Source organism: Pollicipes pollicipes, unplaced genomic scaffold (assembly GCF_011947565.3).
Source record: "Pollicipes pollicipes isolate AB1234 unplaced genomic scaffold, Ppol_2.1 Scaffold_2555;HRSCAF=2994_pilon_pilon_pilon, whole genome shotgun sequence".
Classification (NCBI taxonomy): Eukaryota; Metazoa; Arthropoda; class Thecostraca; order Pollicipedomorpha; family Pollicipedidae; genus Pollicipes; species Pollicipes pollicipes.
In genome coordinates this window covers 19,781,581-19,912,323 of record NW_023596136.1, presented here as the reverse complement: position 1 = coordinate 19,912,323, position 130,743 = coordinate 19,781,581, and the positions used below count along the sequence as shown (strand labels likewise).

At 50.8% G+C, this 130,743-nt stretch overlaps 3 protein-coding genes and 2 long non-coding RNA genes across 5 annotated transcripts in view; 3 read left to right on the top strand and 2 right to left on the bottom strand.

The window, feature by feature from the left end:
- Positions 1 to 9,892: 9,892 nt before the first annotated feature.
- LOC119098890 (prisilkin-39-like) lies at positions 9,893 to 65,501 on the top strand. Its single transcript, XM_037221938.1, has 9 exons — positions 9,893 to 9,901; positions 10,608 to 10,832; positions 15,653 to 15,850; positions 25,950 to 26,087; positions 31,072 to 31,209; positions 41,524 to 41,661; positions 52,503 to 52,682; positions 58,690 to 58,989; positions 65,490 to 65,501. The coding sequence occupies exons 1-9, from the start codon at positions 9,893 to 9,895 to the stop codon at positions 65,499 to 65,501; spliced, it is 1,338 nt and encodes a 445-aa protein (XP_037077833.1).
- A 1,743-nt stretch (positions 65,502 to 67,244) lies between these two features.
- LOC119098880 (cilia- and flagella-associated protein 44) lies at positions 67,245 to 122,646 on the bottom strand. The gene is made up of 31 exons (XM_037221927.1): positions 121,354 to 122,646; positions 120,015 to 120,202; positions 119,001 to 119,163; positions 117,696 to 117,835; positions 117,114 to 117,277; positions 116,508 to 116,638; positions 95,730 to 95,874; positions 94,560 to 94,741; positions 94,119 to 94,257; positions 93,452 to 93,555; positions 92,831 to 92,993; positions 91,402 to 91,556; positions 89,724 to 89,852; positions 88,509 to 88,644; positions 87,358 to 87,430; positions 87,193 to 87,318; positions 86,420 to 86,581; positions 85,870 to 85,975; positions 84,371 to 84,537; positions 83,775 to 83,880; positions 83,328 to 83,440; positions 82,616 to 82,735; positions 81,699 to 81,879; positions 81,154 to 81,342; positions 79,598 to 79,792; positions 79,237 to 79,269; positions 78,962 to 79,050; positions 78,550 to 78,690; positions 74,994 to 75,096; positions 74,365 to 74,542; positions 67,245 to 67,426 (listed from the first exon to the last, which is right to left on the bottom strand). Exons 1-31 carry the CDS (start codon positions 122,623 to 122,625, stop codon positions 67,245 to 67,247), a joined length of 5,475 nt encoding a protein of 1,824 aa, XP_037077822.1. The 5' UTR covers positions 122,626 to 122,646.
- On the top strand, positions 96,445 to 98,622 carry LOC119113233 (uncharacterized). Its single transcript, XR_005095863.1, has 3 exons — positions 96,445 to 96,613; positions 97,576 to 97,829; positions 98,207 to 98,622. It is a non-coding gene; the product is annotated as an uncharacterized LOC119113233 (long non-coding RNA).
- On the top strand, positions 102,010 to 104,217 carry LOC119113240 (uncharacterized). The gene is made up of 3 exons (XR_005095864.1): positions 102,010 to 102,123; positions 102,699 to 102,952; positions 103,884 to 104,217. It is a non-coding gene; the product is annotated as an uncharacterized LOC119113240 (long non-coding RNA).
- Positions 122,647 to 128,038: 5,392 nt separating the features above from the next.
- The window catches only part of LOC119098868 (serine/arginine repetitive matrix protein 1), a 7,744-nt gene continuing 5,039 nt past the window's right edge, over positions 128,039 to 130,743 (bottom strand). Inside the window, exon 7 of the mRNA XM_037221916.1 lies at positions 128,039 to 129,293. Within this exon, the coding sequence (XP_037077811.1) occupies positions 129,156 to 129,293 (138 nt within the window). The 3' untranslated portion in view covers positions 128,039 to 129,155. The remainder of the gene's footprint in view (positions 129,294 to 130,743) is intronic.

Here is a 130,743-nt window from a genome sequence, read left to right as displayed (position 1 = left end):
GCTGTAGTCCTGACATTGATGTTATGTAATGTGCGCAGTAGTTACTAATTAATGTAATTATAACGCAGGTGCATGCAAAAATCAATAAATCTGTAACGTTGCTGTGAACTGATTGCCAAAACATTGCTAATGCCGTGGCAAAGATGGTAGGGTTGAGCTACCATGAATGTTTTTCTTGCTTAGGATTATTTATGTCATTACTAGTTAACCCTGATATCACCATTGTGGTGGAATAGCATTCTCGCTGATGATAGTCATTTAGCGCTGTTAAATGAGGTATTACCAGTTATTCATAAATTACACACTGTTATCTCATCAGCTTCACAAAAGCTTGTCAACCAATGCGGTACATTGCATAATGGCACGAGTTAACAGTGTCATCGTAACACTACCTCAATACTGTACTGTGGCATGACACACTAAACAATGGTGTAGTTTTTGTTCTGTAATTCCTGCTGCTTTCAAGATAAATTCCATCGTGAAAAGATGGATCGGGCATGTATTCTTGTACAAACTCCGCATCTGACATATGAGTGACCAAAAACACATGATACAAAATACAAATCCCTTTCAGCAAAGCACACAACCGATAAGTGACATCACTTGCTTACCCTGTTTTGGAAATCCAAAAAACATAGGTGACAAAAATGCAATCATGTCTTCTGCTCCCACAGCTATGCAACATGCTACAGCCACCAGACTGCTTCACTTAACACGCGCTCAGGTAGGGGTCAAATTGATCCCTCCGAGGGTTTTCCCGAAATGATTTCCGAACGGCGCGGTGAAGCTGCGCCAAATTTTGCACAGCTGTAGACAATTAAACAACAAAATGTGTGACAATAAACATTTAGAAGTACCTTGTAAGGTCGCTGACCTATGGTAAGTAGGAGTCAGGTCATGGTTCCAGCGAAGGCACGTTCTAGAGAATCGTTCAATCCGACCAAACAACGGAGTGTTAGACGAATCCGTCCATCACTGAGATCTTTTCTTAGGCAAAACAACAATTGAATAAACAAAAAACCATGACCTAGGGTCAGGTATGAATGTCAGACCAAGGTAATACCAAACTGTTTTATTACTCTAGAGCTTGCTGTATGGGCTGGTTTCTGGTGCTCATTTCGAACATATTTATGGCAGGGACCGTATTATACACCTTCCGTGGACTTCATATCAGTCAGAATAGGTCACTGACCTAAAATGACCCAGGTCAACATTTTGTTTTTGGGAACATACTGCCTAGCGTAATCTTTGTCGCTTATCCAAATGCACAACTCAAAACCCTTTTGTATCATTCTGCTCATCATGACTTTAAAAAGTCAAACAAGTTCACTAACCTTAACTGAGCGTGTGATATTTTGCTTAGAACAGTTGCTTAGGTTATAGGGGTCCTTTGGAGACTAATCTGGAATTTAACCTTGTTTGACCTTATCTGACCTGGAGGTCATGACCAAAGAACTTTAAACTTTGACCTAAGTGAGTTCACGTACAGTTCAACACACGCTGTGAACTTTGTCTCTCTATCGCTCTTCATTCCGGGGATCTCAGGGGGTCAGATTGATCCCCTTCACCCGAGCAAAGGTTGACTAACCGGTGACCCTGGCGCGTGTTAAAAGGTCAAACAAGGTCACTGACCCTTACTGAGTGCGTGAAATTTTTCTTCAAACAGTTGCCTAGGTTCTAGGGCTCTTTTGGACACCATTCTGGAATATGACCTTGTTTGACCCTGTTTGACCCGACGGCCATGACTTACGAACTTCAAACTTTGACCTAAGAAATTGCGTACAGGTCAAGACACTCCATGAATTTGGTGTGTCTAGCTCTCTTAGTTCCCGAGATCTCAGGGGGTCAAATTTACACCCCACCCGAGCAAAGGGTATTCAAATGACTACCTGGGAGCGTGTTAAAAATGCGGTTCACACAAGTAATCGCACATGCATAACAAGAAAACATTCATTGTCGTGAAAAGACGCTGCGAACCGGCTGACCTTGCTCAATGATGAAGGCCTGACAAGTGCATGTGGTAACAGTTAGATGGGCAAAATGCAAAGAAGTGATGAAGCTGCCGGTGCACACAAGGCACATGATAAAAATACGATGAAGCGCTGTCCAAGAAACCAACTACAACACTGCTCCATCTTCCTCCGTACCCAGCATCTCACACAAGTGAAATGCTCAGAGCAAGCATGTGCATTAATAAGCCGCACTGACCTGTCCCCGCTGCCTAAATGAATTGCTAATATAATGGCGTGCAAGGGATGAACTACATGGTGGAATACCCCAATGGGTTCAAAATTATGGCAAGATCATAATGAAACAGCAAATTGCCTTTGAGCACCCCTGAATCATAGATGCCAGTGATTCTTTCAGTTTGACGCCATCATAACTTTGCCATGTTAAATCGCAAACCTAGAGCAGGTATCAAACCATACCATTTTATTGGGATTTATTAGATTTAAAGGATACCAAAATAATGTTCTCTGTTAGAACTACAAACCTTGCACGCACCCTTCCCATTACATCAAGATCAATACAAGCCATTGGCACGTCTCATCAGCGATCACGACCATTTGAAACGCTCGATTTACACTCGAATGTCAAATCAGTGTAATCCCATACTTGCATAACCCGCGGGGCTATCAAATTGCAGGTTTTCTTGCAATATCCGCACAGGTTTTCGGTTACAACACCGCATTTCGCTTTGAGCTCCCTTCAAAAACAAAGTCCCAAAAAGGGTTTATAGTAACACAACTCAAGAGTTCACACTTGAAGGACACAATTATTTTGTTCAAGATTTAAACTTGTCATTCGACATGTGACGAATATTTAGCAAAATCTATATATCTAAAATTACTGTAATATTTCTCCAATGCTACAATGTCTGGCTTACCCATAAAACCATGCAGGGCACCTTAATCCCGTATACAAGACGCTAACTGAGCTGTCTGTAAAAAATACGTCAGTAAAACAACAGAAAACGTCAGTACGAGAAAAAGGTGGATTTGCCGTCGCGTCTTGTCTTTTTTATAACATTCGGAAGCGTGCCGTTCTTCGGTATTGCACTATCTTTGCAGACAGGGGCAGTGGTATTTCCTTAAATGCCCAGTTGACCACAAGTGCCAGACAACCTGAAAGTGCTCGCCATTTAGCTCGCGACGCGCATTCACAGCGAATTTTTTTTAACAGCCAATCACCTTCCGCGGATTGTACCATGCGTGCCGCATCATCGCTCGTGTTCTCTTTTTATAACCTTTATAACCTCTATAACGACGATTGTATGACGTTATATGACGTCATCACTGCCAAGGTGACTTTCAAGTAGTCTCCCAATAAATTTTTCGCACTTTTGCAGGCCTTTTAGTCAGGAACCAGAGAGCTTCATGTCTTTTTTGGGTCTTCGCTAGCCTTTCAGCATCAGTCATAACGTAAAAGGCATCCCTCATCGGCTGCTTCCCTGCGAATCATTGGCTGGTGTTCGATTCCGCGACCGTGCCGCTCCGACGCCGACCTGAAGGTGGTGCAACTCAGAGCGTCAGCTTGTCGTCTGTACCAGGAAACTTTTTGACCTGCTAACCCTTCTGCTTGCAACCTAAACCTGTCTCAATGCGTGCTCCGTGCCGCCGTCCCCGCCCCATCGGAAGCGGTGCCGGGCCGAGCCGGCTCACGTGAGATCGGTGGACCGGCGGCCGGATGTGGTCGGGTCGCCTGGCTGGACGTGGGCGCCCGCTGCAGAGGGCGTTACGTCAGGTGGGGCAGCGCCGCCGGCGGCAGCGTGACGGCCAACCGCGTCGCCCTCCCGCGGCCGAATAAAAGGCCGGCCGCACAGACATCAGGCACTAGTCACTTCCCAGCAGTGGTGTCCACCTCACATCGCCACGGAAAACATGAAGCTGGTGAGTGCGGTCCGGAAGATCGGTGCTTCACATGAGCGCTGCCTGTCGTATTCAGCGGCGTCCGTACTGTCAGTTAGGGCGACACAGAGGGTCTTGCAAATAGGGTTGTTGATCATCTTCCATTACTTCTGCGTCCGAAAAAGTCAAAATGTATTTAGTTTTAGTGCCCTTTTCATTCCTTCCAAGGAGCCTAAACAGGTAGGCATGCAGCCATTTCGGTGAACCGCAATATTAGCATGACGTGCTTCAATTGGTCACCTTAAAAATCAGGAGCGTAATTTGACATCCAAAACGTTGCTGTCATACCACACTGACCAGAAGAGATCAGAACAGAAGTGCGGACGTGGGCCACAATTTCAACAGTCCCTGGATCAGTGGGAAAGGCCACGTCGCCAGTCGTCGCTGTTAGGTGCTAAACATATTCCACAACTATCCCTTGTCCCTGCATCCACAGCCGAGACTGATGGCAGAAACTGACATGACAAAGGCACTGAACTAAGTATCATCACGGCCAAAAGATGCGTCGCGATTTCAGCCACTTCTTGCAAAGCTGGGTCGGCACCCTCTGACGTCAGCTGGGTGTGTTTCCAGCTGATCGTAGCCTCGCTGGCGGCTCTGGCCTGCGCTGATGGCCCGCGGCCGCAGCCGGCACCAGCCTCCTACCAGCGGCCGGCAGCCCCGGCACCAGCCTCCTACCAGCAGCCGGCGGCAGGCCTCCTACCAGCAGCCGGCCGGCTACGGCCAGCCCTTCGCCATCCTCAGCGAGGAGAATGTCCACCCGGGCGACGGCACCTACCAGTTCGGCTTCCAGACCGAGAACGGCATCTCACGTAACGAGAACGGCAGCCCCAAGGACGGCTACGGCAATCGAGTACGGCCAGCCCACCGGCGGCTACGTCCAGCAGGGCGGCTGGAGCTACAGCGACGATTACGGCCACCCCGTCCAGGTAACGTTGTGCCGACGCGAACGGCTACAGCGTCTAGCGACATCCTGCCGACGCCGGTGCCGACCGAGTACCCGCTGCCGATCGTGCCACAGGTGTACCAGGGCGAGCAGAGCTATGGCTCTGCCCCAGCCCCCGCCTCCCGCCCGCTACAGCGCCCCGGCTCCTGCTGCCCGGCATTACCAATGCTCCCGCTCCTGCGGCTCCTGCTCCTGCTCCTCGGCAGTACAATGCTCCCGCCTCCCTGCTCCTGCTCCCAGGCAGTACAGCGCTCCCGCTCCTGCCCCCAGGCAGTACAATGCTCCTGCCCCGGCTCCTGCTCGTTATAGTGCTCCTGCCCCCGCCCGCAACTACTAAAACGGATGGACGGCGAGCGCTGGGAGTAGTGCATATGCGTGTGCGAGGCTGTGAGGCTGCATGAGTGATATATTTTATGCATCCGTATTGCTAAGAAATACAGGCGCATGTAAAAACTGTTTTCACCGCACTGTTATGATCATTTGTACTTGAGACAAACGATGCCAACGATGTAAATGGCCAGCAACATGATGGACCGACGAGGCAACCTTTCAACTGAGTAGTTCGCATCCCCACAAGATCCCTGACCTGGCTGCCATGACCCCACAGAAGAGGGATCGACAACGCCGGGCTGCTAGTCAGGTCGCACGGCACGGTCCGGGGTGCCGTGAAACGTCCCCTGATCTTTTGGAAGGTAGCGCTCAAATCGTCGTTTTTAGGAGTGCTGCTTCATTGGATTGTCGTTCTTCTGATGAGAATATCTGCACTGCAACTGAAACGTTTCAGACCCAGGAGCTGTCCACGCCAATGCACATAAAGTTTGTGTTAGTAGTTACTCAGTAGCTCAAGTGAAAGCGGCTCCGGTTTATAGTTAACTACGGTGAAGACTCTTGAGTGGGACAAAAACTACCTCCGCAATCGGCGGGGGAGGGACACTGGAACATTCCAATGACATGACCAATCCCAAATCGGGATCTACCTAACCATCCCTGAAATATCGGTTTCCCCTTGGACTTATGCCAATTCCACTTCACGATCGGACGTGAAGCCACAAAACGTGTAGCGAATATTATGTGAAATGTGGTGGGGATAAGGCCGAGTTAGAACACTCGAGAGTGAAGGGTGTTGGGGTGGGATGGGCTGGGGTGCGGTATCTCTAAATTGAAGACGTAGCTTGTGCGGGGAAGGTGGCGCTGCATGGAGTGCGCGCTGCGCACCAATGCTTTTGTGCCAAAGTTTCCATTTTTTCTATCACTGTTTCTTAGGGGTCTCCTGGCCCTTGCAAGAAGATTGGAGGGGATATGGAGTTCTCTGACGCTTCGTTGGGATACGCGACTGCTCGTGAACAAGCGATTCCGCCTGAGCTGAACACGCGTCTCCTAAGTTGGACACGCGACGGCTCATGTGCTAGGCTTATTGCTACTCCAGCGATGGGCTCAGCGACACTGGACTGAGCTACGCACACGTTTCGTTCTGGCACACTTGATGTGATGCGTTTCAGTGTTACCGCAATGGGCATTAGTTTTCAAAGTATACTTCTAATTTATATCTGTTTTCCGTTTAGGTTGCCATCTCCTTCAAAACAGGTATCTGCGCACAGGTCTATGTAAAAGATACAGTTCAGCAAATGACGCAGCTTTTATTGCGATTAAGATCAGAAAGCTGCATTCAGCAGGCAATGTGAATCGTAAACGAAGGTCTAGATATCAGTTGCTAACTATTTATTTTCGTAAACATTTTGTGACAACACAAATTTACTCAATGAGCTATTGATAAATATACAACGTTGTTTTGCTGCTTTGCTAAATGCGCATGTCAGTGACACAGTGGCATTCTTGAACAGCTTATTCTTGCTATCCTTGCTTGTACGCAGCATAACAAACAACCACGTAACTTTATTTCATGCTGTTGAATGATACGTCCCTCTAAGGACAACACACACAACATATAAGATCCCGAGTTTGATACTCCAATACGAATATGGCATTGCGGCTGTTGTGGCGCATTCGAAGGTTGTGAAATAGGAGTAAAACTGTCGATTTCCAGTGGCTGTATGGGAAGAAATATGTCTGCACTTTCCTAGAACTGTACATATATTAGCTGTGCTCATGCTCAGTGTAATGAGCTAAGCAGACTTCCCACGACTTGAAATATCCAAATTTATTTACGCTTTGCCAGCACAAAGGCATGAGCTGATGCAGGCTATTTAAGAAGACCACGCCTTTGTCTTGCCGACATGAGGTACAACGGTAAAATCTCTGCACCTTCTATTTATGTGTTGTTTCAAATTCAACCTCTCTTTTGTAAATTGCCTTCAGAAACTGGCACTGCAGTGATAACTAAGATAACCTTCATCTAACGTTTGCAGGTGAACGCCGTGTTGGATCTGTCGAACAGCCGGCTTTTGCCGGTGAGATCACTAGCTGGCTAGGGCGAGCCGGATACGGGAGGACATTTTGCAAGAAAGTGACGTTTCTGAACCGTCCCCACCGTCTTAAGGTCGTGGCCAGCCGGATCTCCGCAGCTGGAGGATGCGGACATCACATACCGTGTACCGTGACGAGGTGTCAGGCTGTGTGACACTGGTCAAAAGGGCCTTTCAGCCCGTTTGGTCGAGAGATACATGCACCCCCCAACACTGCACGGCTTAGGGCTGGGGCTCAAACAAATATTATTTCACATGATGACATTCCAATTGAATACAAACACTAGTAAAAAACAAATTTGCAGCTGCCGCCAGGATCAGAAAGCAGTTGAGGAGAACTGACCGCATCGTAATCTTCAATATCTCGTTGACATTTCATTCACTGACCATTGACCATATGTTGACCATACGTTAACCGAGCATTGCTGCGCAGTCGAAATTTATCGCATCATCGCGTAGTTCTTTGTCCATCCGCCGTTATTCGTGCGGTAGCTAAGGCATCACTGTAGGGGATGTTTACATGTCATGGTATATCGCGACCACAAACGATGGCGTAAGCGAGCGTGAGCCGGCGACCGCAGCCGTGCCAGTGAGTGTTCATGCCACGCCGTGCTATGTTCCTTCTTTTCAAGAGCAGGAAACTTGCAAAAGTGCCGGCAACTGTTCAATGGCAAATTGTTCATTCATTACCATACCCGGCTCTGTCTACCACTGCGCCACGATTTCCGAACATAGTGACATCTAGGTGTCTACCCTGCCCGTGAGCGATGAACACGACAGGGTAAGCTGGAGAGCGTGTACTGCAGATAGCACGGATCGTTTCATTCTTATATAAAACTAAAAGGTGAAAGCAATAGACAGGTTAAGTCCAAATATCATACCCATCTTCAGTGTCTTAGCATCGCCAACTTTACCCGAGGAAACTTGACCACTTAATTGCACCACTCCCGAAATGTGGGAGTGAAAAATTCAAGAAATGCTTTATTAATGAAACTTAAGAGGTGAATATCACACTTTGAGCACCCGTTTTTACAGTTTTTTTGCCAGTTAACTGATAACAAATTTTGACCAAACATTTCTCAGTCTGTATCTTTATCCAATTATTTTGGTTTTCTTGGTCCCACTTAATTGTAATACAACTTCATTTTTCCTTCTTTTCCGATCATGTTTAAAGACACCAACTATGGCTTCAAGTGCTGATCAATTTCCCTGCAAAATATTCCAACTGCAAGCTTGCAGATACTTTATACCTAAATTGGATAAATTTGTCAGCCGCCTGAACGTCTTTGAGATGCAGAAGATCTGTTGTCTTCAATATCTGTCTTTAATATCTCGTTGACCTTTATTCACTGCCATTCATACGCTAACCGAGCATTACTACGCAGTCGAAATTTATCGCATCATCGCGTAGTTCTTTGTCCATTCGCCGTTCTTTGTGCAAAAACTAACGCATCACTATAGGGGATATTCGCATGTCATGACATACCGCGGCCACAAACGATGCCGTGAGCGAGGGTGAGCCGGCGACCACAGCCGTGCCAGTGAGTGCTCATGTCACGCCGTGCTATGCTCCTTCTTCTCGAGGACAGCAAAACCGAAAAAAGCGTCGGCAACCGTTCGATAGCAACTTATTCATTCATCATCACACCCGCCCATGTCAACCATTGCGCTACGTTTTCCGAGCCGGTGATATCTAGGGATCTACCCCGCCCGTGAGCGATGAACACGGCAGGGTAAGCTGTAGAGCGTGTACTGCCGCCACGCAGCGGGATGGCAGCCAGTGTGCACTGCACGCGGCGGATGGCGTTTCGACCTCATTGGGATTACGAGACAAGTCAAAACTCAAGGCCGACATGTTAAGGGCACGCACAACGTCAGCATTTTCATGGCATCACAAAGCACACGCAATCGGCCATGCCCACGCAGTTCGCGTAAGTGGCGTGTTTTCCTCTCGTTATTTACTCTCCCCATCTGGCTAAAAGTGATGAAGAATTGACTAAGTGTTTTATCGCATTCGTCCATGTGATGCTTATAGGCACTGTTGGGCCACGCCGTGGCTACGTGTGTTTTAAATATGCGCGGACAATTAGCTATCTTTGCATAATCGTTCCCTAAATTGTGCAGCATCTTCACTAGCCTTTCAGCATCAGTCACAACATAAAAGGCATCCGTCATCGGCCGCTTCCCTGCGAATCATTGGCTGGTGTTCGATTGCGCGGCCGTGCCGCTCCGACGCCGACCTGAAGGTGGCGCAACCCAGAGCGCCAGCCTGTCGCCTGTACCAGAAAACCTAGTAACTTGCTAACCGTTCTGCTTCCAACCTGAACATGTTTCTGTGCGTGGTCCGTGCCGCCGTCCCCGCCCCCTTGGAAGCGGCGTTGGGTCGGGCCGGCTCACGTGAGATCGGTGGACCGGCGGCCGGTTGTGGTCGGGTCGCCTGGCTGGACGGGTCGCCCACTGCAGAGGGCGTTGCGTCAGGTGGGGCAGCGCCGCCGGCGGCAGCGTGACGGCCAACCGCGTCGCCCTCCCACGGCCAAATAAAAGCCCGGCCGCACAGACACCAGGCACCAGTCACTCGCCAGCAGTGGTCTCCATCTTACAACGCCACGGCAAACATGAAGCTGGTGAGTGCGGCCAGGGAGATCGGTGCTTCACATGAGGGATGCCTTTCGTATTCCAGCGGTGTCTGTGCTGTCAGTTGGGGCGCCAGGGAGGGTCTTTTAGATAAGGTCGTTGATCATCTTTCATTTTTTCCGTGTCTTTCCAAGCGAAAGTGTGTTTAGTAAACAGGTGGGTATGCAGCCATTCCGGTGAACCGCAATATTACCATGGCTTGCTTAAATTGGTCACCATAAAAAATCAGGAGCGTAATTTGACGTCCAAAACTAGCTTGGATGGCAGATTGGCACGATACCACTCTTGTCAGAAGAGATCAGAACAGGCGTGCGGACGTAGGCTGCAATTTCAGCAGTCCCTCAATCAGTGTGAAAGGCCACGTCGTCAGTCAATGCGCTGTGAGATGCTGCACATATTCCATAGCTATCCCTTGATCCCTGCATCCAATGATGAGAGAAACTGACCTGACAAAGGCGCTGAACTACGTCTTATCACGTTAAAAAGGTGCGTCGCGATTTCAGCCTCTGCATGCACTGCTGGATCAGCACTCGCTCTGACGTCACTTGGGTGTTTTTCCAGTTGATCGTAGCCTCGCTGGCGGCTCTGGCCTGCGCTGATGGCCCGCGGCCGCAGCCGGCGCCCGCCTCCTACCAGCGGCCAGCGGCCCCGGCACCAGCCTCCTACCAGCAGCCGGCGGCACCGGCCTCCTACCAGCAGCCGGCCGGCTACGGTCAGCCCTTCGCCATCCTCAGCGAGGAGAACGTCCACCCGGGCGACGGCACCTACCAGTTCAGCTTCCAGACAGAGAACGGCATCTCACGTAACGAGAACGGCAGCCCCAAAGCCGGTTACGGCAAATCCGAGTACGGCCAGCCCACCGGCGGCTACGTACAGCAGGGTGGCTGGAGCTACAGCGACGACTACGGCAACCCCATCCAGGTGACGTTTGTTGCCGACGAGAACGGCTACCAGCCGTCTAGCGACATCCTGCCGACGCCGGTGCCGACCGAGTACCCGCTGCCGATCGTGCCGCAGGTGTACCAGGGCGAGCAGAGCTATGGCTCTGCCCCAGCCCCCGCTCCCGCCCGCTACAGCGCCCCGGCTCCTGCTGCCCGGCAGTACAACGCTCCCGCTCCTGTGGCTCCTGCTCCTGCTCCTCGGCAGTACAACGCTCCCGCTCCTGCTCCTGCTCCTGCTCCCAGGCAGTACAGCGCTCCCGCTCCTGCCCCCAGGCAGTACAATGCTCCTGCTCCGGCTCCTGCTCGTTATAATGCTCCTGCCCCCGCCCGCAACTACTAAAACGGATGGACGGCGAGTGCTGGGAATAGCGCATATGTGTGTGCGAGGCTGTGAGGCTGCATGAGTGATATATTTATCCGTCCGTATTGCTAAGAAATACAGGCGCATGTAGAATAAACTGTTTTCACCGCACTCTTATGATCATTTGTACCTGAGACAAACGATGCCAACGATGTAAATGGCCGGCAACATGATGGACCGACGAAGCAACCTTTCAACTGAATAGTTCACATCCACACCAGATCCCTGACATGGCTACCAGGAGCCCAAAGAAGAGGGATCGACAATGCCGGGCTGCTAGTCAGGTCGCAAGGCACGATCCGGAGTGCCGTGAAGCGTCCCTGGTGTTTTGAGAGGTGGTGCCCAAATCGTCGTTTTAGGAGTGCTGCTTCATTGGATTGTTTTTCTTGTGATGAGAATATCTGCACGGCAATTGAAACTTTTCAGATCCAGGAGCTGTCCACACCAAGGCACACAAAGTTTGTGTTAGTAGTTACTCAGCAGCTCAAGTGAAAGCGGCTCCGGTTCGTAATTAACTGCGGTGTGAGGATTTTTGAGTGGGTCAGAAACTACCTCCGCACTCGGCGAGGGGGGGGGGAGACATTGGAACATCCCAATGACATGACCGATCCCAAATCGGGATTCACCTAACCAACCCTGAAATTTGGATTTCCCACTGAACTTATGCCAATTAATCTTCATGGTCGGACGAAAAGTCACAAGACATATGGAGAATATCATGTGAAATGTGGTGGGGCTAGGGCGCAGTTAGAACACCCGAGAGCGAAGGGGGTTAGGGTGGGATTGGCTGGGGTGCGGTATCTGGTAATTTCAAGAGGTAGCTTGTGCGGGGAAGGTGGCGTTGTTACGAAGGGCGCGTTGCACAACAATGCCTTTGTGCCGAATTTTCCATATTTTCTATCACTGTTTCTTGGGGGTCTGTTGGCCCTTCCGAGAAGATTGGAGGGGACCTGGAGTTCTGTGACGCTTTGTTTGGACACGCCGCTGTTCCTGAGCTGGACAAGCGAATCATCCTGAGCTGAACACGCGACTCCTAAGTTGGACACGCGACGGCTCCTGTGCTTGGATTATTGCTGCTCCAACGATGGGCTCAGCGACACCGGACTGAGCTACGCATGCGTTTTGTTTTGGCACACTTGATGTGATGCGTTTCACCGTTACCGCAATGGGCATTAGTTTTCAAAGTATACTTTTAATTTATATGTGCTTTCCATTTACGTTGCCATCTCCTTCAAAACAGGTATCTGCGCACAGGTCTATGTAAAAGATACAGTTCAGCATATGACGTAGATTTTACTGCGATTAAGATCCGAAAGCTGGTCAGCAGGCTATGTGAGTCATAAACGAAGGTCTAGATATCAGTTGCCAACTATTTTTTTCCGCGATCATTTTGTGGCAACAGAAATTTGCTCAATGAGATATTGATAAATATGCCACGTTGTTTTGCTGCTTTGCTAAGTGCGCATGTCAGTGACACAGCAGCATTTTTGAACAGCTTATTCTTACTACCCTTGCGTGTACGCAGCATAACAAACAACACCGTAACTTTATTTCATGCTGTTGAATGGTACGTCCCTCTAAGGACAGCACACACAACATATAAGATCCCGAGTTTGATACTCCAATACGAATATGGCATTGCGGCTGTTGTGGCGCATTCGGATGTTGTGAAAAAGAAAGAGTAAAACTGTTCAGTTCTGGTGGCTGTATGGGATGAAATATGTCTGAACTTTCCTAGAACTGTTTAGCATTTGTTTCCATGTACAATGTAATGAGCTCAGTAGACTTTCCACAACTGGAAATATCCAGATTTCTTTACGCTTTGCCAGTGCAAAGTCATGAGTTCGCTTCGTTAGCGAGATGAGATGCAAGCGCGAAATCTCTGTTCCTGTTGTCCATGTGCTGTTTCAAATTTCATCATCAGATCACCACCTCGCCGGGGTGAGCCGGGATCCGGCATGGCATTTTGGAAGAAGCCGACCTTTCTATACCGTCCCCACCGTCTTACGGTCGGAGCCAGGCGGACCTCTGCAGCTGGAGGATGCGGATATCTCATACCGTATACCCTGACAGGATGTCAGGCCGTGTGACACCGCTCAGAAGAGCTCAGAGTTGTTCTGCCCGTTTGGTCCAGAGTTACATGTATGTCGAACACCATCCACGGTTTAGGACTGGGGCTTTAGTAAATCTTCTTCCACATGATGGCTTTCCAACCACATGCGAGCACAACTTGAACAAAATTAAGTTGCCACATGGACCAGAAAGCAGTTAAGGAGAACTGAGCGCATCGTTATCTTCAATGTCTTGTTGACTTTTCATACATTAACAATTCATTATACGTTAACCGAGCATTGCTGCGCAGTCAAAAATTGTCGCATCATCGCACAGATCTTTGTCCATCCGCCGTTGTTCGTACGGCGGCTAACACATCACTGTAGAGGATATTTATATGGCATGGCACACCAAGACCACAAACGATGCCGTGAGCGAGCGTGAGCCGGCGACCACAGCCGTGCCAGTGAGTGTTCATGCCACGCCGTGCTATGCTCCTTCTTCTCGAGAGCAGGAAAACTCGCAAAAGTACCGGCAACTGTTTAATGGCAACTTATTCATGCATCATCACACCCGGCCCTCTCTACCATTGCTCACGTTTTCCGAACACAGTGATATCTAAGTGGCTACCATACCCCTGTGAGTGATGAACACGACAGGGAAGCTTTGGAGCGCGTACGGCCGCCACGGAGCGGGATGTGAGGCCAGTATGTCGTCTGCACGGTGGATGGCTGTCGGCCTTAATGGGATTACGAGCAAAGCCAACACTCGAGGCTAGGCTGCTAAGGGCACACACACAGTTAGCTTTCTCATGGCAGCACAAGGCACAAGCAATTGACTATACCCTCACAGTTCGCGTCATTGGCGTGTTTTCCTGTCGGTGTTTAGTCTCCCAATCTGGCTAAAAGTTCCGGAAAACTGATCAAGTGTTTCATCGGATTACTCCATGTGATGTTTCTAGGAACTCTCGGCTCACGCCATGGTGACGCGTGTTATTAAAAAAACGTACGGACAACGGGTCATTTTTGCATAACCGTTTGAAACATGGTTCAAAATCTTCAACAGCCTTTCAGTACCAGTAGCAACATAAAAGGCCTCCGACATCGGCCGCTCTTCTATAAATCATTGGCTGGTGCTCGATTGCGCGACTATACCGCTCCGAAGCCGACCTGAAGGTGACACGGTCTAGCGCGTCAGCCTGCCGCTTGTGCTACCAACCTTGCCAACCTGCTTTCTTCTTCTTCTGCTTCCAACCTGAACCTGTATCTGTGCGTGCTCCGTGCCGCCGTCCCCGCCCTCTCGGAAGCAGCGCTGGGTCGGGCCGGCTCACGTGGAATCGGTGGACCGGCGGCCGGTTATGGTCGGGTCGTCTGGCTGGACGGCGACGCCCACTGCAGAGGGCGTTGCGTCAGGCGGGGCAGCGCCGCCGGCGGCAGCGTGACGGCCAACCGCGTCGCCCTCCCACGGCCAAATAAAAGCCCGGCCGCACAGACATCAGGCACCAGTCACTCGCCAGCAGTGGTGTCCATCTCACAACGCCACGGAAAACATGAAGCTGGTGAGTGCAGTCAGGGAGATCGGTGCTTGACATGAGGGTTGCCTTTCGTAGTTCAGCGGTGCCTGTACTGCCAGTTGGGGCGCCAGGGAGGGTCTTTTAGATAAGGTCGTTGATCAGCGGTCATTTCTTTACGTAGCAGACGAAGTCAAAGTGCCCACAGTCGCAGCGCCTCAGTGCTTTTTTATATCCGTCCCAAGTAGTCTACACGGGTAGGTATATAGCCATTTTGGTGAGTCGCAAAAGTAATCTAACTGGCTTAAATTGGCCCACTTAAAAACTTAGTATTTCATTTGACATCCAAAACTTTCATATGATAATGCACTGGTCAGAAGAGATCAGAACAGACGTTCAGACGTCAGGCTCCAAATTCAACAGCCCCTGAATCAGTGTGAATCGCCGCGTTGCCAGTCAACGCGCACAGATGCTGCACACATTCCACAGCTATCCCTTGATCCCTGCATCCACGGGCGGAGATCGATAACAAAGAGTGGTCTGGCAAAGGTGCTAAACTGCGTCTTGTCATGGTGAAATCATGCGTGGCAATCTCAACACTTGTCTGCACCGTTGAGTCGGCATCCCCTCTGACGTCAGCTGGGTGTGTTTCCAGCTGATCGTAGCCTCGCTGGCGGCTCTGGCCTGCGCTGATGGCCCGCGGCCGCAGCCGGCGCCCGCCTCCTACCAGCGGCCGGCGGCCCCGGCACCAGCATCCTACCAGCAGCCGGCGGCACAGGTCTCCTACCAGCAGCCGGCCGGCTACGGCAAGCCCTTCGCCATCCTCAGCGAGGAGAACGTCCACCCGGGCGACGGCACCTACCAGTTCAGCTTCCAGACCGAGAACGGCATCTCACGTAACGAGAACGGCAGCCCCAAGGCCGGCTACGGTAAATCCGAGTACGGCCAGCCCACCGGCGGCTACGTACAGCAGGGTGGCTGGAGCTACAGCGACGGCTACGGCAACCCCATCCAGGTGACGTTTGTTGCCGACGAAAACGGCTACCAGCCGTCTAGCGACATCCTGCCGACGCCGGTGCCGACCGAGTACCCGCTGCCGATCGTGCCGCAGGTGTACCAGGGCGAGCAGAGCTATGGCTCTGCCCCAGCCCCCGCTCCCGCCCGCTACAGCGCCCCGGCTCCTGCTGCGCGGCAGTACAACGCTCCCGCTCCTGCGGCTCCTGCTCCTCGGCAGTACAACGCTCCTGCTCCTGCTCCTGCTCCCAGGCAGTACAGCGCTCCCGCTCCTGCCCCCAGGCAGTACAATGCTCCTGCTCCGGCTCCTGCTCGTTACAGTGCTCCTGCCCCCGCCCGCAACTACTAAGACGGATGGACGGCGAGCGCTAGACATAGCGTCTATGAGTGTGCGAGGCTGTGAGGCTACATGAGTGAAATACTTATCCGTCCGTATTGCTAAGAAATACAGGCGCATGTAAAATAAACTGTTATCATCGCACTCTTATGATCATTTGTACCTGAGCCAAACAATGCCATCGATGTAAATGGCCGGCGACATGATGGACCGACGAGACAACCTTTCAACTGAGTAGTTCACATCCCCACCAGATCCCTGACCTGGCTGCCAGGACCCCACAGAAGAGGGATCGACAACGCCCGCTGCTAGTCACGTCGCATGGCTGGCTCCGTTGCACAGGCTGTACTTTTAGGGCGCCTGTCTGGCGGAGTCGGGTGTCAGAATGGTAGGCCCCGCAGCATGGGTTGTACTTCCAGATTGCCTGTCCTGCGGAGTCGGGTGTCAGAACGGTAGGCCCCGCCGCACAGGTTGTATTTGCAAGGAACCTGTCCGGCGGAGTCGGGCGAGAGGCTCAGTCCGCTGATGTAGAAGTTCACGGTAATGTTGATCTGGCCGCTCGCCTTCTCCAGCGACACCTTCTCTAGCAAACGGCTTAAGAGGCGCCACTAGGACGTGCGGAAGCGTCTCAGTCGAGAGGCTCTTGATGCAGATCTTGCGCTTTAGATACTTTCGAGCGCGCGGGCTTTTTGTCTCTGTGGAGCGTTTCCGTCTCGGGGAAGACGTCAGAGCAAGCCTGCAAATGCACTGGCCCGTCTTGGATGAGATCGGCGGACCCATTTTCCAGAACCTGCCAAGCGCCACGGACACGTGGCCCACGCCGTACACTGCAGCGGGGTCTTAAGCTCTCAACAAACAGATCAATGCACTTCTAATTTAATACACTGCAAGTTCTTCAGACGCAGGAAACGCCTCTAGGCCTCCGTTGAATTATGTCTGGAACTGAAGCCATCGGTCATCGATGTCAGTAGTGGTGGGGTTTGGTCGCCTGGTAACATGGTTGATGCTCTTATACGCAATATTTTTTAACAAAGCTAATGATACAGCAAACTATTTTGCTGCAAACATCGCAAACACAGGACTGTTTCTTGCCGGACGTTCTGCAGCACCGTGTCCATGCCTGTCGCGTGCCTCAGGATGGTATTTAACCTATCGCCTTTCTGTACTCCAGCTGGCGTGCCCCGAGCCTGAAAACTTTCCCATCGGTTAGGTAGGGCATAGGGGACATGTGCTACCCGCCCAAAGACAAAGAGGAAGCATGAAACACCGCGCAGGGTTTACCACAGATTTGTAAGTGTAGGAAAAGGAAGGAGTAGCTCTAAACACATGCATGGAAATGTTCGTGAGGATGACCCAGGTCAAGTCAATTTGTAAAGTTGTACGTGCCAGTGCCTGGCTACTGCAGCCGCTGGACCGCACCGGACTGACGCTCCGCGTGCCTGTGCCATCGTCCGCCGTGCTCTTGTCCACGTGCCTGCGCCGTTGTCCATCGTGTTATTGGCCACGTGCTCCATACCGGCAGTCTTCCACACTCACTGGTCGCTACGGCCGGCCAAGCGCACGTTCAGCCCCCCGTCCGATATGCTGTACCGCTAAGCAGCGCTCCTCGTCCGTGCCCCTGCGCCAAGCCGGGGACAACGGATATCCCAGTATTTCCGCGGATCCCCTTAGCTATTCCCTGATCTCCTGAGGAAAGCACCGTTTCTCTCCAAATGGTGGGTTCTAATTCAACCAATGTCCCACACGAACTAAAACCCTATCAAGCCTGTTGGTATTTGCCGAGACAGATATGCTTCGAGCACAACTGCAACGCGGCAACAAGCAGGTTAACCCACAGTGATCATCCAATCAGCAGGCGCATCGCGACTAAAATCTATTTTTGTCTTGGGCAACACGGGTAGTTCCATTCTTATATAAGAACGGTAAGGTGAAATCAATACGCTGATTAAATGTGCATGCCCATACTCATGCTCAGCGTCCTAGAATCACCGACTGCGTGTTAAAGAGCACCCTATGAGGCGGAATTTTCACTCATTTTCCCCCATACTTAATGCGAATTTTTCACTCCTACCTGATATTGCCCAACCACACATACCAAGCCCATGTTTCCCTTTCAGATGCTCTAAGGCGTCATCCAAAACCGAGCTCACTTGAAGCCATCAAGCATAAAGAAGGGTCAACAGAACCTGGAGACCCATGGCTATATCTTGTCTCACCTACTGGTGTTTTATGCCTACGTATTTAAAAACCAAGGACACCAGGTACCTTCAAGCCCAAGAGCCTCAGTGACTCCAGCCACTTGCGTGCATTAAGTTTGGGTTATTAATCACATTTATCACAATCATCAGCTATGCGCCAAATGCAAGATTTTCAGGCATCCCCAATTTCTTGGGTCACACCACCCGAACACCACAGCAAAGAAAAACCCGATACAAACACCAGCGCAGCGCAGTAGAGAATTTTCTCCACGTTTTTCTTGTACCCGAAGAAACTTGACCACTAAATTGCACCACTTCCGAAAAGTAGAAGTGAAAAATTAAGAAAACCTTCTCAATGAGCTCTAACAGCTGAATTTCACAATTTGAGCACTCCTTTTCACAACTTTCACAACTTTTCACAACTTCAAACTAATTGATAACAAAATTTGACCGAACATTTTTGACGAACACCGAACAAATTTGCCTGCAAACACGCTCTTGTCACAACGCTCCCGAAAACCAGTGATTTGAACGATCCTACCAAATTTAGGCCAATCTCTGTAGTGCCAGCGATAAGGAAGATGGTCGAGCGTATTGTTCATCAACTAAGTTCATATTTTAACGAGCATGATTTCTTTTCGCATACACAACACGGATATCGTGCGAATTTTTCAACAGAGACCGCACTTACTGTAGTGACTGATAACATACCGCGATGGATGCTGGTGAGATCGCTCTGCTTTTTTTATAGATCTGTCAAAATGTTTTAACGTTGTGGACCACCAGCTTCTCTTATCCAAGCTTAAGATATACAATATCGACACGAAATGGTCTGAAAGCTACCTTTGCGGGCATACCCAACAGGTTCAGGCCAGATATCCTTCAGGGCATACTGTGCGCTCTCGTACTCTTCCGAATGGGATGGGGGTATTTCAAGGTACCGCCCTCGGGCCGCTCTTATGTTCCATTTTCTCGAACGATCTAGCGTTATATTCAGGGTGCGCTACAGTGATACAATATGCCGATGACACACAGATTTTGGTTACTGGAAAGAAAAGTATAACGCAACAGCTTGTCGCAAACATGGAGAGTACCTTGTCAATTGCATTGGACTGGTTTAACAACCACTCTATGAAAGTCAATGCAACAAAAACACAGTTAATGGTTTTCGGGACGAAGGCTATGCTGCGTCATATGCCTCCCGTGCATGTCAAGTTCGGGTCAGCTGTCATCACTGAAAGCAGTACTGTCAAAAACCTTGGTGTGGTGATGGACAGAAATCTCATATTTGTAGTGCACATTGATCAGCTTGTTGCCGGGTCGATGGGCGCTCTGATGGCCCAGTCCCATGCCAAGCATGTACTCCCAAGAGATACCCTCGTTCGCATTGTCGGAGCTCTAGTTCTTTCCTCCATTAGATACTATATAGCACTATGTGGTACTCACGGAGCCACCCAGTTCCATCGCGTGCAAAAACTCGCGAACTTCTGTGCGCGGGATGTGAACGGAAGGAGAAGGTGTGACCATATATCGGATGTTGTCAGGGATCTACGATGGTTAGTGCTGATCAGCTCGTCACCTATCACATGTTGTGCCCGCCCAAAAATGCCTTACGTGTCAGCCACCAGATATGGTCGCGATGTTCAGACGTGCTGAGCACGCTCATGAAATGCGACAGGCTAACCAGCTGAGGCGCCCCCGAGTGGTGAGCAACTCTGGCACTCGCCGATTTAGCTACAGAGCATCGGATTGATTTAACTGTCTACCGCCCGACTTGCGCAATATTCAGAGTCTAGGCCGATTCAAGCGCCACTTATGGAGTTTCTAATGAGTGAGGCGAATGTTGGCACATGAGTGGGTGCGTGTGTGAGTTCGATTGTGTGATGCGACACTGTGAATGCAATAGTGCAATCACCGAGATGGTCCCTTGACCGATTTGTGATGTGTTAGGCTATTTTTACTAGGTTTCCAACTGTCTCTTTTATGCCCGTTTTTACCAATGATGAATTGTAACTTTTAAAAAGTCACTGACTCTTGTGGAAAGTTACGAAATATATGGGCATGAACTCTAGGGCTCTATCTTTATTCAACTACTTATATTTGTATTGGTCCTATATGTTGTGATGCGACTTCAGTTTTTCTTCCTTCCCGATTATCTTTAAAGACACCATCTATGGCTTAAAATAATGACCAGTTTCTTTGCAAAATGTTCCAACTGCCAATTTGCATTTCATTCATATAAGAATTGGATTAATTCACCAGCCGCCAAAACATGTCTGATATGCTCCCGAGAGTGAACAGTGCGAAGGGAATTAAGGTAAAAAATACATTTCATGCTTTGCATTGTCTCCTTCATTCCCTACAGATTGTTCACTCTTGAGTGCATACCAGACATGTTTGGGTGCCTGGTATATTGATGCAAATTAGGTATGAAGTGTATGCAAGTTCTCAGTTGGATTATGCTGCAGAGAAATTGTACAACATTTGAAAAGGAATGTTCCCCATTTAAATATAATGAGATAAGCGTCAGATATGATGCGAAAAGTTTGCTTGTAACTATTGGTAAACTTTCCAGGCTCAGAAACGACCCTAACTAGCAAAATTTCGAAGCTTGAAAAAGGCGCCTCATTACGTCATTGTTTGATGGCGTCATGGAGTGGTTTTGTGACGCCAGCAATACCTGGCAGCATCTGGCAGCAAGAACTAAAGAATGCGTAGAAACGCACGAAAGCTGACGCCAACCGGCCATTCTCGTCGTGGGCACTGTGTTGGGCGGCCCATTAGTGAATGGCTTGTCTGGGGATTTTTTGTCTTGGTATTGGTCGTAAGAAAAGCCTTGGCGGACTGTTTGACATACGTATTGTACTGTCAACTTATCCCTGCCTGCAGTGCTGTAGTCCTGACATTGATGTTATGTAATGTGCGCAGTAGTTACTAATTAATGTAATTATAACGCAGGTGCATGCAAAAATCAATAAATCTGTAACGTTGCTGTGAACTGATTGCCAAAACATTGCTAATGCCGTGGCAAAGATGGTAGGGTTGAGCTACCATGAATGTTTTTCTTGCTTAGGATTATTTATGTCATTACTAGTTAACCCTGATATCACCATTGTGGTGGAATAGCATTCTCGCTGATGATAGTCATTTAGCGCTGTTAAATGAGGTATTACCAGTTATTCATAAATTACACACTGTTATCTCATCAGCTTCACAAAAGCTTGTCAACCAATGCGGTACATTGCATAATGGCACGAGTTAACAGTGTCATCGTAACACTACCTCAATACTGTACTGTGGCATGACACACTAAACAATGGTGTAGTTTTTGTTCTGTAATTCCTGCTGCTTTCAAGATAAATTCCATCGTGAAAAGATGGATCGGGCATGTATTCTTGTACAAACTCCGCATCTGACATATGAGTGACCAAAAACACATGATACAAAATACAAATCCCTTTCAGCAAAGCACACAACCGATAAGTGACATCACTTGCTTACCCTGTTTTGGAAATCCAAAAAACATAGGTGACAAAAATGCAATCATGTCTTCTGCTCCCACAGCTATGCAACATGCTACAGCCACCAGACTGCTTCACTTAACACGCGCTCAGGTAGGGGTCAAATTGATCCCTCCGAGGGTTTTCCCGAAATGATTTCCGAACGGCGCGGTGAAGCTGCGCCAAATTTTGCACAGCTGTAGACAATTAAACAACAAAATGTGTGACAATAAACATTTAGAAGTACCTTGTAAGGTCGCTGACCTATGGTAAGTAGGAGTCAGGTCATGGTTCCAGCGAAGGCACGTTCTAGAGAATCGTTCAATCCGACCAAACAACGGAGTGTTAGACGAATCCGTCCATCACTGAGATCTTTTCTTAGGCAAAACAACAATTGAATAAACAAAAAACCATGACCTAGGGTCAGGTATGAATGTCAGACCAAGGTAATACCAAACTGTTTTATTACTCTAGAGCTTGCTGTATGGGCTGGTTTCTGGTGCTCATTTCGAACATATTTATGGCAGGGACCGTATTATACACCTTCCGTGGACTTCATATCAGTCAGAATAGGTCACTGACCTAAAATGACCCAGGTCAACATTTTGTTTTTGGGAACATACTGCCTAGCGTAATCTTTGTCGCTTATCCAAATGCACAACTCAAAACCCTTTTGTATCATTCTGCTCATCATGACTTTAAAAAGTCAAACAAGTTCACTAACCTTAACTGAGCGTGTGATATTTTGCTTAGAACAGTTGCTTAGGTTATAGGGGTCCTTTGGAGACTAATCTGGAATTTAACCTTGTTTGACCTTATCTGACCTGGAGGTCATGACCAAAGAACTTTAAACTTTGACCTAAGTGAGTTCACGTACAGTTCAACACACGCTGTGAACTTTGTCTCTCTATCGCTCTTCATTCCGGGGATCTCAGGGGGTCAGATTGATCCCCTTCACCCGAGCAAAGGTTGACTAACCGGTGACCCTGGCGCGTGTTAAAAGGTCAAACAAGGTCACTGACCCTTACTGAGTGCGTGAAATTTTTCTTCAAACAGTTGCCTAGGTTCTAGGGCTCTTTTGGACACCATTCTGGAATATGACCTTGTTTGACCCTGTTTGACCCGACGGCCATGACTTACGAACTTCAAACTTTGACCTAAGAAATTGCGTACAGGTCAAGACACTCCATGAATTTGGTGTGTCTAGCTCTCTTAGTTCCCGAGATCTCAGGGGGTCAAATTTACACCCCACCCGAGCAAAGGGTATTCAAATGACTACCTGGGAGCGTGTTAAAAATGCGGTTCACACAAGTAATCGCACATGCATAACAAGAAAACATTCATTGTCGTGAAAAGACGCTGCGAACCGGCTGACCTTGCTCAATGATGAAGGCCTGACAAGTGCATGTGGTAACAGTTAGATGGGCAAAATGCAAAGAAGTGATGAAGCTGCCGGTGCACACAAGGCACATGATAAAAATACGATGAAGCGCTGTCCAAGAAACCAACTACAACACTGCTCCATCTTCCTCCGTACCCAGCATCTCACACAAGTGAAATGCTCAGAGCAAGCATGTGCATTAATAAGCCGCACTGACCTGTCCCCGCTGCCTAAATGAATTGCTAATATAATGGCGTGCAAGGGATGAACTACATGGTGGAATACCCCAATGGGTTCAAAATTATGGCAAGATCATAATGAAACAGCAAATTGCCTTTGAGCACCCCTGAATCATAGATGCCAGTGATTCTTTCAGTTTGACGCCATCATAACTTTGCCATGTTAAATCGCAAACCTAGAGCAGGTATCAAACCATACCATTTTATTGGGATTTATTAGATTTAAAGGATACCAAAATAATGTTCTCTGTTAGAACTACAAACCTTGCACGCACCCTTCCCATTACATCAAGATCAATACAAGCCATTGGCACGTCTCATCAGCGATCACGACCATTTGAAACGCTCGATTTACACTCGAATGTCAAATCAGTGTAATCCCATACTTGCATAACCCGCGGGGCTATCAAATTGCAGGTTTTCTTGCAATATCCGCACAGGTTTTCGGTTACAACACCGCATTTCGCTTTGAGCTCCCTTCAAAAACAAAGTCCCAAAAAGGGTTTATAGTAACACAACTCAAGAGTTCACACTTGAAGGACACAATTATTTTGTTCAAGATTTAAACTTGTCATTCGACATGTGACGAATATTTAGCAAAATCTATATATCTAAAATTACTGTAATATTTCTCCAATGCTACAATGTCTGGCTTACCCATAAAACCATGCAGGGCACCTTAATCCCGTATACAAGACGCTAACTGAGCTGTCTGTAAAAAATACGTCAGTAAAACAACAGAAAACGTCAGTACGAGAAAAAGGTGGATTTGCCGTCGCGTCTTGTCTTTTTTATAACATTCGGAAGCGTGCCGTTCTTCGGTATTGCACTATCTTTGCAGACAGGGGCAGTGGTATTTCCTTAAATGCCCAGTTGACCACAAGTGCCAGACAACCTGAAAGTGCTCGCCATTTAGCTCGCGACGCGCATTCACAGCGAATTTTTTTTAACAGCCAATCACCTTCCGCGGATTGTACCATGCGTGCCGCATCATCGCTCGTGTTCTCTTTTTATAACCTTTATAACCTCTATAACGACGATTGTATGACGTTATATGACGTCATCACTGCCAAGGTGACTTTCAAGTAGTCTCCCAATAAATTTTTCGCACTTTTGCAGGCCTTTTAGTCAGGAACCAGAGAGCTTCATGTCTTTTTTGGGTCTTCGCTAGCCTTTCAGCATCAGTCATAACGTAAAAGGCATCCCTCATCGGCTGCTTCCCTGCGAATCATTGGCTGGTGTTCGATTCCGCGACCGTGCCGCTCCGACGCCGACCTGAAGGTGGTGCAACTCAGAGCGTCAGCTTGTCGTCTGTACCAGGAAACTTTTTGACCTGCTAACCCTTCTGCTTGCAACCTAAACCTGTCTCAATGCGTGCTCCGTGCCGCCGTCCCCGCCCCATCGGAAGCGGTGCCGGGCCGAGCCGGCTCACGTGAGATCGGTGGACCGGCGGCCGGATGTGGTCGGGTCGCCTGGCTGGCCGTGGGCGCCCACTGCAGAGGGCGTTACGTCAGGTGGGGCAGCGCCGCCGGCGACAGCGTGACGGCCAACCGCGTCGCCCTCCCGCGGCCGAATAAAAGGCCGGCCGCACAGACATCAGGCACTAGTCACTTCCCAGCAGTGGTGTCCACCTCACATCGCCACGGAAAACATGAAGCTGGTGAGTGCGGTCCGGAAGATCGGTGCTTCACATGAGCGCTGCCTGTCGTATTCCAGCGGCGTCCGTACTGTCAGTTAGGGCGACACAGAGGGTCTTGCAAATAGGGTTGTTGATCATCTTCCATTACTTCCGCGTCCGAAAAAGTCAAAATGTATTTAGTTTTAATGCCCTTTTCATTCCTTCCAAGGAGCCTAGACAGGTAGGCATGCAGCCATTTCGGTGAACCGCAATATTAGCATGGCGTGCTTCAATTGGTCATCTTAAAAATCAGGAGCGTAATTTGACATCCAAAACGTTGCTATCATGCCACACTGACCAGAAGAGATCAGAACAGAAGTGCGGACGTAGGCTACAATTTCAACAGTCCCTGGATCAGTGGGAAAGGCCACGTCGCCAGTCGTCGCTGTCAGGTGCTAAACATATTCCACAACTATCCCTTGATCCCTGCATCCACAGCCGGAGACTGATGGCAGAAACTGACATGACAAAGGCACTGAACTAAGTAGCATCACGGCCAAAAGATGCGTCGCGATTTCAGCCTCTTCTTGCAAAGCTGTGTCGGCACCCCCTCTGACGTCAGCTGGGTGTGTTTCCAGCTGATCGTAGCCTCGCTGGCGGCTCTGGTCTGCGCTGATGGCCCGCGGCCGCAGCCGGCACCAGCCTCCTACCAGCGGCCGGCAGCCCCGGCACCAGCCTCCCACCAACAGCCGGCGGCGCCAGCCTCCTACCAGCAGCCGGCGGCACCGGCCTCCTACCAGCAGCCGGCCGGCTACGGCCAGCCCTTCGCCATCCTCAGCGAGGAGAATGTCCACCCGGGCGACGGCACCTACCAGTTCGGCTTCCAGACCGAGAACGGCATCTCACGTAACGAGAACGGCAGCCCCAAGGACGGCTACGGTAAATCTGAGTACGGCCAGCCCACCGGCGGCTACGTCCAGCAGGGCGGCTGGAGCTACAGCGACGATTACGGCCACCCCGTCCAGGTGACGTTTGTTGCCGACGAGAACGGCTACCAGCCGTCTAGCGACATCCTGCCGACGCCGGTGCCGACCGAGTACCCGCTGCCGATCGTGCCGCAGGTGTACCAAGGCGAGCAGAGCTATGGCTCTGCCCCAGCCCCCGCTCCCGCCCGCTACAGCGCCCCGGCTCCTGCTGCCCGGCAGTACAACGCTCCCGCTCCTGCGGCTCCTGCTCCTCGGCAGTACAACGCTCCCGCTCCTGCTCCTGCTCCCAGGCAGCACAGCGCTCCCGCTCCTGCCCCCAGGCAGTACAATGCTCCTGCTCCGGCTCCTGCTCGTTATAGTGCTCCTGCCCCCGCCCGCAACTACTAAAACGGATGGACGACGAGCGCTGGGAGTAGTGCATATGCGTGTGCGAGGCTGTGAGGCTGCATGAGTGATATATTTATCCGTCCGTATTGCTAAGAAATACAGGCGCATGTAGAATAAACTGTTTTCACCGCACTCTTATAATCATTTGTACCTGAGACAAACGATGCCAACGATGTAAATGGCCAGCAACATGATGGACCGACGAAGCAACCTTTCAACTGAATAGCTCACATTCCCACCAGATCCCTGACCAGGTTGCCAGGACCCCACAGAAGAGGGATCGACAACGCCGGGCTGCTAGTCAGGTCGCACGGCACGATCCGGAGCGCCGTGAAGCGTACCTGGTCTTTTGAGAGGTGGTGCCCAAATTGCCGTTTTAGGAGTGCTGTCTCATTGGATTGTTTTTCTTGTGATGAGAGTATCCGCACGGCAATTGAAACTTTTCAGATCCAGGAGCTGTCCACACCAATGCACACAAAGTTTGTGTTAGTAGTTACTGAGCAGCTCAAGTGAAAGCGGCTCCGGTTCATAATTAACTGCGGTGTGAGGATTTTTGAGTGGGTCAGAAACTACCTCCGCACTCGGCGAGGGGGGGGGGAGACATTGGAACATCCCAATGACATGACCGATCCCAAATCGGGATTCACCTAACCAACCCTGAAATTTGGATTTCCCACTGAACTTATGCCAATTAATCTTCATGGTCGGACGAAAAGTCACAAGACATATGGAGAATATCATGTGAAATGTGGTGGGGCTAGGGCGCAGTTAGAACACCCGAGAGCGAAGGGGGTTAGGGTGGGATTGGCTGGGGTGCGGTATCTGGTAATTTCAAGAGGTAGCTTGTGCGGGGAAGGTGGCGTTGTAACGAAGGGCGCGTTGCACAACAATGCCCTTGTGCCGAATTTTCCACTTTTTCTATCACTGTTTCTTAGGGGTCTTTTGGCCCTTCCGAGAAGATTGGAGGGGATCTGGAGTTCTGTGACGTTTTGTCTGGACACGCGGCTGTTCCTGAACTGGACAAGCGAATCATCCTGACTTGAACACGCGACTCCTAAGTTGGACACGCGACAGCTCCTGTGCCTGGCTTATTGCTGCTCCAGCGATGGGCTCAGCGTCACTGGACTGAGCTACGCATACGTTTCGTTCTGGCAAACTTGATGCGATACGTTTCACCGCTACCGCAACGGCCATTAGTTTTCAAAGTATAATTCTAATTTATATGTGCCTTCCGTGTACGTTGCCATCTCCTTCAAAACGGGTATCTGCGCACAGGTCTATGTAAAAGATACAGTTCAGCATATGACGCATTTTCTGCGATTAAGATCCGAAAGCTGCATTCAGCAGGCAATGTGAATCGTAAACACAGGTCTAGATATTAGTTGCTAACTACTTATTTTCGTAAACATTTTGTGACAATACAAATTTGCTCAATGAGATATTGATAGATGTGCCACGTTGTTTTGCTGCTTTGCTAAGTGCGCATGTCAGTGACACAGCAGCATTTTTGAACAGCTTATTCTTACTACCCTTGCGTGTACGCAGCATAACAAACAACAACGTAAATTTATGTTATGCTGTTGAATGATACGTCCCTCTAAGGACAGCACACACAACATATAAGATCCCGAGTTTGATACTCCAATACGAATATGGCATTGCGGCTGTTGTGGTGCATTCGAAAGTCGTGAAATAGAAAGTGTAAAACTGTCGAGTTCTAGTGGCTGTATGACATGAAAAAGTCTGCATTTTCCTAAAACTTTCCAATATTGGTGTCCATGTACAATATAATGAGCAAATCGGACTTTCACAACTAGAAATATCCTTGTTTCTTTACGCTTTGCGGGTGCAAAGTCATGAGCTGATACAGGCTATTTAAGAAGACCAAGCCTCGGTCTTACCAATATGAGGTACAAGCTTGAAATATCTGTACCTTTTATTTATGTGCTGTTTCAATTTTCAGCCTCTCCTTTGTAATTTGCATGCAAAAATCGGCACCGCAGTGGTAAATAAGATGGCAATTATATGACATCTTGTTGGCACATTTTATCTGTATGTGAAAAATTACAGAATACCGGGAAAATACAGATTGTACTTAACGTCAGATAAGATTTGTAGCGCAGTCGGTTTTTGCGGGTCAGATCGCTAGCTGGCCAGGGCGGACCGGGATACGGGAGGACATTTTGCAAGAACGTGACGTTTCTGATCCGTACCCACCGTCTTACGGTCGGAGCCAGGCGGACCTCTGCCACTGGAGAATGCGGACATCACATACCGTGTACCCTGACAGGGTGTCAGGCCGTGTGACACCGCTCAGAAGAGCTCAGAGTCGTTCTGCCCGTTCGGTCGAGAGTTACATGTATGTCGAACACCTTCCACGGTTTAGGACTGGGGCTTGAGTAAATCTTCTTCCACATGATGGCTTTCCAATTACATGCGAACACTACTTGAAGACAAATTTTCAGTTGCCACAAGGACCAGAAAGCAGTTCAGGAGAACTGACCGCATCGTTATCTTCAATGTCTTGTTGACTTTTCATACATTGACAATTCATTATACGTTAACCGAGCATTGCTGCGCAGTCGAAATTTACCGCATCATCGCATAAATCTTTGTCCATCCGCCGTTGTTCGTGCGGTAGCTAACGCATCACTATAGGGGATAATTACATAGCATGATACACCAAGACCACAAGAGATGCCGTGAGCAAGCGTGAGCCGGCGACTACAGCCGTGCCAGTGAGTGCTCATGCCACGCCGTGCTATACTCCTTCTTATCAAGAGCAGGAAAACTTGCAAAAGTACCGGGAACTGTTTAATGGCAACTTATTCATGTATCATCACAACCGGCCTTCTCTACCATTGCTCACGTTTTCCGAACACTGATATTTAAGTGGCTACCATACCCCTGTGAGTGATAAACACGACAAGGAAGCTTTTGAGGCCAGTGCGTCGTATGCACGGCGGATGGCTGTCGGCCTTAATGGGATTACGAGCAAAGCCAACACTCGAGGCTAGGCTGCTAAGACAACACGCAAAGTCAGCTTTGTCGTGGCAGCACAAAGCACAAGCAATTGACTATACCCTCACAGTTCGCGTAATTGGCGTGTTTTCCTGTCGGTATTTAGTCTCCCAACCCGGCAGAATGTTGCGGAAAACTGATCAAGTGTTTCATCGGATTACTCCATGTGATGTTTCTAGGTACTGTCGGCTCACGCCATGGTGAGCCGACAGTGTGTTATTAAAATACGTACGGACAACGGGTCATGTTTGCATGACCGTCTGAAACATTGCTCAAAATCTTCAACAGTCTTTCAGTACCAGTAGCAACATAAAAGGCCTCCGACATCGGCCACTCGTCTACAAATCATTGGCTGGTGCTCGATTGCGCGACCATGTCGCTCCGAAGCCGACCTGAAGGTGACACGGTCTAGCGCGTCAGGCTGTCGCTTGTGCTACCAACCTTGCCAAGGTGCTTTCTTCTCCTTCTTCTGCTTCCAACCTGAACCTGTCTCTGTGCGTGCTCCGTGCCGCCGTCCCCGCCCTCTCGGAAGCAGCGCTGGGTCGAGCTGGCTCACGTGAGATCGGTGGACCGGCGGCCAGTTGTGGTCTGGTCGCCTGGCTGGACGGGGACGCCCACTGCAGAAGGCGTTGCGTCAGGTGGGGCAGCGCCGCCGGAGGCAGCGTGACGGCCAACCGCGTCGCCCTCCCACGGCCAAATAAAAGCCCGGCCGCACAGACACCAGGCACCAGTCACTCGCCAGCAGTGGTGTCCATCTCACAACGCCACGGCAAACATGAAGCTGGTGAGTGCGACCAGGGAGATCGGTGCTTCACATGAGGGTTGCCTTTCGTATTCCAGCGGTGTCTGTACTGTCAGTTGGGGCGCCAGGGAGGTTCTTTTAGATAAGGTCGTTGATCAGCGGTCATTTCTTTACGTAGCAGGCGAAGTCAAAGTGCCCTCAGTCCCAGCGCCTCAGTGCTTTTTTATATCCGTCCCAAGTAGTCTACACGGGTAGGTATATAGCCATTTTGGTGAACCGCAAAAGTAATCTGACTGGCTTAAATTGGCCCACTTAAAAACTTAGTATTTAATTTTACATCCAAAACTTTCGCACGATAACGCACTGGCCAAAAGGGACCAGAACAGACGTGCGAACGTCAGGCTCTAATTTCAACAGTCTCTGAATCAGTATAGAACGCAATGTCGTCAGCCAATGCGCTGTCAGATGCTACACACATTCCATAGCTATCCCTTGATCCCTGCATCTACAGGCGAAGATCCATAACAAAGAGTGGTCTGGCAAAGGTGCTTAACTGCGTCTTGTCATGGTGAAATCATGGGTCGCAATCTGAACCCTTGCTGGCACCGCCGGGTCGGCACCCCCTCTGACGTCAGCTGGGTGTGTTTCCAGCTGATCGTAGCCTCGCTGGCGGCTCTGGCCTGTGCTGATGGCCCGCGGCCGCAGCCGGCGCCCGCCTCCTACCAGCGGCCGGCGGCCCCGGCACCAGCCTCCCACCAGCAGCCGGCGGCACCGGCCTCCTACCAGCAGCCGGCCGGCTACGGCCAGCCCTTCGCCATCCTCAGCGAGGAGAACGTCCACCCGGGCGACGGCACCTACCAGTTCAGCTTCCAGACCGAGAACGGCATCTCACGTAACGAGAACGGCAGCCCCAAGGACGGCTACGGCAAATCCGAGTACGGCCAGCCCACCGGCGGCTACGTCCAGCAGGGTGGCTGGAGCTACAGCGACGATTACGGCCACCCCGTCCAGGTGACGTTTGTTGCCGACGAGAACGGCTACCAGCCGTCTAGCGACATCCTGCCGACGCCGGTGCCGACCGAGTACCCGCTGCCGATCGTGCCACAGGTGTACCAGGGCGAGCAGAGCTATGGCTCTGCCCCAGCCCCCGCTCCCGCCCGCTACAGCGCCCCGGCTCCTGCTGCCCGGCAGTACAACGCTCCCGCTCCTGCGGTTCTTGCTTCTGCTCCTCGGCAGTACAACGCTCCCGCTCCTGCTCCTGCTCCTGCTCCCAGGCAGTACAGCGCTCCCGCTCCTGCCCCCAGAGAGTACAATGTTCCTGCTCCGGCTCCAGCTCGTTACAGCGCTCCTGCCCCCGCCCGCAACTACTAAGACGGATGGACGGCGAGCGCTAGGCATAGCGTAAACGAGTGTGCGAGGCTGTGAGGCTGCATGAGTGAAATATTCATGCTTCCGTACTGCTAAGAAATACAGGCGCATGTAAAATAAACTGTTTTCATCGCACTCTTATGATCATTTGTGCTTGAGACAAACGATGCCAACGATGTAAACAGCAGGCGACATGATAGACCGACGAGGCAACCTTTCAACTGAATAGTTCACATCCCCACAATATCCCTGACCTGGCTGCCAGGAACCCACAGATGATGGATCGACAACGCTGGCTGCTAGTCACGTCGCATGGCTGGCCTCGTTGCACAGGTTGTACTTTTAGGGCGCCTGTCTGGCGGAGTCGGGTGTCAGAATGGTAGGCCCCGCAGCACGGGTTGTACTTCCAGAGCGCCTGTCCGGCGGGGTCGGGCGTCAGAATGGTAGGCCCGCCGCACGGGTTGTACTTCCAGAGCGCCTGTCCGGCGGGGTCGGGCGTCAGATTGGTAGGCCCCACCGCACAGGCTGTACTTCCAGAGCGCTTGTCCGGCGGGGTCGGGCGTCAGAATGGTAGGCCCCGCCGCACAGGTTGTATTTGCAAGGCGCCTGTCCGGTGGAGTCGGGCGAGAGGCTCAGTCCGCTGATGTAGAAGTTCACGGTAATGTTGATCTGGCCGCTCGCCTTCTCCAGCGACACCTTCTCTAGCAAACGGCTTAAGAGGCGCCACTAGGACGTGCGGAAGCGTCTCAGTCGAGAGGCTCTTGATGCAGATCTTGCGCTTTAGATACTTTCGAGCGCGCGGGCTTTTTGTCTCTGTGGAGCGTTTTCGTCTCGAGGATGACGTCAGAGCAGGCCTGCAAATGCACTGGCCCGTCTTGGATGAGATCGGCGGACCCATTTTCCAGAACCTGCCAAGCGCTACGGACACGCGGCCCCACGCCGTACAGTGCAGCGGGGTCTTAAGCTCTCAACAAACAGATCAATGCACTTCTAATTTAATACACTGCAAGTTCTTCAGACGCAGGAAACGCCTCTAGGCCTCCGTTGAATTATGTCTGGAACTGAAGCCATCGGTCATCGATGTCAGTAGTGGTGGGGTTTGGTCGCCTGGTGACAGGGTTGACGCTCTTATACACAATATTTTTTAACAAAGCTAGTGATACAGCAAACTATTTTGCTGCAAACATCGCAAACACAGGACTGTTTCTTGCCGGACGTTCTGTGGCACCGTGTCCATGCCTGTCGCGTGCCTCAGGATGGTATTTAACTTATCGCCTTTCTGCACTCCTGCTGACGTGCCCCGAGCCTGAAAACTTCCCCATCGGTTAGGCAGGGCATAGGGGACATGTACTACCCGCCCAAAGACAAAGAGGAAGCATGAAGAACCGCGCAGGGTTTACCACAGATTTGTAAGTGTAGTGAAAAGGAAGGAGTAGCTCTGACCACGTGCATGGAAATGTTCGTGAGGATGACCCAGGCCAGGTAAATTTATAAAGTTGTACGTGCCAGTGCCTGGCTACTGCAGCTGCTGGACCGCACCGGACTGGCGCTCCGCGTGCCTGTGCCATCGTCCGCTGTGCTCTTGTCCACGTGCCTGCGCCGTTGCCCATCGTGTTATTGGCCACGTGCTCCATACAGGCAGTCTTCCACGCTCACTCGTCGCTACGGCCGGCCAAGCGCACGTTCAGCTCCCTGTGCGATATGCTGTACCGCTAAGCAGCGCTCCTCGTCCGTGCCCCTACGCCAAGCCGGGGACAAAGGGTATCCCAGTATTTCCGCGGAGCCCCTTAGCTATTCCCTGATCTCCTGAGGAAAGCACCGTTTCTATCCAAATGGTGGGTTCTAATTCAACCAATATCCCATACAAACTAAAATCCTATCCAGCCTGTTGACATTTGCCGAGGCAGATATGCTTCGAGCACGACTACGACGCAGCAGCAAGCAGGATAACCCGCAGTGGCTATCCAATCACCAGGCGCATCGCAACTAAAATCTATTCTAGTCTTGGGTAACACGGATAGTTTCAAGCTCATATAAAAACGGTAAGACCAAATCAATACACAGATTAAGTATGCATGCCCATACCCATGCTCAGCGTTCTAGAATTGCCGACTTCTCGCGTTAAAGAGCACCATATGAGGCGGAATTTTTCATTCATTTTCCCCATACTTCAAGTGAATTTTTCGCTCCTTCTTGATATTGTCAAACCACACATACCAAACCCATATTTCTCTTTCAGATGTTCTAAGGCGTCATCCAAAACCGAGCTCACTTGAAGCCATTAAGCATAAACAAGGGTCAACAGAACCTGGACACCCATGGCTATATCTTGTCTCACCTACAGTTGTTTTATGCCTATGTATTTACAAAGCAAGGACACCAGGTACCTTCAAGCCCAAGAGCCTCAGTGACTCCAGCCATTTGCGTGTATCAAGTTCGGGTTATTAATCACATTTATCACAATCATCAGCTATGCGCCAAATGCAAGATTTTCAGGCATCCCCAATTTCTTGGGTCACACCACCCGAACACCACAGCAAAGAAAAGCCTGATACAAACAACGCAAAGCGCAGTAGAGAATTTTCGCCACGTATTTCTTATACCCAAAGAAACTTGACCACTAAATTGCACAACTCCCGAAATGTAGAAGTGAAAAATTAAGAAAAACCTTCTCGATGAACTCTAAAAGCTGAATATCGCAATTTAAGCACCCCTTTTCACAGATTTTTGGTCAAACTAATTGATAACAAAATTTGACCGAACATTTTTGACCGAACACCGAACAAATTTGCCTGCCAACACGCTCTTGTCACAGTGCTCCCGAAAACCAGTGATTTGAACGATCCTGCCAAATTTAGGCCAATCTCTGTAGTGCCAGCGATAAGGAAGATGGTCGAGCGTATTGTTCATCATCAACTTAGTTCATATTTTAACGAGCATGAATTCTTTTCGCATACACAACACGGATATCGTGCGAATTTTTCAACAGGGACAGCACTTACTGTAGTGACTGATGAAATACCGCGAAGGATGCTGGGGAGATCGCTCTGCTTGTTTTAATAGATCTGTCAAAATGTTTTGACGTTGTGAACCACCAGCTTTTCTTATTCAAGCTTAAGATATACAATATCGACACGAAATGGTTTGAAAGCTACCTTTGCGGGCATACCTTGCAGGTTCAGGTCATATACCCTTCAGGGCATACTGCACGCTCTCATAGTCTTCCGAATGGGATGGGGGTATTTCAGAGTACCGCCCTCAGGCCGCTCCTATATTCCATTTTCTCGAACGATCTAGCGTTATATTCAGAAGGCGCTACAGTGATAAAATATGCCGATAACACACAGATTTGGGTAACGGGAATGACATGTGCAATGCAACAGCTTGTCGCAGACATGGAGAATACCTTGTCAGTTGTATTGGACTGGTTTAACAACCACTCTATGAAAGTCAATACAGCAAAAACACAGTTAATGGTTTTCGGGACGAGGGCTATGCTGCGTCATATGCCTCCTCTGCATGTCAAGATCGGATCAGCTGTCGTCACTGAAAGCAGTACTGTCAAAAACCTTGGTGTGGTCATGGGCAGAAATCTCATATTTGTAGTGCACATTGATCAGCTTGTTGCCAGGTCGATGGGCGCTCTGATGGCCCTGTCCCATGCCAAACATGTACTCCCAAGAGATACCCTCGTTCGCATTGTCGGAGCTCTAGTTCTTTCCTTCATTAGATACTGTATAGCACTATATGGTACTCACGGAGCCACCCAGTTCCATCGCGTGCAAAAACTCGCGAACTTCTGTGCGCGGGATGTGAACGGAAGGAGAAGGTGTGACCATATATCGGATGTTGTCAGGGATCCACGATGGTTAGTGCTGATCAGCTCGTCACATATCACATGTTGTGCCCGCTCAAAAACGTCTTACGTGTCAGCCACCAGATATGGTCGCGATGTTCACACGTGCTGAGCACACTCATGAAATGTGACAGGCTAGCCAGCTGAGGCGCCCCCGAGTGGTGAGCAACTCTGGCACTCGCCGATTTAGTTACAGAGCATCGGGTTTGTTTAACTGTCTACCGCCTGACTTGCGCAATATTCAGAGTCTAGGCCGATTCAAGCGCCAATTATGGAGTTTCTAATGAGTGAGGCGAATGTTGGCACATGAGTGGGTGCGTATGTGAGTTCGATGGTGTGTGATGCCACAATGTAAATGCAATAGTGTGATTCACCGAGGTGATCCCTTGACCGATTTGTGATGTGTTAGGCTATTTTTATGAGGTTTCCAATTGTCTCTTTTATGCCCGTTTTTATCAATGATGACCTGTAACTTTAAAAAAGCCCCTAGATCTTGGCGAAAGTTACGAAATATGTGGACATGAGCTACAAGGCTCTATCTTTATTCAACTACTTTTATTTTATTGGTCCTATACGTTGTGATGCGACTTCAATTTTTCTTCCTTTCCGATTATCTTTAAAGACACCATCTATGGCTTAAAATGAAGGCCAGTTTCTTTGCAAAATGTTCCAACTGCCAACTTCCATTTCATTCATATATAAATTGGATTAATTCGCCAGCCGCCAAAACATGTCTGATATGCACCCGAGAGTGAACAATGCGTAGGGAATTAAGGTAAAAATACGTTCCGTGCTTTGCATTGTCTCCCTCATTCCCTACAAATTGTTTACTCTTGAGTGCATACCAAACATGTTTGGGTGCCTGGCATACTAATGCAAATTAGGTATGAAGTGTATGCAAGTTCTCAGTTGGATTATGCTGCAGAGAAATTGTACAACGTTTGAAAAGGAATGTTCCCCATTTAAATATATTGAGATAAGCGTCAGATATGATGGGAAAAGATTTCTTGTAACTATTGGTAAGCTTTCCAGGTTCAAAAACGACCCTAACTAGCAAAATTTCAAAGCTTGAAAAAGGCGCCTCATTACGTCATTGTTTGATGGCGTCATGGAGTGGTTTTGTGACGCCAGCAATACCTGGCAGCATCTAGCAGCAAGACCTAAAGAATACGTAGATGCGCACGAAAGCTGACGCCAACCGGCCATTCTCGTCGCGGGCGCTGTGTTGGGCGGCCCATTAGTGAATGGCTTGTCTGGGGATTTTTTGTCTTGGTATTGGTCGTAAGAAAAGCCTTGGCGGACTGTTTGACATACGTATTGCACTGCCAACTTATCCCTGCCTGCAGTGCTGTAGTCCGGACATTGATGTTATGTAATGTGCACAGTAGTTACTAACTTGTGTAATTATAACGCAGGTGCATGCAAAAATTCATAAATCTGTAACGTTGCTGTGAGTTGATTGCCAAAACATTGCTAATGCCGTGGTAAAGATGGTAGGGTTGAGCTACCATGAATGTTTTTCTTGCTTACGATTATTTATGTCATTACTAGTTAACCCTGACATCACCATTGTGGTGAAACAGCATTCTTGCTGTTGATAGTCATTTAGAGTTGTTAAATCAGTTCATAAATCATTAATAAATTACAAACTGTTATCTCACGGGCTTGACATAAGCTTGTCAACCAATGCGGTACGTTGCATAATGGCACGGGTTAACAGTGTCATTGTAGCAGTACCTCAATGCTGTACTGTGGCATGACATAATAAACAATGGTATAGTTTTTGTTCTGTAATCTCTGCTGCTTTCACAATAAATTTCATCGTGAAAAGATGGCTCAGGCTTGTATTTTTGTACTAACTCCGCATCTGGCATACGAGTGACCGAAAACACGTGATGCAAAATACAAATCCCTTTCAGCAAAGCACACAACCAATAAGTGACATCACTTGCTCAGCATGTTTTGGGAATCCACAAAACATAGGTGACTAAAATGCGGTCATGTCCTCTGCTCCCACAGCTCACAACATGTTACAGCCATCAGACTGCTTCACTTAACACGCGCTCGGGTGGGGGTCAAATTGACCCCTCCGAAGGTTTTCCCAAAATGATTTCCAAACGGCGCGCTGTAGCCGCGCCAAATTTTGCATACTGTAGACAATTGAATAGCAAATTGTCTGACATTAAACAATAAGAAGTACCTTTTAAGGTCGCTGACCTATGATAGGTAGAAGTCAGGTCATGGTTCCAGCGAAGGCACGTTCTAGAGAATCGTTCAATCCGATCAAACAACGCATTGTTAGACGAAGCCATACATCACTGAGATACTTTCTTAAGCAATACAACAATTGAATAAACAAATAGCATTGACCTACGGTCAGGTATGAAGGTCAGACCAATGTAAAACCGACCTGTTTTATTACTCTAGAGCTTGCTGTATTGGCTGGTTTCTGGTGCTTATTTCGGACATATTGATGGCAAGAACCGTATTATACACCTTCCATGGACTTCTTATAAGTCAGAATAGATCACTGACCTTAAAGGCCCCAGGTCAACACTTTGTTTTTGGGAACATACTGCCTAGCGTATTCTTTGTCGCTTATCCAAATGCACAACTCAAAACCCTCTTGTATCATTTTAATCATCATGACTTTAAAAAGTCAAACAAGTTCACTAACCTTAACTGAGCGTGTGGTATTTTGCTTAGAACAGTTGCCTGGGTTCTAGAGGCCCTTTGGAGACTCATCTGGAATTTAACCTTGTTTGATCTTATCTGACCCGGAGGTCATGACCTAAGAGCTTTAAATTTTGACCTAAGTGAGTTCACGTACAGTTCAACACACGCTGTGAATTTTGTCTCTCTAGCGCTCTTCATTCCGGGGATCTCAGCGGTCAGATTGCCCAACTTACCCGAGCATAGGTTGACCAACCGGTGACCCTGGCGCGTGTTGAAAGGTCAAACAAAGTCACTGACCCTTACTGAACGCGTGAAATTTTTCTTAAAACAGTTGCCTAGATTCTAGGGCTCTTTTGGACACCATGCTGGAATATGACCTTGTCTGACCCTATTTGACCCGACGGTCAAGACTTACGAACTTCAAACTTTGACCTAAGAAATTACGTACAGGCCAAGACACTCTATGAATTTGGCGTGTCTAGCTCTTTTAGTTCCCGAGATCTCAGGGGGGGGGCAAATTGACACCCCACTCGAGCGATGGGTATCCAAACGGCTACCCGAGCGCGTGTGAAAAATGCGATTCACACAAGTAATCGCACATGCATAACAAGAAAACATTCGATGTCGTGAAATAACACTGCGAACGGCTGACCTTGCTCAATGCTGGAGACATGACAAGTGCATATAGTTACGGTTAGATGGGCGAAATGCAAAGAAGTGATGAAGCTGCCGGTGCACACAAGGCAGATGATAAAAATGCTATTAAGTGCTGTCCAAGAAACCAACTGCAATACTTCTCCACCTTCCTCCGTACCCAGTATCTCACACAATTGAAATGCTCAGACCAAGCATGTGCATTGATGAGCCGCACTGACCTGTCCCCACTGCCGAAATGAATTGCTAATATAACGGCATGCGAGGGGTTAATTACATGGTGGAATATCCCAATGGGTTCAAAATTATGGCAAGATCATAATCAAATAGCAAATTGCCTTTGAGCATCCCTGAGCCATAGATGCCAGTGTTTCTTTCAGTTCGACGCCATCACAACTTTCTCATGTTAAATCGAAAACCTAGAACAGGTCTCAAACCATACCATTTTATTGGGATTCATTACATTGACAGAATACCAAAGCAATGTTCTCTGTTTCAAGTACAAACCTCGCACGCACCCTCCCCATTACATCAAGATTAATACAAGCCACTGGCACGCTCTATCAGTGATCACACCAATTTCAAAGCCCTAATTTACACTCTAATTTCAAATAAGTGTAATCCCACACTTGCATAACCCGCGAGAGTATCAAATTGCAGGTTTTCTTGCAATACCCCACAGGTTTTCGGTTATAACACCGTGTTTCGCCTTGAGCTCCCTTCAAAAACGGAATCCCAACAGGGGTTCATGGTAACACAACTCAAGAGTTTGCACTTGAAGGACACAATCATTTTGTTCATGATTTAAACTTGTCCTTCGACATGTGACGAATATTTAGCAAAATCTATATATCTAAACTTACTGTACTATTTTCCCGATGTTACAATGCCTGGCTAACCCATAACACCATGCAGGGCCCCTTTCTCCGGTATACAAGACGCTAACTGAGTTGTCTAAAAAACACGTCAGTAAAAGAAAAGAAAACGTCAGTACGAGAAAAAGGCGGATTTGCTGTCGTGTCTTGTCTGTTTTTATGACATTCGGAAGTGTGCCGTTTTTCGGTACTGCGCTATATTTGCAGACAGTGGCATTCTCTTTGTATAACCTTGACCTATGGCGTAAATCTAAGGAAAATGCCCAATTGGCCACAAGTGCCAGACAACCTGAAAGTGCCCGCCGTTAAGTTCGCGACGCGCATTCAGCAGCGGAATTTTTTAACAGCCAATCACCTTCCGCGGATTGTACCATGCGTGCCGCATCGTCGCTCGTGTTAATGTATTAGCAGCAATTATTTTTGGACCATAAGCAGAAAACAGCCTGAAATATAACGACGATCGTATGACGTTTCTATGATGTCATCAATGCCAAGGTGACTTTAAAGTAGTCTCCCATTAAACCCTTTCGCACTTTTGCAGGCCTTTAACTCAGGAACCAAAGGGCTTGATGTCTTTTTAGGGTCTTCACTAGCCTTTCAGCATCAGTCACAACGCAAAAGACATCCGTCATAGGCCGCTTCCCTGCGAATCATTGGCTGGTGTTCGATTCCGCGGCCGTGCCGCTCCGACGCCGACCTGAAGGTGGCGCAACCCAGAGCGTCAGCCTGTCCCCTGTACCAGAGAACATTTTAACCTGCTAACCCTTCTGCTTGTAACCTGAACCTGTCTCAATGCGTGCTCCGTGCCGCCGTCCCCGCCCTCTCGGAAGCGGTGCCGGGCCGAGCCGTCTCACGTGGAATCGGTGGACCGGAGGCCGGTTGTGGTCGGGTCGTCTGGCTGGACGGGGACGCCCACTGCAGAGGGCGTTGCGTCAGGCGGGGCAACGCCGCCGGCGGCAGCGTGACGGCCAACCGCGTCGCCCTCCCGCGGCCGAATAAAAGGCCGGCCGCACAGACATCAGGCACCAGTCACTCGCCAGCAGTGGTGTCCACCTCACAACGCCACGGCAAACATGAAGCTGGTGAGTACGGTCCGGAAGATCGGTGCTTCACATCAGCGTTGCCTTTCGTATTTTAGCGGTGTCCGTACTGTCAGTTAGGGCGCCACAAAAGGTCTTGCAAATAGGGTTGTTGATCATCTTCCATAAATTCCGCGTCCGGCAAACTCAGTGTTTAATTTTAGTGCCTGAACGTTTTTTTTCATTCCGTTCCAAAGAGCCTAAACAGGTAGGCATGGAGCCATTTCGGTGAACCGCAATATTAGCAAGACGTGCTTAAATTGGTCAGCTTAAAAAGCAAGAGCGTAATTTGACATCCAAAACGTTGCTACGATACCACACTGGCCAGAAGAGATCAGAACAAAAGTGCGGACGTAGGCCACAATTTCAACAGTCCCTGGATCAGTGCGAAAGGCCGCGTCGCCGGTCGTCGCTGTCAGGTGCTGCACATATTCCACAACTATCCCTTGATCCCTGCATCCACTGATGAGAGAAACTGACCTGACAAAGGCGCTGAACCACGTCTTATCACGGTAAAAAGGTGCGTCGTGATTTCAACCTCTGCATGCACCGCTGGGTCGGCACCTCCTCTGACGTCAGCTGGGTGTGTTTCCAGTTGATCGTAGCCTCGCTGGCGGCTCTGGCCTGCGCTGATGGCCCGCGGCAGCAGCCGGCGCCCGCCTCCTACCAGCGGCCGGCGGCCCCGGCACCAGCCTCCTACCACCAGCCGGCGGCACCGCCCTCCCACCAGCAGCCGGCCGGCTACGGCCAGCCCTTCGCCATCCTCAGCGAGGAGAACGTCCACCCGGGCGACGGCACCTACCAGTTCAGCTTCCAGACCGAGAACGGCATCTCACGTAACGAGAACGGCAGCCCCAACGCCGGCTACGGCAAATCCGAGTACGGCCAGCCCACCGGCGGCTACGTCCAGCAGGGCGGCTGGAGCTACAGCGACGACTACGGCCACCCCATCCAGGTGACGTTTGTTGCCGACGAGAACGGCTACCAGCCGTCTAGCGACATCCTGCCGACGCCGGTGCCGACCGAGTACCCGCTGCCGATCGTGCCACAGGTGTACCAGGGCGAGCAGACCTATGGCTCTGCCCCAGCCCCCGCTCCCGCCCGCTACAGCGCCCCGGCTCCTGCTGCCCGGCAGTACAACGCTCCCGCTCCTGCGGGTCCTGCGCCTGCTCCCCGGCAGTACAACGCTCCTGCTCCTGCGCCCGGGCAGTACAGCGCTCCCGCTCCTTCGGCTCCTGCTCCTCGCCAGTACAACGCTCCCGCTCCTGCTCCTGCTCCCAGGCAGTACAGCGCTTCCGCTCCTGCTCCAAGACAGTACAATGCTCCTGCTCCGGCTCCTGCTCGTTACAGTGCTCCTGCCCTCGCTCGCAACTACTAAGGCGGATGGACGGCGAGCGCTAGGCATAGCGTTTACGAGTGTGCGAGGCTGTGAGGCTGCATGAGTGAAATATTTATGCGCCCGTGTTGCTGAGAAATACGGGCGCATGTAAAATAAACTGTTTTCACCGCACTGTTATGATCATCTGTACCTGAGACAATCGATGCCAACGATGTAAATGGCCAACAACATGATGGACCGACGAGGCAACATTTCAACTGAATAGTTCACATCCACAAAAGATCCCTTATCTGGTTGCCAGGAACCCACAGATGATGGATCGACAACGCCGGACTGCTAGTCACGTCGCATGGCTGGCTCCGTTGCGCAGGTTGTACTTGCAAGGCGCTTGTCCGGCGGAGTCGGGTGTCAGAATGGCAGGCCCCGCAGCACGGGTTGTACTCTCAGAGCGCCTGTCCGGCGGTGTCGGGCGTCAGAATGGGAGACCCCGCCGCACACGTTGTACTTGAAGGGCACCTGTCCGGCGGAGTCGGGTGTCAGAATGGTAGGCCCCGCCGCACACATTGTACTTGAAGGGCACCTGTCCGGCGAAGTCGGGCGAGAGGCTCAGTCCGTTGACGGAGAAGTTCACGGTTATGTTGATCTGGCCGCTCGCCTTCTCCAGCGACGCCTTCTCTAGCAAGTCGCTTAAGAGGCGCCACTTGAACGTGCAGCAGCGTCTGGGTCGAGAGGTTTTTGATGCAGATCTTGCGCTTTAGATACTTTGTTGATGATCAAGCGCGTTGGCTTTTTGTCTCTGTGGAGCGTTTCCGTCTTGGGGAAGACGTTAAAGTAGGCCTGCAAATGAACTGGCCCGTCTTGGATGAGATCGGCGGAACCACTTCCCAGGACCTGCCAAAAGCCCTACACGTGGCCCCACGCCGTACACTGCATCGGGGTCTTAAGCTGTCAGCAAACAGATCAAAACACTTCTAATTTATCACACTACAAGTTCTTCAGACGCGGGAGACGCCTGTAGGCCTCCGTTGGGTTCTGTCTGGCGCTGAGGCCGTCGGTCACCGATGTCAGAAGTGGTAGGATTTGGTCGCCGGTTGACAAGGTTGACGCCCTTATACACAATCTTTTTTAGCATAGCTAATGATACGGCAAACTTTTTGCTGCAAACATTGCAAGCTCATGCCTGTTTATTGCTGGACGTTCTGTGGCACCGTGTCGACACCTGTTGCGTGCACCAGGCTGGTGTTTAACCTGTCGCCTTTCTGTACTCCAGCTGACGAGCCCCGGGCCTGAAAGCTTTTCCATCTTTCCAAGTCTTCCTCATGGGACAATGTAAGAGCATGGCAAAGAGGGCATGTACCACCCGTCCAAAGGCAAAGAGGAAGCTTGAAACCCCGGGCCGTGGTCGCAACAAATTTGTAAGTGAAGGTACAGGAGGGAGTAACTGTGACCACACGTATGCAAACGTTCGTGGCAATCACGGGAGTCAAGATGATCTATGAAGTTGTACTAAGTTGTACGTGCCAGAGCCTGACTACTGCAGCGGCTGGACCGCACCGGACTGGCGCTCCGCGTGCCTCTGCCATTGTTCACCATGCTCTTGTCCGCGTGCTTGCACCGTTGTCCTTCGTGTTCTTGGCCACGTGCCTGCGCCGTTGTCCGTGGTGTTATTGGCCACGTGCTCCATGCCGGTGCTCTTCCACCTTCACTCATCGTCAAGGCCGACCAAGCGCGCGTTCAGCCCCTGTGCGATATGCTGTACCGCTAGGCAGCGCTCCTCGTCCGTGCCCCTACGCCAAGCCGGGGACAAAGGATATCCCAGTATTTCTGCCGAGCCCCTTAGCTATCATTACTGAGGAAAGCATCGTTCCTATCCAAATAGTGGAGTCTAATTCAACCAATGTCCCACACAAACTAAAATCCTATCCAACCTGTTGATATTTGCCGAGGCAGATATGCTTCGAGCACGACTACAGCGCGGCGACAAGCAGGTTAACCCACAGTGGTCATCCGATCAGCAGGCGCATCGCGACTAAAATCTATTTTAGTCTTGGGCAACACGAGTAGTTTCATTCTTATATAAGAACGATAAGGTGAAATCAATGCAGATTAAGTATGCATGCCCATACCGATGCACAGCGTTCTAGAATCACCGACTGTGCGTGTTACGAAGCACCCTATGAGGCGTTATTTTTCATTCATTCTCCCCATACTTAATGTGAATTTTTCACTCCTTCCTGCTATCGTCTAACCACACATACCAAACCCATACTTCCCTTTCAGAGGTTCCAAGACATCATCCAAAACCGAGCTCACTTGAAGCCATCAAGCAAAAACAAGGCTAAACAGAACCCGGACACCCATGGCTATATCCTGCCTCACCTACATTTGACTTATGCCTATGCATTTACAAAGCAAGGGCACCAAGTACCTTCAATCCCGAGAGCCTCAGTGACTCCAGCTGCTTGCTTGCGTCAAGTTTGGTTTATTGGTAAAATTCATCACAATCATCAGCTCTGTGCCAAATGCAAGGTTTACATGCATCCCCAATTATTTGGGTCACACTACACAGACAACGCAGCAAAGAAAAGCTTAATACAAACACCACCAAAGCGTGGTAGAGAATTTTACTCCACGTATTTCTTGTACCCGAAGAAACTTGACGACTCAATTACTACTTAATGAAGTATAAAGCTGAATATCGAAATTTGAGCACTCGTTTTCACGGACTTTGGATCAAGCTGATTGATGACAAAAACTGGCCCAACAACTCTACGTCTCTATCTTTATTCAATTACTGTTGCTTTTCTTGGTCTCAGACGGTTGTGATACAACTTCACTTTTTCTTCCTTTCCGATTATCTTTATAAACACCATCTATGGCTTCAAATGTTGACCATTTTCTCTGCAAAATACTCCGTCTGCAAGCTGGCATTTAATTTGTACATGAATTGGATTAATTTCCAAGCCGCCCAAACATGTTTGATATGCACCCGAGAGTGAATAATGCGTGGGAAATTAAGATGAAAAGCAAGTTTCTTGCTTCACATTGTCTCCTTCATTCCCTACAGATTGTTCGGTCTTGGGTACAATCCCCTTCATGTTTGGGCGGCTGGCAAATTAATTCAATTTAGATATAAAGTGTATGCAAGGTTTTGGTCGGAACATTTTGCAGAGAAATTGCAAAACACTTGAAAGGGAATGTTCCACATTTAAACATATTGAGATAAGCATCAGATATGACGGGAAAAGCTTACTTTTGACTATTGGTGAGCTTTCAAGGTTTAAAAGCAGCCCTAAAGAGCAAAATTTCAAAGTTTGAAAAAGGTGCCTCGTTACGTCATTGTTTGATGGCGTCATGGAGTTGGTTTGTGACGACAGCAGTACCTGGCAGCATCTGGTAGCAAGACCTACAGAATACATCGAAACGCACGAAAGCTGACGCCAACCGGCCATTCTCGCCGCGGGCGCTGTGTTGCGTGGCTGATTAATGGACGGCTTGTTTGTGTATTCTTTGTCTTGACATTGGTCGTAAGAGAAGCCTTGGTGGGCTGTTTGACATACATATTGTATTGTCGACTTATCCTTACCTGCAGTGCTGTAATCCTGGCAATGATATCATGCGATGTGCACGGTAGTTACTTACTTGTGAAATTGTAACGCAGTTGCATGCAAAAATCAGTGAATCTGTGCTCGTTGCTGTGAATTGATTGCCAAAACATTGTTAATGTCATGGTGAAGATAGTAGGGTTGAGCTACCATGAATGTTTTTCTTGCTTAGGATTATTCATGCAATTACTAGTTAACCCTGATATAACCGCTATGGTGGAACAGCATTCTTGCTGATGATGGTCATTTAGAGTTGTTAGATCAGTTAATACCAGTCAGTCACAACTTATAACCTGTTATCTCATAGGCTTGACATAGAGTCGCTAACCAATGTGGTACAGTGCATAATGGCACGGGTCAACAGTGCCATCGTGGCACTACCTCAGTGCTGCACTGTGGCATGACATAATGAGCAGTGATATAGTTTTTGTGCTGTCATCCCTGCTGCTTTCACAATAAATTCCATCGTGAAAAGATGGGCCAGACGTGTATTCCTGTATTACCTCTGCATCTGACATATGACTGGCCAAAACCACATGATACAAAATACAAATCCCTTTCAGCAAAGCACACAACCAATACGTGACATCACTTGCTCAGCCTGTTTTGGGAATCCAAAAACATGGATGACAAAAATGCAATCATGTCTCCTGCTTCCACAGTCATGCAACATGCAGCCATCAGGCTGCTTCACTTAAGACACGCTCGGGTGGGGTTCAAATTGACTCCTCCGAAGGTTTTCCCGAAGTGATTTTCGAACGGTGCGGCGTAGCCACGCCAAATTTTGCAAAGCTGTATACAATTGGATAGCGGATTGTCTGACAACAAACATTTAGATGCACCTTGTAAGGTCGCTGACCAATGGCAGGTCAAAATCAGGTCATGGTTTCGGCGAAGGCACGTTCTAGGGAATCGTTCAATCTGATCAAGCAACGGAGTGTTAGACAAAGCCATACATCTCTGAGATACCTTTTTAAGCAACACAACATTTGAATAAACAAATAGCATTAACCTAGGGTCAGGTATGAAGGTCAGACCAAGGTCAAAATCAGCCTAATTTGTTACTCTCAGGCTTGTTCTATGGGCTGGTTTCTGGTGCTCATTTCGAACATATTGGTGAGAGGAACCGCATTGTACGTCTTCCATGGACTTATTATAGGACAGAATAGGTCAGTGACCTAATATGACCCAGGGCAACAATTTTTTTCCAGTAACATACTGCCTAGCGTAATCTTTGTCGATTATGCAAATGCAGAACTCAAATCCCTCTTGGATCAGTTTGATCATCATGACTTTAAAAAGTCGAACAGGGTCACTAACCTTAACTGAGTGTGAAGTTTTGCTTAGATTGGTTGCCTAGATTCTAGGGGCCTTTTGGAGACCAATCTGGAATTTAACCTTTTGACCTTTTCTAACCCGGAGGTCATAGCCTCGGAACTTTAAACTTTGACCTAAGTGAGTTCACGTATAGTTCAACACATCCCGTGAATCTTGCCCCTCTAGCTATCTTCGTTCCCGAGATCTCAGAGGGATCAAAGTGACCCCCTCCGCCCGAGCGAAGGGTATCTAACCGGTCATCCGAGCGCATGTTAAAAGGTTAAACCAGGTCGCTTACCTTAACTGAGCGTGTGAATCTTTTCATAAAACAGTTGTCTAGGTTCTAGTGGCCCTTTGGAGACCAATCTGGAATCTGACCTTGTTCGATCTCATCTGACCTAAATATCATGACCCTATGAACTTTAGACTGTGACCTAAGGGATCTCACGTACAGGTCAAGACACTGTGAATTTGGTGTGTCTAGCTCTCTTACTTCCCGAGATCTCAGGGGGTCAAATTGACCCCCACACGAGCGAAGGGTAGCCAAACGGCTACCCGGGCGCGTGTTAAAAATGCGGTTCACACAGGTAATCACACATGCATAACACCTGCTGACCTTGCAGAATGCTGGAGCCATGACAAGCGCATGTAGTTGTGAGATGGGCGAAATGCAAGGAAGTGATGGAGCTGCCGGTGCACACAAGGCACATGATAAAAATGTGACTAGGTGTTGTCCAAGAAACCAACCACCGTACTTCTCCACCTTTCTCAGCACCCAGCATCTCACGGAAGTTGCAGTGACTAAGACTATATAACAGTGTCAGTGACTATATATGAGGATGGTAACCCACAAGCAATGCTTGCCTGCATATAAGATTCGTTAAAACAGTGGTAGGTGCTTCCATGATAATACAGCACTATATTTTCAGAATTCTTAAGTGAAAGACAATTTTCAAAGGTGCACCACGCAAGCTTATACCAAGCATGTGCATTAATGGTCCACACTGACCTATCCCTTCTGCCTAAATGAATTGCTAATATAATGGCATGCAATGGATTAATTATATGCTGAAATATATCAATAGGTCCCAAATGTTGGCAAGATCATCATGTAGTGGCAAATGGCCTTTGGACACCCCTGCAGCATGGGTGCTTGCGTTTCTTTCAGTTTGACGGCGTCAGTACCCTGTCATATTCAAACGCAAGCCTAAAGATAGAGGTAGGTATCAAACTATAGCATTTTATTGGGAGTCAATATATTTAAAGAATATCAAAACAGTGGTCTCTCTTAGAAGTATGAACCTTGCACGCACACTCCCCATCACATCAAGGTCAAAACAAGCCACTGCCACACACCTCCAGTGATCACACACATTTCAAACGCCTGATTTATACTCATGTCATGATTTATACAATGTCAATGAAGTCTAATCCCACACTTGCACAACCCGCGGGACTATCAAATTGCTGATTTTCTCGCAATATCCGCGCAGGTTTTCGGTTGTAACACCGTGTTACGCCGTGAGTTCCCTTCAAAACAAAGTCTCAACAGGGGTTCATGGCTGTATAAGAGCTATCAAGAGGTTGCACTTGAAGGGCGCAATTCTTTTGTTCCAGATTTAAACTTGTCCCACAAGATGTGACGAATATTTAGCCATATATATACATACATATATATATATATATATATATATATATATATATATATATATATATACATATATATATATATAAAATTACTGTAATATTTCCCAAAATTTGATACGCCTGGCTGACCCATAAACCCGTACAAGGCTCTTTGCTTCGGTGAACGAGCTGTCTGTAAGAAATACGTTAGTAGAAGAAAAAAACGTCAGCGCGAGAGAAACGCGGATTTGTCGTCGCGTCTTGTTTGCTTTGTAACATTTGGGAGAGTGCCGTTTTTCGGGGCTGTACTTTCTTTGCGGACAGTGGCATTCTCTTTTTATAACATTGAACCAGGGCCTAGAACTAAGGAAAAATGCCCCGTTTGCGACGAGTGTCGCACAACCTCAAAGTGCTCACGCTTACGTTCGCGACACGCATTCAGCAGCGAAATCTTTCTAACAGTCAATCACCTTCCGCAGATTGCATCATACGTGCCACATCATCGCTCTTGCAAATGTATCAGCGGCCATGCTGTTTTGACCATGAGCAGAAAACCGCCTATAATATAACAGCAATCTTATGGCGTTTCTATGACGACATGAATGCCAAGGTGATTTTAAAGTAGTCTCCCCAAAAAACTTTTCACACTTTTCCGGGAGTACAACTCGGGGACAGAGGATTTTGGGTCTTAAAAAGGGCATGGCCGTGAACTGCATCAAAAGCTCCTCAACACGTCTATTTCAGTTCAAAACCCCATGTAAAGGTGGAACGTTGCCTTTAAGGACAGCAGACACAACAGTTTGAACAGATCAGATCTTGATTTTGATCAGGTCTTGAGTTTGGTCTTTTTTTGGTTTGGTTTGGTCTTTTTTATCAGATCTTGATTTTGATCAACAGATCTTGAGTTTGGTACTCTAATACGAATATGACACCGCAGCTGTTGTGGCGCATTCGAATGTTGTGAAAAAAAGAGTAAAACTGTTGATTTCCAATGGCTTTGTCGGATGAAATATGTCTGCACTTTCCTGGAACTGTATATCATCTGTGTCCATGCACACCGTAATGAGCTAAGAAGACTTCCCATGACTTGAAATATTCAGATTTCTTTACGCTTTGCTAGTGCAAAGTCATAAGTGGATGCAGGTTATTTAAAAAGACCAAGCCTTTGTCTTGCCCAGATGAGGATCAAAGCGTGAAATACCCGTACCTTTTATTTGTCCGCTGTTTCAAATTCAACATCTTCCTTTTGACTTGTACCCAGAAACTGGCACCACAGCACCTAATAAGATGACGCTGAGATGACATGCTATAGAAGCATTTTATACACATGCGTGAAATCGCGAAATACTGGCCAAATCTAGATTACCCTTCATCTAACGTTTGCGGGTGAACGCCGTGTTAGATCTGTCGAACAGCCGGCTTTTGCTGGTGAGATCACTAGCTGGCTAGGGCGGGCCGGGATACTGAGGGCATTTTGCAAGAAAGTGACCTTTCTGAACCGTACCCACCGTCTTACAGTCGGAGCCAGGCGGACCTCTGCAGCTGGAGAATGCGGACATCACATACCGTGTCCCCTGACAGGGTGTCAGGCCGTGTGACACCGATCAGAAGAGCTCAGAGCCCTTCTGCCCGTTCGGTCGAGAGTTACGTATAGCCCGAACACTACACGGCTTAGGGTTCGGGCTCAAGTAAATATACTTTCACACGATAGCCTTCCTATTGAATACGGACACCAATGAAAAGCAAATTTGCAGTCGCCAACAGGGCCAGAAGTAGTTGAGAACCGACCGCATCGTTATCTTCAATATTTTGTTGACCTTTCATTCATTGACCATTTTATCATACGTTAACGGAGCATTGCTGCGCAGTCGAAATTTATCGCATCATCGCGTAGCTCTTTGTCCATCCGCCGTTGTTCGTGCGGTGGCTAACGCATCACAATAGGGGATATCCACATGCCATGACACACCGCGACCACAAACGACGGCGTTAGCGGGCGTGAGCCGGCGACCGCAGCCGTGCCAGTGAGTGCTCATGCCATGCCGTGCTATGCTCCATCTTCTCAAGAGCAGGAAAACTTGCAAAAGTGCCGGCCACTGTTTAATGGCAACATATTCATGCATCATCACGCTCGGCTCTGCCTGCCATTGCGCTACGTTTTCCGAACACAGTGACATCTAGGTGTCTACCCTGCCCGGAAGTGATGAACACGACAGGGGAAGCTTTGGAGCGCGTACGGCCGCCACGGAGCGGGATGTGAGGCCAGTGTGTCGTGTGCACGGCAGATGGCGGTCGGCCTTAATGGGATTACGAGCCAATCCAATACCCAAGGATAGCCTGCTAAGGGCTCACGCACAGTCAGCTTTTTCATGGCAGCACAAAGTGCAAGCAATTCGCCATGCCCTCACAGCTCGCGTAACTGGCGTGTTTTCCTGCCTGTATTTGGCATCCATATCTGGTTAAAAGTTGTGAAGAACTGATCAAGTGCTTCATCGGATTCCTCCATGTGATGCTTGTGGGCACTCTTAGGCCACGCCATGGTGGTGTGGTTAAAATATCACGGGCAACGAGTCGTATTTGCATAATTGTTTCGAACATTCTTCAAGATCTCCAACAGCCTTTCAGTATCAGTAGCAACATAACGGGCCTCCGACATCGGCCGCCTGTCTGTAAATCATCGGCTGGTGCTCGCTTCCACCACGGTGCCGCTCCGACGCCGACCTGAAGGTGACGAGGTCTAGCACGTCAGCCTGCTGCCCACCCCAGCGAACCAATCAACCTGCTTCCTTCTGCTTCCTTCTAACCTGTTTCCTCCTGCTTCCAAGCTGAACCTGTCTCTGTGCATGGTCCGTGCTGCCGTCCGCGCCCCCTCGGAAGCAGTGCCGGGCTCACGTGGAATCGGTGGACCGGCGGCCGGTTGTGGTCGGGTCGCCTGGCTGGACGGGGGCGCCCACTGCAGAGGTCGTTGCGTCAAGTGGGGCAGCGCCGCCGGAGGCAGCGTGACGGCCAACCGCGTCGCTCTCCCACGGCAGAATAAAAGCCCGCCCGCACAGACACCAGACACCAGTCACTCGCCAGCAGTGGTGTCCACCTCACAACGCCACGGCTAACATGAAGCTGGTGAGTACGGCCAGGGAGATCGGTGCTTCATATGTGGGCTGCCTTTCGTATTCCAGCGGCGTCTGTACTGTCAGTTAGGGCATTAGTGTGCGCCTAGCAAAGATAGGCCCATTGGCCAGTGTCCGTTTCTTTACGCGGCCAGCTTAGTCGAATATTCTTCAGTCCTAGTCTCGTTGTTTTTTTTTTCTCGTTCTAATCAGTCTTAGCGGACGGGTATGGAGTCATTTTGGCGAACGACAGGGCTATCACGACCAGCTACAATTTGGCAGCGTGAATAATAAGCGCGTGCTTCGAAACCCAGCACCATGGCATGATGTCCCAAAGGCCAAAAGAGATCAAGCTAGACGTGCGGACGTCAGGCTACAATTTCAGCGGTCCTTGAATCAGCGTAAAACGCCATGTCGCCAGTCAATGTGCTGTCAGATGCTACACACATTCCATAGCTATCCCTTAATCCCTGCAGCCACGGGTGGAGATCGATGACAAAAGCTGACCTGACAAAGGTGCTAAATTGCATCTTATCATGGTAAAATAATGCGTCGCAACCTCAACCCTTGCCTGCACCGCTGGTATAGCAACCCCTCTGACGTCAGCTGGGCGTTTTTCCAGTTGATCGTAGCCTCGCTGGCGGCTCTGGCCTGCGCTGATGGCCCGCGGCCGCAGCCGGCGCCCGCCTCCTACCAGCGGCCGGCGGCCCCGGCACCAGCCTCCTACCACCAGCCGGCGGCACCGGCCTCCCACCAGCAGCTGGCCGGCTACGGCCAGCCCTTCGCCATCCTCAGCGAGGAGAACGTCCACCCGGGCGACGGCACCTACCAGTTCGGCTTCCAGACCGAGAACGGCATCTCACGTAACGAGAACGGCAGCCCCAAGGCCGGCTACGGCAAATCCGAGTACGGCCAGCCCACCGGCGGCTACGTCCAGCAGGGCGGCTGGAGCTACAGCGACGACTACGGCAACCCCATCCAGGTGACGTTTGTTGCCGACGAGAACGGCTACCAGCCGTCCAGCGACATCCTGCCGACGCCGGTGCCGACCGAGTACCCGCTGCCGATCGTGCCGCAGGTGTACCAGGGCGAGCAGAGCTATGGCTCCGCCCCAGCCCCCGCTCCCGCCCGCTACAGCGCCCCGGCTCCTGCTGCCCGGCAGTACAACGCTCCCGCTCCTGCGGGTCCTGCGCCTGCTCCCCGGCAGTACAACGCTCCCGCTCCTGCTCCTGCTCCCAGGCAGTACAGCGCTCCCGCTCCTGCCCCCAGACAGTACGATGTTCCTGCTTCGGCACCTGATCGTTACGGTGTTCCTGCCCCCGCCCGCAACTACTAAGATGGATGGACGGCGAGTGCTATGAATAGCGCAGCCGGGTGTGCGAGGCTGTGAAGCTGCATGAGTGATGTATTTATGCGTCTGTACTGCTAAGAAATACAGGCGCATGTAAAATAGGCTGCTTTCATAGCACCTTGTCATCATTTGTGGCTGAGACAAACGATGCCAACGATGTAAATGGCCAGCGAAATGATGGGCCGACGAGGCAACCTTTCAACTGAATGGTTCACATCCCCACCAGATCGCTGACCTGGCTGCCAGGAACCCAACCCACAACACACGTCGCACGGCATAGTTCAGAGTGCCGTGAAACGTCCCTGATCTTTTCAAAGGTAGTGCTTAAACCCTCGCTTTGGAAGCGCTGCTTAATTTGATTGTATTCTTGTGAAGAGAATATCCGCTGTAACTGAAGGCTTTCGCATCCAGGTATTGTCCATACATTTGCGCAAAAAGCTTATTTTAGAACGAGCGTCTGAGCAACACTGCAGGGCACGAGTGTTGCTCAGACGTTCCAGCACCGAGTTCAAGCACGCAGTGCCATAATGTGTTGTAGTCGCGGTCTCGTCCTGTCCAAGCCTTCTCCACGGGATAATGTATGGACAGGGCACAGGAGGCACAGGGCACCACCCGCCAAAGACAAAGAGGAAGCTTGGAGCCCCGCGCAGTGGTCACCACAAATTTGTAAGTGTAGGTAAAGGACGGAACAAATGTGACCGCATGTATGCCAGTGTTCGTGACAATGAGCGAGATCAAGTTAATCTGTGAAGTTGTATGTGCCAGAGCGTGGCCACTGCAGCGGCTGGACCGCACAGAACTGACGTGCCGGCGCCGTTGTCCGTCGCGCCCTTGTCCGCGTGCCTGCGCCGTTGTCCGCCATGCTCTTGCCCGCGTGCCTGCGCCGTTGTCCGTCGTGCTCCTGTCCGTGTGCCTGCGCCGTTGTCCGTCGCGCTCTTGTCCGCGTGCCTGAACCGTTGCCCATCATGTTATTGGTCATGTGCCCCATACCGGCAGTCTTCCACGCTCACCCGTCGCTACGGCCGACCAACCGCACGTTCAGCCCCTTTGCGGTATGCTGTACCGCTAAGCAACGCTCTTCGTCCGTGCCCCTGCGCCAAGCCGGGGACGGAGGATACCCCAGCATTTCCACGGATCCCCTTAGCTATTATTATCGAGGAAAGCAGCGTTTCTATCCAAATAGTGAGTTGTAATTCAACCAATGTCCCACACAGACTAAAATCCTATCCAGCCTGCTGGTAGTTGCCGAGGCAGATATGCTTCGAGCACGACTACGACGCGGCGACAAGCGTAGTAACCCGCAGGTGACCTGCGCTCTAATTCAAAGGTATCAGATGCAGGAACTGTCTATATAACGACATAAAAAGCTTACTTTAGCATTCACTCAGCAGGCCAAGTGAAAGCGGCTCCGGTTTATAGCTAACTACCGTGGGAGGATTCTTGAGTGGGACAGAAAACTACCTCCGCACTCGGCGGGGCAGGGACTTTGAAACATCCCAATGACATGACCGATACCAAATATGGATTCACCTAACCAACCCTGAAATCTGGATTTCCCGCTGAACTTATGCCAATTCCACTTCACGGGCGGACGAAAAGCCACAAAACATGTAGCGAAATGGATGCGATGTGATAGGGCTAGAGCGGAGCTAGAACACTTGGGAGTGAGTGGGGGCGTCAGGGAGAATGTGGTGCGATGGGTGGGAGGTGGGCGGCATCTGATCATTTGAAGAGGTAATATGTGCGTGGAAGATAGCGTTGCAACGGAGTGTGTGCTGCACAACAATGGTTTTGTGCGAGATTTTCCATGTCTTCTTTCATTGCTTCTTAGGGGGCTCTTTGTCCTTGCGAGAAGATTGGAGGGGACACACAGTTCTGTGACGCTTTGTTTTACTGTATAATGTTTTTGCAACATTCTGCAAATTTTTCAACATCTCAAAATCATGCTATGCGAGCGCTTGTACGCTTGGAGACCACCGAAGATGGTTTAAGGGTGTTAGTCTGCTTTGTTGAAACCAAATATTACTAAGACTTGCCACAACAAGGTATCTTCCAATGGCGGCAAGATAGGATTTAAGGTGTCGCTTCTCTCCAGCTCTTTAGTATGTCAGAATGGAATTCAATAACGTTAACACCACGCGCCCGAAGCATTATAACTGGTGCCGTGGTCAACCGCACAGGTCACATGTGCCATCTTGCATTTGCACAACCGAGGTACATAGCAATGCAGACGGCCGTGGCGCCTGTAAACTTCCGTGGGACGATTGAACCACTAGCTCAAGATGCGTAGAAAATGCACAGAGAGGGGAGTTGGTGTTCTCTTTTCCATGCAATATTCTAGTCAAATTAATCCGCGAGTATACGGGAGTATGCCCATTTGAGCCAAAACCAACTCGAGCGCTCCAGCAGGTATACACGCATGGGTGAGCTGACATGGATCACCACTGGTGGCAATAGATATCATCCTCCCCAAAATTTAGCCATTTTCGTTAACATATGAAAAAATGTCGACAGCAGGTCTAAGAAATCCTAGATTTAGCAGACTTAAGTATTTTGTAAACTGAAAAAGTTATCCCCATGGGACAATATAAGAGCAGGGCAAAGGGGGCATGTGCCACCAGCCCAAAGACAAGGGGGAAGCTTGTAATCCCGCGCAGTGGTCACCACAAATTTGTAAACACCACTAATTTGTAAAGTGCAGGTACAGGAAGGAGTAACTGTGACCACACGTATGCAGATGTTCGTGACAATCGCGGAAGTCAAGTTTATCTATGAAGTTGTACGTGCCAGAGCCTGACTACTGCAGCGGCTGGACCCCACCGGACTGGCGCTCCGCGTGCCTGTGCCATCATTCGCCTTGCTCTCGCCTTGCTCTTGTCCGTGTGCCTGCGCCATTGTCCGTCTTGCTCTTGTCCGCGTGCCTGCGCCGTTGTCCGTCGTGTTATTGGCCATGTGCTCCATGCCGGCGCTCTTCAACGCTCACTCGTCGTCACGGCCGACGAGGCGCACGTTCAGCCCTCCGTGCCATATGCTGTGCCGCCAAGCAGCGCTCCTTGCTCGTGCTCCTGGGCCAAGTCAGCAACAGCAGATACCCCAGCGTTCCCCGGATCCCCTATTACCATAAAAGGAAACACCGTTTCTATCCTGATGGCGGATTCTAACTCAACCAATGTCCCTCACCAACTAAGATTCTACCGAACCTGGCAGCAGTTGCCAAGGCAGATATGCTTCGAGCAAGACTACGGCGCAGCGGCAAGCAGGGTAACCTGCACCGGCCAACCAATCAACAGTGGCATCGCAACTTCACGCTAGTTTAATCTTCGATAATACGGATAGTCTCACTAGTATTGAAATCCTGCAGGGTGAAAATAAAGTATATGTTAAGTATACATGTTCAAATGTATACATACATATATACACGCACACGCACACACACACACACACACACACACACACACACACACACACACACACACACACACACACACACACACACACACACACACACATATATATATATATATATATATATATATATATATATATATATATATATATATATATATGTATTTTGGGGAAACTGACGGATATTGATATGATAATCCGTCGTTCTCATTTAATTTGAATCGCGACTACGCTTCCCATTGGGACACGCTGTTCTCAGTGCATGCTTTGGCACGCGAAACAAACGTCTTCAATTAATTGTCTGGGCAGTGTTCCCCAAAGCGTCAAAAACTTCACGATTACTCCCCTGTTACGACCGTATAGTAAGACATAATGTTTCTGCATTCCTGTTTTGCCTCAAAAGCGTTAAATAAGATGGAAAAACTTAACAACCCGATTTTTTATGAAACAACACGAAGGTTATGATTTTTACATATAAATATATATGTATATATATATATATATATATATATATATATGTAGTTCATATATATGTATAGATATAGATATAGATATATATATATATATATATATATATATATATATATATATATATATATATATAGTTAGAACGCGACCCTGCTAGAGTGTGTGATTTACATTGCCTAGATAAGGAGTTATGCGTTGTAATTCTGCATTCCTACTGTAATAACACGGAATATTGACTTTAAAATGGTTTATTATATTAACAATCCAATCGCTTGGTTTTGTTTTGGCTTCGGGTCTCAAAATCAAAATGAAATCGAAGCACCCGAAGCACATATCCAAATCAACTTAACGCGATGAGTTTCATCCTCATGGCTCGGTCGAGGTTCAGCTATATATGTATACATATACACGTAATATATGAATGATCTATGGAAAATACCAACGCCAGGAAGAAACAAATAGACCTGAAAATATCGGTGAACGATAACGTGGTTAACACTAAGCGAGTAAAACGTGTACAATGGTATGGCATCTTAGCTAAGTTTGGCAACGAACTGTTCATGAAACGTGCCTCGCAACTTGCTCATTCACCTACTTCCCGACTCACTTTGCGCTTGACCTATTGCATCATTATTCAGACACCGGACGAAGCAATGCTCTCCGAAACTATGACATTCCTTGGCATGTTTTGTATTTCTGGAACTGTTTTGAGCCTTCAGTCAACGCGTCTCATTCAAACTAATTTTGTCACTGATTTAAAGCCAGGTCAAAACTCGGTAGATGTAGTCACCAAACACGCCGCAAGAGCCAATCTAATTATATTTGTGATCCTGATTGTCTAGGTCAGATCATCTGTCTGTCTAACCATATATGTGATACCGTGAGCATGTCGGAGCCTAACATGCCGATGCCGTAAAACTTTGTAATGTACTTGAGAAACACTAGAGAACTCTTGGTCGTAGAACCAAAACAGGCCACCCGCATGGGCGCCCGTCAGTCCGCCGTCCATCTCATCGAACCGGTCGCTCCACAAACACTGACACCGGCTCCAAATTGCAGGACAACAGCACACTCTTCAAGACGGCCCACCGACCGAAACATCCCCGCGGTCCTTTCTGTGCGTGGTCCGTGCCGCCGTCCCCCGGAAGCGGCGTCGGGTCGGGCCGGCTCACGTGAGCTCGGTGGACTATTTGAGTGGTTGTGGTCGTGCCGTCTGGCTGGACGGGGGCGCCAACTGCAGAGGGCGTTGCGTCAGGTGAGGCAGCGCCGCCGGCGGCAGCGTGACGGCCAACCGCGTCGCCCTCCCACGGCCAAATAAAAGCCCGGCCGCACAGACACCAGGCATCAGTCACTCCCCAGCAGTAGTGTCCATCTCACAACGCCACGGCAAACATGAAGCTGGTGAGTGCGGCCAGAGAGATCGGTGCTTCACATGAGGGTTGACAATCATATTCCAGCGGCGTCTGTACTGTCAGTAAAAGTGCCAGCACACGCCGAGCAAAGACAGGCTATTGGCCGGCGTCCGTTGGCCCTTGGCCCTTGCCTTCTCAACCCTTGCCTGCATTGCTGGGTCGGCACCCCCTCTGACATCAGCTGGGTGTGTTTCCAGCTGATCGTAGCCTCGCTGGCGGCTCTGGCCTCCGCTGATGGCCCGCGGCCGCAGCCGGCACCCGCCTCCTACCAGCGACCGGCGGCCCCGGCACCAGCCTCCTACCAGCAGCCGGCGGCACAGGCCTCCTACCAGCAGCCGGCCGGCTATGGCCAGCCCTTCGCCATCCTCAGCGAGGAGAATGTCCACCCGGGCGACGGCACCTACCAGTTCGGCTTCCAGACCGAGAACGGCATCTCACGTAACGAGAACGGCAGCCCCAAGGCCGGCTACGGCAAATCCGAGTACGGCCAGCCCACCGGCGGCTACGTCCAGCAGGGCGGCTGGAGCTACAGCGACGGCTACGGCCACCCCATCCAGGTGACGTTTGTTGCCGACGAGAACGGCTACCAGCCGTCCAGCGACATCCTGCCAACGCCGGTGCCGACCGAGTACCCGCTGCCGATCGTACCGCAGGTGTATCAGGGCGAGCAGAGCTATGGTTCTGCCCCAGCTTCCACTCCCGCCCGCTACAGCGCCCCGGCTCCTGCTGCCCGGCAGTACAACGCTCCCGCTCCTGCGGCTCCTGCTCCTGCTCCTCGGCAGTACAACGCTCCCGCTCCTGTTCCTGCTCCCAGGCAGTACAGCGCTCCCGCTCCTGCTCCTGTCCCCAGGCAGTACGGCGCAGGCGCTCCTGCCCCCAGGCAGTACAATGCTCCTGCTCCGGCCCCTGCTCGTTACAGTGCTCCTGCCCCAGCCCGAAATTACTAAGAAGGATGGACGGCGAGCGCTAGGAGGGTCGCACACGAGCGTGCGAAGCTGTGAGGCTTCGTGAGGGATATATGTACGCGCCGGTACTGCTGGAAAATACAGACACATGCAAAATGGACTGCGTTCATGTCACCCTTGTAATAATTTGTGGCTGAGGCAAATAATGTCGACGATGCAAATGGTCATCAAAACCATGTGCTGACGAGACAACTTTTCCATTGAATAATTCGCATTCTGACCACATCCATAATCCGGCAGCCTAGAATCCACAGACGATGGATCCACAAACCCGGGCCGACGCTGTCTTAACTGGAACAGCAACTGGACTTTGAAGAGTGGATAGAACGCCTGACATAAAGTATTGGCACGGGTGTGAGGATGGAGTGATGTCTGGCATCATCCTCGATGGATCATCTTTAGCGGTCAGACTTCTCATCACCTGCAGCGTGAGGACGCCCGTCCAGTGAAACCATGGACCCGGTCCACAGGGTTTGTTTTATACCGTTGCCGTGCTCGACACCTCCATGCCCATTGCCTGGACGACAGGGTTCTCGATCCGCTCATATCGCCAGTGTGATCTTCCAGTGTAACGTCATATTCACGGGCATGCTGTCAGGTTTAAGAGGAGTCCAACGATTGGGTTTGACTTCGTCTGGAGACCATACCGCTCCGAGCTTGCGACACTATCTGCATCTGAATGCAGTTTGGACCTCTCCGCACTGGCAGAACGTGCTTTTTTCACCTGACGTCGGATAAAGTTTTTTATAACTACTTAGGGCACTTGCCTTTGTTAAGGCGTCATTCCTCAGCACTACAAACGCACCAAACCCTCTAAAACTAGTTGTGGATATAGTAGCAACTTTGCATCTGAGCACACAGAGCAGCAGAGTGATGAATATAATCAGTCGTAAAATTCATGTCATTCCCCCGAAGAAACGCTGGAGATATTGCCAACTTCGGTTGGAGCGTCGAAGCCTTCACTTTGCTGCTCCTGCTGCTGCCGTCTAAACAGCAGCAGGAGCTTCCGAGGTGCTCGGGGATGTAGTGACCTTGTACTTCCGAGGCGCTCGGGGATGTAGTGACCTGCTGCTGCCGTCTCAACAGCAGCAGGTACTTCCGAGGAGCTCGGGGACGTAGTGACATTGTACTTCCGAGGCGCTCGGGGATGTAGTGACCTTGTACTTCCGAGGCGCTCGGGGATGTAGTGACCTTGTACTTCCGAGGCGCTCGGGGATGTAGTGACCTGCTGCTGCCGTCTCAACAGCAGCAGGTACTTCCGAGACGATCAGAAATGTAGTGACCTGCTGCTACGGTTTCAACAGCAGCAAGTACTTCAGAGGCTCTGCGGGACGCGGAGATCTGCAGCTGCACCATTAAAAGCAAGACATGCAGCGTTGCACGCCGCAGCTGCAACAGCCGCAAAGCAGGCCTTTGGCGTGCAGACTGCTGCCAGTCTTAGGAGGAAATCGCATGATCTAGCCGTTGCACCAGCAAGCAGATGAACATCGAAGACAAGGAAGGGGAGTTAGATGTACATAGTGATGATGCCTTTAAAAAGTGGTGGGGTAATGTGACGGGTGCTGTCTGGTTGTACTGCATTCAAACTCTTTCTGGATATTGTGACATGGCACATCGGAGGTTTTCTACTCTTTTGATATTTAACATCTGATTTGACGTTAAATTAGATCTTGTAGCCCAAAAATAAGTCCAGAAATGGACTCGTAATAGAGATACACCCGATAAAGATATGTCATACGGCCATCTATGTCATCCAGATGAACATGAGAAAATTGGTTATCATTCAAGATAGCGATGGCCACCACCTTGAATTCTGAGAAGTGCTAAGGTTGCACAAATAGCAACCAAGCTTGCTCGTTGTCGAGGACATATTTCCGCGAAAAAGTAGCATTGCAGGGTAAACATTGCAGGGTCAACCTTTTGCCAGCTTGAATAATGGTGATACAGAAAGTTTGGGCAAAGAAGGGCTAAACAAGCTGCTCTGTTTATTCGTGATCCAGTTGAAGGAGACAGACGGTGGTGGGTACGACAACAGCTCAATGTATTCTTCGGTCTCAGTGCTTGGCCGTTATGCTAACGATATGGGCATAACGGCCAAGGAGATATTGAAAAAGACAGCCAAGGCCTGGGCCTGATCGGCCTGAAGGGCCCAAGGCCTGAACGATTACCAAGGCCTGAAAGATGTGAAGAAAGCCAGGGTTGAGCTCCTCGAGTCGACAGCAAAGGGCAACCGCCAGAACCAAGAGCTTGCAATCAGCAAAGAGGAAGAGAAGATGCTATATGCCGCAGGCCAGCTTGGGTGCTGCGGCCTCGAGACTCTTCAACGCACGTTCTGGCGGCACCTGACAGTGCTGTTCGGACACAGGGCTGTGGTGGGAGCCGCCAGCTGAAATGGGACGATGTCCAACTGAAGACCGACTCAACAGGTGACCACAGTTTTAATTTAACGAGCGGCCCACCAAGGCCTGTGACGAGGGATCTGTCTCAGGTAGTCGGGCTTTGAAGCTAAAAGCCTTTGCTGACAAAGCATTGAAGATACCCAAAAATGCACAGTTCAGACATATGAGTTGTTCGTGGCTCGCCGCCCAGCCAAGATGCTCCAGATCGGCAACCTTTTCTTCCTGACATTAAATCACTGCTGGTGCCCTGATGACGCCACAGAAACCCAGTGGTACAAAAAAGTCGCTGATGGGAAAGAACAAAATAGCAGGCATGCTCAAGACGGCATGTGAAAACGCGTGGATCCTGGGCAGGAGAACAAACCATTTGGCCCGCAAGACCTGCGAGAAGAGGACATTGGACACAGGTTGCCCAAGACATACGTAGCCCAGTTGACAGGTCAAAAGTCTTTGACGAGCCTGGAATGCTATGCAGTGACTGATATCAACATCCAGAGGACCCTCTGTACTGGTGTAACGAATGGGTCTCGGTTCAGTGGGGCCACAAAGAATAGAATGTCATCGATGTCAACAACAGAGGTAGCAGCGAAAGCGGCAATTATTTTTGACATCACTAACTGTCAGAACGTCAGAGCGTCAAGCAGCTAAATGAAGCAAAACATGGGAAATTTTGTTTATATGCATAAAAAATAATATTCAACTCTGGAGCAAAATGCAAGTTATATTTAACTGCACTCTATGCTATTGTTTGCATTGCTTGTCGCACTTGATCGCTAATTGGCGAGATATTTGATCCGAGGAAAACGGTGTATCTATATAATCTATTGCGGTTATCTCCGTTCAGGAACTTGTGTCAAAAATCGATAAAATGTAAATACCCGGCGGGCCGAAACCTTTGTCCCATTGACCTAACAGTTTTAATTGTAACAGTTTTAATTGTTTAATTGTTAATTGTCCCATTGACCTAACATCTCAGACATCCGAGAACCTTTTACCGCACGCTCGCGCTGACATTAAAGACATCCCCCCCCCCCCCCATGTGGTAAAGACTGAGTTACTGGCGCACGGAGTCGACGTCCGCGTGCATGCGAACCATCGTGTTGTTAGCTTAGTGTTGTCTCACAATGCGCTCATTTCCCGTCGCCTGTACGGAGAGACGCGTGGGAGATTCTGAGCCGAGGTCGACAGCGCATGGCGCAAATGAAACGTAGCCCCTTTTTCTGACACGGCTGCCAAACCTTTCCAAGTCCATAACTATCTTTTTGGATTATGGGGTTCCAACTACGCACTTTTACATTCAAATGAAAAAAGCTTCAAAATCGCGAAGGAAAATTGTTTTGCATGCATTACAAATGTTCATAAGACCACAATAAGCGTCTTGCGTGAAATGACTCCAGCCAAGGCCTATACGTAGTTTGGAAGGTTTTGAACCAGTTTGACACCTATATTTGTACGGTTCTCTTTCATAGTAATGAAAAATTGCCGCCGAACGTAGCCATTTAATCACAAACCAAGAAAATACCAGAGACTGTCACTCCGAAACCGCTCATTTGAGAAACCTGAGAATATCACGGGCGTCTTCAGCGCCACTGACATCTCCTGTGGCATATTTTTGGCAACATTCGAGAGATGAGGGTGTAAAATTGACCCTTTGACCTGTCGAGTTGTTGAGGAATGCCCCGCTTTCCAACTCATTCAGAGAGACGCGACGAGCAAAATAAACAAGAGGGTTAAAGGTATCGTCGACGGCATTTACCAAAAAGGCTACACAGGACAGATCCAGCGCAGGTTCATGGTGGCGAACCAGCCGAGACCTGGTCAGCTGCAGGGCAACCCAAGTCCACAAGTGACATTTCTCTGCGACTTGTCTGCCTCACAAATGAGTGTCCACAGAAAAACAAGGCGGGCAATCTACAGAGGCCGACGGAGTCAGGAGGGCTGTGGAAAGGGGTGTGTGCTATGCAGGCGCGTGTATGTACATGTATATATATATATATATATATATATATATATATATATTTATTTATTTATATATATATATATTTATATATATATATTATATATACGAATATCTGCATCCATATTCAAGAACAACCATCTCACTCAGTATACGCATCACGATGCACGTCCAGAACGTCTGCCCAAGAACGCAAACGGAATCCAACTATGACCAGCGACCTAACCGGCAACAAACTGCAGATAGCGCCACTGTGGTAGGCAGTTGCCACGGCATGAGACGGCAATATGTGATGGAAGCCGTATACATGCGAGACATGGACCTATCTATCAAGAGACAGCTCAGCCCGCGGGGAACCCTAGCCCTATACGAAGGAATTCCTATCCGTTGGCCCACGGATAGGAATTAAGATGCAACTGAATTAAGACAGTCCAACTGAAACCACTTAATGGGAGACAGGTTAGCTCTTTAGAATTGGCTTCCGTGAGCTTTAGCTTTAAGATAGTTTCTAATACCTTGCTGGTACCGCGCTTTCGTGAAAAAAGAAGAAAAAGCACGCTGGTGTTTTATATTTTTCCGCCAAGTTTCGGTAATAGATTAGACTATTTGTTAGATTTTTTGGTAAGTTCATCAATTATTCACAACCCATGGTGGGTGTTACCTGTTAATATTGTGTGTGATTACTGTGATTTCAAGCTAATGTCTTGCGTGTTGAGGACGTCAAAAGTTTAACGAACATCGGCGGGATTTAAAAGGGGACAGAAATGTGGTTCGCCTGAGAATGTGCTCGCAATGAGTTTTGCTTCAGGACTTACAAGCACAGTCCAGAGAGCAAGAACTTAATGCGTAAGATTGAAAGTACATCGCGGAGGACCACAACAACGAAATCGCTGTTATTTTCAACGGCGCTGTTATTTTCGCGAAACCCCCTTTGATGTCTGCAAAGCCTACATACAACACGTTTCGTGAGAGCAAAATCGACGCTGATTGAACTATCAAACGCAAACATCACCACACACGCACAGGAGCCACGGTCATTTTTCATTATGCGCCTTTTGTGGAAAGGAAAGGAACAAACATGACTGGAACAAAGGCCCCATTGTTGCAAGGGAAGGTTGGACATGGTGAACTGCCTATATGCATTTTCTGAAGGAGGTATTTCTCAGGTGAGCACTCCCTCCGACCGTCACCGCTGGGGTCGCCCAAAGATGTGGCCATCGCACCGCTCCCAAGTACTCTGAGCGCACAGTGAAAATGCTCTTACGATCATTGTTATCTCATCGCCTCGCTATCCGTCACGTAGCTACAGTATCGCAAGTTAGTTATTTTCTTTACTTCCATATTTTCTCCAAAACATATATCCCAATGAGTTAAGTATCATCACGCTGACAGTCTCTCCAGTCACAGTAAGAGCCAAACAACATGTGTGTTTAATGTTTCCACTGTTATGAGACCGTTGCATTTCCTAGGGTACGCGCCGAAGAGGCGCCGAGCACTTCAGCGCGCGGTGCCGATGCTTCCAACGCCTCCTCCTCCGTCGCCGCCAGCGGCAAGCAGCGACTACCCGTCCGCCGCTGGAGGCGCCTCCACCTCCGCTGCGGCCACCGGTGACGGCGGCGCCACGTGCGCCGACGCCGTCCGCGGACGGTGGGTGGCGCTCGGCACCGAGGGGGCTCGGGACTGCACGTGAGCGGGCTGCGCTGGAGCTCGGCAAGGCCGTGAGGAAATGGACGACTATCGAGGCAGCTTTGCCAGCACATCATCAGCCCGCGATGGTTAGTCGGTCTTCGATATGTTGACGCCTCACCTCTTAGTCTCGTCTATTGTTTCAGGCGGCGGCGTAGGCCGAGCGAGCTTGTCTTCAAAAAATACATTTGTTCTGTGCATGATAGGCCAAGCCCGACCTGACGCGACTCTCGGGCTCTGGTACGCTAATAGCCCTGCAACCATTGTATGATGCCGGCTTCTTTCATCGGCCCTTGGCAGCATTCTGGCCTTGTCCCGTTAGTTAACTGTAGCATCACTGTTTTATATCACCACTGCCTATCGGGTTCTCGAAGCATTTGTTTGATTATTCCGGGAAAATATGGTAGGTGCACGGCATCATGGTCTGGTCCTTTGTGATGGCACTTAAACACCAAACCTGTTGAATCTTGTAAGGTCTCTTCTAGTGACTGAATGTTTTGTCCAGATACCGTTATCAAGGGGCTAATAATTTGGGTGATTTTGCTCTTTGGAAACCGATCAGCTGTGTAGCGCGTGGCAAGTTTATATGAGAAGCTTCTGTAAATGTGTTTAATGCATGTGCTGAGTCCAATTTCAAATGGTGTTGCCCATGCGCACAACCATGACAAATCATCGATGTTATTAGAAAAATAATTACGCCCACCGCACCTATGTGTATCTTTGCTCAACGACAAATCACCAGCCAGCAAAAACGTGGTGGGGCATCGACTGGAAGAAAACAGTATTCCTACCCTGGTTGAACAGTCCCTGAGTCATGCAAAAAGTGTGACGTATCCGCGAACCTTTCCATCCTTCTCCACTTCTGGCATGGAATGCGTTTTCTGTATAAAACTTAATATTGCGTTGGTGTCGGTGATGCGTTTTCATGCGTGCGGTACGACTTTGCATCAACATGCACCTACGGTATAGGAAATTTGACTTACAAGTTCGACTGAGGAGGCCGGCCAGGAATACCGCAGACAGCGAGACTGGAGCCTACGTCCCATGGCCGTCGCGGACGTTCAGTTCACGTTCAGGGTTTTGGGAGACATGTGGTGGCCTGGGCTGTAGTGCACTTCGCCAAAACTGCCTAGGTACGTGATCGCCAACATGAGAAAGTCTAAAAACGGCGCCAAGAGTGCCGCACCAAAGTGCGCCAAAATTTGGAAGCGCCAAAGACCAAGTCAAAGCGCAAGTTTCCCGCTAAGAACATTATAATATTTGCAAAGCTTTCAAGTTTTTGGGAATCAAATGTTGAAAGACCATTGTACCCCCACATCTGACACACTCAGACCCAAGCTCAGAAATCGTCCGAGGACGCAAGGACAACGCCACACTGCGAGGCAAGTTAGCCCTCGTAGCACGAGTGGCGGCGGACTGGCTCCTGTCTAATGCCGCGACATTTTTCTCACGCCACACGCATGGCACAACGCCGCAGTGATCTGAACGGCCGACGACGCTGTCACTCCCACAGCACGGCAGACCCGCGGCGCGGTCACTCCCACAGCACGGCAGACCCGCGGTTCTGTCACTCCCACATCACGGAAGACCCGCGGTGCTGTCTCTCCCACAGCACGGCAGGCCCGCGGTGCTGTCACTCCCACAGCATGGCAGACCCGCGGTGCTGTCTCTCTCACAGCGCGGCAGACCCGCGGTGCTTTCACTCCCACAGCACGGCAGACCCGCGGTGCTGTCACTCCCACAGCATGGCAGACCCGCGGTGCCGTCACCCCCACAGCACGGCAGACCCGCGGCGATGTCTCTCCCACAGCACGGCAGACCCGCGGCGCTGTCTTTTCCACAGCACGGCAGAAGCAGCCCGGCCTCCGGCAGCGGCGCGCCGGCGGTCGGCCGGCGGGCACTTACCTTTTAAGCCGCGTTTGGGCGACCCAGTCGTAGAGCTGCTGGTCGCAGCCGGGTGGGCACACGCTGAGGTCCCAGGTTTCCTGGATGGCGTCCTCCTCGTCCTCATCCTCATCGTCCGAGTCCGAGTCGTCGTCCGAGTCGGACAGGGAAGAGGACGAGTCGCTGTCGTCCGAGTCGTCTGTGGAGGACGGGCGGCGATCATATGGATGGTGTCAGAGCCCGGTCAGCCTCCCGACCCCTCGGAGGAGACGGATCACCGACAAGACATATGATGTCGTGCAGGTCCAGGGGATGATCCCGAGCCCCTCCCCACAGCGCATCTGGCATGTGTCCCGTCACTGGTGGCGCAGCTGTCCTGTACACATGATCATGTCGGGCTAGGACCGTGCCACCCAGTTCGACTTGGAAATACGGAAGGCACGAGTGCGGTACGAGTCCCGTTTCCTAGCAGCAAGACTTTTGTCCGCTGCCTTCTTCAGCACTGCCCTCATGCTGTCATCTACCATCGCCAAAAATGCGTTTCCGGGGTGAGTACGCCTAGCTTCATGGGGCTGCACACAGTAAGATAGGTTCTCGTACTAAAGATACACATACATTTATTACTAAATTTATCATTACTTCATACACACACGCACACGCACGTACGCACGCACGCACGAACGCACGCGCGTGTGTGCGTATGCGTGTATTTAGTCATGATAAAGTTAGTACTAAATGTTTGCATATGTTTGACACGGGAACCTATCTTACTGGGCGCAGCCCCTATGGAGCTAGGCGTGCTATGTGTGCACACACATGGAGCCCATTTATTTTCTCCAGGTATGTTAAATCCTGTAATTTTGAGGTCAAATAGTTCAGAAAAACATGTCAAATAAACTCAAGTTGGCTTCTAAATACCATCAAAACAAAGCACGGACTTGATTCCTAAGTTATTTACGGCTAGCCGGCTGAGCGATTTAATTAGCTGATGGTCAATGATCAACGCAAAATTTGTCCTTTGTTCTAGAGGAGTACAAAATATCCTAGCATTCAAAACATGTCAAGAACGTCATGTACAAGTATACTAAGTCCTACACATCCAAAAGCAAAGGAAATGACACCTATGACGCAGGCGGCACACAAAATTACGTTCGACAGTTGTGCGTAAAAATTCATCGGCACATATCCGACTGCCCTAAGGCTAAAGCACCAAGTCCAATAGGGACGGAACCTGAGCGATCATGGGTGCCGCGGGAGGCCAATAGAGACTGAGCCTGAGCGATCATGGGTGCCGCGGGAGGCCAATAGAGACTGAACCTGAGCGATCACGGGTGCCGCGGGAGGCCAATAGAGATTGAACCTGAGCGATGGGTGCCGCGGGAGGCCAGTAGAGACTGAACCTGAGCGATCACGGGTGCCGCGGGAGGCCAGTAGAGACTGAACCTGAGCGATCACGGGTGCCGCGGGAAGCCAATAGAGACTGAACCTGAGCGATCACGGGTGCCGCGGGAGGCCAATAGAGATTGAACTGAGCGATCACGGGTGCCGCGGGAGGCCAATGGAGGCTGATCCTGAGCGATCATGGGTGCCGCGGGAGGCCAATAGAGGCTGAACCTGAGCGATCACGGGCGCCGCGGGAGGCCAGTAGAGACTGAACCTGAGCGATCACGGGTGCCGCGGGAGGCCAATAGAGACTGAACCTGAGCGATCACGGGTGCCGCGGGAGGCCAGCAGAGACTGAACCTGAGCGATCACGGGTGCCGCGGGAGGCCATAGAGAATGAACCTGAGCGATCACGGGTGCCGCGGGAGGCCAATAGAGACTGAACTGAGCGATCACGGGTGCCGCGGGAGGCCAATAGAGACTGAACCTGAGCGATCACGGGTGCGCGGGAGGCCAATGGAGGAACCTGAGCGATCATGGGCGCCGCCGGGGACCAACAAAGAGGCTCCCTAACCTAACCCACCTAACCTAACCTACAAATATACAACAAAATAGGACATTCAGAGCAAGCAGTAAGAACCCAAGACTAAAGTGGCGGGCCCCTAAACAATCGGGAGAGCTCTGGCAGGCTGACATGTAAGGCCCCTGCCAGAGTACAGGATCCTCTGAACAAAGGGGCATCACCCAAGACCATGAATCAATGCCCCCTGGCAATCAAGAGTGCCCGAGCAGGTTAAAAGAAAGGGCCCCGATAGGACTGAAGAGTCCACCGCGAATGAAACCAAAGGGAAGTGGCCCTCGATCATAGTAGAGGACCCCTGAGCATCGAGTGCCGCGGTGCCTCACCATATATGATGCACAGCAACAGCACACGGCCCTCGGAGCAAGTGGAAAGCGTATATATATATATATATATATATATATATATATATATATATGACTAGTATAAAGGGCCCCTGGGCAACTGAGTGTGCCTGGGCATATCGGGCCCCGGAAAAAGCGTGTGGAGCCTTTCGGGCAAATGGAAAGAAACGTGGAGGAAAACCTGATTGATCAAGATCACCAACGCATGGAAGCAGATAGCGTCCCAACAGCAGCATTGGGCCCTTCCAAAAAATGCAAGGAGATCAAAGGCAACGTGGAAAGCTCCTTAATGATCAGATCGACCTGGCAAGTGGACATAAAGGGCCCGGGCAACAGTGTAAGACCTCTGGACAGCGAGATGCGCCCAACAATTTCCCGCAATAAACAGAACACGTTAACAAATGGGACCCCCGTCAAGAGCGTAGGGTCCTACGTTCAGATAGGAAGTACACAAGACCCGATGTGCAAGTTCCCCAACGATCGGACGTGCCTGTGCAGCTCATCAGAAAGAGCCCCGGCAAGAGCTGAAGGCTATCCATTCAAATAAGAAGTACCGAAACCCCAGCCTGGAGGGCCCTCTAAAGATGGAGCGTACCTGAGCAGGCTATCAGATGGCTCCGATAGGAGTGTAGGGTCCTAAATTCAAACACCAAGACGCAATGTGCAGGGCTCCGATCAACCCAGTATGACCACGGAGACGAGCTGAGGGGGCCGCCGACAAGAACGTTGGACCTTCTATTCAAATAGAAGGAACCCAAGACCCAATTTGGAAGGCTCAGAACGACCGAGTGTGCCTAAGCAGGTTAACAGATGGCCCCCGACGTGAGCGTAGGGCCATAAGCCTGCAGAGCCTTTCTGATCAGTGGAAAGAATCCGTGGAAGGCCCCTGATTGACAAGACCGTCCCGACACGCTAGCAGGGAGTATCTAGCAACAGCGCAGGGCCCTTCGAGCAAGCGCAAATAAATCAATGGCAACGTCGAAGGCTCCTTAGCGATCGAGATAACACTGATCGGAATCCCCCGGAAGCAGCGTAGGGCCCCTGGAGAATCCCATGATACTTAAAATTCTCAATTAACAGCTTTTTCAATCATTGAATACATTTTGTCTGCCAGTGGGTCCCTCATTTTTGCTTGCGACCGTTCTTACTTGCTCACCTGGAAATCTAAAGACGTCCAATTTTGTCAAGTTTTGTGTGATAACTATACTTGTTCAATTGGCTATGGGCCGTTCGGAGCCTATGGGCTCCTTCAGGATCAAAGAAGGCATGAGCATCAGGGAACACCAGGGGCCCACCACAGATTCCTTCCATTCACGCAAAAGGCCCTACGCTATTGCCGGGGCCACACATGTTAGGCTGCTAGGGTCGGGTCCTCAGGGGCCCTTCACATTGGTTTCGGCTTCTTTCCACGTCTTCGGCGGGACCAGCGCTGTTGCTGGGGGCCATATAGGTTATTGTACCGAAGCACTCAATGCCCAGGGTGCTCTACACTGGCATAGGGCTCTCATTTGCGGGTGACCATACACTATTGCTGGGATTATTTATGTTAACCTGTCCGGAAACTCTTGATCGCACAAGGGTCAGCAACATTGGTATTGGGCATTTCAAATTTACTCAGACGACCCTGCACTGCTGTCATTAGCCCTATACGTTCATGTTTCAAGGTACTCCCGATCGCGCAGATGGCTTGCGCATTGATCATGGGTTGTTTCCCGTTTGCTCGGAGGGCCCAACGCTCTGACCGAGCCATATGTGTTCACCTACCGGGTACTGTCGATTATTCAAGGGCCCACAATTTTGGTCCTGTTTTTCCATTTGCTCGTAAGACCGTTTACGGTTGATATGAGCCTCTGTGTTGAGCTGCTGGCTCACCTATCGATCCGTTAGATGACGACCCTGCTGGTCTTGGGGTTTTCTTATTTATCGGAGGACCTACGCTGTTGACGGAGCTCTACGTGTTAGTCAGCTGGGTCACTCTTGATTGCTCTGGGGCCTCCCACATTCGTTTTGGGCTCTTTCTATTAGGTCAAAAGCGTCTTATTCTGTTGCCAAAGGCTCAACGTGTGCTTGCGAGCGCCAGCACTTCCGTCATTCATGGTGTTCTGCCAGCTCGGGTATACGGGTCTGGCTGAATTATTTCAGATAAGTAAGTTCGAGATCTACACGATGACAATGTTCCGCGGGGTTTTAGCTGCACATCGTAGCAGCCACATCTGTTCCGACAATTTTTACGCGCAATTACCTAAGAACTTCAAGCGCCACCAGCGAAATATATTGCATTGCCCTTGATTGTTCATTTGTGCCTCTCATTATGGTGTGCACTCCACTTCTAACACAGTTTATATGCTAACATATTTTACATTTCCATCATATCCAAAACCATAACACTGCATTTGTTGATAGTCATTGGCTGTTCACAGCACCCACCAGCTGGCTAGCCGCCGGAAACCGGCTGGCCGCAACCAACCCTGGGATCAAGTGTCGTGCTGGACTTTGATGGTATTTAGCAGCCCATATGAACCTATGTTGCCATATCTTGTCAACAACATTGAGCCTTAAAATAGCGGTGCACACCATGATCTGAAGACAATGAACGCGCTCTATGTATGCACATACGTCCGACACTTGGCCTTCTGGGGCCGCGCACAGAAATATTGTTCCCGCATACAAAATGGCAGGCATAAAAATTTTGAAAATTAAAAGAAGAAATCTGAGGATTTTTGGAGAACGGACTCCAAACTATAGAGTGGCCCACAATGTTGCGTGGCCACCTCCTTGACTCAATTATGGACCAGCCTCTGCCTGCGTAACGGTGGCAGAAGCCAATGCAATCATGCCATGCCGATTCTTGAGACGGTTCCAAACGTACGATTTCCCTCCAGGCGTCACAAGCAGTGAGCGTCTTTTAAGTGACATAAGTTCCGTCGTTTTGAGCTACAACACCATTCACTCTCATTTCAAAAGACGTATCCCACCTTTTTATGCCTCTCACTTATTGTTACATCAGACGCGTACAATTCATCAGTCGTACCAGTTCTCGAAATTCCTCTGGATATTTTAAACTTTTATTCGAAATAGCCAACGATGCGGGAGAAACTGGTTTGACTCACTATTCACCACTTTTAAAGCAATACATTTAGTATGCCTCGTTTTATCCAAGGTATGTCACCTATAATGTTAGCAACGCACTAATGTGTCAAAACGCTTGTGTGATAAATGCTGCGAAAGCTACGAACACTTTGCTAAGATGTGCGAACATGACGCCATTATTCCGAGACTTCAACGAAACGTCATGTGTTGAATTTGGTTTCTTCCCATATGGCGTTTGCCGCAGTAACTCTTCTCGGGGCGCACTTCGGTTTTGGAAATAGCAGCGCTACATGATCCATGCGACGCGCTGGTTCAAACTTCAACCAATGCGCTTCTAGGTAGCAGGCTCTTGCCCGCTTGGCCAATGACAAACGTTCTCTTATTCGCACTAGTAGAGGTGCGCACGGTGGTTGTCATGGTGAAGGCGACCGCGACTTTAAGGAAGAAGCGTAATGATTTTGCAAAGCGATGACAGCATAGCTAAGACCAAAAAATAATTAAAATTGATATGCTGATTATGTTTTTTATGGCGCTCCAGTGGCACTATCCAGTGCTATTATTGGACGTAACTAGTCTTGAAGTTTCACTGGATTATGTTTCTCTTAAATATTCCCCAAAGGTGGGACACCCCTTCAAGTTTCGTTGGGAGAGGGGGAAGGGTTACGCGGTCAGCGAGCCTTTCGCAGATGCTCTTGAAGACATGTCTCTGTGCAGGAGGAAACACGAGAAATAATGGCGGACGGAAGCACAACCCAAAAATGTGTACTGAAAACGTTCAGCGCGCTTCAGGCACGCGAAATTTCTTGCGTGACGCAAAACAACATCGCATATCGTCGATCTTATCTTTACCTGTCCGCCTGGCACTTTTAGCTGTCAACACTTAATCACGCACGTATAAAACATGACATAGATTCAGGAAGGAGAGCGCACATCCTCAGGAGCTTGTACGTGTGCAAGCTCCTGTCTCTGTACACAGTGAAGAGCGATTAAAGCTTTCCTACAGCAGCTAACGAGGATCAAATCGTGCCTCTGCCGTCGTTTTCGCCGGGCCAAAAACAAACGCGTTAGCCCATTTCTTGTTGTGGAAAGCTCTCATAACCGTGCAGTTCGGACTGGGAACACTGAAACGCAGTCATTGAAACCAGTCACCCGTGTTAAGTTAAAACGGCGGCTTGTGCTCGATTATCGGATGGCCATCACCGCGCCTTCTTTGGCATTCCGGAAACTTCAAGCCAGCCATGCTGTATCTAATAATAAATATGTATTTAATACATAATAATAACATATACAATAATAACATATACATATACAATAACATATACATATAATAATAACATATACATATACAAATAACATATACAATAATAACATATACAATAACATAATACAAATAATAAAATATGTCATTGTTGCATTTCTGAACTACATTGCCGTGTTTCTGAACTACACTGCTGTGTTTCTGAACAACGTTGTTGTATTTCTGAACTACGTTGTTGTGTTCATATCTCACCACTGCCGCAATGCTTTGATACAGTTCAGCTCCAGTCTGACAGGTCAATGTATTCAAGGCTTCCTTTACCTATCCACCCAAATCAGAGCACGGCTCGTTGACAAGGACTTCCATTGCAGAATTCACGGACCAAAAAATATAGATACTTGGATATCAATGAATCACACTTAGCATGCAACAATATCCAGAACGAACACAAAGTGCACGCCTCACCAGAGACCCGTACTCACCATCTTTTTTGGTGTCAGATTTGCGTTTTATTTTCCTCTTGTACACCCGGAGCAGAAACTTGGCATACTTGTCGCCGGGTATGTTGTTGGTGACCTCCTTAGCCAGTGCGACGATCCCCTGCTCCAGCTCCTCTTGTTCCCGTGTACGCGCCTCGAAGCGCTGGGTCACCTCGGCCAGCTGCCAGCGAACAGCCGACAGTGAAGTCGAGGTTGCTGAGAGCCCAAGGCCCAAACCGCACCAATACGGCAGAACAGGGACAACGTGCGGTACACTGAGTCACATAGACAAGACGGTCTAGCGAAAGACAGTCATCCTTCAGAAACCTCCCGTCCAAGAGCCTAAGCATGCTCAGCTTCACACTGTTTATGCCCGCGCGGCCGCATTCGAAAAGTGACTGGCATGGATATTTCCACTCAGTTTGAAAGGGTGACTTCTTGCATGCCCACTGTGCGTTCAAACAGCACGGTCGACAGCATCAGGCAAAACAACAAAATGGTTGCGGTTTGATGACTCATCTCACTCGACCGCGTGCGACCGCTCAGATTCTGTTTTATTCAGACCAGCAGTCATGTTCAGTTCTGGGGCAGACCCCTCGCCCGCCTTTTTTGAAATCGCCGTGACATCTTACCGCCATCTGTGCCTCCGTGTCCTCCTGCATCTTTTCCTGGAGTACGCGGTTTAGCAATGCCTCTTGCTTTTCGAACTCGCGCACCAGCACCAGCTCACGGAACCTGGAGCACGGCGGGTGCTCTGCCTCACCAGGGTACCAATCGTTCACAGCCATCCGACCGGGCAGTCAGCCGGCCCGGGGACCCCGACCAGGCAGTCAGCCGGCCTGGGGACTCCGTCCAGGCAGTCAGCCGACCCGGGGACTCTGGCCAGGCAGTCGGCCGGCCCGGGGACCCCGGCCAGGCAGTCAGCCGGCGTGGGGACTCTGGCCAGGCAGTCAGCCGGCCCGGGGACCCCGGCCAGGCAGTCAGCCGGCGTGGGGACCCCGGCCAGGCAGTCAGCCGGCCCGGGGACCCCGGCCAGGCAGTCAGCCGGCCCGGGGACCCCGGCCAGGCAGTCAGCCGGCCCGGGGACTCTGGCCAGGCAGTCAGCCGGCCCGGGGACCCCGGCCAGGCAGTCAGCCGGCCCGGGGACTTTGGCCTGACATAGCCGATCGCTTACCGATAGCTTCCAAAACCATGGGCGGATCCAGGACTTCGTCAAGGGTGGTACACGCTTCATTGCAGTCCCCCTGGAACTTGGCGCCCTCCTCCCCCCCCCCCCCCCAACAAAAAGTCCCCGAATTTCGACCACTTCATTGTGCAATTCTTAACTTTTAATCGGCAAACAATCTTCTGCTTGAACGGCCCACCGGATTTAACTCACTTTGATTTTGGAGGTAAATTTTCTTCTATGTAAAACCTGAAGATATGAAACACGAAACATGAAGTATGTTGGGCTTTTTCAGCTGAAAGAGAAGCTAGAAGTTACCGGAAGAGACAACTCAGCACGTATTTAGGAACAAATGGAACCAAAGTAGGCAGGAATTAAATGACTGCATCAACTAAACGGCAGGCGCTGTTTAACTTACAATGGACTATTTGTTCCTTTCTAGTGAATAATAGTATCCAAGAGCGTTGCCGGAGTTACTCGGGTTTTCCAAAGATGTTGAAAGGTCAGTGGAGTGAACGACAGCGTAGATGGAAACGACCAAATATTTACATTGATATGCCTATGTTCCTCCTTGAACTATCCCTCGTTCCTTGGGATAGTTCAAGTTTTCTTCAGAATCCACCTGCGAAAAGCAAAATATTAACTAGTTTTGAGCAGTAGTGCTCTCCGCCTAGACAAAAAAAAAACACCGACGCCCGCGTTGTGGTCCGTACGGGCTGCGCGGAGCCGGCCTCCCAGTAACACACGGCGGCAGGCCAACGGGCGGGTGAAATTGGTGACGTGGAGGACAGTGGCACTTCAAACGCTTCATGAAATAAGTTGCCTCGTGTTGCGGTAACTACAACACGACGGAGGGATACATTATACAACGGGCCCCTCTCTCAAGCGGTAGGCTCTCGGGCCAGGACATCTGGCAGCAGATCGACGCAGTGCCTTGAGTGTGTCAAAGGATCTTTTAACGAAGCGCGCGGGAGTCCAATAATTGGTACAGAGACAACACTGCCGCTTATCGGCCCCTGTTGAAACGGTGCGGGTGAATCCCTCGTTCGGTACTGGGAGGGCTGGGGACTGAGACGCTAGGTCTGTCGATACCTGGGGGGGGGCTGGGGACTGACGCAATGTCTGTCGGTACGGGGGGCTGGAACTGAAGCAGGGTCTGTCGGTCACTGGGGCTGGGACTGACGCAAGGCAAAGAGGGTCTGTTCGGTACTGGGGGCTGGGACTGAAGCAGGGGTCCTATCGGTACTGAGGCTGGGACCTGACGCAGGGTCTGTCGGTACTGGGCCTGGGACTGACGGCAGGGTCTGTCGGTACTGGGGGTGATGACGCAGGGTATGTCTTGGGGACTGACGAGGGTCTTTCAGTACCGGGTCTGGGACTGACGCAGGGTCTGTCGGTATTGGGGCCTGGGACTGACGCAGGGTCTGTCGGTACTGGGCCTGGGACTGACGCAGGGTCTGTCGGTACTGGGGCTGGGACTGACGCAGGGTCTGTCGGTATTGGGGCCTGGGACTGACGCAGGGTCTTTCAGTACCGGGTCTGGGACTGACGCAGGGTCTGTCGGTACTGGGCTGGGACTGACGCAGGGTCTGTCGGTACTGGGGCTGGGACTGACGCAGGTCTGTCGGTATTGGGGCCTGGGACGCAGGGTCTTCAGTACTGGGGCTGGGACTGACGCAGGGTCTGTCGGTATGGGGCCTGGGACTGACGCAGGGTCTGTCGGTACTGGGGCGGGACTGACGCGGCTGGTAGGGTCTGTCGGTACTGGGCCTGGGACTGACGCAGGGTCTGTCGGTATGGGGCTGGGACTGACGCAGGGTCTTCGGTACCGGGCCTGGGACTGACGCAGGGTCTGTCGGTACTGGGGTGGACTGGGTCTGTCGGTACTGGGGTGGGACTGACGCAGGGTCTGTCGGTACTGGGGGCTGGGACTGACGCAGGGTCTTTCGGTACTGGGGCTGGGACTGACGCAGGGTCTATCGGTACTGGAGCTGGGACTGACGCAGGGTCTGTCGGTACTGGGCCTGGGACTGACGCAGGGTCTGTCGGTACGGGGGGCTGGGACTGACGCAGGGTCTGTCGGTATTGGGGCCTGGGACTGACGCAGGGTCTTTCAGTACCGGGTCTGGGACTGACGCAGGGCGCAGGGTCTTTCCACTTTATGATAGTGAATGCCAACTCTTGCCTCGTTATTTCCCATATATTCATTCATTGCCAAGAGGACCGTGACCAGCACAAGAGACGCATTGACGTTCGCAGTTCCACCCCTGAGCCTATTCCGAAAATGTGCCCCCGGTCTTTCCCATGCCCTCCCCCGCCCCACCTCCATCTCGAGATATGGGCACACACGCAGCTCGACGAGCCAAACGGGGCGCGGCTATGAAGTTAATAATCTTCCGCAGAAACACATCGTGGCTCCATGCGGCATTCGGCGGGTGATAGGCATTTAACGGGACTGTGCCAGGACCTCCGCTTATCTACAAAATCATGTGAATTGCCACCTGACGGCGGGACTTGCGTGGCATCAAAAACTGAAGTCCATCGCAAACTCTCCTGCGATGCAGACGCGTGTCTGGTTCTCATTTCGTCTCCATTCAGCTGCCACCATATGAATCTCATTTGGAAAACCTAGTGTTGACGTCCAGAAACACGCCGCATGTCACAGGAGGTTACGGAAATCGCGTGGCGATCTGACCTGAATCTCATCAGGCAAGCCTAGTGTTGACGTCCAGAAACACGCCGCATGTCACATGAGGTAACGAAAATTGCATGGCGATCTGACCTGAATCTCATCAGGCAAGCCTAGTGTTGACGTCTAGAAACACGCCGCATGTCACAGGAGGTAACGAAAATCGCATGGCGATCTGGCCGGTAACGCGTGGTGATATCTGTCTCTGTCATATCTATTGGAATGGGTCGATATAGCCGCAGTAGCCGTGACATCTGACTGAACAGTCCTGGCACTGGCACTACTCAGCCATGTGACCCGCCTGGCGGGTCACGGGCGCCTGGCACCAACTGACCTGGTGATGAGACGGAGGTCGGCGTTTTTCAGCTCGTACTCGATGCGCACCATTTCCTTCCACACTTCGTACACACACTCGTCAAACTCTTCAATCAGCTCGCTCATCTTGCGCAGCTCCTGGTCGCGCGCGAACGCCGTCCTGCAACACACGAAGCCACCTGACAGTAAGTTGTGGGAAGGATCACGGGGCGCAACAACGCAAACCTCTCTTAGTGTTCCTAGCGCTCCACAAAGTGGCACCTGTCAATTACAAGGACAGGCTCCCTTGCTTCGCATCGGCTGGGCCTGGAGCAGGCTTTGTCTGAGACAGAGAGCACAGATCATCCCCAGCTGACCTCGAAGTACCGTCGCCCATCGCTGCCCCCTAGTGTTCGCGTTCGTGGCCCCTTCCCCTCCCCCTCCGCGCTCACCGCATCTCGGCGACTTTGGTGAGCGTCTGGTCGGTGTCGGACCGCTGCACGACCGGGCGGGCGCGGTGCGCGCCCACCTCCATCGCCGCCTGGTGGCGGGCGCGCAGCAGGCTGCGCCGCCGCAGCGAGCCCAGTGGTGTGCCCGCGGCGCCCGTGCTATCGGTCGCCGAGCTCTCGGCCGCCGCCGCCGCCGCCGCCTGTGCCGCCGCCGCCGCCTGCGCCGCCGCCACCACCGCCGGGTCCTCGTGCGCGATGGCGGCGGCGGCCGCCGCCACCTTGCGGTACTCAGCCAGCGCCTCCTCCGAGATCTGAGCCGGCAACGGCAATACGGTAAGCCATTGCAACAGACGCCCGCTGCTGGTGTTCTTGACATGCGCACACATTCACCTATGCTTTCGGAACGGCACCGGCTTCCACGGGTGGCTATGGGGGCATTCCGACGGCTGCTCTCGCAGCCGTCAGAATCTTACAGACCGCACCAGCAAGCTAGTTAATTCAAAACTAGCCAGACCCTTTTGACCTTAGCGATAGTAGTATCGCCACCAATCCCCGGCTAAAGCCGCACAAAATAAGGCACACGTCATCGCACCTGGCCGATCAGATGTGTGACTCCGACGTCAGCCAGCCGGGACTGACCTGGTAGATGGCCTCGGGCGACTCGTCATCGGCCAGACTCGGCTGCTCCGGCAGCTTGACGTGCTGCGAGGGCGGCAGCTTCTTCTGCAGCTCCCCGGCCCTGGTGAGTGATGCGCAAATTTCGCGCAGCACCTCCTTCTTCCGGCGGCGCAGCTCCAGCACGCGGCTGTTGAACTCCGTCTTGTGCTTGCGAATCTGGCACGCAGAGAGCCAAACGGATAACAGTTGCGCGCACAGGTGTTCTGTCAAGTGCTGATTTAGTGTCCGGGCAACATTCAACGCATATTCGGGTGGGAGATCAATTTGACCCCCGCTTCCCAAAGTATTTTTCCAGGACAACGCCCGAATGGAGCGACGTAGTAACGCTTTACTTTGAACAGCTGTTGACGACTCAGAAGTTGAACTTTTTATGCCAGAATATAGACACATCTCTTAAGGTCACTGACCTGTAACAGACAAAGTCAGGCCATGCTTGTCAGCGAAGGGAACATTCTGAGCTGATGCGACAATGGGGTTTAAGACGAAGTCATGCAACTTTAAAGCCTTTTGGGAGCAATTATACTAATGACATTAGAATTGGAGCTTATTTTTCTATCCTTGGGTGAGGTATGAAAACCAGATCGAGGCTCAAACCAAAACACATCTTCTTACTTAAAAACGTGCCTCTGTGGATGGTTTTTGACAAAAATTCGGGATTTTTATTACAAGGTTAACAAATTGTATTTTGATTTCGTGAACGCCAGAGAAGATATTTGACGTGAATTAACCTCGATCAACCTTTTCCTTTCACGGACATGCAGCTTAGGGTAGGTCTTGACGCTGGTTTCAAATTCAGAATGATCTCGAAGTTTTTTGGCTTGTTTTGACCTTTTTAAATAAGATAAGGCCGCTGACCTGATATGACCCCTAAATACATTTTGCTTGGAAGCTGTTTCGGCTAAAGCACGGTTACATGCGGTCAGACGGCACGTTGAGTGCTGATCTCGATCTCAACCGTGTTTGACCCGAAGACCACGACATAATGAAGTACAAAAGACACCAGCGAATTCACATCGAGCCCCACGTACTCTGCGCCTCTTGTCACTCTAGCTCGCTTAGCTTTTGAAATATCAGAGGGTCAAACCGGCCCCAACCCCTACCATCCCGAGTACCTTCTAATCAGCTGACCACCCCGGTGCGTGTTAAACAACACTTGTTCCTCCGCGTGATTCATTGAAACTTTCCACTTTAATTTATCTAAGCTGAGAAGAACTCGATGCTTCGCCCATATTTCACATGCTACTAGTGTCCGTAACACGAGTGTACCCATGCAGTTTCGTGCACCAGTCTAAAAAATGTATAGCCTCATGACATGTCTGCTACAAAAAAACCGGGTCGGAGCTGCGTGTTTCCCCTGCTTACTGCGAGCTCCTGCTCCAAAGCTGACCGCCTCACTTTATAATCCCAGGCAGTTCTGCGAACAGGCTGGTCACGCCGAGGCGTTGTGAGCACCGCACTGTCTTATGCCGTCTGATCAGCGAGATAGATGAACCCACCAGCAGCTACAGTCTGCCCACCTCTTCCTTGACGGAGATGAGCTGGTGCCGCTTGAGGCGAGCCGTGTTCTGGCGCGAGTCGACTACCTTGAAGTCAGCGGCCGTTTTCAGCTTGAAGTCGCCCAGGCTGTCGAGCGCAGTCTGGATGGCGGCCAGGTCGGTCGGGTCGTCGCGGTTTTGGTCGGGCCGACGGGCCATCATGTTAGCCCACTGGCGGCGGCCGGCCAGGTCAGCTGAGAGCGATGAAGCCGCCCGCCGCCCGACGCGGCTTCTGTCGCGGCAGGCGGAGGTGGGGACGCGTGGCAGCCAGCCACCAGTCGCGATCACGCCGACCGCAGCTCAACAACGAGGCACCTTACCGTACGTACAGCTGCTGACGTCACTGACTCACGACGCCGACCCGGGAACCTGGACACAAGCGGCAGCAGGCTTCTAACCCATCAACTGACGCTCCCGGGCGGACTTTCCGCAACCGTGCTGACCAGTCCTCATCCCAGATCACCGCACCAGACGCCCGTCGCCAGCATACCACGCCACCAGCGGCGCAGCTCCGCCCGCCCGCCCACCTGTGTTCTGCGGCGCCGCCGCCTGGTCTTCTTCTCCTCGAGCCGCAGGAGGGCGCGGTAGGCCCGGATGCCGACGCTCTTGCGCGTCTGGCGGCGCGCACTGACCGACATCTGCTCAAACCGATTGGCGTCCGGGTCGGCCGGGACCGCTATCCGGGAGCGGGAGGGGACCGCGCTCGACCTGGGCCCAGCCAGAGGCGTCAGTGGAGGCGCAGCCAGCGGTCGGCTGTTCCAGCAGGCTCAAAACGATCGCGTGCAAAAGCGGGCCACTAATTAACAGCGTATGAATGATGGTACTGATCAGTGGCATTAGTCTAACCAAGATGAGTTTATTGTTACCATTGCCAAATGAATAAGAAAGCACGCTTGTATGAATTGATTGGCAGAAAAACGTAATTGTTAAAGTGGCTACGTTCGTCCAGATCACGGCCACTTTTGTTTCTCCCCACCGGATCGGTCACGGTCAGACCCCGTTGTACAGGCCGACACTGAAGGACAGTGGTGCCCGGCATGACAGGTAAGCCGGACCTATCCGGTCCTAGAAACGGACGTGCCGGCCGGACCTACCAGGTCCTGGAGACAGACAGGTCGGCCGGACCTACCCGGTTCTAGAGACGGACAGGCCGGCTGGACCTACCCGGTCCTGGAGACAGACGGGTCGGCTGGACCTATCCGGTCCTGGAAACGGACGTGCTGGCCGGACCTACCAGGTCCTGGAGACAGACAAGTCGGCTGGACCTACCCGGTCCTGGAAACGGACATGCCGGCCGGACCTACCCGGTCCTGGAGACGGACAGGCCGTCCGGACCTACCCGGTCTTGGGGACAGACAGGCCGGCTGGACCTACCTGGTCCTGGAAACCGACATACCGGCCGGACCTATCCGGTCCTGGAGACGGACAGGCCGGCCGGACCTACCCGGTCCTGGAGACGGACACCACGTCCAGCTGGCTGACGGCCGAGTCGCTCTGGTCGCGCGCCTCCAGGAAGCTCTCGGACAGCGTCTTGACGCGGAACGTCCACACCTCGCGGCAGTTCCTGTGGCGGGGCCGACACGGCGCCAGCCTCAGCGCCGCAGCTTATGTTTGGGGAGGGGATGGGCGCGCTGGCAGGGCAGCGCTACTCGTTCCGAGGTAAATGCACGTGCGGCACGTGTGGCTCGTTGCAAAGACTCAGCTCTGGACCACGACGGTATGAAAGCGTACCAAAGGAATCGTTACGCTCAAACAAGAAGCAGTGATACTGGCGATGCCACCTTCCCTGGTCGTGTTCTGTGGCGTCACGGATCAATTGCTGAACTGCAACTTTTTCAATGATCACGCCATTATCAGTAAAACAAGCAGAAAGTTCAAAAGCGAATATTCATAAACGACGATGCGATCTCAGTCCTCACTCCACCGGCCACGTATCACAAGGTGTATTACGTTCTCCAACTTCTGGCGCGCCTCCTCCGATCGCTACCATTCAGTAGAGGTGTGGTCCACGGGTTGGGCTCATGATCGAGGGGCCTGGTTTGGGTCTCCGTCACGGTACACCACTGGCCCTAGTTTTCGCAACGGCGTGGCGCCGCTGCTGATGTCTTAACACGAGCCAGTCGTCAACGTAACGATAGAGCAAGACTGACGCTTACTTGAAACCTCGCACAACCACCCTGTCGTAGTCCACGGTGCTCTTGAACCTGTCAAACAACTTCTTGCGCCCCAAACGGTACTTATCAGCTTCCCATTCCATCTCCTTCCGAGCCTGTGAGTGGGAAAAATGTGCCTGAATAGGGAATCCTCTATGAGAAGACGGAGACGCTGATAACAAATTTCATGGAGGTAGGCCTGAAAGAAATGAAGCGGTAGAAGCTGACCTTGTTTGTCATAATTGTGTGGCGAAAGAACGCTGTAAATTTTTCCTGTGGATGCATTCGAAATTGAATTTTCAACTCGACGAAGCTCAAGACAAGTTGAAATCAGTGAGAAGACGACAAAGTCCGACGAAAACAGTTTTTGTGCTAAATAAACAAACAAAAAACCTTCCAAACGTCTCCACGTCCTCAGCTCCATCTCCATGCCCCTGCCCGGCCACTGACCGTCTCGAGGTTCTCCTCAGCTCTGCGTTGCTGCTCTGCCCTGATCCGTTCGTCCAGCAGCAGGTCTTCATGGCTGAGGGCTACCTCTTTCGGCAGAGCCTGATTCCTGAACGGCACCGGTGGCAACAGTCAACTGAACCATGCAGGACGCTAAGCTTGTTTGGAACGCCATAAAAGGTAAGCCCTGTCACAGCACAAATCATGCTCGATGACTCCAGCACCGAGGAAGTGCACACTTAGCAAAATAGCCTGCTGGTCGCTGCAGCAATCCATGTCACACTTTATGTCGGCGCACTTCATGACGAAGCAGCTGAAGCACTCACAGGTTCAAAGCATCACCATGGCATAGTCTTCCAAGCGATCCATCGCACTCCTCTGCCAAACCAGCCTGTACTGTTCACCTGACTGCCAGCTAAGGACTCGCGTCAGCCGGCTATGACAGGGTGTCTCCACCAGGTGGCAGGTCGGTCGCGACCCCGGCACGGCAGCGCCGTCCTGTGGAGGACAGGCCGCACACTCCGTCCGCTCGGACATCCCCGCCCGGCCCTGGTGCGGGGCGCGACAGCTGACCCGACAAGGCCCGGTCGCCGACTCACTGGACGATCCACTGCTTGAAGTCGCGCCGCAGCTCGGCCAGCTCGGTCTTGACGGCCGCCTTACGCTGCTCAGCCAGCTGCAGCCGGGCATCACGCGCCGATCGCTGCCGCTGCTCCTCCAGACTGTACGACTGCGGGTCGTCGATTTCGTCCACCCGCTCCTCCGGCTGATGGGACCAGACACCGGGCCCCGGTCAGCGGGACACGCGAGCGCACGAGCGGCTGACGGGACCATGTACCGGGCCACGGTCAGCGGGACACGCGAGCGCACGAGCGACTGACGGGACCACACACCGGGCCACGGTCAGCGGGACACACGAGCACACGAGCGGCTGACGGGACCACACACTGAGTTCCGGTCAGCGGGACACGCGAGTACACGAGCGACTGACGGGACCACACACTGAGTTCCGGTCAGCGGGACACACGAGCGCACGAGCGACTGACGGGACCACATACCGGGCCCCGGTCAGCGGGACACACGAGCGCACGAGTGACTGACGGGACCACACACTGAGTTCCGGTCAGCGGGACACACGAGCGCATGAGCGGCTGACGGGACCACACACTGAGTTCCGGTCAGCGGGACACACGAGCGCACGAGTGACTGACGGGACCACACACTGAGTTCCGGTCAGCGGGACACGCGAGCGCACGAGCGGCTGACGGGACCACACACCGGGCACCGGCCAACGGGATACGCCAGCACATGAGCGGCTGACGGGACCATATACTTGGCCCTGGTCAGCGGGTCACACGAGCGCACGAGGGATCCACGATTACCCCGATCGTGACAGTGCACATGTGTTGAATCACTTTTTTGCCTAGAGGGCAAGGTCTGTCCTCTTCAACAGCATTCTGGAAAAAACCGTTTGTCGTGGTGTCCCTGGGTCACGTAACATACCCTGGTGTACCTGCTGTCTGTAGATACTATATTGCCATGGGGCATCAAACGAAAAACAATACACATCTGTTCACATCATCTCAGCCGATACCGTACCGCATCTTTACATTGTGGAATTTTTATGAGCCGTCAAGTTATCAGAGCGCGAGTCGCCTGGAGCATCAGCCCATTACTTGATTGGAGATGGTGGTGATCCGCCTGCAGTGTGGCCGCAGCCGCTCATCATCGTGGGCGCTAGTTACCAGGATCATGGTCGGCAATGCCAAATATGATTGTGGCTTCAGCAGTAATGTTTTACGTTTTGAGCATATGCTTTCCGGACATCGCCGTGACTTATTACCAAATCCGATGCAACTGAATCGCTCGTAATCATAATCTCCATGCAGTGCCCTGCAATGTTGATTCTTACATATCCGTCCACCTGGCAGCAATCAGTGCCACAATGCACGCCAGCACGCGGTTACGGCCGACCAGCCGCCGCCTCCCGATCCATCGACCAAATGGCGCGGCCGGGCGGGCCGAGGGCGGGCCGGGGGAGGAGGGAGACCGGTGGCGTGAGGTGGGAGCTGGCACGTCTACCTCGGCCGACACTCACCGGGCCGACCAGGGCGATCCTGGACGAGCGGGGCCGCGCCATGCCCTCCGGCGGATTGAAGTCGAACAGGAACACGTTGCCGTCCGCCCCGCATGTGATGACGTTCCTGAAAGCGTGCGACGCACTGCCCTTGTACGAATTCTAATTTGCCTATGGTGCTCACTGTACGACAGAGCAGTTCATGTCAATTATCTGAGGACACAGCTCTCGTGGTTTACGAGACGACTTATGAAATCAACTAAACGCATTTTCGATCAACGTATGCCTTGCAAGCGTCGATTATTAACACGGGCTCATCATAAGACAAAAATAAACTGGTTGCAGGATGTCACATCTCAGGCAGTCTTTCCGTGCAATCTTACATGATTTGCTTTTATTTAGAGCAGTGCGATCCTACATGATATGTTCTCATTCTGAGTGGCATCCAGTGCACGGCTACATGCGGCGCAATTGTGATGATGCCAAAAATGTTGCCACTGTTGTCTACTCGAGAGTGTTGAGTCCCGACGTCCATCAGCCATTGAGCCACAAAGCGGCAGTGACGGCTCACCTCTGGTCGTAGGTAAACTGGATATCGGTGATCCTGCCGTACGTGTTATCGTGCATGGAGAGCACCCAGTAGTCGTCCAGGTACCAGGGATTGTCCGGCTGCACCGCGTGCACCCGAATCCGGCCGTCGCAGAGGCCCAGCAGCAGGTACTGACCGTCGGGGCTGTAGACAGGGTAGCGGACGGCAGCTGTGATGTCGGCGCCCGCAGGCGACAGCGGTCAGGGAAAGTCGACAAACACGTCACGCAATGCTGTGCTGCAGAAAAACACACGCAGGAACCGGCCCGAAACCTTTTTGCAAACGCATCCGCCCTTTCAGAAAGGGGATTACTTCGATCAGTTTTTTTCCACCTCCACAGAATACTTTCAGGCATCAGAGTGTCCACAGTAGTTATGTGCGTTACCCATAACTCAGAAATAAGCCAACAGTCACATACTACTTGCCTACGTTCTTCTCAGCGAATCAGCACAGTGCAGCGCATGAAGTCACAATGCTGTACAAGCCTTACCCGGCCTTAACCGGTCTCCAGCCCGGCGTAGCTCCATACCCTGATAGCTGTCAACTGACGCATGCCGAGCCGCTGCAGGGGTCAGCGCCGCCACCAACGCCGGCTTCGCCGCGCCGACCTGGACTGAGCGCCGCCCAGTCAGCGGATGTCACGGCTCCTGTCCGAGCTGGCCCAGACCCGGCCCCGGCCGCCCCACCGGCCCTCTATAGCGCTTCCCCCCCCCCCCCCCCCTCTCACCACGTGGCGCCTCAACGTCGACACTGACCTGAAGCGGCGTACGCTGACGCCGACGTCCGAGGCGCCGGGAACGCGCACGGCCGAGGGGCGAGCCTCGCGGAAAGCGGCCGAGTGCACCCAGCCAGCGTCCCAGCCATCCATCAGCAGCGTGAAGCTGCCATCGGCGGCCGGCACGCCCACCAGCACGGCCGACGGCGGCTCCGGCACCACCAGCGGGATCTCCGGGATGTCGCGGTCCTCCGCCGCCAGCCGCTTCTCCAGCTTGTCTGAAGACGGCCGCAGGAGGGGAGTCAAGGCACATCAGCGGCAGGCTGGCACACAAACCGAACAGGTTCCAACGCCCACGGTCCTAAAGAAGCGAAACTAAATGATGGGTGAGACTGATCGCGCGATTATAACTCTATTCTGCCAGATATGGTGATACAATAAAGTGTCACAGTGACGGCAGCACAGCCACGACAAGATAAGACTGAACGAGTTATTTCCGATTCGACCGTCACCAGCCCGATCGTCACCAATCCGATCGTCGTAAAAAATTATCACTAAATAGGACGTATTTACGAGAAGCCATCAGGACGGGATGCCTATTTATATTATCTAAGCATTCTACCTTCCCAAACGTCGATTCGTCTTACAGCTATTTCTGCTAAAATGTCATCAATGGCTCACAAGAGTTGATTACCATAAAAGTCTAGTCTGGGAATTATTTGATAGCCGTGACTGTGTAGCCGTGACTGCATGGCCCTGACTGTATAGCTGCTGAAATAACTATTTAACAAATGGTGCAAAAACAAAACTTAAGGCAAGATATCGCTCATGAAAATAACGTGGGCAAAATTTGTTAGCACGTATTTAGGATCAGGGTGTTCTCCTGGCCCTCGGCTCAGCCATGCGTCCGTCATTTACAAAAATCGACGCGCTTGCATGAGAAAGAACATCGACCCAAAGTTCAATGAAGCCAAGTAGCGGAGTCTGTTTTCGGCATACCTCATCCTTTTGGTAGAGCAGTCCGGAACTGTTTCATCGAAATCACACGAACTCCTTTATGATAGCGAAGTGAACTCCGACGCGTTTAACGAATTTTCATCTCCCGGAGAACAAACTGAACCCGTAATAACGCCGTTACTGCGTAGCCGTCCTGCCCCGTAAACTACTAGAGTACAAAGATCAACTTCCTCCCTCACTGGCAACGCGAGCACAGACAGTTACTACTGCACGCTGCGGATCCGCACCAATGCAAAGCCCACCCTGACTGCCGCGTCATGCCCCACCGCCACCGCCCAGCAGTGCAGCACTCGACCACGGGACCTGCCGGGCCGAGCTGGGCTCGTCCAGCACACCTACCTTTCTCCACCTCCTCTTCCACCTCGACGCCGACCTTCTTGCGCTCGTCGATGTCCTCCTGCAGCGCTGTCCGCTGTTTTTGTTTCTCCTCCTCGCGGGCGATACGCGCTTCCTCCTGCAGGATCTCCGATTTCACCTGACAGCGGAGCGCCCCGGCGTCGGATCTCACACGGCGCGGGGTGCAGCACGCCCGGGCGTTTTGGGGGGTGGGCGTGAAATAGCTGGCAACAAGGACATCTATCGAAGTTAAGTGAGGACTCGGTGTCCTGTCAAACGCTTAGTAGATTCGCAAGTTTGCGCTGACTGGGATTGCCAGTGTTTATCCGGGGTCCAGACCGGGGAACCGGATATCGTGATGCACCAGCGTCATGCTTCCAACGCGTGCGAGCAGATAAAACCAGGGTAAAATAGTGGGGTGCCATTTTGAATACATTTCTACGAATGCATTTAGTACGGCGCTCGAAAGCGGGTGCCCACTTTTGCAGGCTGTTAAAACACATCATGCAGTGAAGTATGCGAGCTGTCTGAACGTGTCACCAAAAATGCACCTGGCTTACACAAAACACGCGACAAGAAGCTCATTTGGACACATTTTAAACGTCAACATCTGGTCAACACTGTAAACAGCACGGTAGCACTCGAAGTTCAGTAGCCAACACGCGGCCAGCTAATCAGAATAAACAACTCAACGGGTCACCGCACACTTATTGGCGAGGCTTTGGCTCTGTGGGTCTTTGATTTCGTTGACAATAAACTTTTATCAACATGAAGCATTCCAAGCTTGCAAATATAAAATGGCAAAAACGACCAAAACAGCGTTATGGCAAGGTCTACCGCAAAAAATGTTTGCAGAGACGGGTATACACAACCGAAGCATATCATGTGGAAGGGGGCACGTTTGCGTTACTAATGAGCAAGAGGGTCGATGAAAACAGTCAGCACAAATCTACAGTTTTAACCCGGAATCCGGGCCATTGAGGAAGACATTCACACAACGGGGTTTGCGGTGGGAACGGTACACACCTCATCTGGCTACACAGGTGCGAATTATAATTTTGAAATGGCTGAGCATACTTAACCACTGTCTACGCGCTTTGCACAGTACCCCCGCACAAGTAAGCGATCGATTGTTCAGATGCATTTTGAATGTGCAGTGATGTACACAATTTGGTGTGCTGCCAGGTATCTCGCGCCGTACTGCCCTGCGGCACTGACCGTCTTGAAGATCCAGCTGCGGCCGCGCACGCCCTTGATGCCGTAGGTGGAGTGGTCGGTGAGGTCCTTCACCCCCGGCGTTCGCATCTCAACCACCCGACCACGGCCCGTGAACAGCGTGAACTTCTTCTGCACAGTGAGGAACAGTGATATAAAAGCGCAGCTCTGATAAATATCTCACTTCAAGTGACAGAAACAATTATGTAAAAAAACTGACATCGCTTGCGAGAACCGTTAAACGTACGCATCAGTTGCTCATTCTCAGCCTAGCAGAGCTTTACAAAGAAGGTTATTCAACCGATCCAGAAACTGCCATATAAGTTCAAGCGCATTTCTTTCTTAAACGGTCTCAACACAGAAAGGTACTTAGCCTTTTTTAAAAAACACACTAGAATGCACCCTGATCTCGAACATCATAAAGATGTTGCTATTAACCGCGAACAACATGGCAGAAGCAAAAGCGTACCAAGGCCACGGGTACGACACGAATCAGCAAATCTAAACATGGAAATAATATCAGCCTGACTCTGAGAAGACCAACACAACAAAACACTCACGCAATCTTAATTGTAACGCTTGATTTGTAACATTAACACGCGCCCGGGTGGCCGGCTGGATACCCTTCGCTCGGGTGGGGGTCAATTTAAGCCCCCTAAGGTCTCAGGAACTAAGAGAGCCAGAGGCACCAAATTCACAGGTTGTGTTGACCTGTACATGAAATCACTTAGGTCAAAGTTTGAGGTTCCTAGGTTGTGACCTGTAGGTCAAATAAAGTCAAACAAGGTCAAATTGCAGATTGGTCTCCAAAGGGCGCCTAGAACCTAGACCACCTGGTCATCGCAAAAGGTCGCATGCTCATTCAAGATCAGGGACCTTGATTGACCTTTTGAAGTTCATGGTAACCAAAAGCATACAAGACTGCATAAAGTTTTGAATTTGAACAAGCAATGAATATTACACTAGGCAGCATGTTTTAAAAAAACAAAATGTTGACCTGGGTCATTTTGGGTCAGTGACCCATTCTGACCTTAAATACGTCCATCTAAGGTGTATAATGCGGTTTCTGTTATCAACACATTCGAAATGCGCTCCAGGAACTATCTCATACATCAAACCCTAGAGTGATAAATCAGGTTAGTGTTGACCTTGGTATGACCTCCATACCTGGCCCTGGGTCCATTTAATATGTTCATTCAATTTTTGTCTTGCCTAAGAAAGTATCTCAGAGATGCATGGCTTTGTCTAATAATCCGTTGTTGGATCAGATTGAGCGATTCCCTAGAAATTGCCTTCGGTGAAACCATGGCCTGAATTTGACCTGTCATAGGTCAGCGACCTTACAAGGTACATCTCAATTTTTTCTGTTAGACGATCTGCTGTTCAATTGCCTGCAGCCATGCAAAATTTGGTGCGGCTATGCCGCGGCGTTCAGAAACCATTCTAGAAAAACTTTCGGGGGGTCAATTTGACCCCACCGAGCGCGTGTTAGTGGAATGATCCATTAAATGAATCAATTATGACTGATTTAACATCATTGCACAGTTGGAGAGCAATGGCTCAGCCGTGATCAGCCTAGGATATCAGACGCCCCGGAGTGCCCCGGCCGCGCCGACTGACTGCGCGCCGCCAGGTGGCCGTGCCTCTCGGCGCGGCGGCTGGCCAGCGGCCCGTCACCTGCCTCGCTGCCGGGCACGAACTCCAGGCACGTGACTGTCTCGCCCGGCTCGCCGTACCGGGAGAACCCGAGCGGCGCCACCACAAACTTCTCCTCCTCCATCAGCAGCGAGAAGAACCAGACGGTGCCGTCGTCCGAGGCAGTCACCAGCATCCGACCTGCGGCGGCCGTACAGACGATGCTGTAGGCGGCTCGAATGCCGACGATGGCCAGCTTTGGGCGCTGACCGCGCGCCCATGTGGCCAACGTTCGGCGGGTGGCAAGCGACGGGCGCGCGAGAGCGACCACGTGTCAGGAAATAATGCACACTGTAGTAATATGTAGTAATGTAAAATAAAAATAACACAAAAAGCCAAGTAGTAATAAAGTAAATAATCAGAAAATTTTAGCATTACACTGCACCGTTCAAAAGTTCGGTTGGGGTATTTCACCTGTATTATTTTGGGTTCATTCTCCGAACGGATTAGCAGTTACAGCAACACGCACAATAGAGATTTTATGGTTGCATAGTTAAGGATAATGAAAATGTTAATCCGCTCCTAGCATCAATCTGAAAACGACACAGGCGACGTTTACGGTCCGGAATGCCTCTGCCATATGCGACTTGATTTCATAAGTGTTCTAGAATATTGTTTTCCAATACGTCGCCGTTCTCGCTCATCCGTGGGCCGAGTCTAGTATTAGCTGGGGTGACTGAAGCTGCGCAACCTAGGACGCTGCAACGTCGGGACATAGTGTTTTTGCTCGCAGACTGCAAGAACACATGTCCAAATAGTTTATGTAATCTTTGTTACTAATTGGCTCTGAAGAAGCGATAAACACCTCTAGACGAACTTAGGTTGGACGTACAAAAACAATTTTTACGTTTCTATATGCATTGTTGTTCAATTCAGGTGGATCCTCAATACATCTATCTGTACTACGTCGGGAAAAAATACCGGCAACAACTCTGACCGCTACGGTTTTAAAGCGTCCTTTGCCCTTTCCCAAGACTCTGGTTGCGCCTCTGGAGGAAAACTCATTCGCATCCCATCCAGAATTGCGCAGAACGAAAAAGCAGGTTGGCCATTGCCCTGTAAACGATTGGCTGCTCTTCCTGCCATGGTTTTACCGTCAATTTTGTGGCGATTCCCATATCAAGATAATTTTGCAAGAGCCTGCTGGTCAAACAGAGCTGGCAGTCCTTTATCACGCCAGACAGTGTCACGCAATGCCCAGCCGTACTAAACGTCCCCTTCGTCGGTTCCCGTAATGGCACCCACACACTCTGAGATCATTATGCCAACGTTACAGCTGTATTCGAACATGGGCAATACAAAGTCCAAAAGACTTGCATGCAGAATAAAATTGTACATTTCAGGTGACTCTGACTTTACCCATTTAAGCGGATGTTTTGGTAAGTTCTCCGTTGGCAGCGGCAGTTGCGCCTCACCTGAGGGACTCTGCTTGATGACGGTGATGGCGGCCGTGTGGGGCTTCTGGACGAACATCAGACTCATGCCGTAGCTGCCCTTTTTGGTGCCGGCATGCAGCTCTAGCAGCCGGATGCAGCCGTCGGCAAAGCCACCCAGTATCATGCAGGTTTGTTTGCACACCTAGGGAACCGCCGGTCAGTTCGTCGACACGCAGCATAGTGAGACAGAGACAAGGTACCCTGCAGCCCCTCAGGGTATTGCGCAAGCTAGGCAGTGTGGCGGTCGCCTGTCACACTTCCCTGTTAGACCAATTCAGATCCGTGAAATATCCAGTGTGCATGTGTTCATGGAACAACGAAGTGATCCTAACGGCTGTTGCCCGCGGTTCAGATGCACAGTTTCAGACGGACGACAGCTTCACTCACCGCCAGATATACGTCGAGTCACAGCGCACAGGCAAACGCGAATTACCATATCACGCCCACAAGTTAGCCTACACATGCGACTATTATTACGTTGATAGCATCGCTCATGTCCGTATTTGTCTGGTCTTTCAAGGCCTTGGAAGCTGTTATTCACGCCGGTAAACGCATGGTCTCTGTGTCTCAGTATCAGACAGTCCAGCCCAGCGACCGCACCTCCTGTGTGAGCCAGATGAGTGAGTTACCCCCGGCTGGGTGGCGGTTGCGGGCCAGCAGGTCCCGAGTCCGGTAGTTAAAGACGCTGACGTGGCCGTCGTCACCTGGGAAGGGCAGCACGGCCGCGGAGCAGCGTGAAAAAGTGCGAGTGGGTGCGAGATCCCACTTGGCGTACAATCGATGTGGCTTCAGTTCAGACATCCCAACACGCTGCCCGGCGCAAGGGACCACCGTAACAGCCATTCAAAGTGCTACAGTTTTAATTGGAACATGGCGTTACCTGACCACGGTAGGAATCACTGCAAAGCTAACGCCCGCGAAAGCAAGCAGAAAGTGTTTCCCATTGAAACTTCAAGTGGAATGATAAACATGAATAAGCTGGACACGGATATGTGGGATGTGGAGATATCCACCACCATGGCCGGATTCTGTCTATGAATGACGGCGAGACAGAAGTCTCAAAATTGACCGCTGCGTACGGAAAATGCTGCAAAGGCTGTCCACACCTACTATCAACCCTGAGTTTTGTCTCGGATCTCGAAAAGAAACAAGGGAATCATCATCATGACTATTGACTCAGCTTTGGCAGGTCTGTGGTAGACCAATTTTGCTGAGCCAACAGAGCGCACATTTGCCGTACGAAGTCGACCGCAGCACGGTGACTTACCAGTGACGGCCATGAGCGTGCCGACGGGACAGGTGGCCAGCGCCCGGGCGGGCCCGGCCGGACACTCGTACAGCCGCTCCGGACCCTTGCTCGTCATCGAAAAGCTCAGGTCGGCCCGCCAGATGCCGCCACACGCGTCCTGTGCCAGGCGGCCGGCAGGTGACGGACGGTCGGGACGAGGCCCAGTAGGGCGTGCCACGCAGCAGACGGGTCTTACCGCCTCTGTACACTCAACGCGAGGAGAGTTAACGGTTGGCAGCGATGCATTTGGTATCGCTTGCTCCATTTCTGACCAGAGACAGCCAACCTCCCTTCACAAGCAGTGGGTACACATGTACAGCCCAGGCACCGAGCTGACACTGACGCTCGGCAACAGGACAAGCAGACGCGGCAGCGATCTCGACCACCGGGCGGACACCTGTAGAGCGGTCAGCGACTGACCTGCATGAACCAGATGCTCTCCATCTCTGGGTCGGGGTGCGGCCACATGGAGAAGAGGCTGCTGTGAGGGGAGAAGCGCAGCTCGTTCATCGGATCGAGTGCAAACTTGCCAGCCATCTCCTCCGGCGCCTCTGCTTGGTCCACCGTGTCAAAGTCCCATGTGCGCACCCAGCCATCACTGCCTGCACAGTGGCGTGACGTCATAACGTGAAACGTGACGTCATGATGCGAAACAATCCCGACGGCATTGGCGGTGGACACGTTGGCTATGGTGGTGCTCGGTGGTGGGCAAAATGTGGTGCACTTCGGAGTTGCGGATCTGCAGTTACCGGGGCCTACGAAAATACCTCTCAGTCTCGGTCCCGGTCTCCACCTCCGTCTTCGTCTTTGGCTCTGCCCCCGTCTCTATCTCTGTCTCCGTCAGAGGCAGAGACTGTTGTATCAGCGTCCACGCTGAGCAGTGGTTGTTGTGAACCCTGATCCCATAATTTGATCGTGAAATTCCGGGTCAACGGCAGAGTTTTGCGACACAAGCTTAGCGTTCCCGAATTCTCCGCACGGTTCGTTCTCTCTGACGTCACCTAGCCTTCAGTGTGGCCGCTGTCATTAGCCGCAGGCCACATCAGAACCATCCAACCACTTGCGGGTAAATCGGGAGGCGGGCGCTTTAACCAACTGAGCTATCGGGAAGATGCCTGAATGAATCGCACAAGTGTGATTTTGGTGGGCCTCAACACTATCTGCCGAGTTTGATTTAGATGCACCGACAAGGCATGATCGAAGGCTTTATATTGGATGGCACCGTATACACATGATTGCGATCAGGAGCCACGCATTTCATTCAATAATAGATCACCTACAGTATATTATGTGACACCACGTTACTCATACGGATTGGAGGGGCAGATGTCATACAACACGCGGCTTCGCAACGTATGCATTAATTCATGTCATTTAATCCCGGTGCTATTACGCAGCCAAACGCAGCAACACACAGGCCTTGGCCGATGCGCAAAAATGTAGCCACTTTTATTCAGTTTTTGAAAAGAGACACCTGTTTTCATCCAGTTTAAGTTCGAGTATTAGGTGGTTTAGCACCTAATGCAACGGTGCTTTAGGTACTTTAACACCTAATGCAAAGCAACGCAAATGGGCTTGACCTGAACCTACCTAGTGTTATCAATTCTCCTTCTTCAAGGTAAAACTTGTGGATGGTTCCGTTATGACAAGGCTTGTTGTCTCTCCTCGTTATCTCTACCTTGATCAAGGCATCGTCCCACACGAGAATGTTGCCCCATTCACAACCAGACACCACCTGAAAGAATTAGTTTCATGTCAGCGACAGAGGTCAACAGCTGATTCGCTCTCGCCAAAAGGCGTTGCTTCAGAGCCGTGTTGTTATAAGACAAGACGGGGACGTAAGGCAAGGCAAGAGACCATACGCAAGCAAAATACAAAGGCAAGCTGGATCCATTCCACTATGCCAGCGCGTCACGTGGTCTCGCAACGGACAGCTTATTGGGTTCGCGAGACTGCCGTTCAATTCATAGCTCGCGTTCGATGGCAACGCAAACCCAAAGGTGCGTTTGATGTACATTTAGCAAGAAGAACATGCATCCTAGTTTTCCTTATAAAAATGAGCCCCTTGCCAGAGAATCTACCCGTTATGATGCCTGAACTATAGCTATACCGTGAGCGTGCATCAAGAAAGCAAGGCCGCATTTGTCCGTCAACGGAACACCGCGGCGTCCTGATCGCGCGTCCCCGCCCCCCCCGCGGCCACAGCCATCCGGAGGGGACGGCACCAGGCTGACGCAACACTTTCCGCCCCACCCCGGCACCGACTGTGATTGGTCGCCTACCGCCGCAAGGCAAATGGCGCCCAGCTGCCGAGCCCCTGGGCACGGACAGACGGGCCCACACTGGTCAACAAGCGGCTGGCGGCCTCATAGACCTGCAGCACATTGCTAGTAGTTGTGACGCGCTGTAGCTGCGGCTGACGATAGTCAAAATCGCCCTTTGTTTTGTTCAATCACAGCAATTTTGGCCTGAAGGTGAGTGGTCCTCTAAATGAGCCAGGAACGGAACTGGAAAGAACGTAACCATGAACGTAAAAGGTAGCAATTGTCTCGATTATTCGACGACAGCCAAACTGAAGCCTGCATAGTGCGCTGTGCAATTGTTTGGCTCTGTGTGCCGAAATGTTGAAGCGGAGCCAGTTTTAAAAGATGCCCTGTCGGGCCTTGCGTGTCCTCGTGAAGATAGCGCGAGCGAGCATCTAACCGGCAACTGTCGTGAACTTCATGGTTGAGTTGGGAAAGCAAACATATCTCAATATTTAAGGAAATCATGTTTTCTATATCATTCACGTTGCATCCAGCTGAAAAATCAATGTTTTATCCTTCGCATCGTGATCTACATGCTGTACTTTTGCGCCTAGCGAATTTCATTACACAGTGCGCATGCGCCGAGGACTTACCAATGGATGTGACAAAAACAGCTTGTAGCATATAAGTTTCCCCCCTGCTGACACCGCTTCTTGTGCTTGACCCTCTTAACACTGTTCCCTGTGTTGGCCTTTGATGGCACTAGTCCCTGTGTTGGCCCTCGTTGGCACCGCCCCCTGCGTTCGTCCTTGCTGGCATTGCTTTGTTGGCTTCCTGTTTGTCCCTGATGGCACTGCTCCCTGAGCTGGTTCCTACTGGCACCGCCCCCTGTGTTGGTCCCTGCTGGGACTATTCCGTGTGTTGGTCCCTGCTGGCGCTGTTCGCTGTGTTGGTCCCCGCTGACACCACTTGATACGCTCGCTTCTGGCATTCCATTTGTCCGTGCTGACACTCCTTCCTGGGTCCGTCCCTGACGATACAATTTTCTGTGTGCACCCATTATGACAGCCGAGCCTGCGTCATAACCACCGCTCATTGTTCTGAGCTAAGCGAATACAGCACAATAGGTACAAACACGCTCCGCTCCTCTCTCGCAGCCCCACGCCTGACACCGCTGTGTTCTCGGGCAGACATGTCGACTGTGCGCCTGTTCAGCGCGGCGACCCTCCGGCGCCATTACGCCCTGCTGCCTCTGGTCGGCATGCTGGCCGCGGCCGTGACCGGTGCCGTGGCCTTCTCCGTGCGGACGGCGGTCAGGGCGCCGGAGGTGGCGTACCGCAGGTCCGACGCTGCGCCATGGGAGAGCTACCGCCATCGGAGCTACAAACTATACAACCCCAGCGGCCTGCGTCGTGACCAGTGCCCGGCGCCAAGGTTTTGAAAGGTACGGCCACCGTCACTCAATCTATGGGTGTTGTGGAGGTGTGGAACTATGTGCAACTAGGTCATGTGCGGATGCTTTTGGTGTCATCATTGTCGTTACTTAAGTCAAATTCCAGATCTCTGAACATCATATTGGCAGTTTTACAGTGCGCTTTTCATACCTTTTTCTTTAGCATACTTGTATTTATAAACACAGGCACATACACGCACGTCTTAATCAAAAATAGTGTCACTGAGAAGTCAACGGAACTTAACTGTCCGGACTTCAAATCAACACCCAGACGCCAGCAGCATGCTGTATAATCGGCCATCAACGGCGGCACGTTTCTGAAGCGCGCATCGCGCAGCTCTAACGGCGCTCGTCTTCTTCGTTCGCAGCTCACGTGCGGCGCCGTCGCCGCGTGGTGGTCGCCGAGGGCGACCAGCGTCTCGGCGGGAATCGACGCCGGCGTGATTGTCTTCGCCCATCGTCCGTTGCGATTGTCCGGACCCAGTTGTCCGACGTGATTGCTCAGACCATTTCATTGTCACAAAACGAATTGTCTGCGCATAGGCATTGCATTGTGTTTGGTTAACGTTGCGTTCCATTGCGTTTGGTAAAGCACAAAGCCCAGACTGTGGATCACTGTATGTATCGTGTGAAATTAGTTGCCGACAGATGTCAAATTTGCAGAATGTGTAGAATGGTTCGGGAATTCAATTGCTTTGTAAAACTGTATTGTAAATTGTATTGTGTGACGTTGCACTGCATGGTAGATTTGCCTTGTTTTGTATCTTTGTTCTAGTATTCATGTAATGCTTTATTTGATTTCAAAAATAAAGCTCAAAAGCACCGTATGAGTTCCTAGTGGGGTTAAGCAGCACACAGACTCGGTAGTAAACATTTTCAAATGTGCATTTGTGTGGGTGCATATCCTAGACAAGAGCTACAGTTCAGAAAAGTTGTAAGGAGCCCATTGCAGCTAGCTGGCTCACATTCGCAAAGACATGGTCTTTGCAAAATGCTCAAAACACGCTGAATGTTGCATGGAAATATTCATTTGAAAGCACTGCTAGTGGACGTGTTACCTCGGGTCATACAGCTTTCAGCATGTGCGCAATTTGCGGTCACACAAAAGGTGGACGTGGGGAGGGTGTACTGCGACATCACGTTACTTCCGTGCACTGTTATGTGCCTGATAATTCCCTTTCTTCTCAAATTTGTACGTGTGGTTGTTGACAATGGGATGAAAACCATTACTGGACAGGTTATACCGACCTGAACTTGTTTATATAGTTCAGTGATTCTCAGCGCCCTGTGGTGCCGGCAGTCACGTGCTGCTGCTAAGTTCAATCCTATTGTGGTTAGAACACCTTTGTTCTCCAAGCGGTCGCGGCTGGGGATAGAAACATCTCACGGGCTGCTGGGATAATGTCGTCATAACGCACGAATACATATCCTAATCAAAGCATTCAGGGGCTATATGCTATATGAAATAAGCAGCAAAGTCGTCATGCCTAACATCAGCATTGTATGTTGCACATGACCTAGGTGTGCCATCGATCACGATTTCCATGCAACACGCAACTCGGGAGAATTTTTATCCAAATCAAGTCGTCTTTGGAACTCGGCCAGCGTGGCATGCGGCAGCAATCTCACGCCGCGCGTAATGGACATTATGGACGTAATGGATGTTATGGACATTATGGAGTGGCCTGATAAGATGAGCTATAAGGTATCCTGTTGGAAACGACAGTCGGCACCTAGGTTGGCCTATTTCTTGTTCAGTTGTTCAAAGTTCAGTTCAGGTCAGTTCATTTGCTTGCTGAGTGGAAGACGTGGGGACGTGTGGAGCCGGTACACACCTGCGGCTTCCTCGTCTGTGCGTACTCACCGATATGACGGCATGCCGTGAGACGTAACGTGACGCCATGATGTGACGCAGCAGCGGTGGGAAAAGCTTCTGATTTATCGGATATGATCCGTGACAAAACCGACACTTGCGAGCCAATTGGTGACAAAATTGTGGAAATGGAAACAAATTACAACAAACCATACCATATTACAACAGACCATCCCAGCTAGACGAAACCCATATTGGTGTGTGGCTTAGTACTGATCAGTACTCTCCAAGGCTTGTAACGTGATCATGTGTAGAGCACACGTCAGAAGCTTCACGTTTCGCGGTACAAGCAAGTTAAGCCACAGAATGCTGTCAAACATAGCAGCTTTAATCAGTATAGTTTTTAGCAGGTGACAAAAAGGTATTACAAACTATGCAGTATATCAGTGCTGACGTCACAGATCAGTGGTGACCCAGCGCTTTTCCGATGCAACTCAGACAACTGCCTTTCACAGATTTTCCAACTAAGACTTACTTCATATGCCGAACAGCATAAAACAGCAAATAACTAGGCTTATTACTAGTTGTAAAGTTGTGGCTGGCAGCGGTGTGTTGCCATGAACGCGACGAGCCTGTGACGCGAGTTTTAAACCGTCGTGCCATTTGAGACAGATGGGCTGGAATGCGCGCCACGCGGTAATGAAGTGGGTCCAATGCAAGGCTGTGGGCTGCTGGTTGGTTGTGTCCATGTCGTGAGAAGCTGGCTGGCCTGAAGAACGTAGCCAATCGTCAGCTTTGTGAGGCGCTCTGCGGCTTTTCTAAGGACCTACCACGGAGCGCGTCCCTGGTAATGGCGTTACTGGCCACATCCCTGCCGATCTAGGAGGCTTGTTTGTAAAAAAAGAATCGGACCTATAGCTTCAGAGGTCAACGGATGACGTCGAAGCGCCAGATGTCAAGGATTCATTCGGGGCTTTCCGCTGCTAAGAAGAACGACGGCCGTGAGATAAGATGCCGAGCATCACTGGTGTATGCCACTTACACTGCCGGTCGCGCCTCAGACTCAGCGTTCTGGCCGGTGGGCAGGCGTGAGATAAAACTCCTTCATTTTTCATTATATTGTATATACCAATATTGCATGGGTTTCGCACTAATTAGTTGGGATTATGTTCGGAAGTACGAGTTCTGCGCCGGTTATGATTATGGAAAGAAAGTGAAAGTCACCGATGCTTTCAGCTGATTGTACGATGACGTTACGGAACCAAAAGTAGCATTGTTTCAGGTGCCCGCAGAAGCATGTTGTCGGTTAATGTAGAGCTACGGAGATGCAGTTTTGCAAAATGCGTAGGGGTGAGTCTGCCTCCGAAATGCACTTAAAGCAGTTTTTACTCAGATTTCACGCACTTTTTCAGAGTTGGGAGAAGGAGTGTGTGCCCCAAACGTAGTTTTGGGAGTGACTAAACCCTATGAATTTTGATTAATGAAAAAATGGATAAATAGGCCAAACGTGATAGCTTTGATTGCTGAAAAATAATGGATAAAATGACAAAATAAAGGATACTACATCCCTGGCTACAAGATACAACTCCTCCCCCCCCCCCCCCCCAGACTGAATAGGAAACTACGCTGTCCCAGGCTGGTTATGTTGAGTACGCCTTCATCTGATAATTGTATTAAATTAGTCTAAACCATCATGTAGTATTTGATGGCCAGCAAATGATCCTTGAGTGCTAATGAACTCGCAACAGCAAAATTGTTATGGTTACGCTGCATTAAATTTACCTTGTATTTGTTTTTGTGGTCTGTTGCATTTAGAGTAATATTGCAACGTTTTCTGAAAAATGTGACTCCAGGTGACAGTTAAGACGGCTTCAAATTTCGCCGGTGACCAAATGGCCCTTTTTCACCACAGCAACCGACGGCACTGGCGGTTCGTCGTCGTCATTTGAGCTTTACGACGCAGTCAGCTGCTGAGGCTACATGGCATCGCCTGCATCACCCTGGCAGGAAGGGCGGACGCTGCGGAGAATCGAACCCCGTACCTCTGGCTCCCCAGGCGCGCAATGGTGAACGCAGACGTGTTGACCACCACGCAGCGGTGTGTGCGTTAGTTATGGTGGTGCTCGGTGATGGCCGATCTGTCGAAGAATTCGGAGTTGCATCTACCGAACATCACGAAATGATATACGTTTCCTCTATATTTTGATTACAATAAGGGGATGGCACCAGGCTGATGCAATACTTTCCACCTCATTCAGACACCGACTGTGATTGGTCGCCTACCGCCGCCGGGCTGCCGGCGCCCAGCTGCCGACCCCCTGGGCATGGGAGGACAGGGCCGCACTGGACAACAGGCTGAGGGACGTGTCGACCTGCAGCTCGGTGCTAGTAGTTGTGACGCGCTGTGGCTGCGGCTGACGACAGTCAATATCGCCGTTTGTTTTGTTCAATCACAACAATATCAGCCTGCAGGTGAGTATTTCTCGGAATGTCTCGGCCGTCCGTTGACTATGCTACATACAACTTCGCGTATCCCAGGGAAGACAGCATGACGGCGCGTTAAATCGGCCACTGCACTAAGGGCAAAACTGTATGAACATTTCAAGAAATTGAGTTTTATATATCTCGCGCGTTCCATGCGACAGAAAATCGATGATTTCCGTTCTCCCTAACTGCACGCTTTGTACACGCCTAAAACAAGACTTAACCAGTAAACGGACATTCAATGCGAATAAAATCAGTGGAGCTGTAGTTATTCGATACGTGAGTGTGGAAATACTAAGCGGCAGAGAAGAGTGAACTGTGCCAGAGCCAGTTTCACCACTTAAATGTGTGTGCGATGTTTCCACCTTCGCCTCGCCTGACGTGTTTCTTCCTTCGCCTTGTGATCAGATCAGATCAGATCAATGCCATCCTTCCTGTGTCTGCCATCACCAACAACCACCACTGCATGTTACGAGCTGAGGACACAGGAAACAAAGCCCAATCCGTGCCGCTGCGCCCCTCTCTCGCAGTCCCTCGCCTGACACGGCTGTGTTCTCGGGCAGACATGTCGAATGTGCGGCTGTTCAGCGCGGCGACACTGCGGCGTCATTACGCCCTGCTGCCCCTCGTCGGCATGCTGGCCGCGGCCGTGACCGGTGCCGTGGCCTTCTCCGTGCGGACGGCCGTCAGGGCGCCGGAGGTGGCGTACCGCAGGTCCGACGCTGCGCCATGGGAGAGCTACCGCCATCGGAGCTACAAACTCTACAACCCCAGCGGCCTGCGTCGTGACCAGTGCCCGGCGCCAAGGTTTTGAAAGGTACGGCCACCGTCACTCAATCTATGGGTGTTGTGGAGGTGTGGAACTATGTGCAACTAGGTCATGTGCGGATGCTTTTGGTGTCATCATCAGCATTACTAGCACCAAGTTTGGGATCTCTGAACGTCATATTGGGAGCATTATAAAACACTTCTGTTAACTTTTCAAAAGGAGTGTCCACATTTGTACGGGGTTTTAAACACCAATAGTCGTTTTGAAGCTCAATTGCCGCAGTTCACAGCCCTACCTTTCTTAAGGCCTAAGCCCTCTGGTGTCGGAGCTACACTCCCGCGAATACGTACAGACTGTTTCAGGGAGACTATTTTAATGTCACTCAGGCATCATGACGCAATAATAACGTCACTGAAATCCTGTCAATCCATCAGTCAGGCGGTGATCACGGTTACGAAAATGATATTAAGTCTTTCATATATGGCGTTCGTGAGCACGACCTCTTGATATAATGGCCGTCAATGGGCTCTCAATCAATATTGTGGAAGGTGCGGTGACGCAATCAAACACTGACACATTGTGGAGCGTGTTGACTAGACAGGCAAGTTGTGTCGTCTAGAGCAGTCTTATCCACTTAGATTATATCGATAGTTATAAGTAAGTTTATTGCACCTTATCTGATGCTTCCTTCAACAGCTTATGTAGAGGAAATGTATTCCCTTTAACCTTCTTTTATCCAAAACCATGCAGCAAATAAACTGCAAAGATGCATACAGCTAAAAAATTGTGTGGTTGAGAAATTACTGTAACTAGAACTTCCGGGCTTCCAATCAATGCCCAGGCGCCAGAAGCATGCTTTCATCGTGCATCATGGATTCATCATGCATACCAGGAGCACGCAGAATCGGTCATCGACAGCAGGATGTTTCTGAAACGAGCGTCCCGCAGCTCTAACGGTGCGCGTCTCCTTCGTTTGCAGCTCACGAGCGGTGACGGCGCCGCGTGTTGGCTGCCGACAGCAACCAGCGTCTCGGCCATCGACACCGGCGTGATTGTGCCCGGGCAGAGACGACATTGTGCCAGGGCAGAGACCAAATTTACATAATGTGTAGAGTGATTCGAAAACTAAATTGTGTTGCATAACGGCGCTGTAACTTGTATTGTATTTTTAGTTTTGTATTGTGAATTGTTCTGCATGACACTGTAACGTGTATTGTATCATCGATATTGTATTGTGAATTTGCTTCGCAATGTGTTATCTTAGTACAAATGGAACCCTTCATTTGAGTTTTGTAATAAAGCTCAAAGTGCTGTGTGAGTCCGTGGTCAGGTGAAGCAACACAAACACTCGCTGAGGAACGTTCATGAGTCTTCATTTGTGCGGGTACATATTTTTGCAAGAGCTTCAGTGCGGAAAAGGGTAAGAAAGCTCTTGCAAGTAGCCGGCACACATTTATTGGACAGACGTCCTTGTGAAATCCGCAAAACACTCTGAAAGCTAATGGAAATGCCAACTTGGAAGCACTGCTGGCAGACGTGCTAGCACGGGTCGTGCAGATTTTAGCGTGTGCATAACGTGTGCCGCACAAGAACGAGTTATGTGGGGAGTGGATATTGATATGAGATGCTGATATCGCGACATCACGTTACGTCTGTACACTCATGTACCTGATGATCCTCTTTTCTTCCAAAATTCTTACGCCTTTCTTCGCGTAAAATGGTTTCAATGCGGTAACACCTTTACTGCATAGGAGAAACGATTTTTGCACAGTAATGGTTTGAAGACTATAACTTTGCAGTAATGGTTTGAAGACCATTCCTGCATAGGGGTAATGGCTAACGTAGCTCGGTGATTCTCAGCGCCCCTTGTCATACCGTCAGTTACGTGCTGATGTAAAATTCAAATTTACCATGGAAAGGGCACTTTTGTTCTCCAGGCCGTCGCGGCTTGTGATAGAAACACGTCACAGGTTGCTGGGCTCATGACGTTATAAGGCGCACACCCATGTTCTACTTGAGGCATTCAGTAGCGTTCGGTGCTTCAAAAAAACCGTACGCACTACCACCAGTATACACTTAAGACTTCAGTGCTGATGCGTACTAGCTAATGTGACGGATTGTCTTGAAGCGTGGCGTGGTGTCATGATGGGGCACAGTGCCGACAGCATAGCAGGTGTGTACGTCAGCTATGGTGGCGGTCGGTGAGGGCCGATCTGTGGTACGCTTCGGCGACACAGTGCCGACGGCATAGCAGGTGTGTACGTCAGCTATGGTGGTGGTCGGTGAGGGCCGATCTGAGGTACGCTTCGGCGTCACAGTGCCGACGGCATAGCAGGTGTGTACATTAGCTATGGTGATGGTCGGCAAGGGCCGATCTGTGGTACGCTATGGCGTCACAGTGCCGACGGCATAGCAGGTGTGTACGTTAGCTATGGTGGTGGTCGGTGTGGGCCGATCTGTGGTACGCTTCGGAGTTGCAGCTACCGAAGTTTCCAAAAATATTTACGCTTGCTCCCCAATTTGATAATAATGCGGGAATGGCAGCAGGCTGACGCAACACCTTCCACCCCACCCCGGCACCGACTGTGATTGGTCGCCTACCGCCGCCGGGCTACTGGCGCCCAGCTGCCGACCCCCTGGGCACGGACGGAAGGGGGCCGGGCCAGGCCGGCTGAGAGCCGCGAGTAGGCCTGGTAATGGCACAGGAAGGATGGGAGGATTTGGAGGGGGACGAAAAGAGTGGAGTTGCGCAGAAACATGTATGAAGTAACTGTCTCGACTAATCGACGCTAACTTAAACGCTAACTTATGCATGTCTATGCATGCCTAAGCGCCAAAGCAGGGACAGTCTTATCTACACCACATAGAAAACGTCTTATCTATCTCGGGGAAGACGGCATAAATGCGATCTATGCCTGTCATTGTCCCGAGGACAAAGCTTATGGTTTATTTAGAAATACTCACGCATATTCAATATTTCAGGAATTTGGTTTTCTATATGTTTTGTGTTGCATGGAACATAAAATTGAGCTATGTAAATTATCACTCACTTTACACTTTTATACTTGCATAAACTAAGGTGCAGACGATAAATGGCCTCTCATTCCAAATATAGATGCTAGGATTGGATTCGCTTGACAGGCATTCTAAGCGGCGTGAGATTGGTGAGCCGAGCCAGGGCGTGAATGCCTGAATGCGTATGCTTTGTTTCGACCTCAACATCGGGGTCAGAGAATACCATTCTTCCGCTATGCACCCATCACCATAACCACCACTGCATGTTAAAAACCAAGAACGTCAACAAAGCACAATCGGTGCCGTCCCGCCCCTCTCTCGCAGTCCCTTCGCCTGACACCGCTGTGTTCTCGGGCAGACATGTCGACTGTGCGCCTGTTCAGTGCGGCGACACTGCGGCGTCATTACGCCCTGCTACCCCTGGTCGGCATGCTGGCCGCGGCCGTGACCGGTGCCGTGGTCTTCTCCGTGCGGACGGCCGTCAGGGCGCCAGAGGTGGCGTACCGCAGGTCCGACGCTGCGCCCTGGGAGAGCTACCGCCATCGGAGCTACAAGCTCTACAACCCCAGCGGCCTGCGTCGTGACCAGTGCCGGCGTCAAGGTTTTGAAAGGTGCGGCCACGGTCACTCAATCTGTGGGTGTTGTGAAGGTGTGGAACTATGTGCAACTAGGTTATGTGCAGCTGTTTCTGGTGTTATCATTGTCATTACTGACGTCAAATTCCAGGTCTCTTAACATCATACTCGGGGCGTTATAAATACACTTTTTATTTTTCTAAGTGAGTATTTCACATTTGTATGGGGCTTTGAACGGCAATAGCCACCTTGAATCTCATTTGCCGCAGTTCACAGCCCTGCCTTTCTTGAAGCCTAAGCCCTGTGGTGTCTGAGCTATACGCCCGCCAAGAGGTACAGACTATTTCAGAGGAGACTATGTCAAGTTCCCCCAGGCATCACGACGCAATAATAACGCCATTAAAATCCTGTCATTCAATCCGCCAGGCGGCGATCATGGCCAAGAAAAATACTATTGTCAAGTGTTTCGTACGTGGCGTTCGTGAGCACAATTGCTTGATATAACGGCCGTCAACAGGCTCTAAATCCATGTTGTGGAAGGTACGATCACATAATCAATGACGCATTGAGAAGCGTATGTACAAAACAGAGAAATTGTGTCTTCTAGAGCAGTCTTATCCACGCAAAATTATATTAATAGCTATAAGTGAGGTTCATTCACTTTATCTGATGTTTCCTTCCACAACTTCAGATGTGCGGCGTTCCCTTTAGCCTGCCTGTTTCCAAAACCATGCACCGAGTAAACTGCTAATATGTATACATTTAAGAATTCGTGCGGTTGAAAAATTACCGTAACTAGAGCTGTCCGGACTTCGGATCAATACGCAGACGCCAGAAGAATGCTTTATAACTGGCCACCAACGACGAGATGCTTCTGAAGCGAGCGTCCCGCAGCTCTAACGGTGCTCGCCTCCTCCGTTCGCAGCTCACGAGCGGCGCCGTCGCCGCGTGGTGGCTGCCGACAGCGACCAGCGTTTCGGCGAAAATCGACGCCAGCGTGCTTCTCTGTGCCCGGGCAGACACCAAATTTACACGATGCGAGTGATTCGAGAAATCAATTGTGTAGCATAATGGCACTGTAACTTGTGTTGTTAATATTGTATCGTGAATTTGTACCGTACTGTATCTTTACACTAGTATGAATGCAATTCCTAAAATAAAGTTCAAAGATGCTGCGCGCGTCCGTGATCGGGTGAAGCAGCACGAACACCCGGTAGGGAACATTTTTTTTTTAGATTTTCCTTTGTGCGGGTACATACATTTGCAAGAGTTTCGGTGTAGAGAAGTGGTAAGAAAGCTCTTGCAAGTAGCCGGCTCACAGGTACCAGGCAATAGTCCTTGTGAAATCCACAAAACGCTCTGAAAACTGCATGGAAATGTCAATTTGGAAGCACTGCTGGTGATCGTGTTAGCACGGGTGATGCAGATTTTAGTGTGTGTGCAAGGTGTGTCACACAGAAACGAGTTGATGTGGCGAGGGTGTATCGCGATATGGCGTTACGTCTGTGCGCTGTTATGTGCCTGATGATTCTCTTCTATTCCAAAATTCTTATACGTTTCTACGCGTAAAACGGTGCTTTAAAGTAGTAAAAACTATTAGGTGGTTATACTGCCGTAACTCTTTAATGTTGTCCGGCGATTCTCAGCGTCCATTGTCATACCGTTGGTTGCGTGCTGATGTAAAATTCAAATTTACCATGGAAACAGTACTTTTGTTTTGAAGGCGGTCGCGGCTGCGGATAGAAACAACTCCGGGCTGCTGGGCTCAATGACGTTATAAGGCGTAAAAGCGTACATCCATGTTCTAACTGAGGCATTCAGTGGCGTTGTGCGTTTCAAAAATCTGTACACACTACCACCAGTACGCACTGACAACTTCAGTGCTGATGCGAACTAGATGATGTGATGGGATGTCTTGAAGCGGGACGTAGCGTCATGATGCTGTGCAGTGCCGACAGCACAGGCGGTGTGTACGGGAGTTGTGGTGGTGGTCGGTGATGGCCGATGGATGGTACCCTTCGGAGGTACAGTTACCGAAGCTCACGAAAAGATTTGCGATTGCTCCCTAATTCCATTCTAATGCGGAAACGGCACCAGGCTGACGCAACACCTTCCACCCCACTCCGGTACCGACTGTGATTGGTCGCCTACCGCCGCCGGGCTACTGGGGCCAGCTGCGGACCCCTGGGCGCAGACGGAAGGGGGCCGGGCCAGGCTGAACAACAACCGGCTGAGAGCCACGAGAAGGCCTGGAAATGGCGCTAGAAAGATGACAAGATAGGGGGCAGGGTGATCGTAAAGAGTACGGAATTGTGCAGAACATCAGAGGAAGAGGCCGTCTCGATTAGTTGACAATCGCCAACTTCAAGTTTCTCAAATCCATTGCACAATTATTTGGCTCCGCATGCTCAAGCGATGAAGCAATGCCAGCCTTGTAGACACCCCTTAAAATCCTGCCTATCCTTGGGAAAACAGCATGAGGCACATCTGACCGGCCACAACTCTGAGGGCAAGGTTTATAGCTCACTTGGGAATACGCACGCTCAATATCTCGAGAAATCGGGTTTGTGATATCCTCAGTGTTGCACGCGACAGGAAAATCAACCAGTTAATTCTCATTTGCTTCTGACATTACCAAGATAAGACAAGGTGTAAGTGGTAAGTAGCTTCTGATTGTGAACAAAGATGCTAGAATTGTGTTTGCTGAATACAATGTTGCTCTTACACTAAGCGCTGGAACGTTATAAAGACCTGTGCCGGGGCCAGTGCCACTACCTGAATGTGTCTGATTTTTCGACATAAACATCGGGATCGGATGATACCATTCTTCCTCTGTTAACATATCACCACTACCACCACTGCAGGTTACAACAAAGCACAATCGGTACCGTCCCGCCCCTCTCTCGGAGCCCCTTCGCCTGACACGGCTGCGTTCTCGGGCAGACATGTCGAATGTGCGGCTGTTCAGCGCGGCGACGCTGCGGCGTCATTACGCCCTGCTGCCCCTAGTCGGCATGCTGGCCACGGCTGTGACCGGTGCCGTGGCCTTCTCCGTGCGGACGGCCGTCAGGGCGCCGGAGGCGGCATACCGCAGGTCCGACGCTGCGTCCTGGGAGAGCTACCGCCATCGGAGCTACAAACTATGCAACCCCAGCGGCCTGCGTCGTGACCAGTGCACGGCGCTAAGCTTCTGAAATGTGCGGCCGCGGTCATTCAATCTATGGATGCCGTGGACATGTGGAACTCTGTGGAACTGAGTTAGGTGAGTTTGGTGTCACTGTATTTTGTTGTGTTTTGTGTTGTGAACATCATTCTTGCACAGAATTCCATGCCTCTTACAGTGTCTTACGGGCGATGCAGCTAATTTCTTACTGCTGTTGTTTTCCACCTTTACCGTGCAGACGTGTGAATATAAAAATTAAGGTGGCTACAAATTTACTGTAACTCGAGCTCACCGGGCTTCGAATCGCTGTGAAGGTACAAGAAGCATGCTCTATGATCGGCCACTAGCAGCGGAATGTTTCTGAAGCGAGCGTCCCGCAGCTCCGGCGGTGCTCGTCTCCTCCGATCGCAGCTCAGGAGCGTCGCCGCCGCCAGGTGGTTGCCGGCTGTTAGGTATCAGCGCCTCGGCGAAAATCGACGCCCGCGTGGTTGACCGAGCCCAGATCTCCATCCTTTCAATGTCACAAAACGGGTAGTTTACATCTGATTATTGTACTGCATTTGATAAACTGTCCATAAGTACGTGCCCAGGCTGTTGAGCATCGCAGGGCAAACGAATCGTGCGAGATTATGTGGCAATGGAGACCAAATTTGTACGAAAAGTCGAGTGATTCAAGCAATGTTTTGGCTCTAGTTTGCTCGGTATGCAATGATAATCAAGTTTTTGTAAAAAATAGAGCTCAAAGATTGTGTATGCGTTTTTGGCTGTGAGAGACAGCATATGCAGGTGTAGGTAGTGAACATGGTAGTGGAACGTTGTAATGTCTATTTGGGTGGGTTTATGTTTCTGCACGAGCTACAGTGCAGAAGTGGTAAGAAACCATTCGTAAGTAGTCGGTTCATATTTAGCAAAATATAGTCCTTGTAAAATCCACCAGACCCTCTGAACGTTACTTGCAAATATCCATTTGGAATCACTGCTAACGGACACGTTTGCTCGGGCCATACAGTTTTCACCATGTGACAAGGTGCGGCTCACGCTTTCAGCGTGGCCTACCCGGATACTGTAAGGTGTTGGCACCGGTCATTAGCAAGTCCAACACAGCCGGGTGGGGCTGAGCCATGCGACATGGACCGTGCCCGCCCCACAGATACACCCAATGCTGGACGCGGCCCAACACGGAATGCAGTTTGTTGGGCCAACGCCAGGTCTGACGTCTGGCACCTGACCGCCCGGGCTGGGCCGTGGATGGTCCATCGCCCGAGGGCACCGAGGTCGGTCACGCTCCGGCCGGGCAGACGGTTGTGTCAAGCGGATTGTGTGAGGGGCGAAGGGAGGCTCCGGGGAAGAAGCAGCTGAGGTGGATGTCTCGAGTCGCCGCGGAAGCAGGGTTGATCGGAGTTGAGCCACTCAAACGCGGCAGTACTGAGAGGGCTCTGAGTGAGTGAGTGTGAGGCATTACTGAGCCCATCTGTATGGCACAGCCGACAGTTTTTTGGGGGGAGCGAATGTGCGGGTTGAGGTCTCACAAGGCGACGAGCCTGTCCATATGGCAAGGCACAATATAACCTGTCTTGGCCTTCACTGCGCATACCTCCTTTTCTTTCTTCCAAACGTGACACTGAGTTATAAATGTCAAGCGCTCAGAGCTGCCAAAGCTCAGACACTTGATCGGCGCGGTGCATGCCGATTACTCATATGGGATCCCGTCGTACATGATACACATGGAGTTATGTCTACAGTTTTTCGCCATGCCCGAAACGTTGGCAAGTGAAGCACCGAAGTTGTTCGGCACAAAAAGTCGACTTTGTGGCGGAGCTAGCCGGCTATGGGGGTCTGTGGAAGCCCAGTATTTCCAAAAGTCAAAACGGGCGGGCTGATGTCTCGACGCTGCGCATGTCGGAAGTTCGCCAGCCGTCGGACGTGGCGCGCGCTACCCGCCCTGCGCCCATCAGGATCTGTTCAGTCTTGAAACGGAGCTCGGGAGCGAAGACGTTACCTTTTGAAGTGTGCCAGGCACGATGAGGGGAAATATTGATTGACTTGCTGCAGAGTTCGTTGGTTTGTAAAAGGCCTTTGTCTGTATGTGTTGTGGTGGTTTTGAAGACCAGTGCGCCAATTGGCCGGCACTTCGATTTCCAAGTTGCCTAGGTCGATAGTATCGTCAAAAACTGCGTGTGTTTAGAATGGGTGCGAACCGAGAGACGACAATAGCGGCGAAGAAAACTGGAGCTCCTTGGCCAGCAGCCGCAAATGGAGCGAGCCTTTGACGTAAGCTGGATTTTCGCCCTATCTGGGTAGTAGCGCCGAATGGGTCGATTAAGTCTGCTCTTAACCACAATCTCATTTAATGTCTTTTAATTAAGGCATTCTGGTCAGAATGGGTCATTTCGCAACTACCTGTGTGTCAATTCGATGTAATATCTTGTCAGCCAAATTCAATGGAGTTCATGCCTTATGAGCATGGAAATAGGTTCCAGTTTTTCCAAAAGCGAAAAGAAAGGGGAAAAACAGGTGAAGCAGACCGGGGTGTTCATGAGCAAGCAGAACAGTCGAGGTGAAACCCAAACACTCTTTCACAGAAGCGCATTGATGAAAGTCTTTGATTATAGTGTTGTGGATAGGTGATAAGAAAATTGTGCGGTGAGAGAATAGTTTGCAGGTCTACAAGCACGATTGAACACAGTGGGAAAAAATAGTTTATGTGTAGGATAAGTATGTCTTATGCCAATTCTTCCCACGCCTTTTTCTCTTACACATGTTTCCTGTTTGGAGATGTGTGTGTGTGTGTGTGTGTGTGTGTACGTGTACGTGTGCGTGTGCGCGTGCGTGTGCGTGTGCGTGTGCGTGTGCGTGTGCGTGTGCGCGCGCGCGCGCGCGCGTGTGTGTGTGTGTGTGTGTGTGTGTGTGTGTGTGTTTGAATGCTAGCTTAAGTACTTTTCATTTGCGTCATTGCTGTGCTATCGGACAATTTATAACGCCAATGTTTTCCATAGAGCGCTGGAAAGAAGACTTCAGGGATTTAAGATCCGGGAAAGGTTCGTTATAAGAGGGGGAGCACATTCATGGTGACTCGATCAGCGCGCCCATTGCCAGAGATTCCACTTTGAACTGTAATCCACAAGAAAGTAACCTTGATGCCAAAGTCGTATGGAGGTTGATGCAGGTTAACCAATTGAATGGCTCGTTTAAAAAAGATGTTGGACATGGAAAACTGCAAGTACTTCAGTAGCGAAAATTAAGATATGGCCTAAGAGACGGGTTAACAGTGCAACTTTTGTAGAACAGTGCATTGGCAGAACGTTTACTTTTTTGGAGCCGTTCTTATACAGAACTAGCATTGAGGCGGTTTTGTACACAAACGATTGAACTTTTGTTGAATATCGTTGGCCGTGTTTGATGTTTGCCAAAGTCAATGACATTCCAACATCCACCTTTGCCAAGTGTCATGGAGGTGCTGCAAGTTAAGGCACAGATGGTATTTTGGAAAGGGTATAATTTATTACGTTGCAGAATTTGGAACCCTAAGATGCAACTGTCAATTTGTAAAAATTCGTATTGCCTTATACCATTGCGATACATTCCAGGCAACATATGTACGGCGGTGAACATCTTGCGAGCTGGACAGGACTGAATTTTACCGGTGTGATGTTGGGCATGCTCTCCGCGCTGGAACTGTAGTAGTGGAGTGAGTTTTAACTTGAACTTGAACACATCTATGATGTTTCCATGGCCTCCAAGGTAATGTGACGAAGAGTTTCACATAGCGGTCAGCATCTTAGAGCAGACCCTGGCGTCGGCATATATAAGTGAACTATTTTCAAAGACCGGCAAACCAGGGATTTTAACTATGGAAAATATATGCCAGTTAGTTCCAGTTAGTAGAAAATATATGGCAGTAGCTAGTTCCAGAACAAACGTCCGAAAGTGTCGAGTTAGTTTTTTCCTTAGAAGCTAACATATCAGAGTTCTGTATGTGTTTTTGCATCAAACGTATGCGGCTAAATGCCGCTCAAAGAAACTTAGATGATAAGTGCTAAGTTATGGTGTGGTTTGCCAAACGCAAACCGGATACATGATGCATGCGAATGATTTTTTTCAACTTCCGCCGCAGGTTTTTGGACTGAAAGGTAAAACCACTTTTGCAAGGCCATCTATAATCGTAATTCAACGGTTTCTGGAGACAAGGAACAAAGTGTACAGAGTTAGAAGCCGTGCCCTATGTCCGAAAATCGTCAGAGTAAATCGTGATATGCCGAATGGCTGATGGACATTTGTCGAAAACGTCATCAGTCATGACGTTGAAAAGGACTGGTAATAAACAGCTTCCTTGCGAAAGGCCATCTTACAGACCATGAGGATCAGACAACGCTGAGCAACACCGTACTTGGAAAGACTGTGAAACAGTAAGAAGACTCGTGATGTGATGATCCAAATAAATTTTGAAACCCATCATGTGTAGTTTGGCTATGGGCACTGGCTTGAAAACAATGTTATATGCACAGATTATGTCAAGGAAACCCCTCAGTGTTGTGTTTATATTTAAACCCTTTACGAATAACGGCCTCATGTCAGACTAAGCGGTCGGTAGTGCTGTTATTTTTTTAAAAGTAGCGTTGAAATTTAGAAAGCATTTCCTTGCTACCTAAGAACCATTACAAACATTCAATAGTCATTCGTTTGAAACATATTCCTGAGGCAGCTGGTGTGAGCTACTGGACGACAGTTAGATGGATTTTAAGGGTACTTTCTCAATTTAGGTAAGGTATTTACCAGCGCCTCCTCTAAGTTTCGGGCAAATTTGGTAGTCCATAAATAACTAAACGCTGATGACATAAGCCACGCCAGGGTTTCAGTCATGAAACAAAAAAAGGATAATGTCCATTTCCAAACCATGCCTATGTGCTACCACTTGAAGAAATATGTGGTGAAATCTGGTTGGTAATTTTCGATAACCTGACTGGGTCATGGTTCATGACGCACATGTTTGAAAAGACCGTCCAGTTTGTTTGGGCCAAACTTCACCTTAGATTGAAGTTAGTAACCAAACCATTTCCAGCCGGAAAAGTTTAAGGTAAGTTGATTACATGATGATCATAGTCGCAACCATCAGTCAAAAGAGAAGAAGAGGGGCAGAGAGAGATAGAGAGAGCGAGGCCAGTCAAAAAGGGTACCATATATGTGGCCGTGGAGCTTATTAAAAGATCAATAGCTATTTCTGTGTTATAAGATCGGGCACGTTTACACGTGACGGTGAGTGGCGTCACATGTTATCAAGATGCATTGTAAAATATGACTTACAAGGTCACTGACTTTTAAACTTGCAAAATATGCACGGGCAAAGCTTTAACAAGCGCTCGGGTGGGAATCAAATTGACCCTCTCCCCCGGGGTTTTTCCTGAATGGTTTCTGAACGGCGCAGAGTAGCCGCTTCAAATTTTTCAAAGCTTTAGACAATTAAATAGCGGATCGTGTCGTACCACAAAATAAGACGCACCTTGGAAGGTCGCTGACCCACCGCAGGTTAAAGTCAGGCCAAGGATTCAGCGGTCAATTTCTAGGGAATAGTTCAATCTGATGGAACAGCGGAGTGTTAGGCAAAGCAATACACCTCTGAGATACTTTGTCAGGCAACAAAACAACCAAATGACCAAATTCCACTGACTTTGGGTCACGTATGAAGGTCAGAGAAAGTTCAATACCAACAAGTTTTCTTACTCTAGGACGTACTGTATCAGGCAGGTTCTGGCGCTCATTTCCAATTCATTGATAACAAGAACCGCATTTAACGTCCTCCATGGACTTCTTTAAGGTTGTGATAGGCTACTGACCTAAAGTGACCCAGGTCGACATTTCGTTTTTAGTAGCATACCGCCTAACATAATCTTTGTCGCTTATTTAAGTGCAAAAATCAAAGCATCTACGATTTTGGTCACCACGACCTTCGAAAGGTCAAACAACGTCACTGACCTTAAATTAGCACCTGAACTTTTGCTTAGAACAAGTGTCTAGGTTCTGGGGATACTTTGGAGATCAACCTGGAGTTTGACCTTGTTTGACCTTATTTGGCCTATTCATGACCTAGGATCCTCAAAAATTTACCTTAAGGAGTTCACGAATAGGGCGTACCCTGTGAATTTGGTGTCCCTAGCCTTCTTAGTTTCTGAGATCTCGGGGAGGTCAAATTGCTCCCTCCCCCACCCCCACCCGAGCGAAGGGTATCTAGCCGGCCACCCGGGCGTGTGTTAAAAACGGTCACAACGCCGGGAGATTTTTGACATGTTTAATATGGATCACGTGCAATGCGCACTGGCTGCTATGGCTACTTTATGGTTGGCCTGTCAAATCGCGTCAGATTCTGCTAAATGTTAGTACCTGAGCATGTCCATAAAGTAGAAAAGCCTAGCTTGCGTGCACGTTGCAATGACTGGCCAAAAAACCTCAGAACTTGAACGATCTATCTAATGGCCCGGTATTACTTTAAAAAAAAAAACAGGAGACGTGTTTGCATCAACTGCCCTCACGTCATCCAGCATTTAACCGGACCTCGGTTATTGCGTACAAAGGCTGGGAAAACATGTTGATGGCGCCGCTGCGCCAATCTTGATGGGGTGTCAAAGCTGGTGCTTGGCTTACCTTTAAAATATTGGGTATATTAACCTGAGCTTGAACCAAATCTTATGATAAGTACCTCAGGAAAGGATTACACTATCACCATATTTTCATCGCCACAAACACGTTGACAGAGAACGTCAGCTAACCAGACCACAAAATCGTCAGACAACTGGACCAGTTGCTAAACCGGTAGCTTTACCTTCGACCACGTTTCCGGCCACCGGAAGACACTCACCTTTCCGTCGGGCAACTGGAGGAAGCCGTTGATGTCGGAGATCTCGGTCTTGCCAAACCTGCCCAGCCGTCCCTGCAGCTTTAGGCCGGTGAAGGTCCGGGCCATCTTCCAGAACTTGATGTGGCCCAGTCCTGCCGGCGGCGACGGGGCCGTCTCAGAGCCCGCACACGGCGTGGTGGCTGCGAGTGGAGACCGCACCGGCCGGGCTCGGCAGACCACACACCGCTGCTCAGAGCGGGCAGTCTCGCACGGCCAGACCAGATCCCAGAGCGGTCGGTATCAAAAGATCGGACCACAGGTCATGGAGGTCATGTTGAGCCGACAGAGCACTTAATTAGAGAGACAGTAGAGCTCAGTGGACAGAATGCCGAGGGCGGCGGTGGAAAGCTGACGTCTTTATGCCACAAAGACAATCGCATCGGACTTCATTGCATGCCCTTGACCGCATTTCTCATTGTTGGCGTCAAGCAATATTTTCCGCGTGATTGCGCGGCTTATTTATGCCGCTCATGCCCCTGCTTTCGAGAGAGAGACACTCCCACGGGGCGAAGGGAGCTCTCATTTCCCCGCGTTGAGAGCCCTTACGCGGCCTCACGTGGTGCCCACCTGCCGAGGTGAGCTGACCCGGGTGGAACGGCGAGAACGTGACCTTGTAGATGTCCTGCGAAAAGGCCTTGCAGCGGAGTAGGGTGCTCTCAGTCTCCCAATTCCACACGGTCAGCATGAAGTCCGGCTCGCCGCCTTGTGAGCACAGCAGCTCACCGTTCGCGCTGGCCGCGGGGGAGAGGGAAGTGATCAAAGGCGGCAGGTTCTGCCAGTCTCAGAAAAGCCAGTCTTGTAAGGTGTCAGTCAGAGTATTCACAGACTGGCGTCCAGCAACGAAATGCAGTGACAAAGGTGAAAACTAATGGAAATAGGTTTGACGCTACCAAACGGCGTTTTAACGTGTTGCATGTACATGTGCGCATGCACATCCGAATGCATTACGTGACGTCGCCTCAATGGTCATGACAGTTACGTTCATTTTTATGCGCAGATTTTTGACCGAACACATATTTCAAAACACGGAGTTGTATGTGAAAAAGATAAAACCGAATTCGCTGGGCAATGCCCGCGGATGGCGGCTTTCGGCGGTATTTCCTCAGCAAGCCGCAGCGGCAAACCGTACGGTGGCGGCGGCACCCTCACCTGAATGCTACGTAGGCGTACTCGCGCTCGGTACCGTCACGCAGCACTCGATACACGGTGCGCTCGGGCAGGAGGTAGACCAGAACGTTTGGCTTGTCTCCCTTCTCGGCTACAGCCATGTACTTGTAGCTCGGGTGGACCTGGCGCAATGTGCCGTGTATAGTGCTCGTCACAGAAGTTCGGGCGCGGCAGCCTGCATGAGTGGGCGGAAGATACGCTCTGGCGAGCTCGGCGGCAGCCACACCGACGTTCGCTGAGGTCGACGTTATATAAACTTTTGGCCTCTGGAAGATGCTTGCTCTGTTTTATTTTTCGGTGTTTTTTATGTGTTCTCCAGGTGTGCCAAGGGCTAAATGTTGTCAATGAGTTTTTTAGGAAGGAATTTTGAGAGGAATTTTTGGGTCCATTCTCTTCATAAAAGGCCATAGAACTGTTAATATTTTAGGTGCTGAGACGCAGCTGCATCCTCACTTTGTAAATCTGCATTTACGGCCATACCTACATGACGTAGCCCGCTGGTTTTGCTGCTCATCCCAGCCAACAGCATGCTCGGGCAAAAGTCGTGGGGGTTTGGAGAAAATTTGGGAAGCCCAAAGATTCCCCTACCTGAATTGGGCGGATTCGGCGGTTTCCCAAGCTTTTCCCAATCGAGCCCATGCCATTGTCTATCGCTTGGGAGAAGTTGGGATTTCCTCGAGCCTCTCCAACCGGCAGATTTGAGGTTTCCTCGGGGAAGTTATTTCTTGTGTGTAATTGCCGCGGGCAAATGCCCCACGGCGTCCTCGGCGGGGAACGCTAGAGATTGCTTGACCGGCAGTTTGGGGAAAAGTTGGCGAATCTCGATGGGGATCGGACAGTTTCCAGTGTGTCATTGCCATAGGCATTTGGGGGAACGATCTGGGCAACCCGCTCGGGGAAATATCTGGAAATGGTCCGTAACAGGGTGGGAACCCCACTATGGTGTCTCATTTTTATAACTGATCCCAAGCAGTGCCCAGGCGAAAAGTTGAAAACTCGCCTGGATATTCTTATTGAGATCGGACCGAAAATACCTGCTGCACCACAACAGAGCAGAGCACCAATTATCAATATTTTGCCTTCTCACCACCACATGCTTAGCAAACTTGCTTGCCGGGGCGTGTCAACCGGGGTACGCACAGAACACCATAGCCCTCTTACCATTCTGTGGCCATAGCGTGACTCATCCACGCAATACGTACCGCTTAGCGTAGCACGCCCAATGCACTGACAGCAAGCTGCTGTCAAAGGCGCGATCACCGCACACAGCAGGAGCAGGTCGCTTACCGTAGCGTGGCCGATGCCTCCGCCGGTGGAGCTGCGCATGTAAGTGATGGCCTTCGTCTCCAGGTCGAGGAAGTGGACCATATTGCCAGACACGAACATGGCCGTAGTGGGATTCAGCATGCACAGGTTGTCCGCCTTCAGGCAGTCGTAGCCGAACGAGTGACTTTAGATGGAAGTTAAAAAAACTTAAAGGAAAACTTGTGTCATCTTAAAAATATATGGGCACATCGCTTGGAACTACAACATCGTTGTCATCTTTCACCTGGGAGACAGGTGACGTCTCCAAGCCTGTCCGCGCGGAAATGTAAGTAGTACCTGCACTGTATACCGTATGCCTGCGTTTTGTTCGGGATGGCTGCTGTCAGTAACTTTACTCGCTGCACCTGAACACTGCTGCACGTTTAATGTATCCAGATACCTTCACGGACAACATTTCCTTAACGTAATGCACCCTTTACCATATGTTGCTGACCCATGCCCGGCCATTAGCCATCCATTGTCAGTTATGCCAAGCCGCTGACCACCCGTGTGCAGGTATTCAGGGTTTCAATTCTAAATTATAAAAGAGTTTCAAGAACGCTGACATCCAATCTTATTCGTTTCCGTTGATAGTTGTAAACGTAGTGTGAATGGAGCTAATCATGACTAAAAGAAGTGTGGGTAAAAGCCTTGTGTAGTATCTTTTTTTTAGAATTCCCCGATATTTCGCAAACATATTATTTACATCCGTGCCCTATCCCTACCCATACCCATATCCATGCTCACATTCATATTCATACTCACATTTATACTCATACCCATACTCATACTCATACCCATACTCATACTCATACCCATACTCATACTCTACTTATACTCATACTGGTCATACTCATGTTCATACCCACACCCATACCCATTTCCATGTCCAGTATTCGCAAAGTTGTAGCCAATCCATCCCATTACTTATATGACCTGGCTAACCACGGGCTCGCCCAACCCGTGAACCCTAACTGTGGTCTCACGTAAGCCCACGCTGCGTAAGGATACACGAAGATGAGCGCGTCCTCGTTGAGGGCGCAGTTCTCCGACAGACTGGGCCCCGACACGAACTGTTGTGTGTCGTACTCGGGGGGCACCCACACCGCCTCCTGTGGGACCGAGCGGAGCGAGGCTCGGCTGCGGCGGGACGTCCGGCTGCCGCTCGCCGACACCTGGGAACCCTGCGACGTCACAGATACACGCCGTCAGATTTTACACGTCAGGGGTACAGATCATCGCACGTCACAGATACACGCCGTCAGATTTTACACTTCAGAGGCACAGATCACAGCACGTCACAGATACAGACCGCCGTCAGCCCTACCATGTCAGAAGTACAGACCATCATCAGCCTTCACACGTCCAAAGAACAGAGTCACAGTACACGTTACCAATGCAGACCGCCGTCAGCCCTCGCACGTCAGAGGTACACACCGCCGTCAGTCCTCCAACATCAGAGGGACCGACCACCGTCATCCCTCAGACTTAAAAAGCGTGGACCACCTTCAGCCTCATTACTAACGCAACACTGAAGACATCCTTCAGTGTAAGCTGAGAGCGTTGGTGTCAGAGACAAGGGCCATAGTCAGCCCTGACGTCACAAACACAGCTAATTTTCCGCGCCGACGTCCATTGTACACCTTCTCACCAGCGCTGGCATCAGAGACATGGCTCACTGTCAGCTTAGACACCAGCGACGCGGTTTACCATCAGCTCTGACGTACATCCGACGTATACTCATTGGTAGCTGGCAGCTTACGTAAGGCTTCACTGCTTGGATTAAAGTAAGTGAAAGATGTAAAGTGCATGGCAATGATGCAATGACAAAATGTCATCCGGAGTAAGGATATAGCGAAGCAAAAGATCTGAACTCCCCGAAGCAATAATAACACGCACGTACCGTCTTCTCCGTAGAAGCAGCCTGGGACAGCCTCCCTCCTTCAGCGCCTTGAGCAGCGGACGTTTTGCTCCCCGTCGATTTCACTGCACTCGCCGTCGCCTTCGCCACGGGAGCACCACTGGCAGTCGTCTTCACCGCAGCCCCACTGGCAGTCGTTTTTACTGCAGCACCACTGGCAGTCGCCTTCGCTGCAGCACCACTGGCAGTCGCCTTCAATGCAGCCCCACTTGCAGTCGCCTCCATTGCAGCACCACTAGCAGTCGCCTTCACTGCAGCACCACTGGCAGAAGTCTTCATTGCAGCACCACTTGCAGTCGCCTTCACTGCAGCACCGCTGGCAGTCCCCTTTACTGCAGCACCACTGGCAGTCGTCTTCGTCGCAGCCCCACTTGCAGTCGCCTTCACTGCAGCACCACTAGCAGTCGCCTTCACTGCAGCACCGCTGGCAGTCGTCTTCACGGCAGCTTTGCTAGCTGCGTTCTGGGGAACGTCGCCCTCCGCCTTACTGGGAGCCTTCTTTACGCTGGCCCTGCTCCCCACACCGCTCGGCGGCTTCTTCTCGCTCACTCTGCTGCCCGCGCTTTTCACCTGATTCTGGCTGCCCGTCGTCTTGGTGCTGGCCACGCTGTCCGCTTTGGCAGTGTCTTCTTGACTGACAGAGCCAGACTTTTTCACGCTGGCCTTGCTACCCGGCTTGGATGCTTCCTCCTGGCTCCCAGCAGCGGACACTTTCTTCGGTGTCGCAGCATTACTGGAGCCGAGGTCTGTGTCCTGGCCCGCGGCAGACATCGCCTTCTTCACACTGGCATCACTCGACACAACTGACTTCACATTGGACCCACTGGGCGGCTTTCCCACACTTGCGTGGCCGCCCGACTTGGAAGTGGGCCCACTCGAACTCTTCTTAACGCTGCCGGAACTGGGCGACCCGGCCAGAGCGGCCGAGCCTGAGCCGCCACTACGGCTCTTCTTCGGCGTCGCTGTCGCACTGGACGTACTGCCTTTCTTGCTGGTTGATGCTGTTGACGTAACTGACGATCGGGCACCAGTGGGAGCCTGATCTGAAGCGGCTAGTTCGGAGGCTGCGGAAGACGCCAGCCCTGGTGCATCTGGAGCTACTCCACCCGAGTCCTCCCGCTTGGACCCTGAAGCGGCCTGGCCTTCTGTTGGCTCCGCCTCGTCTTCTTTATGATCAGACGATCTCTCCCCTTGCTTGGTTTCTTCTGCCTTTATTTCAGCAGGCAACTCCTTGTGTTCGGTTCCTTCCTCTGGTTTAGCTGGCGATTCGCCCAGTGGGGGTTCTGCCGGGACCTCAGCTGGTGCCATCTCTTCCTTGACTTCGTCCTTACTTTCAGCTGGCGCTTCGTCTTGCTTGAGCTCTTCCTTGAGTTCCACCGACGGCTCATCTTGCTTGGGCTCTTCAGCGGATTCGGTCGGTATGTTCTCTTCTCTGGGATCAGAGGCGGTCTTATCTTGCGTAAGCTCGGCGGGCGCTTCTTCTGCGGCAGCGTCTAGTGTTCGCTGCTCAGGAGCGAGCTCCGGTTGGTTGCCTGCAGGTCCGGGAGCGGGCTCGACCTCAGGAGCCTCTAGAGACGTCTCATGCTCGGTGGCCTGCGCCTCCGCCTCCCCAGGTTCCCGTGCCACGTCTCCGTCAGGAGCTGAGGGCGTCTCCGACTGTGGTTGGTCTCCTTCTGCAGCCGACATGCTCGCACCGCAGACTCAACGACCGCGATCAACGAGGCACACTGCGAGAAAAATGGGGGGGGGGGGATCGCATCATACGTCGTCAGTGCTTTGACGAAGCTTGTTTGCCCTGCAACGTCTGGTCTTAAGCGACCGAGTATGCTGGAAATAGGAAGTGAGACGCAGAGACGGTTAGGGTTTCAGTGATATAATGTTTTTGAAGCACAGAACGTTGCGGGAAAGGAAAGAACCAATCTTGGAAAGCACAAAAACACTGCTACGAAGCATATTTCAAGGTCTGGCACAAATGCGCCAGGTTAAACATACAATCACTGATTCTGAATAGCGTGCGACTTCTTGGCTTGTCATACGTAAAGCCGTAACAGCAGGTTCGGCGTTGTACAAACACGGTTCACAGCATGGTGTTCGAAATGATTATCAAGGGTATTAACACACTTAGTTTAATGGCAGGGTCTTCAAACAATATTTACCAATCCAACAAATCGTCATTAGATCAGGATTTCGTGTGCTTAGACAAAATATCTTATTCCCAAATCAGGTCTGAAGTAATGGCATTAAAAACGTATGACTCCGAGCGGTATGCAAAGCACAATGCACTGGTATGTCCGGCCGTGATCCGAATTTTCTTGGCGAATCAAGCAGGTAATTCAGAACTTTTGCACGTGCACGCGCTTAGGTAGACACCTTCAAGCTTTCTAAATCGGCGTTAAAATTAGATAACATGCCATTGATAAAGAAACGGGGCATTAAAGAGTAGGCATAGATGGCATCGGACTCTATCTTCAGTGAACGTCAATCGATAAAATTCAAGCGTAAAAACCCTATCGTGCGAAACGGAGGACTTCTGCTGCCCGAAGCATGCAAGCATAATGCATGACATTGCATGTTCATGCAATCCACAGCACGTAATAAGCTTTAAGTGGCGTTTTAACCCGTTGAGGCAAGTGCGATAAGTATGCAGTCATCTTCATTGGATAGAAACAAACATTAGCTGCTCTGAGGGACGGTTCTGCGCAGTTTTACAAAGCAGAAAATATCCGGTCCATCGGAGCCGTCCCAGTAACGTAACGGAATTTTGGCCATCTTCAACCCTCTCCCTCTTGGACACGAATTGGTCATGTTGGGCGAGACCTGCATTACCTCTGCATTTCGTGCGGCGGGGACTTTGACAACGGCGCAGTATTTTCGCTCTCACTGACCATTTGGTCCCTCATGCAGTGGGCATCACCGCACAAATTTTGGTCCGGAGCAACGTGGAATTAATCGCGTAACTTAAACGAGACACGTACCTTCTCGCTATACACGACCAGCGCCGCTAGCCATCTCAGGCCGCCGCCACCGCCGCTGCTGCTGACGTGCTGACGGCGGTGGCGGCATGTCTCGTTGCCATGGCGACCATGCACTGGGGCCGACTCCGCGGGCTGGCTGGCGTGTGGTCGGTCTGCCGCGGCACGCGATGGTCGCAGCTTTGGCTGCCCCGGTCACCAGCATGCGTGGGCTGCGGCCGGACGACATCCGCGCCATGGCGGCCCTGATGGACAGCACGATGGCCGGCTGGGCGGTCAGAGCTAGCCGGCTGCCCGGCACCAACTGCTGCCGTCTCTCCTGGTTCGGCGGTGGCGTGCCCCGCACTGCTCAACATTCTGCACCGTTGCGGACAAAATGGGGCCTACTCCTAAAAGTGGCCTTCCTGGGCGGTGTCGTTTTCAGGGGAGGGGGTACTGAGGGCATGTGTCCCGTTATCAAACTGCGACTTGTTTGATATCCAGGTAAGCAAATGTCGACAATTGACAAGTCCAGAATGGGGGTCTTCTAATTATCTTGCAAAGTGCATTCCTATCCTAAAGCAGGGCCTCCTTTTCCAGAAAAATGCCTCTTGATGCGGAGAGGCCTCGTAATCCAGAGCAGAATGCTCCCGGTTCACGACGGGGCCTCCGAATCTAACCAAGGGGCCTCGTTATCCCAACACAGGGCACCACGATCCGAAACTGCGGACATCTGGTGCATCACCTCCTGAACGTAGTGTGCCTCATACCCAGAACAACATCCAGAACAGCATTAATTCAAAGCAAAGTCTGGGGCCAGGGGGCCATGCTTCCACTTTCCAACTTGAGGGCCAGGAATGCTACCTGACCCCACTTAGCTCGATCAAAATTGCATTTACCCTACTTTTGTTCTACCTTAAACATTGATCCTGATTTCCCAAGCTCACCAGCCAGCTTTCTCAAGATGCGCCATCTCTTTCGTTTGCTCCTTGGCCATTGCTCAGTGTCACTCTCGGGCCGACGTCGCGCGGCCTACAGAGACTGCAGCGCCAGGCTTCGAGTTTGTTGTTGCCCGGAATGGCCCATCAGCCCTTGACCGGAACCTTAAAATGCTCTAATGTTCTACTCAACGGCTCACTTGCCCAGAAGCAAATGCGGAATCTCATTACTGTTGAAAAGAGCGGGTATAAATGAGTTCATTAAAGACCAAGGCCACCCCATGTTTACCTGAGACCGTTCATTGTTATGCAGAATGGATTAGTAAAAGAAATTACGTTAAAAGGTTTGAACATGAGCACCCACAATATCGAGAGCAGGGACGGTGATGGCGTGGGTTGCAGCTCCATAGAACAGAACGGCGTTGGCAAACTGCAAGTGGCAGCTGGCGGCGGGCGTCGTGTTAATCTGTTTTCCGGACAGGTTGTTACAGTAACATGAAAGCAGAAATTCTGGCTTTGCTGTTTCAGTTCCATCACCAGATCCCAGCACCGCTCCACGGTGCTGCAAGGACCAATCCGCTCTCTTCATCGACCTGAAAATGGCATAGGTCAAATGTACGCCTAGACTACGCTCTAAATGTAAGATTTCATGTCCTAAAGCGTTCATAGGTACTTATGAAGGTACTAACGAAATGTCGGGGAACGCAGTCGGAAAACTCCTAGCTGCGTTAGCTTGTCAAGTGAGTCATGAGTTATAACGCGTCTTAAGATGATGCGTTTCAAGGTAGCTAATGTTAACATTCGCTTTTACGTTCAACACCGGACATCACATTTTCGCGCAAGTTACGTCTAGAGCACTTCTCAACGCGCTCACTTTAAGATGCAAACCATTTTTCACTGCATTGAAAAACCCTGACCTCCAGGCTTTGCCAAAGCGTGTGATCACGAAAAGTACACCATCACGATTTATCCCTAATGTGCAAACTGCATGGAAAATCAGATGTCCGGACAAAGTCGAACGGAAAAAGTCCCATGGAAAACGTCGAACGACAAAAAGTCTATAGGGATCAAAATCGAACCTGAAAAGTTAAAGGATTAACGGTTGGCAGTGGCTGTTTTTAGGGTTTCATAATCCACACGCAGGTTCACTGCCGACACAGTCACACAGGAGACCCCGTCCGCTGTCCTGCGGCCACCATCCGTACCCGCTCCCCTACCTCTCCTCACCGTGAACCACCGGGGATACCGGAGCCGCCCGCCACTGCGAAGCCGACGTGTCAGGTGATGCTGCCACAGTTGAGACGCTTATTTTGCCGTGGTCTGTAAGTTCTTAGATAGCAGCTTACTCTGAAGGTTACCTTAAGATGCATCTGGTCCCATCCTGCCTCGTCTGCCAGCATCATGCTACGTCTAGTTCCTTCTGATATCGTCCTGTTCCGTCCCGTTTTGTCTGGCTCGGTTCGATTCTGTCTGATCGCATCTGCTGCCGTCCGATTCCTTCCGACCACGTCCGGTGACGTCCGATGCTATCTGATCGCATCTGCTGCCGTCCGATTCCTCCGACCACGTCCGGTGACGTCCGATGCCATTTGATCAGGTGCATCACGCGTGGTCTCGTCTGATGCTGCCCGGTTTGGTACGGTCCCGTCCCATCTGGTCCGATGTGGTCTCGTCCGGCTCCATCCGATCCGGTCTCATTTCGTCTGTTCTCGCTCGGTCCCTTCTGGTGTGATCAGGCCTCGTACGTTCCCGCCTGCTCATGTCCCGTCCTGTTCAGTCCTATCCAGTCTCACCTGTCTTTCCCATAGCCAGTTTTATCCACTTCTCATAGCAGGCGTCAATCGTGCTGATTTTCCTGATGTAAATCATTTTGACTATTGGTGTGTTTTTTCATATCCGATGTGATCTACAGCTCGACAAGGCCTGCCAATGTTCTGTCCTTCGGCTTATTTTCTTTCCTCTTTGATCCCTGCCGAATATTTGTCCTTTGGCTTCCCTGCTGTTTGATTTTCCTTTCCATCTTTTATCCTTTGGCTTCCTTTCCGACTCGACAACAATTTTGTACAAATGACATCAATTTTCCATATGCAGAACTTTCAGTTAAATGCGTTTGGAACACTATCCAAACCAGGCATCATGCGGCCGCGTAATCATCACCATTTAGATGCAGTGATTGCCGTGCATTTGGCAACTTGCATCATTCCTTCCTTTCATTTTCACAAAATCAGTGTGCGGTGCCAGCTCATTGGTGCCATTCAAAGGGAAGGAATACAAATGTAGGAACTCGCGAGATTGTGCTATCCAAAGCTCAGGTACTGTTTTGCAATGTAACGACGTAGTAAATACAACGCGTAGACTTATTGATAGAACTTGATGTTTTAGCAAAGTAGGCACGAACATGTTGAAATTAATGTAAACAGACTGGAAGAAGCAGTAGGCGAATGTGTTTTTTATTTGCTATTTTGTATCTCCAGTGAGGCCAAGTTGACAGCCCGGTATCTTAGCACGTGGCATCAAGGTTAAGAAGGTGAAGACGTTTTCAACACCGATCCTAGCGTTGCAAATGCCTGTGCTAAACAGTAAGCTAACTTACCCGCACCCAGCTTCCTTCGCATTACTCGCATTCCTTCCACACGGGTGAGCGGAACGACGCAAGGCCTTAAAGTAGCGGGGACCTATCCTGCGTTCGACCCGTCTCTACCGGAGATCATCTTAATGGAGGCTCGGAGAAACAATCCCACACACAAAGCTTGGCGAAGCGGTGAGCTGTCGGAAACTGCACTGTCCCCGTCAACTGCCAAGTACAGGAGTGGGCTTCGGAATCGAGCGGCATCCACCCTGACGTAATGGGCCACGAACGTAGTGTGGTGGACGTTCTTCGTTATAAATATTCGGTACGTAAGCCCGCCATGCCAACCCAACAAATATAAAAGGAGACTTTTCATCCTCCTTTAACCGCAATATTGAACTGTTATGTGCGTAAAAATATGCATTGCTCTTATTATGGCTCCTGCACTTTATTTCCACCATTCGCCACGTTTTTTTTTCTTTGACGACTGGAAAAAGTAAACGTCGAACCTGAGATGGACTACAAAACGTTAAGAACACATGTTCATAGTAATTAACTTGCCGTAGGAGGGTTTTGTATATGGCTTTACTTGGCCTAAGCTGGTCTTTCCGTGCAGCTAATCCGCAGCAGCCTGACTATGCTCGGCGTCATGTTGTATTCAACACAAATCATCCTGTATCAACACAAATCATTCAGCACGCATACAATGACGCCCGGAGTATCACCTGACTATAAATGAGGATGTGAGAAAATCCGTAAACGCACGTAATGAGCAGATGCACTAATGCGGCAAAGCAACGCACCAACCGCAACTGAAGTCTCACTGCACCGCCCCTACGGCTGGTGCCACGGCCGTGGCCTCCAAATCTGCCGTGGTCAAGAAGTGAAGCACTGACAAGGCAGGGGTAGCACCGTATTGGCAGACGGGCGGTGACGTTTCCCCCGGCCACACCAGGCACCGCTGGCTGGCTGACACCTCGACCGCAGAGGGCATGGCGCATACGACCTGGGTGGCCACATCGCCCGACCCAACGCTCAGAGCCAGGCAGCGCAGCAGCTCCCGCCGCCGGACGAAACTGGCGGGAACGCTCAGACATTGCATGGCCTACGGTCGGGTGGGAACTCGCGCTGACTGGGCGAGCCCTCAGGGCCGCCGGACGCTGACGGCCAGGGGACTGGAGACGGACGCTCAGTGGGCGGGCGAGCCCTCAGGGCCGCCGGACGCTGACGGCCAGGGGACTGGAGACGGACGCTCAGTGGGCGGGCGAGCCCTCAGGTGATGCCCGGACGCTGACGGCCGGGGGACTGGAGACGGACGCTCAGTGGGCGGGCGAGCCCTCAGGTGATGCCCGGACGCTGACGGCCAGGGGACTGGAGACGGACGCTCAGTGGGCGGGCGAGCCCTCAGGTGATGCCCGGACGCTGACGGCCGGGGGACTGGAGACGGACGCTCAGTGGGCGGGCGAGCCCTCAGGTGATGCCCGGACGCTGACGGCCGGGGGACTGGAGACGGACGCTCAGTGGGCGGGCGAGCCCTCAGGTGATGCCCGGACGCTGACGGCCAGGGGACTGGAGACGGACGCTCAGTGGGCGGGCGAGCCCTCAGGTGATGCCCACTGGAGACGGACGCTCAGTGGGCGGGCGAGCCCTCGGGTGATGCTCGGACGCTGGTGACCAGGGGACTGGAGACGGACGCTCAGTGGGCGGGCGAGCCCTCGGGTGATGCTCGGACGCTGGTGACCAGGAGACTGCAGACGCTCAGTGGGCGGGCGAGCCCTCGGGTGATGCTCGCACGGTGACCGCCAGCGGGACAGGGGAGCTACCGCTGGCGCGGCGCGCCTCCACGCCGCGCGAGCTCCTCTCACGCGAGCGCAGGTCCCGCGTGAACAGCTCCTTCTGGGAAAAGGTGCAACATGCGTCATGTACACTGCTGGGATAGATGAGGTGTAACCTCAAACAAGCGCCACTATGTTGGATTCAAAAACGCTGAGGAGCCGAAGGATTTTAACGTCGCGCATTCGACGAACTGTCAAGCACATACCTACGCACATCGAAATAAACAACATCTTAACACTCATCGCAAAGATACAAGACAGTCATCCCAAATTGTGTGTTTTTGTGCGTTCTGTCTGTTGTTTCTGTACGTTCTGACACAGCCGACACAGCTCACGACAGCTTTCATGCGGTGTCAATATTTTTTTCCGGATGGGCAAGCAGATCTAGGGTTTTTAAGGAATCTGGGGGCCTCTTAGCCCATTACCAATCTAAAAATTTGCCCTTCGTTTCTCGTCCACCTTTTCAAAGGTACCTTTTAGGCATACATAGCAGAATAAGATTTCCTTTCGGCTCAGTGGGGCTTCCCGTCTTTATCAACGGGCCCTCCTCCTGGACTGTCGGAACTTCCCTCTTCGATCATCTGGGTCCTCCGATCGACCGACAGTCCCCAATGGAGATCATCTAGATCCTCATACGAGGCCGATATTGTCCCCAGCGGGCTCTCCTTTTGGTGTTTATCAACAGGGATCTTTGCCGTCATAATGGTGCCTCCTGGAATTTCAACGGGGCAAACACATATGCTTCCCCTCTGGTAAACGGCAAGAGGACGGCTGCTCCTTGCCTCCCGCAGCACCGCCCTGGTCTTATGGCGTGCGAGCTAAAGACATCTATAATTCCAAGAGTCAGCGACATCCAGATTGGACAACGGCAACCCTACATCCCGTATGGTATCTGTTTTCCTGTACCAACAAAAGTTTAATAAGCCACGGCGGAGAACAGCATCTTTGTACGCCATGGCGGAGAACAGCAGCCTTGTAAGCCATTGCGGAGAACAGCAGCTTTGTAAGTCATCGCGGAGAACAGCAGCTTTGTAATCCACGGCGGAGAACAGCAGCTTTGTAAGCCATGGCGGAGAACAGCAGCTTTGTAAGTCATCGCGCAAAACAGCAGCTTTGTCGGCCATGGCAGAGAGCAGCTACATTTAGTGGCGACGGTGCCCGTATGCGCATCCCCACACCTGAACACAAACAACCGCTGAAGCTCCCCACCCCTGCCATCCGTCAGGCATGCAGGCGAGGTGAGGCTTCGGGCTCCAAAGTCGAATCTGAGGCCAAGGTAGCCATACGACGCCGGAGTCGCAGCTCACGCCGGTGGCTTTGAGATCGCTTTTTCGCATTTGGAAATGCAAAGCCTATGGTTTCGAATTTTGATAGCCTGAAGTCCAGTCGAAGTCAGCAACCTCCAATTTAGACACGGGAAGCCAGAGTTGAAACCATCACTTGAAAATCACGAGGGCAAAGCCATGTCACGTCATTAGTGCTTTTGCGACGCACTCAGCTGCTGAGGCTAT

Coding starts and splice junctions, on each gene's coding strand:
- LOC119098880 (XM_037221927.1), bottom strand. CDS start 122,625: ATGTCGGCTGCAGAAGGAGACCAACCACAGTCGGAGACGCCCTCAGCT. Junction 92,994..93,451: donor TCATCTGGCTCACACAGGAG/GTGCGGTCGCTG, acceptor GCGGTTCCCTAG/GTGTGCAAACAAACCTGCAT. Junction 79,793..81,153: donor TCATCTCCGTCAAGGAAGAG/GTGGGCAGACTG, acceptor TCTGCGTGCCAG/ATTCGCAAGCACAAGACGGA.
- LOC119098890 (XM_037221938.1), top strand. Junction 10,833..15,652: donor ACTACGGCAACCCCATCCAG/GTGACGTTTGTT, acceptor TTCAGCTTCCAG/ACCGAGAACGGCATCTCACG. Junction 41,662..52,502: donor ACTACGGCCACCCCATCCAG/GTGACGTTTGTT, acceptor CTCAGCGAGGAG/AACGTCCACCCGGGCGACGG.